Below are 103377 nucleotides of genomic sequence, written 5' to 3' on the forward strand. Positions count from 1 at the left end.
GAGCAGGCCAGCTCCTTAGTTCTTAGGTTTTACCAACAAACAGGAAATTAAATCCCCGAGCAAACAAAAATCTCTGTGAGCAGGCCTGGAAGAAAGGTGGCGGAGTGGTGGCACGAATGCTGTGCTGCAGCAGCCCCTTATCGAGTCAAGCGGGAAGGCACGCAGGGGGAAAAGAAACGCAGTCCCAAAAGCGGGCAGCCCTGCTTGCGGGGCGGCGGCCTGCCATCGGTGGGGAGGCGCGGCCCTGCCCACGCACCGCCCGGGGCCGAGGGTGTCCCTGCTCCCCCGGCCGGGCACTGCCCCGGCTCTCCCTCCCCTGACCCAGGCCGTGGGGCCAGCGGGCCTGCTCCGGGGAGCGGGCAGGAGCACGGGCAGGCCCGCGGCTGCCGTGCGTGCCCGTGGCAGGGCAGGGGGCACGAGCGGGCCCACCCGGCAGTGGTTTCTGAGACTACGCGTGCGTGGACGGGGACATGAGTGGACCCTGCAGCTAGGGCTGTGTGTGTGACCGGGTGTGAGGGAGCCGCCGTGCTCGGGGGGTGCGCGTGGACCAGCAGGCAGCCCCCGGCTGGGGTTTGCGTGTGGGGACGGGGTGGGAGTGACACCCCCCCCGTCTGGGCGGCGGTTGTATGTGCGGCGACCCTGCGCTGGGGGTACGTCCGTGAGGAAAGGGGGCGTCAGCCGACCCCCACGCTGGGGGTAGCCACGGGTGGAGGACAGCGGACGCGAGCAGACCCCACCCCGCACCGGCGAGGCCGGGGGGGCGCCCCGCAGCCGGGGCAGGAGCGGCGCCATGGCGGCCCCGCGCGCCCGCGGGGCCCAACGGCCGCTCCCCGGGGGCCGGCCGCTGCCGGCGGCGGGGCGCCCCGCGCCGGAGAGCCCCCCCCCCCCCGGGCACCGGGGCTTTCCCGGGCCACGTGTGCGGGGCGGCCCCGGGAGCCCGGGAGCGGCGCGGGCAGCGCCGCCCTCCGCGCGGCCCCGCTCGGCGAGGGGCTCGGCTCGGCTCCCGGCCCCGCGGCTGGCGGCGGACGGGCCGGCGGCGCCCGCTCTCCTCCCCTTTAAGGGGGTGGGGGCCGGGGCCGGGCCCGGCCGGACCCCCGCGCCGCCCCCGCTACCTGCGGGCGGGGGCGCGCGGGGGCGGGCGCTGGGGAAAGTTTGTCTCTGTGGTTGGCTGCGCCGCGCGGCGCGGCCGGTCGGGGCGGGCGGGCGGGCGTCTCCGTGTGTTCGCAGGGCAGCGGGAGGCGAGCGGCCGGCTGAGGAGCGCGCTGCCGCCGGTCCCCGGGCGAGGCGAGCGTGTGCGCCGGCGGTCCCCTTCGCGGAGGCAGAGGGAGAGGTACCCGCGCAGCCCTGCCAGCATGGGGCACCGCGGGGAGAGGGCGTCTTGCCTGCCTCTCCTCCTCCTGCTGCTCGGTGAGCCCGCGGGGTGCGCGACCGGGGGCACCGGGGAGGGCGCCGGGGAGGCCGGACCGGACCGGGCGGGGCCGGGCCGGGCCGGGCTGGGCTCGGCCACCTCGCCCGCAGGTAACGAGGGAGGGCCGGGCCCGTGGGCGCGGGCCCCTCGGCCGGGAGGAACCGCTCGCCTTGCCGTGCCCGCCTCAGGCGCGGCGGAGCCCAGCCAGGGCGCTGCCCTCCGAGGGGCGGTGGGGGGCCGGGCAGCGCCGCCTGCCCGCCGGGCTGTGCCGTCCCCCGGCTGGCCGGGCCGTCGCCGCCTTCGCCCTCTCCCGGCCCGCCCGGGCGCGTCAGCGGCCGGCGCAGCCCTAAGGGCTCCGCAGCCCCCCCGGCCCCCACTGCTCCCTCCAAGGGCCGGGGCGCGGATTGCTGCCGGGTGTCTCCCCGAAACTTTAAGGGGCATCCTCAGAGTAGAGATGGGGCGTGTGTGTGGGGGGGTGCTGCTTGGCGTGGTTCCCCGGTGAGAGGGGTTTCCACGGGCGGCTGGGGTAACGCGACGGTGTAGCCGTACTTGCCGGTACACGACCTGGTGCATGGGCTGTGGCCGCTCTAAGGTAAAGGGCAGTGCCGTTTCACCTCGCAGAGCGTGAAGTGGCTCGTTTTGGGGCCGAGGGGGTGATCCTTCTCCTGCCTGTTCCACGAGGGAGGCTGCAGGAGGGGTCCCCGCGCCCTGCGTGCCGGCAGCAGAAACCCGGGTTCTTCGGGCACGCCGGTGTTGCGGGGGAAGTGGTACTTCTGTGCCCTCCCCTCCTGGATCTTGGGGTTTGCTGTCTCAGTCGTGAAGTTCTCCTGCTAAGAGATAACGAATAATTGCATAGGTGATCTTTTTTTGCCGTGTTCACGTAATTGCATAGCTGTCGTTAGCTTAACATGTGGCGTTGTTCCTTACCAGTGTCAATGCCAGGCAGGCAGCATGCAAAAATAAAGACACTAGCAAGAACTACACAAAAAGGGTGGGTGGTGGGTTTTGGTTTTTTGCCTTTTTTTTTTTTTCTTCAACACTGGACTTGTAGCATTGTTGCTAACAGTGTAATGGAAGTAGCAGTGAGTTTAACTAGAGAACAAGAGTAAGATAGTTATGTGTAGTATTTAAGCAGTTCTGTGTCAGCTCTCTGCAGCCAGAAGTACTTCAGGTGCTGGTGAGCAAGCATGCCCCACAAATTACTACATGCAGTTCTTGATTCAGAACAGTTGACTAACTGCAGGCAGTAAGTGGGAGCCTTTTCCAGATTTGGGGTGGAAGGAGAGAGTAACTAAACTGTGCCCCAACCCCATGCTGCAACACTTTTTTAAACAAAACTCTATTTGCTGACTTAGTTTGTGCTTGTACTTTTGACATTGCTATGACTAATTCTTTTTTTGAAGTCTGCCAGAGCACATGCCTCATGGTTTGGCTTTTCAGTCTTTCGTAGCCAGGTCTGCAGAGCAGATAGTTACAGTTGAAAAGTCATCTTCCTAAACCTGGGCTTGTCCCAGTCTCTTTCCTGAGGCTGCTTACAGGCAGTGAGGCAATCCGGGCAGAGGGGTGTCTACAAGTCAAGATCCTACCACACAAAGATGTCCGCTGTGCTTTTTCTTACTTGCAGCTGAGGTTAGTCATCTCATTTATCTTTACAATATAGGTGTTCTGCCAGCTGGGGAAACTGAAGAATTGGAGAGAACACCTTTAGTGTTTTTGTTTAGAAACAGAAAGGGAATAAAATTTTTCAAGAGAATGGTTTAGTAGGACAAGCGGAAAATCAGGACTCTCAGATACTCAAGGTCACGTAGCAAAACATAAAAGCTATTAAAGATGACGTGCAACAGGAAAGTTGTTTCCTCCTTAATTCCAGATGAAATAATTAGAAGAACTAAAAATGTGCATTTACAGATAGCCAGCCACTGTTCGTGATGGCGTTTGTCTGGATGTTCTGAGTTGCCTGTTGGGGATTTTTTTTTTTTTTTTTTAATTGGAATGGTGCTGTTAAAATTGAAAGCACTTTTGTGTGCAGGAAAAAAAACCCAACCTCTGGACTTTTCAGTCTTACTTGTGGTGTTTGTGGCTATCTTCTGATACCATTACTTGGTAGCTTCTATGAGATACTCCAAATGTTAAGAGGTTGGGAGGGTGGTGTTCCTCTAACTCTGGATGGGGAAAGTATGCTTCTGTGAATATGTGTTTTCTAGCAATTCTTTAATAGAGAGACAGGTTGGGGCTTTTTGTTAACTGATGTGCTGCAAATGTTGAGTTCTTGTATGAGGGAGGTGGAGGGAAGGAGTTGAAGCATAGAAGAGTTCATCCCTTGTGTGTACTTAGACTTGATTGTTTTGTTCAGATCTTTACAAAATAATCCAGCAAAAGGATGTAAATGGCTTAAGTATTTGGCTGTGACAAATAAGAATGTTTTCTCATCCTTTCTCCTGGATCCAGTACAGTTATAATCTGTTTGGTAAGGAGATCGTGGATCCTGAGATTAAGACTTGATCTAGTCTCTCGCTTCTCTTCCCTCCTCTGCTGTGGTTAGATCCTGAGAAGATCCTGAGAAGGGCAGCATGAGGGCATTTTGCACTGCCATTGCCTGTTTTTTGTGCTATTTCATTCTGCAGTCAATCTGCCTAATCAACCTGTGAAATGCTCTGGAAACCACAACATCCCTCCTAGGATGAGACATCCAAAAACCAAAACGGGTATCTGGTGGTTACTAGGGTTCAGACTGTAAACAGTAAGCCTTGTAGCTCCTGGATTTTTTTTTTCCCCCGGTTCTTGTTTGAGATTCAAGGTAAGAATTTCAGTGTATCTAAAAAAAGGTGGGTTTTGTTTAAGTGCTATGGGGCTTGAGGAGAGCAGGCACTCAGTAGATCCTAGGGGAAAACCATTGATGATGGGTTTCCCAGAGATGGTGTTTTTCTTACTACCATTTAGACCTGTGTGACATTTGCTGTCCGCTATGATGAAAGTCAGTTCCAGCATGCCAGATCCCCAGGAGCCTTGTGTATACATGAATAGAGTTGTTTCCTACAACTCATATCTGAAATTCTTTATTGTGTAGTGGTTTTTTTTTCCTTTTCCTCAGAAGCTGCAACAATTAGTCATTTGAATCAAGGTTTAATTCAAGCTCTGCAATAGAAAGCTTTTGGTAATTAGTTTAAGTTATTGTGATTGCGAACTTCAAGGAAAAGCGTGCTTTAATCTTTCCCTGCATTTGCAGCTAAAGTGAAAGCATTAGAAAATGGGAGAGCCTCAAGGTTTAGGGCAGGGAGACTATGTAAGGATGATTGTCCACGGAGTGTTCAAGGTGTGCCAGAGAGGAATCTGCTTCCTGTTCCCTTGCTGGTGCCTGCTCACCTGCTGGTGAGCCCAGGACTGGTGCTGGTGGCCTTTGCCTGCCTGCTCTTGGAAGGTGGCAGGCTCAGATAGATCCTCACTGGTACTCAGAGAAGGAGCTGACAGCTAGGCCTGCCTATCTCTGTTGTAGCTTTAGAGGTGGTTAAAAAGGCTCCCAAAGGGGAAATACCGACAAACCTGTCCTGGTCTTAGCAACTGCAGACTGCTAAGGCAGTAGAAGCACGTAGTGAGTGTTAGAACTGGGTTGGTGAGGCACTGAAGGGCAGGTGGTGTTGCTGAGGAGGAAGTGCTTTCTGTGTCGTTTTGCCATGCTGATGTATTTTCTTAGCATGTAGACTGTGGGAAGGTGTGGGAATCAAAGGGCAAGCAGTGTAGCAAGTGTTTTTTCCTTTACATCCTGTGTTCTTTTGGGTTGGCAAATGATAGCTTAGTCACCTTTTCTGGCTTTCTTGTGTCTTTGTAGGTTCCTGTCCAGGGCCCCTTTTTAGGGAGTCTGGGTGTTTTTTCTGAAATTCTTCGACCTTGTTCTCCAGGTTTCTCGATTGCTACATTTCAACATAGCAACAGCTTGCTCTCTTTAGGTAGCCTCTGTTGTATTTGGCTCTAATCCCTGAACTGAGGTATAAACCTGCCTGAACAAGATTTGAAGTAAGCAGTAGGGGTCATTTAAAAATGCAGCCACATGCTTGATTAGAGGGGAATGTACTTAAGAAATAACATATACCCATCTCTCTAGCTTTATAAACAAACATTCAGGGACATTTGAGATTTCAGCTTTCACATCTAATAAATTCAGGGGTTGATTTGTTTTTGTGTGGTTGTTTTTTGTTCTTGGGTTGATTCCCCCCCCCCCCCCCCCCAGTCTCCATAGTCCTTCTCAAACACTCACCTGCAAAACAGTCCTGTATATTTTTTTAGTAGGGAATTGGTTATATATCTCAATAAGATACTTTTAGAAAGTGAACATTGAAATTGTCTGGTTTTAGATGCCTTTCACTGATATAATTTTTGTGTGGAGTTCTGTGTTTTAGAAGGACAGGAAATGGACACATTATCTGAAAATGTGAATTCTTTCTGATTATGTATAAAAATCAATCACTTGAAAGTTAAGTTGGAAAGAACTCAAAAACATTACTAACATGAGCTGAGTCAAAGTAGGGTTATGTCAGTGTCTATCAAGGTCTGTAGTAGTTTTGAAAGATATTAGGTGGAGTATAAAGTAAGAATCTCTACCATAATGCAAAGAAAAATATCTTTTCAATACTTTGCTTTTGACTTCTATTGGAGATGTTGCAGTTACTTCCCAGGCCCCTGCTAGATGTCCTGCTTAGAAGATCTGCAGTAGTAAGTGATAAAGCCTGTTTTCTAGAGACCTGTAAGGTGAAATTGTCTAGGGATACCAGTCTTTCAATTTCTGTCCCATAATTTGAATAATAACCAGTTTCCTGCATGACCCTAGTTCCTAACCTGAACAAGGTACCCCAAAACTGGGTTGAACAAGACAGGGAGAGACTGTAACGTAAAGCAGTTTTTGTCTGGGTTATTGGTATCTCCTGCCCTAAAGAAGGAATGAGCTTCTATGAGCAATGAGATGCTAAGTTCTCCAATTGTCCAGCTTTTTGTCAGTTGATTCTTTAGAAAACCTTAAATTGTAGTTTTCTTCCAAGGCTTGAATACTTGCTAAGAAGGGATTTAAAAATAATGAGATAAACCTAATGCATAAGGTGTATTAAAAGTTTTGCAAGGGGCAAAGGTATAAAATCAGTTTCAGACCAAACTGCTTTTGGGATAGGATGATCTGAAAAATAGCTGCTCAGATGCCAAAAGCCTTGAATAATGTCTTTCCAGATCATCATCGGATCTAAAGTAAGAAGCAAGACAGAAGTTATGGAGCTTAAACAAGTTTCTTAGGTTTTTGAGTTTCATATCAGAAGCTGGCTTATTCATTTACATGTAAGCTTTCATAACTGTAATGCATAACTGATTTCTTCTAACTGAAGTCTGAGACAGAAAAAAGAATGGTCTTTTTCTTTTCTTTTTTTTTTTTTTTTCTCCTGTGGAGTTGGAAGAGGTTTCAAAGCTGGGTTTCCAGTGGAAACCATTATCAACTTTAACTATGGCATTCTGAATAAGTTTAAAGCGAGGTAGATAGAAGGTAGAACCAGTGTTGCTTAAATGCCTTAGAGTCTTGTAAAGTTATAAAGCAATATGGTAATGCTGGTAGGTTTGAGTTGATATAATTGCCATGGGGACTGCTTGAAAGTTGTGGTAAAGCGTTGCAGTCGGTACTCCTTTTTCTGGATGATGCAAGTTGCAGGGAAAGTCTTATATGACAGGGTCTGAAGAAGCAGCCTGGAGAGCAATACCTTTTGTATGCAGCAATGGCAAAATACTGATGCAGAAACATGAAGAATTGCTGAAGCAAGCTAAAGTGTTTGACTTGTGATAATCTCTATGGCCAGATGGAATTTGCATGGATGCTCTAAAGGATCCGAACTGTTAGCTGAGCTATGGGAAGAACAGGTAAGCGAGTAAGACACTGAATTCTGGACAGAATTTCCTTTAAAAAAAAGATCTGAGGATGGTTTTTGGAATTAATTGACTTGTGAACTTCAGGAATGAGAAGTAATTAAAGACTGGAGCTCCCAGGCAAGCTGTCACAGCTGCTGATAGGCAGGGCTGCCAGCAATGCCTGTAGTATATCTGCCTGATACTTTTTGTTAGTAGGGCCATCTCTTAAATTGTTTATTGTTTTGCAAGACTTTAGGCATTCATGCTGAAATTTTCTGGGCTGGGTGTCTGCCACAGGTTGACTTTTTTCCTAGAAAATGCACCCCCCCCCTAAAGCACCCCCCCCCCCCCCCCCAAAGCTCCAATATTTCCAACCGTTGCAGTTGGGGAGGGAGCAGGGAGAAGCAGCTTTTTTTTCTTTTTAGTTCTTGTATGTTCTGGCCTATTCTCACTCCTCACTCTTGAACAAATAATAATCTCAGCTGCTAAGCTGAGAAGTTCTAGCACCTCTGTGCCTTAGAGCAAGAGCTGGAAATTTGGCTGGGGACTTAACTTTGCATCAAGAATGTGGCTTTTGCTGTTCTTATGAAAAATGTCCAAATTTGGCCACATTATAAGACTTGGAAAAGCATCCGTTTGTAAATGCTTGGTAGGGAATCATTCTCAGGTCCCTAGAGAAAGCACTCTGTCATTGCTTTTAAGGTGTTAAAGGTTTACAGCTGGAATTGGGGGTGGAGAAGTGGAAGCCTCCTTTTTATTCCAGTTTCAGACTTCCGTAAATGTATTGTGAAGTCCTTTTTTTTTTTTTTTTTTTTTTTTCCCTTTCCTTTTTGTTTTTTCTCTCTCTCCCCCCCTTCTGCCAAACTGGCCAATGACAGCACTGGAGCAAAGTGCTGGTCTATGTGGATCACTGATCAGATCTACTGTGAGAGTCTGCTGCTTGTAGCACACAAAGTATATATATCATCTTTCTTATAGGTGGCTTTTAAAAAAAAAAAATCAATGTAAACTTTATGTGTGGCTTTTAAATTTTATTCTCTGCCTTCAGTTCTTCTCTCAGGCATTCTCCTAGGTGTCCCCCATTGTCCTTTACTTCATGCTGGCTGTAAACCAGCTCCTGCTGCTATAGTTGTTCTCCAAAAAAAAAAACCAACCCCCCCCCAAAAACCCAACAACTTATGCCACTCTTTCTGTTTAACAGGCTTGATTAGTCTGGACTTGCCTTTCTGCTGACTTTCTTAAAGATGTGGTTTAGCTATGCTGCTTGGTGCTTGCTTCATGACTGCAATTTGCATGCTTTCATGCTTTTTGAGTCACTCTTTTCTTGCCATATCAGTAGCCGTTAAAAAGAGTTTGGTGGAACCATTGGTTAGCAAGAGTCCAGTTCTGACAAAAACTAGCTCTGCTTAGGTTTGCCAGTCTTAAAAAGAATAATTGCCAATGTAAAGGACTTTGTTTCCCTGCGTGTTCCACTGTTAGCTCCAAGTGCAGAGATTTAGCATCGTGTTTGAGTCAGTCTTTGATGCAATGTGGCTGTGGGGAATCTTTGAGCAGGCTGTAACAGCATTGTTCTCCTACACGCATTAAAATGGTTGTTGCAAGAGAGGCATCCACAGGGACCTCTGCCAGCTTCTTATTGATGTGTTCAGTTTCATCTATTGACACACTACCCTTCATTATTACATAGTGAATCCTGTGGCAGTGGAATTTGCTATTAAATCTGCCCTGCAAAAGAGAATTGGCAGGAGCTGCTTTAAGAGCAGCGTGACCCCTGCGTTTGCAAAGAATAGCTTCTAAATACAAAACAGATGCTGAACTAATAGAGGATGCTTCCTAAATTTTCAGGGTACCAAACATAATTATTTTGAGAAAAATTCAGGATTCACATAATTTGTGAATAATCATTTTAAGTTTCAATACCCTTTTTTTCCAGGTATGTATGTCTAATCAGTACATGTATTCATTTGTGCTTGAATACAGCGAGTAATACCAAGGTGAAAATAGGCAATTATTTGTTAATGGAAACTGTTAGAGTAAGCAGTGAGGTGTTAGTCTTTTTGTCTGTGCTCTAATCCTCTTCCGAGTGTTAGAGGGTGGGAGAGGTGATGCATCTACCTTTGCTTTTTGCCATTGCCACAAACTATTTTGTGCTTTCAGAGCACCACCCATAATATTTACCCAGATGTTACAGTGTCCACCATCTCCCAAAAGAAGCATTATGTTCTTTAGAAGCCCAGTGACATACTTGTGTATTGGGAGGTGGTGTCGGTGGGTGGAATTTATGTCTATGTAAAGAGCCTTTATGTTGTGTGTAGAGTGTGCTTGTTCATATTCAGTTCATACAGAGATTTAAATTAATGCAGAGTAATAAGTCTATTGCATCAACCTTGCTTCCCTTTGATCTCAGGGTTTGGTTCTAGACAAGGCATGCTGTACCTCTTGGCTTAGAGAGGTTAAGTGCTTGAAACGGGCTTCATCAGTGAGAAAATAAAGAGCATGGCAGCTTATCAGAGACAAAATCACTCTGTGATTGTCTGGAGGTGGGAGGTAGCAAGGTAAGCCTGGATTTTTCATGTCTATCACAAAGCAGGGTTGAATGGACACTAAAGCTATTGACTAAGCCCTGGTTGCTGGCAACTGTATTGATAGGCACCTGTCAATAATTGCAAAGCTGCTGACATACCTAGGTTTGTGGGTTGGTTTGTTTATTTTTAAAAAAAAATGTTGAGAAAATAGCATGTATAGCCAGGAGTCAATTGGCACAGAAGTGTGGCTGTTGCTAGAAATTAGAGGTGGGGGAAGGAAGGTGAGGAGAGAGTACTGGAGCAGGACATGCTTCCCAGAGAGAAAGGGAGGTAGGGGAATAGCTTGTTTAAAATGGAAGAATGAGTTAAAGGTGTGTCTGCATGAGATGGTGGTGTTGGGGCAGTTATCACCATAAAACAGCCTTGGTAAAAAACACAAGTTTCTCAAAGCTCTGGAAGCAAGTCTTGAAATACCTCAGTTTTCTAAGCAGTTGTCTGCTCGCCACTGGCAGGTAAATGGAATAGCTAATTGTAGACTCCTGCAGTTTTATACGAGGACTGAAGTGTGGTGCATGTGGCTGCAGGGTATGCTGTGGCATCTGAATTGATGCTGGTGTCTGCCTTTTGAGTCTGAAAGGGAGGGGTGAGGAGGAGGCTACAGTACTGTGAATAGAGTTACTGGGTGGGGGTGTCCTTCCAAAATAGACGAAGAACAAATGAGACTTCAGATGGTACCCTTGTTCCCACTCATGACCAGAGGGCACAGGGAGTGTGCCTGTTCCAGACTTTGCCACATAAACCTATAAGGATCAATGGAGATAGGCCAAAGCTACTTAGAAAGGAGCTGTTAAAGGTGATTTTAAGTATTTCTCACTGACCCTATGTCATGGTTTAACCCCAGCCAGCAACTAAGCACCACGCAGCCGCTCACTCACTCCCCCCCCACCCAGTGGGATGGGGGAGAAAATCGGGAAAAAGAAGCAAAACCCGCAGGTTGAGATAAGAACAGTTTAATAGAACACAGAAGAAGAAACGAATAATGATAATGATAACACTAATAAAATGACAACAGCAATAATGAAAGGATTGGAATGTACAAAAGATGAGCAGTGCAATTGCTCACCACCCGCCGACCGGCACCCAGCTAGTCCCCGAGCGGCGATTCCCCGCCCCCAGTTCCCAGTTCCTATACTGGATGGGACGTCCCATGGTATGGAATACCCCGTTGGCCAGTTTGGGTCAGCTGCCCTGGCTGTGTCCTGTGCCAACTTCTTGTGCCCCTCCAGCTTTCTCGCTGGCTGGGCATCAGAAGCTGAAAAATCCTTGACATTAGTCTAAACACTACTAGCAGCAACTGAAAACATCAGTGTTATCAACATTCTTCTCATACTGAACTCAAAACATAGCACCGTACCAGCTACTAGGAAGACAGTTAACTCTATCCCAGCTGAAACTAGGACACCCTACTCTTGGTGTAAGTGGTCAGCTTTTGGTTTGTATGTATACACAGAGATTTCTTTTTTTCCCCCTGTCTGAAGCTGTAGAAAGACACTTACTCTTCTTCATGCATCTGGGCAGAGGCTGGTAACCTACAGATGGATGCAGGGCAGATGCACTGGGCACTTATGTACCCAGATTGTGAGGTGGGTCCTTTCCTTGCTTTAACAATTCCTACCCAGAATAAGAAACTAGTGTCCTTACAGTAATTTCACAGAACATGTATATGCCATCAAAATAACTTGCTGGCTTCTCTTTCTTGTCTATTTTGTTCTTTTGTTGCGCTTCTGGTATTGGTGCATAGGGGTGAGAACTTGCTTTGCATATGTGGGTTTGGCCAAAGGCCAGCTTGAATACTGGTTTTCACATGAGTGACAGTCTGGGGTCAGCAGCAATCCTCCAGTGTTGCCTTCTTGCTGTAGGATCTTGCTTGCAGTCCAAAGTGGGACTTTGGTCAAGTGACTGTCATAAGTACACAGACGTTTCTTGGAATTAAAGTCCTGCAACTAAGGTTTCCACCTCAGAGGATGCTGCTAACATGAGACATCCTGTGCCTGCCACTTGGGCTGAAACAGTGTGTTCAGAGAAGCTGTTTGCTGGGGAGATGATCAGTCAAGGAACTACCGGGTGAGCCTTGAAGAAGAGCAGGCTGTGCATGGGTGTGGGAAAATGTTTGGAGGTTTTGGCAGGGAGGAGGCAAGGGCCAAGCTGCAGATTCTGTGAGTGGCATAGTGATGGAGAGCACTTCATGCTGATGATTTTTTTTTCATCTTGGCCTGGTGGTGTAAGGTCTTTTTTGACTTTGGGTGCACAGGTAGGGGGGTAAAAGGAAAAAAATGGTGCCTGGGATACCTGGGTGTGAGGAGAGGGGGCCATGGGCTCACAGAAGATCTAGCAGTGACACATGCTGGACCTCCTTCGGACCCTTTCCTTAGGACCTGCGTGCATTAAAAGTATTGAAGGCCTGTTGAGAAGACTGATTGTAGGTTAGGTATTCTTTCGCCCTACCTCCCTGCTTAGGTGTAAAACTCTCATGGTGACAGGGTTAATGTGATGGACAGCTTTGGGCTTGAAGCATTGTGCTGATTGTCAGAGGACAAAGATACCTGATATAAGGGCCCATGTTGTAAATTGGTGGTGGAGGACATCTAGTCTCAGTGAGTTTGGTAATGTGAAGCTAGAGCTTTCTGCTTTTGAGTGTGTGGGTATGAATCCAGCCTTGTGTCCACCTTTTGCTGGGCCTGTGTAAAATGAATTACTGGTTTTGCTTCAATTGAGTGAATGTAACATCTGCTTGCCTGAGCAAAATAGCAGCAGGTACTGGGTGGCATTCTAGTCAACAAAGTCACTCCCTGAACAAGGCTGGGTGACCTCGGTACCCAGTTTCTGGTACAAAACAGCCAGATGTGTGTGGGCTGTGGGTGACACATGCACATGGAGGCTGTCGAGGGGACAGCCTTGTTTACCCTGTTCTTGACCGTTTTGTTTGTGTGGGTGAGCAAAGAACTTTGGCCTTCAAGGTTATTTGAGTGCCTCTCAGTACTATTTAACATTACCACTTCCCTCTGCACCTCCCCATCAATTGTTGGTTTTACATGCATTATAAATTTGAGAGGCTCGTGAATTGATGATAGCTTTCAATACACACAGCCAAGGAGATTTTTAACTTGTGGTAATTAATGCCCTATCTTTAAGACCTCTGTGTAGTCCTGGACGTGTGCCACTAGATTATGACAGGAAATATCCTGATGATTGTTCCTGTCTGTGTAGCAAGACCCCTAAATTCCTCACAGGCAATTGCATGTACCCACTCTCTTGTAATTTGATATAAAATTTGCTCCCAAGTGTTATTTACCCTGTTTAAAACAGATCTCTAGTATTTCCTCAGAGGCAGTAGTATGTTTGGGTAAGTCATGCTGGGTTTGGACACTTACTCGCTAAAGTTGTGCAAAATGGAGCAAGTATGGCTACCTGTGTTCTTGTTCTACTGTGGCATTCTTTGGAGATGGCAGGCTCATACATTGAGTGTAGCTTGGATGGTTGGTGTGAGCTTGTGGGGATCTGTGGCTCTGCTTCAGTAGCCTCTGCCGCAGGAGCCTAGAGACTCTCCTAGCTGGCCTGCATGTACTGAGGTGTTTCTCCTTTTTCTTGAGAAAGACGGCATGCCTGCTTTGTATCGAAATAGATGAAGGGCAGTGAATATCTGCTGGGAAACTTGAATAGCACTCATTTAGACACAATTCTGCTTATCTGGTCGTGTATATTGTTGGCATTTTTAGGAGACTGGAATCTCTCTCTTGGTCTCTTTCAGAACATCTGTTTCTGTGCGTGAAGTCATCTTTTGCCTGCCTTTTTTCTTCCATTTGAATCCACTTCTACCTAAACAGTCTTCTGTACAGTGTCAGAAGTATGAATGCCAGCAAGGATTTTGTCAGGTCATCTTGGGTGTGTTGTTCTGCAGGAAAGTCACTATGGGTAGAAGCACTGGAGTGCATACTCCTGATAGGGCAGAACTGTGAGAGGCCATGGGACTTGAGCTGAGCTGAGTTTGAGCTTGTTGATGCAGGATGATAGCAAAGGTATAACTGTGTGTGTGAAACTTTCCAGAGGTTCCTCACTGCATCTGTCTCAGAAGAAGGACCTGTATGGCATCTCTTCTGACTGTATCAGCTGGCCTAATGAAAGATCTCTAAAGATTATTGCCTTAGACCACTGTGGCTACGTAAATACTACTGCTAATTTATACAGGTATTCTGTGACTTGAAGTTATAGTTCTGATGATGATTTCTGCCACATGCATGCTGAGTTATGCATTGCATGGAGGCTCCTGTCACAAGTCTCAAGTAATAATAAAACTGGAGTTTAAAACCAAGGAAGCTCTAAAATGAAGTAGTTGGCAGAACATTCTTTGAATTTGTGGTGATAGTCATATAGAAATTCCACTGTCCATTTCTGGATTCCCCCCACCACCCCCAGCATCATCTCTCAGATTGTTGTACAAATTTTTTTTATGTTGAGATGGAAACTAACTGGAATGAGTTAGTGTTTTCTTTCCCTGTCCTTTGACATTTCTGGCATTTAAGGGTAAATCGGGACAAACATTTAACTGAGTGACACCCAGGCTTAGCAGGAGCTTGTGAAGTTAGGCTGAGGAAGTCTGTCCTTTTTTCTTCCCTTTTACAGGCAGAAGTTAAGGAGCCTCATTTTAAACTTTTCCTGCAGGATGTTTCTTGTAACTCTAGTACTGTCTCATGGTCTTAATTAGGCTTTGATGTCTGCAATTCAACATTCAACTGTTGCGCATTTCCATAAAAATACATAAATGCTGAAACAGTCCACGATAGTGATGCCAAATTTGTTATTCGTTTCCAGTGTTGACATTCAAGGATGCAGCTTTTACCTCTGCTGTTGTTTCAGGCTCTCTGCAGATAACTTACAGCCTTGGCTTACAATACATCTGTTTGGGTGGGGTTTACTCAAAGTTTGGGCTAAACAGTGTATAAATATATATCCTTGCTCTAGAAAATGAGGTTCTGATTATAATGTCAGTTGAGTTCTGCTGCTTAACGGAATTGTTTCAACGATAACCAGTTGACTGACCATGCCTGTGACTCTTCCCTAGCAGTCAGCTATGTATGTACCCTTTCTTAAAGTGCTTATCAGCTAGGAATAAGAAGTGTTTTTGATGATTTACAGCACCATGCCCAAGAGCTTTCTTTTTCCAGAGATTTTTGTAATCTGAATAATGTGATGTGAGTACAGCTTTATTAAAATTGTAAACTCCCATAATGATTAGAAGGGAAGAATACATCCGCCAGGCAGATTAATGAAGATGGTTCTTTTCATCAGTAGAGAGAATTTTTTCAATAGGATCTCAGAGAATTCTGGGAGATCTCACTGATTGTACTGAGCAACTCTAGGTGATGGACATGTAGTGAATTTCTTGCACTGAACTGCTAACAGATGAACGTACAGTAGTGTGAACGGGGCAGGCAAAAATACAAATACCTTAAAACTGCCTAGGGAAGATGATTACTCAAGTGTTAAACTGATTTTTTTTATTTTTTATTTTTTTTTTTTTAAAAACAGTTCTCTTTGGCAGAGGATCTCCTTTTACCATAATGGCAAAGAGTGCTTCTTTTCAATCTAGGGGTAGACTGGACTTCTGTATTTCCTAGCAATCTTCCTAGCAATCGCTTGTCCAAGGCTTGCTTATCCCTTGTGAAAGGGACAAAGATCTTGAAATAATCTGTGTTTTGTCTGGGGAGAGGCAAAACCTGATCTAGTTGTGTGCTTTGTACCCTGGATTTTGACTCTTGGTAGGCTTAGGCTATAAAACTACAAACAGTGGAGGCATTTGTAGGCTGCTCTTACACTGTATAGTACAGCGGGTGCTCTTCTGTTTGAATTCTTTGAAATGTCTTAATTTGATGTTGTGGATTTTAACTGGTTTAAGCTTGTGGGAGATGCTCTTCAGATCATTAATCTCCAAAAACCCATTCTTATTTCTGAAAAATTAAGTGGGGAGGCAGGGGGTGAGGTGAGAGGAAAGTTAGTTGTAAATAGAAGGTACATACAGCATTTACAGAGCTCTAGCTAACTATACAACTTCAGTAGCAGCAGGATTGCCTTCTAGGTACTTTGTTACTTCCGTATAACAGTAATAATACTGATTGCTCTCTACTAATAAACAAACTTTGTTATAGGATAGTGCTGTTAACGTGATTTATGACTGGCATACCAACAAGAGAGCTAAATTCAGTTGATTTTGTAATGTACTAAAATAAAAAGTGAGCAGGGAGTGTAAATAGTTCTTTGAAGCTTTAAAGTACTAGTTTACAAATAATGAAGAAATTAAAAGAGAAATAAACAGAGTTGTATTTATGTATGAAGGGCTTGTCAGTCTTTTTGTTATGATTCTTAAATTGTGTATTGCTGACATTGGACATGGCTAGATGCAGAGCTGGGAGGAGATTCCTTTATTTTTAAACCATCCATTGAGAAGTCTGACTACATGTATACTGCGTCTCTTTCTGAGTGTTAATGAAGGCATAACTCCTTTTCTTTTCCCCACTGGGGCTTAGATATAACACTGACTTTTTCAAGCAATGCTGTCTTTTCAGATGTTATCATGAAGCATGAGAGCAAGGGAGATTTCCTGATATTGCATAGCATCCAGTGCCCTTCTTGCTTAACCTTTTTTTTTGTTAATGTTTGTGAGATCAGGCTTTCAGTTTAGTTTTTTGAAGCCTGAGTTCAAGGCCTAAGTGCCAAGTGAGCATCTCTTGGGTATAGGTTGGTGTAGCACAAATGTATTTCACATTTCTGTTTTCTTCCTGTTTTCTTACATGTGGGGCTGTGTTTCGTGTTTGCATTCTGAAAGATATGTCAGTTCATATCGTCACTGGTGCTAAGGCTGGGTGGACAGGTCTCCTTAACTTGACATGGCTTCCAGGATATGTTATGATAAAGGAATCAAGGCTTGCTCTGCATACTGGACAGGAATGTTTCATGCTCTGGCTTTCTGTGCCTAATCAGAAATACCTCTGGGGAATATTAGCTCTCCCTGTGCATTGAGTACATCTCCTTTGTTACCCGAGGGCTGTTTGCCCTCGAGTGAAGGGGGCAGTTCAGGACAACACCTGTTAGCTAGAAATCTCAAAGGTGCTTAAAAAGTACTACTAAGAATCTTCACTCAGTTTAAAAGTGTGGACTGCTAATTCTAGCGTCTGTGGCCAAGTCCATCTGCAGCTTTCCAGGTGAATTTTAACACCCTTGACTTTCTAAATTGGTGGTGTACTTTCCACTCCTGTTCTTATGCTGCTCTATATTGTATGCTGTTAGACAGTTGCTGTGTTTGCACCAGATACCATTTCTTTTCAGTTGATGTTAAAATTGTTTCTTTGCATTAATATGGTGGCTGGTAGAGACTTCTGAGACATAGTCTGCAGTGCACTATTGTTTTCGCAATGGGTATTTGGAACTTGCAATGTTGTCTTTAGTTCTTATGCTACATACGTGTACCCGTTCAGGATCCAGATGATGGCTGGCATGCTCTCTGTTGCGATGAAGTTTAGCTGTAGAGTCTTTTGCTCTGTTGAACAATGTACTATGGGACATAACTGTTCTTCCCAATGTAGCAAATGTGAGGATGCTTAGGGTGAATGCAATCTGCTGTCTGTTTCAATGTAAGCTGATTATAAGTGTTTGTTACTCAGTAATTTCAGCACATCTAAGTTTCACCCAAGTATTAACAGCTACTTATTTTGTACATAGGTTGTCTTATTAAATAGTGTAACCTAGAACAGCTCTGCAAGGAGACTTCAGTAGAAAAGAAACAATTAAGCATTTTCCCTCTGGGCATTTTTCAAAAACTGTATTCTCCTCCTCCTGCTATTTTAACATTATGTTGGTTCTCTACCCACCTTTCTCTCTTGTTTCATGCTCAAAAGGATTCCCTCTCCTCTGATTTTTAAGAGTTACTTGAAAATTCTGTGTTCTTTCATTCTTTTTTTTGTCTCTCTTCTCACTGCTGGGCACCGCCTAGTCACCAGCCTGGGGCCACTGAGGAGCAGCAGTAGTAAAATGGTACTTCCTCCAAGCTCCTACTTCCTAAAGCTGTAGAAAGAGAGGGAAGGCTGACACCAAAGATCCATTCATCCTCGTGTCTTGCCTCCAACAGTGGCGGAGGGCAGGTGCCTAGGGAAGAGTGAGCACACCCTGTTACTATCCTAGTGTATTGTCTCATGATCATCTATAGGTTGGAGACTTCCTAAGTTAGAGGTGGTATCCTCATGTTTAACCTTGGATATTTCCTCCAAGAGTTTGCTGTCTCATGGTTGTTGCATTTGGCTACCTCTGAAGTTTTGTTTTCTGAAATGTTCTGGGTGACGGTGCATATTAGCTGATCTCTGACTTCGTGTTAACTTTCCTTTTCCCTTTTATCACCTGTGGTGTTGACCTTCCTATACACAGCATGCTGATGACAGTAGCAAAGTAAATACTTCTGAGATACATTTCTTAAAAGTGGGAATAATAGGAAACATTTTAAGATGTGTATATAGGCATGCTTATCTGAAAATTAGTAGCTAATGGCTGAATACCAAACTTTACTAAGACTCCAAGCAGTAATATGTTGTGATACAGTCTTTCACTACGTGGCTGCGCCACCTGGGTTTTCTCAAATGTTCAATGGCATAAAGTTCTCCCCAAAAGCCTAAATGTGCCTGACATTCTGTAGTGCTAAGTGTTACTGTGTATACCAGGGAGGCTGTTCAATATTGGTTGTAGAGGTAAGAGTAGATACTACTGCAAATGCTGCGAGTTAATCAAAATGGGTAACAGTGAAAACTTGCTGGCCTATAATCTAAAGGGAGAAAAGACTTTCAATTTGTAATGGGGAACATGAGAAGACTGCTGGACTTCTTCAGCCAGGTACTGAATTGATGAACCTTGCTATTCTGCTACTGGAGATAACAAAATACCTGCATTGAATACACGGTGAGGTTTTCAGAGGTGATGGAAGGCTTGAGGCTGTGAACCTGAAGCTTTACAAAGACTTGATCCCCCAGAAGGTTAATACTCTGGATTTTTTGAAAATGGAACCTCTTCATTTCTTGAACTAGCTAACTTTGGTTACAGGAGTGGAGTGTTTCTTTTTTTTCTGCTTGCTCTAGAAGGTGCAAGTACAAAGGAGTTTGTTTCTCTCCAGGACTGGGGTAATTGGGAGTGGAGTTGTACCAGACATGTGCCTTGCATGAGGTAGTTCAGCTCTCTGCTGGTTTCTAAATCTCGTGTGTTGCCCACATGCACATACCTGCCCACCCGTTCCACAAAGTCTCTTCTTTTTCTCCAGTAAGATGAATCTTCTAGTAAATTAAACAGCAGCTGCATATGGTATCATTTCCTTTTACATGTGAGAACAGCTTTCTAGAGGTAGAATTCACGGGCATGGACAGCTAATTAATTACACAGCTAATTTGCCTTCAAACTCTCAGAGGCAATGAATGCCAGCAAATTTTTGACTCCTGCATGTTTTTTTGAAAATTTTGGCTGTTACCTGCTCAACAAATGTATAAGCAACACTGCAAAGTGTGGGTGGATTCCATATCCTAGCCATACGTTTGTTCATGGCTTAGCTCACATTTGCGATTTAGGGAAGAGTTCCCATTTCCACACTGAAGTTCAAGTTAAATGTAAACAGCCCTTTAAGTATCCTTTAGCAGCATGTAGGCTGCATCTTCATTACCATTTTAGTTGGGGTGAGGATTGAATTTCTGAGGTGAATCTCCTCACTGTCCCACTTGCTGCACATTGCTTTTTACTGAGAAACAATCTGAGTGTGCAATTAGGATTCCTTTGGATGTAACTGAATGTCATGGTTTAACCCCAGCCAGCAGCTGAGCACCACATAGCTGCTCACTCGCTTCCCCCCACCTAGTGGGATGGGGGAGAGAATTGGGGGAAAAAAAAAAAAAAAGTAAAACTTGGAGGTTGAGATAAGAACAGTTAAATAGGACAGAAAGGAAGAAAATAACAACAACAACAACAATAATGATATAATGAAAATAATAATAATAGGATTGGAATATACAAAACAAGTGATGCAGAATGCAATTGCTCACCACTTGCTGACTGATGCCTGGTTAGTTCCTGAGCAGCGATCCATCCCCCTGCCCTGCCAGCTCCCCCCAAGTTTATATACTGGGCATGACGTCACATGGTATGGAATACCCCTTTGGCCAGTTTGGGTCAGCTGTCTTGGCTGCGTCCCTCCCAACTTCTTGTGCCCCTCCAGCCTTCTTGCTGGCTGGGCATGAGAAGCTGAAAAATCCTTGACTTAGTATGAACACTACTTAGCAACAACTGAAAACATCAGTGTGTTATCAACATTCTTCTCATCCTAAATCTAGAACATAACACTATACCAGCTACTACGAAGAAAATTAACTCTATCCCAGCCAAAACCAGGACACTGAAGCAGAAGTGTCACTCCAGGAGTGTATCTGCTGTGCTTCAGGTGCTCTTGGGTCTTTGGACTAGGGCACTGAACCTGGTCCAATGCAAACCTCCAAACACACACAGTGTGATTCTTCGGGCCTCAGCACCAACTGCCCTCTACTGCCTTTTCTCCTTTTGGACTGTGCCAGGTGCTAAAGTAGACAGTAGTGCTACTGTCTACAGTAAATTTCTATGTGATGGGGGATAAGCATTTTTGCTTTTTAAATAGTGAAGTAAATAAGCAGGCTGTCTTGAGTTCCACCTACTGATCTAATACCTTATTCTCAATTTTCAGGAGTCTTAATGCAACCAACCAGATTGATTTCAATGTTGTTTGTGAAGCTTTTTCCTGTGTTTCCAGAACTGTCTGTGTTGGTATTTGTCTCTTTCAAATAATGAAGAGTGCTGTGGCATGCCTGTTTTTAAAGCCAGCTGTTTTGCAGACCCATCTGGGGGTAATTTTATTTAACGGTCTGTGTGGGGGTTACACAGACCCTCTTAAAGACCTTGACGGGAATCCCTGTGTGCCTCCTAGATGTTGTTTTATGTCCCTGACTTGTCTTTTTCTTATCTGGGCCTCTTTCCTCCTCTTGCCCCCTCCAAACTGCTAACCCTCTCCTTTGCAAGAGGAAAACAATACCCTAATGAAAAATGTCACTTTCTGAAAACGGGTACTTTCATGTGTCCACTTTTTTTTATGCTGGAGACTGGACTAGCTGCCTTTTCTGGGGCAAGAGAGTGTCTCATAATTAGTGCCATAGCAAATAATAAAAGCTCAACAGCAACAAGTACTGTAAATACCTTGCAGTCCTGTTCTCAATTAGAGAATTAGTTATGTAAATCTTGTATTAAAGGAGGAAGAGCCCTGATGTCTCTTAAATCATACTCTGTGTGTGCACGCATGCGTACAATTTCTTCTTGTCTAGGAGAAAAATATCTGTGCTTCTAACATGCAGGCTCCATAGAGATTAGCATACTAAATAGCATTGCTCTGCATGACCTCAAATTGGCTTTTGAGTGCTAATTGGATCTATGGGCTTTGAGAGAAGGGGTTGGAAAACATTGGTGTCTGGTTTTCCAGGTTGCAGACAGCAGTATGGATATGGTGGTGGTGGAGGTGTCCAAATGAAGTCCTTGGGGGAGGGGGGGTGCTCCTGAGCTATGGGGGCACCAGTTGATAGAGCACAAACTGACTGCTTTGCATTTGCTTATGTCGTCTTTGCCTAGCTGTTGTGTGTCTTTCTGTTTTCATCTTTATGTAAAGAAACAGTGTGATGCAGTGAAATGAGCACTAAGCCTGAAACCAGGAATGCCTGTGATCTGTTCCTAACTGCTGCTGTTCTACTACATGAGTTTGGTCTAGTCAGTTAATCTGTCCAAGTACATCTTCTGCAGCAAAAGAGCTGGCAATAGCTATGCTGCTGCACTTACCTGCATGTGCCGATGAGGCACAGGCAGTCATTCCCATGCCGTAACACCCGTTCTGTGTGCATCTGTTGTTGGCGTTTTTAATGTAGCTGCTTGCTTGGAGATTATTTATGGTGAAGATGGGACTGTTAGATAATTAAATTACAGACGAAAAGGATTACTCTATAAACACTAAGATCTATAAACACTGCTCCTATGGCTGCAAATCAGTTGTCAAGTGTGGAGCCAAGGTGGGCCACTGCCATATGCTGCCTTGTTCAGCAGTTCCAGCAGCCTTGCTGCCCAGCCACCTTCTTCCATAATCTCTCACAACAGCAGATGCAAACAGAGTGAAGCTGCCCTTCAGGATCCCAACCAGAGAGTCTGAGAGCCTAACATGTGTATTGGTTTATTCGGTGTCGTGGCTGCTGACTTCTGTAATTGGGCTTTGCTCTGTTGCTGTTGTTGCTGAAGCCTATGTGATGCCTTCGCTCACCCAGTGGAATGCTTGCTGGAAAGCTAGTCGCTGTGTACTGAGATTTGAAATGATGCCCCAAAACAGTTTTTGGGGAAGTGGAGATTAAGATTAATAATATCTGGATTATGAAAGCATGTGGCTTTTTTAATCTTGCCTTCCGATCCCCTTTAGACTTAACTTGGCTTTAGACAGGACTTTGTCTGGTATGGATGGGGTGTTGGGTTAAGTTGTGGTGGACGAGTGCCACCAAACTTAAGCAGGTAAAAAACCCGCAAAAACCACCGACAACAAAAAACCACACAACACCCCCCCCCAAGCCTCCCTGCAAATACACAGACATGCAGACAGAGGCAGAGATGCGGACACACACACATCCCCCCACTGAAAAAACACACCAAAAAACCCAACACCACACACACATGCCCCCACCCAACTGAAAAAACACACCAAAAAAACCAACACCACGCAAAACAACCCCCAAACTCATGTTGGTGGGGGTTTTTTTTGTTTTGCTTTTGTTTTTAATATAATTGTCAATGAAAAGTAAAAGACTTTATATTGGATTCAGCACTTCTTATATTTGAAAGTATTTTGAGTGTTTTTTTGATGTTACCTGACATTAAGGATAACTTGGAAAACAAGTGATTACTTCACACCAATAAAAATCAATACCTTCTGCTCTGGGAGGAAAAGGGGATGATAATAATGGAAATTATTTTGGGGAGAGGGGAAGAGGGAGCATTCCAGGATTTCCTTTTTTAAATGTATAATTTGGGAAATTACAGATTTGTGAAACACATGGATATTGCTATATGTGCATCTTTTTAAAAGTCTTTTGACAAAAATACTTTTTCCTAGTTTTCTAGCTTCCTCGCCTCTGCTAGGTGCTAAGTCCTAAAATCATGCTGGTTGAAAAATGTATTAGCTGTTACAGTTTAACATGATCTTGTCTGTGATTTGGATTTTTTGTCTTGTCTTGGATTTTCATGCTCAGTGTATGCAGATTTAGAAATGATCTATTCTAGTCTGATTGTCTTTTCCAGTTAAATCTAAAGAAAGTTCAGTTTAATCCTAGCGGTGTGCTGCATTCCACACAGAGCAAAGAAAATGGTCTCTGCCCAGAGGGAATTGTAGCATAGAGTGAATGGATCTGGACTGCTCTGCTCAGTTCCAACTGCTTTGGGAAAGATTTAAGGTAACAGATAAGTGCAAGTTAATGATGTTGCAGAACAGCACTGGTGTTAATTCTGTATATTCCAGTGTGAGGACTTTTTTTACATATTGGTAAATGTATGCATTCCTCTCGAGTTGGAATTAATATTACAGTTTTTAACTTGTGTCATTCCTCCCCACTAAAGAAAATGTGAAGATACTTTAGATACAGCATTTCTGCAAATATTTGCAGCCCTGCTTCCAACTGTGCTAGCTCTTCAGCTTTGAGTTGTGGGCTTTACTGCTTTGTCAACCGTTTTCCTTAAAATGTAACATATTGAACCTCTTCTCTGGCAACACAAATTGCTTCTGAGGCAGAACAACAGAAAATCACCTGTCTTGCGTGGCAATCTCAATACGACTTCCAGAATCTGTGGACTTTTTGGGTCAGATGTCACCAGGTAACCTAAATGGGCTGCTGTGGCAGAGTAGGGTGAAAATGGAGTTCTGCAAGACTATTTGGAGGAAAGTAAATGAAGGTTGTTGGCAGGGACAGGAATTTCAGGTGAAACCCAGGAAGAAGCAGCATGTTGACTATTACATTTTGTTGTTTTTTTCTCTCCTTCCCCTTTTGCTCCCAGCTGCATTTTGGAGACTTATCAAAAGTTGTTCTTTAGATAGAGCCTTTTATCTTCAACTGTCTGTTAGTGGTAGGGAAAGGAAATAGAGATCATATGTGATGGAGTTGTTTGACATCCAGAGGAATCTAAACCATGATCTTCAGTATTATTTCTGCCTGTTAGATGTTTGTTCTGTTTGGACCAGTGGTGCCACAGTTCTCTGCCTGCCAACGGCCACTCTGACAAACTAGCCTTCTGCTTTGCACAGCTGAGAAGTTTATACGGCTTCTCCTTTCCCCTCTACCTGCTCTATGGCTTGCTCTACCTTCTAGTAGCATACCTCTCCCTGTGACTGGGAAGCAGTGGTGCACAGTGGGATCTGTGTTGTCAGCAGCTGGCAATAGTGTTTTAATCTCTAATTAGTACTGCATATGCAACCTGGCTTCTGCCTTACAAGCTTCCACTGCAGTTTACTGGTCTCTTCTCCTTGTATTGTAGCAAGAATAATGCACAGAAGCACTTATGGCAAATTCCTGCGGCTCATTTCGGCAGAGAATTGAAATGGGTTGTGTGCTTGGGTGAAAGAGATGCCAGTCAGCTGGTCTTCAAAAGAGTGGAGCTGAACAGGGGAACAGTGCTTTATTTCTGATAGCCCAAGAGATCGCAAGAGAGGCAATTCTGCCTGTTGCAGTTGCCTTAGCAGAGGGACATGGCAGAGGAAGGAGGCTTTCCTTCCTGCAAGACAGTTCAGTGAAGTTTTTCCAAAATAGATCTTTTTGGGCAGTGATCAGACAATCTGCTGACTATCTGCAGTGATTTAGTGTATTTTATACGGTGAAGTATTGTTCTCTTACTGTCCCCGTCTTTTTAGATAACAAGGCCTTCTGACTGCTGTTTCCAGATCTGAACTTGCCAATTACTATGTATTTATCCAAAGTAACATCATCCAGACACTTGTGTTGGGCAGAACAGATCGGGTCTGACTCACTGGGTGTTCATTTGGCCCATTGTGCTGGTGTGTTTTATTTATTTAGAGTAAGAGTGGTGGGGTTTTTTTTGTTGGTGGGGTTTTTGGGGGGGTGTCCTGGTTTCATCTGGGATAGAGTTAACTGTCTTCCTAGTAGCTGGTATGGTGCTATGTTTTGAGTTCAGTATGTGAAGAATGTTGATAACACTGATGTTTTCAGTTGTTGCTAAGTAGTATTTAGACTAATGTCAAGGATTTTTCAGCTTCTGATGCCCAGCCAGCGAGAAAGCTGGAGGGGCACAAGAAGTTGGCACAGGACACAGCCAGGGCAGCTGACCCAAACTGGCCAACGGGGTATTCCATACCATGGGATGTCCCATCCAGTATAGGAACTGGGGAGTGGGGGCGGGGAATCGCCGCTCGGGGACTAGCTGGGTGTCGGTCGGCGGGTGGTGAGCAATTGCACTGCTCATCATTTGTACATTCCAATCCTTTTATTATTGCTGTTGTCATTTTATTAGTGTTATCATTATTAGTTTCTTCTTTTCTGTTCTATTAAACCGTTCTTATCTCAACCTGCGGGTTTTGCTTCTTTTTCCCGATTTTCTCCCCCATCCCACTGGGGGGGGGGGGGAGTGAGTGAGCGGCTGCGTGGTGCTTAGTTGCTGGCTGGGGTTAAACCACGACAGGGGGTTTTGTTGGCTTTTTAAAATGTTTTTTAAAAGGGGTGGGGGAGAAGCATGGAAAGTCTATTTAGTTTTTCTGCTGAGTTCAGGTGGTCGTCTCCCTAGGCTCTAACCATAAACAGCAGTGGGAGAGAAGTTTTTCAGAGAGCTTCTCTCCATTGATGACAGAGAGAGCTTAGGTAACTAGCCATGTAAGGCAGCAAACATCTAACAGCTATGCAGAAGGACTCCTGGAAATAGAAAGATTCACCATAGCATAATTTAACTGCTTGACTAATCAGGAGGCCTTCTGTGGTGGAGTGACTGCATTGGTGGATAAGGAAAGAGCAACTGGTGTCATCTACCTTGACTTCTGTAAGGCCTTTGACACAGTCCCACACAACATCCTTGTCACTGAATTAGAAAGATAGGGGTTTGATGGATGGACTATTTGATGGATAAGGAATTGGTTGGATGGCTCCATCCAGAGAGTTGCAGTCAACGGCTCAGTGTCCAAATGGACATCAGTAACAAGTGGTGTCCCTCAGGCGTCTGTATTAAGACTGGTACCGTTCAGTCTTTATTGATGACAGCCAGTGGGACTGAGTGCACCCTCAGCAAGTTTGTGGGCAACACCAAGCTGAGTGGTGCAGCTGATTCACTAGAGGGAAGGGATGCCATCCAGAGGGACCCTGACAGGCTTGAGGAGTGGGCCTATGCGAACCTCATGAGGTTCCACAAAGCCAAGTGCAAGGTCCTGCACCTGGGTCGGGGCAATCCTCACTATCAGTACAGGCTGGGGGATGAATGGATTGAGAGCAGCCCTGCAGAGAAGGACTGGGGATACTGGTGGATGAAAAATTGGACATGAGCTGGCAACGTGTGCTTGCAGCCCAGAAAGTGTGCTGGGCTGCATGAAAAACAGCCTGGCCAGCAGGTCGAGGGAGGTGATTCTTTCCTTCTGTTCTCGTGAGACCCCACCTGGAGTACTGCGTTCAGCTCTGGGGCCACCAGCACAAGAAAGACATGGACCTGCTTGAGTAGGTCCAGAGAAGGGCCATGAAAACACTAACAGGGCTGGAACACCTCTCCTGTGAGGAAAGGCTGAGAGAGCTGGGGTTCTCCAGCCTGGAGAAGAGAAGACTTCAGGGAGATCTTACTGTGGCCTTTCCAATACTTAGAGGGGGCTTATAAGACAGACAGACAGAGACTTTTTACCAGGGCCTGTAGTGACAAGGGGTAATGGTTTTAAACTGAGAGTAGATTTAGATTAGATGTTAGGAAGAAATTCTTTACTGTGAGGGTGGCGAGACATTGGAAGAGGCTGCCCAGAGAAGCTGTGGATGCCCCCTTCCTGGAAGTGTTCAAGGTCAGGTTGGCTGGAGCTTTGAGCAGCCTGATCTAGTGGAAGATGTCCCTGCCCATGGCAGGGGATTGGAACTAGATGATCTTTAAAGGTCCCTTCCAACCCAGACCATTCTGTGGTTCTATGATGACTAAGAACTGTGTCCTAGTGAAAGCCTTGTGGTTTGCTTAAGTGCATTTGAAATCCCTTTTCTTGGGGGTGGTGGGTGAGGGGGTGAATGGGGAAGACAGCAGGTCATTACTGTGCTGCAATATATGTTGTTTTAATCCTTTCATGTGAATCTTAATCCACATGATATAGATGGAGTCCAACTGGGAAGGTACTTGCTTTTTCACCCAGTGCTGGAGATGTGGCTTTTCTGAGATATCTCAGATGGCATGGAGATTAGAGCAATCCAGCAGCCTTGCAGTTTGATAGCATTTCTGAGGCTTCACTTAAGATGCAGTATGCGTTTCTTCATCCTGATAGAGATAATGGGTTTTAAGCAATTACACCCAGGCTAATTCCTTTTGATAAGAGCTCTACATTATCTAAAAAAAGAATCCTAGCCGCCTGGGAAAGAACAATGTAAATGTCTCTCTCACGGACTCTTTCGTTTGCTCTTCTCTGATATCTTCAGATGATACGCTGCAGGTCTTTCAAACCATAAAAATCTATCAGTCTTTTTTTAGGAAGGGAGTATTGCAGTCAGGGATGTGTAACAGTCCTGTTGGCTTGCAAGGTATGGAGGGAGCTCTGCGTGCTTCATGATTCCAGGCTCTTATAGTGATTACAGCTTCGACATAAGGAATCAAATTTGGTCTCTTTTAAGGGAGACCCTTGTTCCTTCCCTGTGCAGGCTGTCTGGTTGTAAGGTGCAGGTTGCTTCTGCTGATTAGGGTGATCTAAATTTTGTAATTTGGAAAGGGTAGCAAGAGCCTACCACTTTATTTAGCATAGATCACAACCCCTACTGTGTGTTTGTCTGTACTGGAAAGAAGAGTATGATGTTGTTGTGTTAAGTAGAAATGGGAAGAGATCTCACTACTTTAGGTTTTTTTTTTTCTTTTCTTTTTAAGACCAGTAAAGAAATTTCAATAGATAGCTGCATTTCTAGTACTTAAAAGAAATTCCTTTTATTCTGCTTAATCTCTCTGACTTTTCTTCTCATACATATACGGTGTAGGATAGAAAATTTAATTGATTGCATTTAAAAAGGGGGGAAATCCCAAAGCAACATGCTGTTTGTATAAATGTGCCACTTCTAGGAAAATCATGTTATATATTAAAAAAAAAAATATGGCATTAACAGTATTGAAAGGTTTTCAAACATTGTAGGCATGTTTGTTATAACTTGTTCTTTCTCTCCCAGATGACATTCTTGATGTGTAGCTGCCTGACGATAATTGGAGCTGGGAGTAGAAGCAAGGGGAAAAGGGGAAGATTGGAGATAAGGATTATATTCTCCCATGCTGATACGCTTTGTTTCTCCTTCCCCAGAGAAGAGTCCGTGAATGTGTGGCATGCTGTCTGTCCCTTTACCTGCCTGCTCACTAGGGAAAGTGGCTGAATGCCCCCCAGCGGGAGCCTGATCAGCTCTCTTTCAAAACAGAGGAAGAGGATTTGTGTGGACTTGTCTCTCTGGTGGGACAAAAAAATTGCAAAAATAATTTTTTTTTCTCAATTTTTTAAAATGGCTTCATGCATCACAAACACTAGTTAAGCAGGGCAGTACAGAAGTGGGAAACTTGGGATTTTGCTAGAAGTAGGAAGCAGAATGCACAGCTTTGATGGTGGGGAAACCATTTCTTATTCTTTAGTGTGGCACAAGAAGGGTTGTCCTTGCTCAACCCACTTATTTACACAGTGCTGCAGCAAAGTGGTGCCTAGATTGAGAATAAATGGAGGAGTTCAGGGAGAGAAAATCATTACCACCATTTGCAAAGTTGGCTGCAGTATTTTTTTCCTGTCATAAACTGTTGTGAATTTGAAAGGGCTGCTGTATTTCCTTCCCAGACGTGGTAATGTTTAGTTGGCAAATGAAACAACCTTTTGTTCGGAAAGCTCTTTTGAGATGAAAGGCATCAGCAAAGTTGTAGCTGTGTCTCCTGTGACTGTCTTGGTGGAAGAGCTGGACTGTGTGTTCTAAGTCTTTCTGATGCAGATGCTCGAGTGCTTAGTCTGAGCCAATTTACTCATTCTTCAGCCCTTACTTTTTTTGGCTTTAATTGGCTTCCTACTGCATGTCACATTGCATTTTCCTTTGGCTGGCGGACATAGAGAGTAGACCTCCTCTGGGCTGCTAAGAGAACATGTTTTCTTATTAGATAGAGCTGTCTAGCGCAAGCTGGAGGAAGCACCTTGTGTAAGCTGAAGCAGAAGTGTGTTCTTTGCAATGATAATACCTTCTCAGCCTTGTGGGTGACTCCACAGATTACTTCTCATCTTGTTCTTTAATAAATGATACATAGATGCAAAACCTGTGTGAAGATGAAGCTCCTAGAAGACTTTCCTCATCTGCTTTCCTTGTTCTCCTCTTCGAAAGGATTTCCTTTAATGACAGCAATGAGATGGTGCATCTAGGTGATGGGACAAATTAATTTAAGTACTTCATGGACCCTTGTTAGGGAACAAACACTAGCTCAAAACTGCCTAGGCTATGTCTGGGCTATCTTGCCTGTGTATTATTAATATGGCAGGCCCCACGCTATTATTCTACCTTGAGCCACACTTTGCCTGTGTCCCTTGGGAGAATCCTCTAATCAAGTGCTTGACAAGCAGCCATATGAAGGCTCTGTGGTTGCCCTACTTTTTGGGTGTTTCTGGCCCAGCCATGCAAAAGCACCAGTAGTCCTGTCACCTGTTTAATGAACCCAAAGAACAAGTCCTATTCCTTGTGTTTGTGTGCTGGCCTCCTTACAGGGGCTCCATTACCTTTTGTTTTGGAAAATAGTTCCTTGCAGTTTCATCTGGTGGTCTGGTAACTCTGTAAAAATAAAGTTTTGTATTTAGGCAATTAATCTTGTACTCAGGCAGGTTTGATGTCCAGCATTGCAGTTTATGATACAGAGCCAGTTATTGAGTTCCTACTAAATATACATCTTTGGTGGTCTTGGTGATACTGAAAAATACTGAATTGTCAAAGTTCTGTTGTTTTCTGTCACTGGTGTATACACTGTTCTGTCCTGATCCATCTGTTGCTACAGTTAAATGGGATTCAAGTGAATTCATTAAGAACATGTCACCTTATATTGACAGTGAAAAATATCAGGTGTCACGAAAAATAAATGTTTCCAGGAAATTTACAGAGTATGAAGCTCTCATGTCATGAAAGCTGAACTTTGATTGCTCTGGGAATGAAGGGGGTGTATGTGAGCAACACAGGGCACTGCAAGAATAGAATATTTGTAAAAGCTCCTCCTTTATCTGCCAGAGTAAAACTGAGCTTACTTCTTGCCAAGATCAGTGTCTGTAGCTCTGTGCCTTCTGCTACAACTACATGAAATGTTAATCCCTGATGCACAGCAAAGAACATAACACCTTGTTTAGTAGCTTAGGGCTACTCTTGCTGTTGACTGCTGCAGGACAAAAGGCAGAGCCCTGAATTCACAGCTTGCTAGATACTGAGCCTCCTGGGTCACCTAGAAATGCAGTTCACTGTTGGAGTGTCTGCCCTGTGCATGCTCCTCCTTACCTGTGGGCAGGGCACAGCAGATACTCTGCAGTAAGTTCTCATTCTCTTATCTTCTGATGCTGTCTCTGTGTTCTCCTGCCTTATGAGAATCCTAATTTATCTTAGCAGTAACAAATGTTATTGTTTGTAAATTATAAAATTATAACTGTTACAGGCTGTCCCTATTCTCTCCTGCAGCCTGTTCCACTGCCCTCCTTCCAAGTTTGTGTTAAACTGGAATTGCTTGTGGGACTGTGCTGTGAGGAGGGGGATAGTCATTGCTTTACCGCAATAGGGTAGGGACTCCAAAGAGACCTGTTGAGGATTCACTGTGCCCCTATCTTTCCCTTTGGCCTGCCTTCTCTTACAAAGGTGCTAATTGCCCCCTACCTTCATTTAGTGACAAAGGGTCTTTAGTGACCTTGGAAGAAGAGAAACTGAGCTGTCGGTGCTAATCTCAAACACAAATGTGCAGCCTTTGCCACATTAGTCATGCCTTTGTCACCTCTAGATTGGATTAGTACAGTGCACAGTATGTGGGTCTACAGCTGAAGACACATGCAGAACAGTGTTGTCTGCTTGTTTTAGTGTCACAGGAGAGTATTTTCTAGAGAGACGTCAGCTTTTGAGGAGTGCCCTCAGTCAGGATCCTGAGCTGACTTCTCAGAGTGGTCTGCTGGAAGCTGGTTTGGCTGTCAGGCAGTGCTTTAAAGCTTACCTGCTGCTGTTATCGCTTTCTGTAAGAGGATAAGTTGAAGGATTGAATGGGGCTGCAACTTAAGACCTAATGAGGAAATATATGGAGCCCTGTAGCCTTCTTTATTTCTTCTTGGTTATTTTTCTGTATCAATGATATTACTATATGGTGCTTGTGTTTAGAGAGGTGTCCTTAAAGACATCTGGTTGTGGAACAATACATTGGCAGTGGAGGTTTTTCTCTCTGATTCACATGTGAGTGGTGCACAGAAGTCCAGCTTCTTTATTAGGACTAGTCAATCACTTGATCAGGTACATAATAACCATCTTCTGGGAGGGATATAAGGGGTAAGAGATTAACCCCAGTCTGCATTACAGATAAGTTTAATGAAGTACTAATGTTGCATACAGAATGTCATGGCAATGAGGAAACTGGACTATTATGACTGAGCCTGTACATGTGAACAGCCTGCAAAGCAAAGAGCATGCTAGGAGTGATGAACTGGGGAGGTAAAGACAGCGTCAGTCCTTGGTTCAACTGTTGGCTGAACTGTAACTGGGGATAAAAATGTGCTTTTTCTCTTGTAGTTATGCTCGGTGTGTACAGCTGCTTGTGTAGTTTTTAAATGCCCACAGAAATCTTGATTCTTTAACACATCCCTCTCCACGCTGCTCTGGAGGGGACAAGCTGCACTTTATAAAAGGTTCCCCAGTGGGTGGTTTCTCTCCATGAGACTTAACTTCTTTCCCCACACCTGGATACCTATTGGCATGATGGTTCTGAGCCAGTGAGTGGGATCTTAATCTACAGCAAGAAGACATGCAGAGTGATAGGAGGGGAAGGCTCAGCAAGTATATGGGTGTTCATGTCACTAGCTGGTGCTTTCCCAATGTAGCTGGTGAATTAGAGCAGTTGTGGGTTGCTGGACTTTGTGTGTTCGGGGGTTGTTTGTTTAAATTTGGCTTTGTCTCTGGTATCTCAGATCAACCTTTTGGTTCAGCTGCTTTTGATGTTGTTATGGCTATCTGCTTGGTTTTAGCAAGATCTGTCATTAAGTGTTCTGGCTTCTCCTGTTCTACCTGGTTGCTAAAATATTTTGCTATGGATATGGAGCTGGTGGGATGCAGTAGGCAGTTCATGTTTGGAGACGGAGTTTAGGTAGTACCCCTCTCTTTCTGAAAAGATTTCTCTGGTTGGAACTATGAATCAAAGCAGTTTGCTCTTCTGGGAAGTAAGAACCTGCCAAAATCCACGTGCAGCTGCTGGGGTTATTCTTTTGTCTACAGAGCCAAATCAACCAGAAAAGTCTTCTACTGCATCTTTGCCAGGTCCTCTGGCTGGTTTAAGTGGTTGACACTTTCACCTGGAGCATAACATACTGCTTTGCCAGCCTTCTGCAGAGAACTGCTGTTGTCATTCTATCCTTCTAGCGAGACAGTCCTAGAAAACACTATCTGAACACTGTGTGTTCCTCTGCTCTGGAGCGAGCCTTCTCTGCTCATGCTCCCGTGTTCTGGGACTTCCACCAAAGAGGAAATGTGTGCTAGAAACAGGTATGGTTGCAGAATCTGTTCAAGCAAGCTGTGTCTGTTGAAATCAGTTCTTCCTTTTAAATCAATTAGGAAGGCAAGGAAGCTCACCTGTGTTAGAGAAGCCATGACCCTTTAGGGCAGAAGTGACTATGCTCATTTTTGGAGAATGTCAACTTACCATTCTTATGGCCCTCAAACTAGGGGAGAGTTAGTTTCCTACTTCGAACCCTCTACTGATGTCAGCAGCAGACTTATAAAAATGCCTGGTTAGATTATGCCCTCACTGTAGTAATGAAAACCACTTATTAATGTTGTTTAAGTGTCCTACATAGCACTTGGCTTGTAGCAGAGAAACTGCTACCCATTGGATCTATGGCTAGTTCTGTCTTTTTTTTTTTTTTTTCCCTCCTCCTTACAATTCTCTCTCCCTCAGTGTTTTGCTACCTAATGTGTTACTAAATAAGCAATGAAACAAAGATTGCCCACACTAAAAATGGTGTTTTTAGGGGCTCCTGCTCCAGTGAGATTAAATGTTAATGGGAAATATTGCTCTTACTAGTTCTAGCTTTCTGCAGATTAGGGTGCCCAACCTTACTCTCTTTCTTTTTTTTTTTTTTTTTTTCCCCTGTTTTTTTTTGTTGTTGTTGTTGAAGTCTATCCTGGTAATTCCTTTAACTGTGTGTTCTCTCTGTCTTTATTCTCCTGCCTAGCTTTCTGCAGAGGACGTGTTGTGAGGGTGCCCAAAGGTCCTCTTATTCGAGTCATGGGCACAGAGGTGGTGATTCCTTGCAACGTTAGTGACTACGATGGACCCAGTGAACAGAACTTTGACTGGGAGTTCTCCCGGGAGACTGACTTCGTGCGGATAGTGAGTACCTGGGATTCTACATTCACCTCTGAGGAGTACCAAAAACGTGTGGGCCACGGGGATATCAAACTGAGACGGAGTAGCAACGATGCTGTGGAACTTGTGATTAGAAACATCCAGCCAACTGACCAAGGGAGGTACAAATGCTCCACGCCCAGCACTGATGCCACCGTTCAGGGAAATTATGATGCAGAGGTCCAAGTGAAAGGTATTTCTGAAGAGTGAGGTCTGCTCTAAATTTTTTCTTGGTATTGATTATAGATGTACCCTTAAGAATGTTGAATTTCTGTTGCTTATAAGCATTGTGATTTTTCTTTTTCTTTTTCTTCTCCCTGTTCCTGTTTAATTCTCCTAAAGCAAAATTGAAAATTGGGAAGTATGATAGCAAAGACAAGTGAGGTGAAGAAGCGAAGAGAAGCTGTTTACTATAAACACCACTTTCCTTTTTTCTGTGTAGTAAATATGTAGTTAAAATGGGAAAAATAAGCAGTGGGTTTTCTGAAGATGTCTGCAAATATTTAATGTACCTAAGACTCTGGGTAGAGAGACTAATTTCAGGTAAAAAACACAGCCTGTCTTCTCTCTCTTATTTATAGTGTCATTTAGGGTTCTTTCTATATGAAGGAGGTAATCTTCCCTTTCCCCTTTAGCATGTTGATACTGCAGTCATGCCCTAGCTTTGCTCTCTCATTTAGGGTTCTTCAGTAATAACTTGGGAGACTATTTTTTCAAGTGTCTTACGTTTTAATCCCATGAAAATCAAGATGATTCTGGATGTGAATAGTCAGAATGATGATGTTTGGATGAGAAACTGAAGCGAGGGGAAGGATAAATGAATTTGAATGCTTGTCTTGGCTTGTTTAGAGTGGAGCACTTCCTTTAATGGATTTTCAGCTGAATTTCCTTGTTCCTGGGATATATTCATGTGTAGAAGAAGGCATGATTGGCCATGTGTTGCTCTGTGATAGTTACACTGCCTCATATCTGAACAGATCAGTGTGGGTGTTCTCTTCTTGCTTCTGTTTTATGATGCTTGTGTCTTTTGGTCTTTTTTTTAAATAGTGATTTCTGATGGTTTATCAGTGAGTGGTTCAAAAGCACGTTCCTCAGTGTCTCTCAGGCTGTCTGAGGGTGACTCCTTCAAGTTGCGCTGCTCAGCAATTACCACCTCACCAGAGCACACTCACCTGCATGTGACTTGGCAGATCAAAGGAGGATCGACTTGGCGGGACATCCTATCTTTGACTCATGAAGGCAAATTCCATCCGGGTCCTGGCTATGAAGAGCGCTATCGTAATGGAGATATCCGCTTGGACACAGGAGCGAATGACACATATCGGTTATCTGTATCCCAGGCCTCGTCGGTGGATGGGGGTGTCTACAGGTGTCTTGTGAGCGAGTGGGTGAGAGGGGCAGATAGTTCATGGCAGAAGATTCAGGAGAAGAGCGTGGAGATAGCAAGTGTGGCAATCCAACGGACTGGTGAGTGTAACTGATGGGCTGGGGTCACACCTCGTAGCTACCGCAGTGCTGTGTCCAGTCTGTGATACTTTGAGAGCAGAAATTGGGTAAGGTGAACTAAATGAGGATACATTCCAGGAGAACCTAGACTGCTGTTTGGATAGCTGGCCTGTTTGCATCTGAGTTGATAGAAAATGCTTGGTGTAATTTTTCTAACTTTTATTTTGGGGAGAAGGGGGATGGATAATGACGTGGAAAGATTGACTGGAACCTCTTAGATGCCTAGACCTAGATTTTTATCTCATTCTTAGTTCACTTCAGATTGTTTCTGGTTTTTATATTTCTTAAATAAACACTGTATTTAACCCCTGAGCAACCCAAACCTTCCCTCTGCTCTCTCATTAACATAGGGTTGTTCCATAGCACTAAACAGCTGCACTTCCCCTGTAAAAGTGGCTTGTGATTCAGTGACAGATGTAAAGCTTTTCTGTATTTGGTTTATTAAAATAGCATAGAAAGATCAAGAGAAAGGAGGAAGGCAGTGATAATTTAACAGGACAAAATATCCAGTGATTTTTATCACTGACACTGGATCACTGGTCTGATTGCTCCACCGTGTTGGCAGGGGTCTAGGACAGTAATGGTTCTGTTAAACACATCATTGCATGCTTGACTAAGGAGACAAAAATACATATAGTGCTGTGCTGAGGATATCCAGATGTCCCTGTCCATATAGATTTCAGGAGTAGATGCACTGAGCACTTAATTGCATTAGCATTACCACTGCTAGTTGGAGGAGGGAACGCAGGGGGTGATGCATCCTGTCACTCAATAGGTGGAAAAACAGGCAATGATGGTCCCTTGGAAATGTGAGATTATGACAATATTTTAGAAGTGTTCAGACAGTGAGAGTATCTTTTCATTTTTGTAATCCTTTAATCACTATAGGGAGAAACCAGAACTGCTAGGTTTTTTGGCTAGCTCATTTGGATATAGTTTTAGTATTCTGGTGGCACTTAGCATGTGAAATTTGACAGGATCAATCTGGCCCCTCTTTTTTAGGGTGTCTGTTACACAGTAAAGCTTGCCGGTGCTCTCTGCTGAGGCAGGGCTTGCTTAATTAAGAGCTGTAATTTTCTATTTTGTCGCACTTTCGGAGAGTTTGGTTTAAGTAGGTGGGGTTTAATCAGTGGCTTAAAACAGGGTGAAGATGGCCAGGACCAGTAGTAGTGCAGTTTTTTAATGTGGTTTGGGTGTGTGGTTTTGTTTGTGGTTTTTTTGTTTGTTTTTTGTTTAGGGTTTTTTTGCCTTCATTTTTAGCTCAGTCATTGGCAGCACTGGCACTTTGTCAGGGGTATGAAGGCTTTTTTTATAAGTTAGGCTAAATGGGATAGGTTATTCTCCAGCAAAATGTTGTGGAAATTTTTACCCACACATTCTGTAGTACGACTTTGAAGAGCACCTTGTGCTGACATTTGAAACCTCTGCACTTGCATGCTAAAGTGAACTTGAGTTGTAAATGGTATGCCTGGTTGCCGCACTTCCCTCATTTCTCACCTGCTGTGAACTGTGGGTTTGAATCTGTAGAAACAAAATTAAAAAACAAAAAACAAACAAAAAAAAACCAACCAAAAGGCACAAGAAAAGATGAATTAACATATCTAATGCAAAAAGTCATGCACAGGTTACTTGAGTAACTGTGTGGGTTTTTTTCTGTTGTTGCTCTTCTAGCTACTTGCCCATCACTTTCATCTCCTAATATCATGACGTCTTTGGGCCCAACTTTGTTCCTCTATGTCTTTTTTTAACAGTGCCTTGCACAACAGGGATATAACCCTAAGTGAGGCCTTCAGACATGTCTGTAACCAAAAAGGAGCATTGAGGCTATACATATGTGTAAACTCTCTTACGAGTCCCTCTGTATGCATATACTGCCAGATTCTGAATGCCTGTCACTATTTCATGAAGACAGAAGTGTTCCTTGGAGAAATGCTGCTCTTAACCTTGCAGATGAGTCTTATTTTGTATTCTGCTATTAGTCTGTGAAATTAACTAGCCTTTCGTACTGATTCCAATCTCCTAATAAGACAGTGAGGGAAGTTCCAATGAGATACTCATCAGACAGTGGACTTTGCTTTACCACTTGGCTGGGGCTTGCTACCCTCTCTCTGTTCAGTTTGACTGCTCTGTGCTATGAGGTGGTGAGTGGTGAGATGAATATTGCTTGGTTTTATTGGCAATAGTTGTGGCTGCTCAGTTTGGCTCTGGCCCTTATGTTGTCTCTCATTCCTGATGGTAATCCTAGAAAGCTTTTACACGTGGGTACCTATTATATAATAGAACATGGTTTTACATAGAAATCACTGATCTGCACCAGAGACATAGCTGCCTGTTTAAGGCAGGAATATGTATTCTTGCTCATGGTCTTGGTTGTAGATCTGCTGAGAAGAGCCACTGTTGTAGCAGACCTGTCTACTGGCCTCAGTTGAGGCTTCAAGAGCAGCTGCAAATACCCACTGTGAGAACGGTGCTGCACTGAGATACAAACCTAATCCTTAGGCAATGTAGAATGAGGGAGTGAGCAAGTGAAGACATGTGGTGGCCAGGTAACTTGGTGAATGACTTGCACTGAGGTTTACAAACAACACACAGAGCACCCCCGGTTCACCTCTCACCAGTAACTAAGGCAAGCTTTTCTACTCCTGGTCTTGACACTTTCAGCCCATGGCTTTCTTTTAACAAAGCTGTGGCCAGGCTGGTAACCTACAGAATGCAGAAGGTCCTGTTTGAATGCTGGCTATGACCATATGTGCTATGTATCTTAAAAATACTTACTGGTCAGTGGAAGAGTTTGTTAAATGTGTTTTAAGTGGCTATTGGCATTGCTTTAAAGTCCCCAGTGTGTGTTGGTCAGAACAGTAAGTGGAGGAGTCAGCAGTATAAGGAGTTATTGCTGCCTTCTTTTTGCTTCTGTTTCATGTTTCTTCAACACACCTGAGGTCAGTCAGGACTCCAACACATGGCTGTAGCTGCTTCTCATCTAAATCTGCTCTGTTAGAGGAGTTCAAAACCATTTCAGCAGAAACCAAGTTGAGTTCTAATGTAGTTCTCCCTGATTTCAGTGGACACTTTCTCTTCTGAGAGGTAGTCCCAAAACAGTGACCTTCCTGTGAGGATGGAAAATCCTGTACACATTTTCCTGCTGTGTGAAGGTGACATGTGGTCTGTGATTGGGACAAAGCCTTCATGGACCAGTTGCTGTTGAGTTATAAAACCCTTGTTCTCCCTCCCTTCCTCCCCCCTCTCTCATCATGCATCCCTTGCTTGACTGATAATGTGAACTACCCTTGTAATAGATCATGCAGTTCAATATCCAACAGGCATTTGAAGGTAGGGCTACTGAGCTACTTCAGAAGTTTCTGTAATAGAATGTGAAGTCCTGGATAACTTACAGTGGAGTCTTTTGGGGAAAAAAAAAAAAAAATTAATTTTTTTTTGTTGTTGTTGTTGTTGTTTGAATTTTTGTCTCTTCATTTCTAAGCTCTAGATGTGGTCATCTCGACAAGCAATGTGTCTGTGACCGAAAGAGACTCCCTGGATCTTACATGCAACATCACAACAGACAGGAATGGTATTTTCCAAGCTGAGGTGCTGTGGTATTTTTCTGCGTCACCTGATGATACCTTGTCAGATGCTCAGGTTTTGCTGAGCGTGGACCGTGATTCTGTTGTCAGTGATTCAACTCTCATCAGCCTGAGCCATGTAGATAGGAACTCATATCGCCTGTTGGTACGTGAGGTGGATGTGGAAGACTCTGGCTACTACTTCTGCCAAGCAGCTGTCTGGGTACCACTGCACAATGGGAGCTGGCATAAGGTGGTGGAGAGGACATCTGCACCAGTCAGTGTGGTGGTGACAGCGTTAGGTGAGTGATTCTGCTTTCAGACTTCATGGGTAATGTACCACTTATTCCTTGGTCCCATCAGAAAAGGGAGAGGACCTTGCAGAATCTCTTCTGTGCAAGTTTCTCTCTCGTTTGCATCTATCATCTGTATGTAGGGTATCTCTCTCGCATATAAAAATACTGATACTATAAAGTTTTGGATTTGTATATTATAGGGTCCCAGCCATACACTCCACTCTCTGATGTTATTGAACAGTCTGTAACTGGGAAATAGAACTTAAAAGCCTGCCTTTTTTTCTAGGTGCTGAAGCTGCCCCTGTTGTCATGTTGTCCCCTTTCACCTCCCTCGTACCATTAGCAGGGCTCTGATCCAGCAACAGGCATTCTTTCTGAGCTCTGAACACAGTGATATCAGATGCTTCCCCTGACTTTTGAATCATATACCATAAAAATTATTTATAATGGAAACTTCATAATGAACTTTCATAGCTTTCAAAGTTGTTGGGTTTTTGTTTTGTTGTTTTAATCACTAGAGAGAGACCACATCCTACTAATGGATTTAGAATGGAAGATTACTTTATACTGCTTTATTCTCCTCCCTCAACACAGAAGTCCATTTTATGAGACCATGTCACATAGCTGTTGAGAAGTGTGACTGAGAGACACTTGGCTTGTGGCTAACTTAATGCTAGCAGTGTTGATTAGCATAGTGGTCACTAAAAGATTTTCCTGCAGTATTTAACATCCTACTCAATGTGGTGCATTTTTCATCATTCAGTCCTAGGTATGAGTGGATTTTTAGCCTTTTGGACAAGCAAAGGATTATTTGTGCACTTGAAGTTACGGCTTCCATATGTTACTTCAGCATTTCTGCAGCAAGTTCTTTTAATTCACCAGTGGGGGGGGGGGCGGCAATCTACTTAAACAGAAACTTGATGATCTCTTTATTCTCTCCTTCCTTTATCCCCCAGTTGTTCTTGGTGGTTTTCCCTTCTTACAGCTCTAATATTGTCAATGTCCACATTTTTTTTGCAAGGGGCTAGTTAGAAGCAGCTGTGTTTAACAGTTGTTCATTTAAGACTTGTTGACTGAATGAGGAGCAGAAGCCATAGGTAAGAGATTCAACAGGCTTATCTGATCTACCTGGCCTACAAGAGCTGACAGTATCTTTCCCTACACCCCTTTCCCAAGACAAATCTGTTTTGGAGATCCACTGTCTCATATGCATGCTGCAGATTGTAAAGCTTTTGCTTTGCATTATCCCAGCTGAAGTCTTAAGCTTTGGAGATCTCTCTTTATGCAAATATCCTTAGAAGTGAAGTTAACTGGGAGAAATACTAAAAATGAAACTCCAGCAGAACTTCTAAAAAGCCTGTCGTTTTAGGGATAGGTCTAGATATGTCAGCCTACCCATCCTGTCTCCTAGTTTAATCTTGGGGAGCAAATAGCTTCAATTTAGAAGCAGTGAAACTTGGGATTGTGTTGCAGGATGCTGTAGGTAAGGTATCTGCACCTGCTAAAATTCACAAAGTAGTAGTTATGTTGGAAGCATGAATGAACCTAGATGTGAGCTGGGGGAGAACTGGCAGAGCTGTAGTACTTGGTGTTTGTTAGCAGCTGTTGAGGTTTAACCCCAGCCAGCAACTAAGCACCACGCAGCTGCTCACTCACTTCCCCCCACCCAGTGGGATGGGGGAGAGAACTGGGGGGGGGGGGGGGGAGTAAAACTTGTGGGTTGAGAACAGTTAAATAGGACAGAAAGGAAGAAAATAATAATAATAACAACAATAATAATAATAAAATAATAATAGGATTGGAATATACAAAACAAGTGATGCAGAATGCAATTGCTCACCACTTGCCGACCGATGCCCAGTTAGTTCCCAGGCCGCGATCCGTCCCCCTGCCCTGCCAGCTCCCCCCAAGTTTATATACTGGGCATGATGTCACATGGTCTGGAATACTCCTTTGGCCAGTTTGGGTCAGCTGCCCTGGCTGCGTCCCTCCCAACTTCTTGTGCCCCTCCAGCTTTCTCGCTGGCTGGGCATGAGAAGCTGAAAAATCCTTGACTTAGTATGAACACTACTTAGCAACAACCGAAAACATCAGTGTGTTATCAACATTCTTCTCATCCTAAATCCAGAACATGACACTATACCAGCTACTACGAAGAAAATTAACTCTATCCCAGCTGAAACTGGGACACCAGCTTTGACTGGATGCAAGTATCCAGGCCTAAACCCTCTCAATGTACCTATTCAGAGCCTCTTGTTACCAGAAACTGGTGGTACTGTGCAGTTACAAAGGCAGAGCTCCTCCAACATAAAAGTACTGAATGAGGGCCAGCATATAGAGAGCCTACTCTGAAGCCTGGTTTTCAGAAATAAATAGCTGTGTCACAAGGTTGAATCCCAGCAACAATGACTTTAAATTTTGCATTTTAGCATTGTACAGAGCAATTGAGCCATGGCCGTTTCCAAGTATACTTGTAATGTGTGCTAGAAGTGTGCAAGTGATGAATGTCTTAATTTCCTGTCCTCATTCAGCCATTCAAATTGCACATTCAACTTGTGAGTCTTCCCTCCTTTCCCCCACTTGTGTACATGTGTATGCACGCACACATGTTCATGTGTGTACAGGTGCACTGCATGCTCATGTACTCTCTTGTACTGCTCATACCTGTAGGACTATTTCTTACTCTTTCCATTCCAATTTGGCATTATTTGGGAACAGGAGAGAATAAAATCTGCTCTTCAGCAGATGCTTGGTTGTTAGGGCAAGGGAAAGTAGAATAAATTTTCAGCATTTGAGGTTTTCAACTGCATCCAGAATTCACCAACTCCTCCTCCTTAATGGAAGTTAAGAGCTGCTGGAGTATTAAGTCATTGAACTGTCAGTGAGGCTGTTCTTTGACAGCTGACAGAGTGGAGGAATGAGGTTTATCCAGCCAGCCTTTTATTCTTTCTAAATCCTCTGTTTGAATGTCTGTCAGGGTGAAGCGCCTATCTGGAGTGGTGCTGTCAAAGCCAAAACTCTCTTCTTAGAGGTCCTTCCCCTGCCCACAAATAAATCAAACCTGAAGTGATTTTCTAAGAACTCAAATTTCTTGCAGCTTTTTACTTCTTGTGTTCCTGTCTAGAGAAGAATTTCTGCTTTCATAGTCTTTGTTGCTGTGAAAATATTACTTGGTCTTGAATGCCTTCTTTTGGGGGGGGGCGGGGGAGAAGGGGAGGTGAGGGGGAATGATAAGAAAATTGCAGAGCGTGAGCAATATATCATGAGGCCCTGGAGAAGACTAGTCTTTTGTGAATGAGACAGGAAGAGTAGTGTAGCTGTAGGATCTATGGGGACTTATACCAAAAGTGGGTTTTGGCCACCATTAATAATGTATGCCTCGGTTGCAGCAGAGGAATTATGTGCATTTTCTTTTCATTTTGCCTTATCCTGAAAATGTGCAGAAATCTGCACTTGTGTTTGCTGGTAGTAGGTACTATGGACTTACATAAACAGTACTTTTATGCTTGTGCGTTACCTAACACTGCAGAAACTCACCATCAGTATCACTAGATACTCGAGTGTCTGGTGTGTATTAATGCCTTTGTTCTTGCTAGATGTAAGAATGCTGCATGCATAACACTTAATGGCGAGAGATCTTTTCTGCAAGCTGACATAGCAGCAGCCAGCTTGCTTGATAACAATTGTTTTTATCCTTTGCATCTGAAGTCCAAAAGTGCATGTGCACACACAGTTTGCGCAGCAGTTCTATTAAGATGCTTTATTATCTTGGCTCATTGATGAGCTAAGCCTAAGTTTTAGCCTTGGATTGCCTTCTCTGTCCCAATTATAGCTTCAGTTAATTGTTTCTAGGAGGGCAAAATGCCAAATAAAACATAAAGCAAGAAATAAATATAAAGCGCTGAATACACTTGCAACGTAAAAGCCATGTGATGAGTATTGGCCGAACAGTTGGAAAGCTAGTCTTTTTCTGAATTATAGTAGACAGCAAGACAGTAAAATATTCTAACACTAGTAAATAAATATGTATTTCCTTTGTGGTGTGAGGTTCTTGCTGTAATCTTTCTTTACTATCTCTGTAGTCTGAGAGAAAACAGTCATGCGGCTGCCTTATCACTGTTAGGCTTTGGACAGCCAGCTATTTCAGATTTAAATACAACAGCCCCATTCTTAACCCATGAATTTCAGGCACTCCTTTTCAAGCTTGAGGTATTCCAGCCTCATAGCTGTACAGCACATACTTCTTTATTCAGACTGTGAAGATCTTCTGATCTAGGCATCTTTGACTCTTAACATACTTAGTATTTATTATGCTGCCCGCTGAAATTTACTGTGCACTGCTATTGGTGCTGCCTGTGGCCCAATGGTGGTACCTGTGCCCCCTGGTTTTGGTGAGTGGGTGGGTGAGGTGTTTGGTTTTTGGGTTGTTTTTTAACATTCTTAATCTGTATTGTAGAGACATGATGGGATGGTTAAGTGTGGAAAAGAAGGCATTTCAGGAGGGGAAATGGCCTCTTAACCTGGAGAGAAATTGGGGAAATGGCATGTCTCTGGTCAGTCCAAAGCTAGAGAATAATGAATCTCCTGTTGCTGCAGGCTGCACTGGACACTTGAACAGGTGCAAAAGGTGACTGGCTGGGCTGAAACTGAACCCACAGGGTGGGTTCTTGGGGCCAAGCCCAAAGAAGGGAATGATTTTGCTCGACAAGATCTGTTGGTGCTGATTTTTGTGAAATGGTCTGACTAGACATACGAAACTGAAGATCTTGTTTGGAAATGCAGGCTTAGGGGTACTTGTGTCAGACTGGTGCGAGTCTTGAGAGCTGAAGTCCAAGTTCCTAGTCCCCAGGTCTTGTAAGAAAAATGCATATTCTGGTACTTGGCTTCTAGCTCAGGTGCTTTCACAGACTGGATGTTAGAAGTTAGCAGCATGTCTTGATAAGCTCTGGTACTTTCTCCCTTCTGCTTGTAGCTTCTAACCTCTTTCTTCTGGGTTTCCTCTTCTGCAGAGCCAGACTATGAGGTGTTCCTGAATGCCTCTAAAACACCTAAGTTTTCAGATGACCCCACAGAGCTCAATTGCAGGATCACAAATGCACAGGACACCGAAGCAAACATCCGCTTCACTGTTTCCTGGTACTACAGGCAGCGCCTGCGCAGCGACGATGTGGTGACGGAGGAACTCCTGGCCACGATGGATGCAGACTGGACTCTGCTGCTTGGGGACAGGAGCAGAGAGCGTACTCAGAATGGGGAAATAATCTTCTCTAAAAAGACTGCTGACATTTTCAGTTTACGAATCCAGTGGACTTCAGAAAGTGACAGAGGCGATTATTTCTGTGTCATCTCTGCATGGAGTAGGCACCGCAACAACAGCTGGGTAAAGAGCAAAGATGTGACTTCTGCATCTGTCAGCATTTTCTGGGCTACACAAGGTAGGAACCTTGCACCTGTTTGCTGAAAGACGTGGATAGCTGAGATAGTTTTCTCTTGAGTAGGCCCATCAGCCAGAAAGCCTGCTATTGGGGTTTGGAAATGGGGTTCTGTGTTATGAAGAGGAAAAAACACTACTACCTTGTGTAAAGGCCTCTTATTTGTCGAGGGAAGTAACTACTTAACACCACTCACCAGTTTATGCAACAGTTCAGAGTGAAAGTGCAAAGCAGAGATACGTCAATCAAACTGCGTTGAGACTTCCAGGAGGTGGGCTGTCATTGTGGCAGGGGTGGCATCCAGCAGTGATGTTGGGGTCATTGCCCCCTTTCATGACTCCGAATATTTTGGTCTCTCTAGGATGCATGTTGCTGCTAGCAACAGGGTTGTCTTGAGGTGAAAAGAGGAGTGTCACTCACTTTAAGTCTTCTCTGTCTGCCAGTTTGAGAGGCCTTTTTTTGTTCTCCTACAAGCCCATGTTTAGAAGGCACTTCTGAGGAAGTTCATGGGCATAGTAGTACCAGAGTATCCAAAAAGAAGTATGTGGCAGAGCAAATTCATTCAGTGATTTGCTTGGATCTGGGCCTTTTTTAGGCAGGAGTGTACTAGCTCTGGTCGGTATTTAAACTGACTCTGGGAGCATTTCTTCAAAGCTCAATAGAGTTACCTGAATCGCTTAACACTGGTATGTATCCTGGATGTCCTGTAGAGTGATACTGTTTTGGCTTAGGTGTGAGGTCATGCAAGAGGGTCTGTTGGATAGGGACAGAAGGAATAGAATAACCTAGGATGTCATGTCTTCGGCAAAAGTCTGTGCTTAGCTAAGCTGCATTTACCGTGATAGATTTGTTTAACAGTCTAGCTCAGGCAGCCACAGGCAGAGAACTGTATTTCAGAGACAAGTACTTTGAAATCAGTTTAAAGTTGTTGGGGGATAATCCCTAAACAGTGAATTGGAGAGCTTCTGCTGTGATTCTGCTTCAGTGGAGAGAAAAACAGTGGGCTGCTTGCTCAGTACTCCCTTCATCCCCAGCACAAGCGTGGTCCACGAAAAGGTCATTTTTTTCACTGAAGCGGACTTCTCCAGCAGGAATGAGATCTCTTGTTAATGCTGAATACTGATAACAATTAGTTCAGTTGTTATGCCACAACACGGAGTGCGTGTGTGTGTGTGTGTGCATGCATGCGTAATGGATCATTGCCTTCAGAGCTGCTAGAGAGACCAGCTGGAGTTGAAAAGTCTCAGCCTGTGTTGACATTTCTGAGGGAAAACAAACTGTGACAGGTGTGAACATTCCCTTGTTTCTGGATTTATTCCAAAAACTCTGCTAATTTTGCAATACAAATGTAAATATTATAGTCCCCATGCTGAAAAGTATATTTTGTTGGCAAAACTTGCAGTTGGGAGATTTATGATGTGAAAGTGAGCTCTCCTACAAACACCTCCTCCTCCTGAAAAAGCATGTTATATGTATATATGGCGTGCAATATATAGGTTTGATATCCCCTTCTTCCCTTCCACCCTCATGCACCCCCCGCACGCTCTTTCAGCAGTCTAGCCCCAGATGCCTTTCTCTGTGTGCCCTGTCCTCTGCTGTATCCTGTTCATGTGAGCTCTCCAGAGTCGGCTGTGAGCCCAGGGCTGTAGCCAGCAACTATGAAGGAGTTAATCTGCCGCTGCCTCTGCTCTCTGACTGTTGTTTTGACAAGTATCTCTGGTGATTTGAGTCCCTAACTGCTCCCAGCGCTTATAAAAGCGAGCAGCCAGGCTCCCACGTGTTCGCCTAAGGAGAGACCAGAAATTTGCCTCTCCTTGGATAGCTTGTGCCTACATGAGGCTTTTCTTCCAACTATTTCATTACTTGCGTCATCTGTGTTAACTTCAGAGCAGTGCTTGGGGAGGAGGACTTTGGAGAAATCCCACTTTGGAAAAGGTTGTCCTGAGTTTTTGAGAAAGGAGAAATGGCTTTTTGTTGTGTCTGTGGGTCAGTCAGCACAGAGGGGTGTTCAGGATAAGAAAGCCTTTGGTTGAAATGTAAACATCATGTGAAGATGTCAAAGTCCTTTTTGTGTGTGTGTTGTATAATAACTTGTATGTTTGCCCATTTTAACTTGAGGTTTTTATCTTCTTTTCCTATTTTGTTCTGTTGGGACCAATAATGCTCATGTCTTTCTGCATGCTCAGCTTTGCAAATACAGCCAATTGCTATCATAGATCACTGTTGTTTTTGACATGGTCTGCCCGATTTGTTTCTTCCCCTCTTTTTCTACCCTCTCTCCCGCCAAGGTGACAAAGAAAGCATCTTGTATCTCACCTAAAAAATGAAAAGCATAAATTATATTGTTATTTTTTTGCTTATTTAGAGTACAAATGTCAATCAGTAAAAAGGGGTAAAGGAAGGGAGAAAACCTTTTTTGACTGGCTCTGCAGATGATTTTCAACCCAGGAAAAAGTTTGATAGTTTGAAAGATAATTTTATTTATTAATTTGAGTGTGAGTACTGCCTATATTTGGAGCACAGTTGCTGTTTGCAGTGGAATGCAGCATTGGCATTGGCACTGGTTTCTTAAACCAGTGTTGTCAACTTTGGATCTGCATGGAAGTCTTTGAAAAAGAGAACATTATCTTTTAATTGAAATTCCAAATCCCAAGGGTACTAGTATTTGAGGTTCTGTTAATACTTCTGTCTTTAATTTGCAGAATAATTGTATTTAACATAATGTTACTTGTCCTAAATGCTTGCTGAGGCCCTCCCATTATGTTTAATTGGGAGCAAGGGCATCTTAATCTTTCAGGAAGTCCTGCGAATAGAGAACAGGTGATATTTCTGCCACCCACTTTTCTTTACCATTGCTGGTATATAATAGACACTGCATAGTATAGACGTGCAGTTCCACTTGAGCAAAGAAATTCCCATACCCATGGCACCAAGGTGTATGTTCCAGTTCTGTTGTAGGAATAAGAAAGTGCGTTAAGTTAGGTGTACAAGCTCCAGGCGGGGGTGGCTGGGCTCCTCGTGCCCGTTGCTGCGTGAGGGTGAAGCGTTTATGCTGTTTGCTCGGCAGGGGAGCCGGCCAGTGAGGACGGCCGTTGTGTGTGTGCAGCCGTGGGGACGGCCGTTGCGCTGTATACGCACGTATCAGGCTGTGGTGCAGGCCTTAGTGTGCCTGCTGTATTTTCAGAGCTCTTGGTATCAGACCTGCTGGGCCTACAATTGTACCTCAGGGTGTTGTATAGCCTCCTTCTCCTATGAAGGCAAAGCTGTCATTACCTTAATGTCTGTTGCATTCTCTGTACTTGCAATCTAGCTAGTGCGCTGGGGGATGAAGGAGCCTTTATGAATATTGAGATGGCGTTACTGGAGGCTGCTGACAAGGTGTTAGGCTCTGAGGTTACTGTTAGCTGGGGCCATTGTGCTGCTTTTCCAACCGGAGTCAGTGGAGTGCAGGGAAGGTGTTTGCTGTTTCCTGAAATCTTCTTGCCCATGTAGGTGTTGGGCTTCACTAGCAATTCGACTGGCTTAGATGAGGTGAAAACGCTTTTTGGTGTCTACCCACGAAGTACTCTTGAAGCTGAGCACGTACTTTGTGGTAGAGAGCAACAGGAGAATTATGGTGTGGCTTAACCACTTGGACTGGCCAGTGATGGAAGGCAGAAGCATGCACTGCCAGGCTCCAAAGTACAGTTTATTACTCAAATTTTATCTGAATCATTTGGCTAGGATTTCTTCTGCTGCTAGCCCTCTGTCTTGGAGTGGCGCCCAAAATGCTTATAAGCTTTGAGTATGGTTTACTTAGGATCTCTTCCCCTACCACTTTCCAACATAAACTCTGCAGATTGCAGCCTCCTGTATATGACTGACTAGGGTATGTTTTATCGTGCTTTTCATTCATGGAGCTTTACAAGAAGGAAATGAGACTCTGCATGGGATTGCAGGCATGTGTGCGGAGGGGCAAGCGTACGGAGTAGCGGTCAGGACATAGACCTTGCTTCATTGGCAATTCTCAGAAGATTAGGAATGAGAAAAGCTACAGAGCTGTAGCTCTTGGAAGAAAATATTCTTTGACCTCTCGGGCCCATCTTATGCTATAAGATCTGATGAGTAGTTTCTGTTAACACAGGAAACATGAAGACACTTTCCTTGCAGATTACTGTTATTTCTAACCTAAGTGCCAAATCTTTGGTCTCTCCACTTTCTCATAACGTGTGCTGTTACATGCAGAGACAACTACATGCTTTTCAAGGTGGGGGTGATGGAGTGCTAATTACATTTCATCTGCTGCTACTGAAGGAGAACAATTTTGGCACCGAACTATACTGTTAAGAATGGTGATCCAGACTTTTCTAGTTGATAGAATATGGGGCTTTTTTTTGTTTGTTTTGCTTTACTACATATGCAGGTCTCTAATATTATTGCAGATTCAGAAATGTTCCTTTGATCTTTTTTGACTTTCTTGCAACAAGAAACATTCAGCACCTCTATATGCTGGTTTTTGTGTCCCCCTCTCTATTCTGGTCTGCATTTCTTATGGTCTCACATAAGAGGAGGTGCCTCTGCCTTCTGTATTCATCCAACCTAAGGAGCTTTGGGTTTTTAAAAGGTAGAAAAATCATTTGAAAGGACTTTCATAAGAATGTATCTCCTGTTCTCTGTTCAGCATCCTAATTTGTAACCCCTTTGAATTCTACCACTGTTCTCCAGCTGCATCTCTCAGCCTCAGATGTTCTCTTCCACAAACTCTACAGATGGCATTTCTGCTGCTGTCCCGTGCTACCACCACTTCTTTGTCCTTTTTCTTTAGCAAAAATAATTGGTAAAAGCAGCATTTTCTACTGCCCTCAAATGGAAAGTCATTAAAAGATGTCTAGGAACAGAGTTTACTCTGTCCTTGCAGGGGACAAGACATTCCCCTGTGTACAGCTGCCTGACCTGTGGCTCAGGGAATAGTTGAAGTAAGGCATTTGGAGCCCAGATAGTAGGGAGAGTTGTCTATTCTCAGCTACATCTGTACTGCTCTGATCACGTGAAGGTATGTGTTAAGCACATGTATGATAGACCAAATGCAAGATTTCTTTTTCGGTGGACCCAGTCCTCTGACGTGAAGATCGACAACATAAAGAACACTTGCATCAGGAGGGATTTTTGCCCAGAGCCGCCTCATAAGGCCTAGAAAGCAGCAGTATGTGGCAGAAAAGTATGGCTAGCTGTTTGTGCTTCTGCTTTGGGGGCAAAATATAATTGTCTACTATATCCCTAAAATATGTGGCAAGCTCAATCTGTGCTGGGCTCCTAAATGCTGCAACCTTATGAAGAAGGTGATACCAGAATCTCATGGACACAGAATGAAGAAAAAATGGATTTGAAGTCTAGAATCAGATGAATGATGAGCTCTCTCACAAGGGAGCGGAGAATGACTCTGTGCATGCAACTTCAGTTGTGATTGTACCCTGAGTGCTTAAATGTGCAACTCTTGTATTCCCACTTGCTTAGTGGGTGGAAGCGTGAGGGGGGTTTGGTGTGGAGTATCAAGTAATTCTGTGCTCAGCTAGACCACTAGAAGCAGCTCAGCCTTTGCCACTCCTGCCGTTTCTTTATATAGCCTTGTACTGTGATCTGCTTTATACAGTACTGATTTAAAGTTGTCATACCAGGTTTCTCATCTTGTGGGCTGTGTTTACTCATTGTGAAAACTGCTGCTTGAAGGCAAAACACTGCAAAATGTAATCTTGACAAGTATCTTGTTACTCTTGTGGGGAGGGCATAAATATTACTGCATTTAGTTCAGTTTTGGGGAATGTGTTACAATCTCACCATTGCTTATTTCCCTTTCCTGAGAAGTTTCACCTTGCATAAAGGTGATCTGTGTAGTTTTTTGTTTAACATGTCTACACTCATTTTTTATAAAGGGGGTAAGGGAGACTGTGCTGTAGCGAAGTAAGTCCAGAAAGTTGGACTGGCTGTATTTTTGCAGTACTGCTACTTTGGGAAGTGGCTGTAAGCTATGTATTCTGCCCCAGCCCTCCCTTCTTAGGAAGAACCTGAGTGTGCAGGATGTCTCTTCATCACTGTGCCAAGAAACTAGCAACTCCCTTTCCTTTTATCTGATTCCGATTTCAGTCACTCCTCATTTTCTCAATTTCTCACTGTGAGCTTGTATTTTTTGTGTCTTGGGGCTGTGCTCCTAGATGTATAATTTTCCCAAACCCTGTAATTAAAGGATTCTTGAGATTGAGGAGCTGGCAAACTTGGAGAATGCTGAAGAAGGGGAAGGAAACTGAGCAGTAAGTGTTGCTGGCATTCTTGATACCAAATAGACTGTTGGGAAACATCAAGGGTTCTGGTAGGCTTGTACTCAGGTAGAATGCATGAGAAGCAAGGGAAAAACACATGTGGAGGCAGAGGTATACTGAAGTCTTTCAACACAGAGGTGTGTATGTGGGGGTGTTGGGGATGGCGACTTTTCCTGTTACCACCAACTTTTTTGTCATGCAATTTCAACTGATCTTGGGAGTTCAGCTGAATGTGTCTGGATTGCTGTTAAGGTGTATTTTCAAGGGAAATAAAAGAAGCTACACCAAGTGCTGCCGATTCGGTTAGTGGCAGCTTTTGTCAGTAGTCATGAATACTTCAGCAGTGTCCTTGTACCCTGTTGCTGAGGGTGCTTTTCCAGATCCAGTGTAAAACTGGGCCTCTGAGTCTTGTCTGACTAATATCTTTACTCCTCAATAAAAATATCCTGGCAGTCCTGTCATGCTATGACCTGTGTATTGCATTATCTGTTCAGTATTTCGTGTTCGTTTGAATTCTTGTATCTTGACCCAAACTGTTGTGTACTGGTGTGTGCGCACTGTTGAGTAGCGTTCTGGGATGTCCGTGTGCGTTTAGATAAATGTGCTGGGATTTGTTTCTCAAAAAAGAGTACTTTGCTTATTTGTAATGTTCTAGATTGAAAGGTGCTGCAGAAATATCTGCACCTATTTATTTACCCCTCTCTTGCTGCTTATTTCCTTCCCTCTTCAGATTACACGCTTACAGTGGAGGCCGTGAAATTGAAGCCATTCTTTGTAGCAGGTCACACCTTTGAGATGACATGCAAAGTGTCTTCGAAAAACATCAAGACGCCACGCTATTCTGTCCTCATTACAGCTGAGAAGCCACTAACGGATCAGTCGAATCCCAATGGAACCACTCGCATAATCTCCTTGAACCAGGATTCAGTAGTGCGGCTGGAAGACTGGACGGACCAGACTCGTGTAGACGGTGTGGTTCTGGAGAAGGTCCAGGAGAATGAATTCCGCTACAGGATGTATCAGACCCAGATTTCTGATGCTGGCTTGTATCGCTGTGTGGTGACTGCCTGGTCTCCAGGTGGTGGTGGCATGTGGCGTGAAGCAGTGAATGGCTTATCCAACCCTATCCAGATAGACTTCCAGACATCAGGTTGGTATAGAATCTGGCAGCTGTATGTCTAAGCCAGAAAGGAAGAGAGTTCTGTGATGTTCTCCCAGTGGTTTCCCTGCCTCTGGGAAATACCTACTCTTCGGAACATGGAAGGGGTCTCCAAATGGTATGATGTCTGAGCTATGCTTGTCTCCTTTTGTGGTACTTGTGTCCTTTGTGCTATTGATTGTTTACAGAAAGGTGTTCAATGTATTGGCTGTAATCATAACCCCTGGGTTTTTCTTTACTAATGCAGCTTTTATGGTTCTGCAGGCTCAGAGCTGATTCTCAGTATGGAATAACTGCTGCCACATTTGCCAGCTTTATCAGTAGATTGCTGTTAGGTAGTGGCTGCTCTGGAAGAATGCTAATATGGACTAGATTTCTGTTCCAAACCAGACTTGATTAGCATAGCATTAAATTGCCTGAGCACACCTTCCTGTTGATGTAATTGCAAAAAGTGGTCAGGTCAAGGCAATGGTAATATTTCAGCCATCTCAGCAAGTGTATCCTGCCACTGGAAGACCTTAGAGGCCCCTTGTGGCTGTTCTACAAAGCTCCACAAATTGGGATGAATTTCAGTACCCAGAGGTGCATCCTGTTCCTCACATCCTTGCTGAAACCCTCACCTTCAGTCTGCCTGTTGAGATTTTTCTAGAGAAGCGTGCCTGTCCTGCTCTTGTTGTTGGGGGGAAGGAGAGAGGGACAGCATTGGTTTGGATCATCAGAGATGCATGTTAACACTGACTTCCTATCATGCTTTGTGGGTGGGAAGTGCCACATTTTTATAATGGTGGTGCACTTAGGAGTGAAGGGCTCATCTCATGATTTGATTAAACCAAGCTGGTGATTTCCTGAGCAGTTTTGAAGAGCTCTCAGTGTAGCCCAAAGTGCATCCTATGTTGGAGCTCTCTAGCTAGCTGCCTTATCTCAAACCTTCTGCACTCCCCCATTCCTGTTCACAAGCACAGCTTGGAAGAAGGTCTCTCCTAACATCCCTTGTTCTTCATGTGAGTTATTCCGCTTATAATAGCGGGGCTGTAGTTTTTTTAGAAGATGTGGCTGTGACTAAGCAAGAGGAGCCTAACTTCTGGTTGCATCTGTAACTAAGGTAACTGTTCTCTATGAGGTGACTTCTAAAAACTGAACTTCCTTATACTAGGCACACTGGGAAAAGGACAAGGGCTGAGTGTAGGGGGACAGCCTTGCAATGAGGACATCACTTTGTAAGAAGCTTGGAAATGTAGCATCGTGATATAAACCCTAATGAAGATGCAGCCTGACCTAAGCTGGCCAGAGGGAGGACACTGACTCAGCTCAATGCTTCTTTCAGGTCTAGATAACTTCTGATTGACTTTTTGTTTAGTTTTATGGTTACTGTTCTGAAAATAATGTTAGTTGCTTATGTTCCAAATGCCTCATAGAGCAGCACTGTCACAAATGAATATTGCTGTAGACTTGTTGTCTTCTCAGGATGGTTTAATGGGCTATAGTTTTAGCCTTATTACTCTTGATATCTGGGTCAGACACAGCGGGAGAGCACATTTGCAAAGGGGTGATGCAAGAAACCAGCAAGAATGAGATTTATCCCAAACCCCTCCCCTCCAAGCTCTTACATGGAGGCTTTCTTGCACAGAAGTGGTGGTTGGTGACTCTCCCAACACTGCTCGTGTTATGTCACTTTGAACTCCCAGCCAAAAAGTTTGGCAGGATGCTATTAATATCTGTGGTTCAGAGGGAAACCTGTGAGCTATGCAAGGGAGGAAAGTGTGCATGTTGCAGACTTGACTTCTTTTTGCTGTTACTCTCTACTCCCAGCCTCTTCACCCAGATAGGATTTCTGGAGCATGGAGTAAAGAAAGGGAGGCAGCCTGTAGAACTGCCCTGGGAATGTGTGAATTCCAGTAGCAGGGCTGGAGCAAGGGGAGGGATGATCCTGAAGCCCCGTCAGCCTTTCATTCTTTACAAAAGAAGTAAGAGAGAAATGAGATCCCAGGCACAATTTACTGGAGAGCTATTTCCCAAAATAATCTTGGCATGTAGCAAAATCTGGCTTGAAATACCTTCCTTTCTTCAACTGATGGATGAACTTTGTGTCCTTTAGTTGTTACTCAGATATCCTTGCTCGACATTCATCTTGGCGTGAGGAGGACGTGATAATTCCACAGTTAGTCCATTCTAACTGTGCTCATTATTTGGAAAATTATTTGGAATCAGGTATACAAGACAGAAGAGGGTTTGTGGGTGTGTTACTTTGGTTTTGTTTGCTGAGTTGTACTGTCTTTGATGCAAACTGAGTCAGGAAGCTGGAGGTGAATGGCAAAGTTATGGAGGAGCTATAAAAACACAGCTCGGATATCACGCTCTGTCTTGCATCCTGTGGTACAGGCAGCTGTCAAACTTGTTCCCTAATGGGAATGGTGAAAGGCAGAAGTGCTGAGGTAGCTAGTGGCTTCTAGGGAGAATGACAGGCTCTCCAAAATTGGAGAGAAGATACTAACAGGAAAGGGTCAGAAAAAGCAGGGGCATACAGCTCTCCAGGCAACTGTAAAAGCTGGAGAGCACCACTTTGCTAAATCCTGAGTTAAAGGGAGGGTGGGGTGTGATCAGTAGCTTGTGGGTGTGTTTGTCCCTGGTAGGAAAACTGTTAACAAGTTAATTGCACTGAGTTCTGGGGTTCTCAAACTGTAACAGAAAGAAATTTTAACTGAGACTGCTGGACAGGATATAGTAAGGCAGTATAATTTTGAAAAATAGAGTATTCCAGTCTCCTCCCTACTTTGAAGGCTTGGACAGCGTTTTCAGCTTGCACCATGGGGGATGAAGTGGGGAGGTGATAATACAGAAGCAGCATTTTCAGCAGAAGGAAGCCCTTAAAGGGTTTTGCATGAAGCTTTTAGTGGTAGGAGGAATTTATTTCTCAGTTGTTTTTATTGATTCCCCTTTGACGGGGATGGGGAAACTTGCTAGGATTGGAAATCCTTCCCTCCAGTTTGACTCCCTCCCAGACCTCTCCGAGTTGAGTGATGTTTCAGGGCGGGGTTTTTAGTGTGCATATCCATTGTGCAATGTGATCTATCTGAATGACAGGAGGCCTGTAAGCGCTTTATATATGAGCTGGGGACTGTGCACATGAAACTTCAGTGTTTCCTGCCACAATAGGCTTGAAATGTGTCGGTGCTCTGAAATGTTTTTCCATGAACATCTGTGGAAAATGTCTTGCTCAGATTCTTTCCGTTCAAGGCAGAATTGCTGGCTGCCAGCAGAGACCTCCTCTCTTCTTTCTCCACTTGCAGAGGGACATATTTATTCCACTTGGTTAATGATCTGAAATGTTAATGTAAAGGCATTTGTTTGAAACCTCCTGAACTAAAAAATGAAATGTGGATTTTGTCCACTGAATTATATAAACTGGAAGTTGCGGGGTGGTGGTGGTGAGGAGGAGCCTAGTGGGTCATTAGTTTTCAAATATTCAGTCAATGGCAGATTGTTCTCTGCTGGATATATTTTAAGACCAGAGAGGATCTTGTGAATCGTCTGGTCTGGCTTTATGAATAACATGGATCACTAGACTAATTTCATAAACTGAATGCCTGCTCTATGTCCAGTAGCTGTAAGCAAACTAAGCTTATTTTGGGTGGCAGGGGGAAGCTGTCCCATATGAAGACTTCAGTATTCTTCAGTGCTTTTTTTTTTTGTTTGTTTTCCTAGTCTAGAACAGAGGTTCTGCCACTTCTTTTTCAAAGGTTGCCCAGCAAAGTGAGGGACAAGAGCAGCTGTCAGTGTTTGTCTTTAAATTTTCTCTTAATTTCATTGCATCATTTCTGCTGAAACTCAAATGCATCCTCTCTCCTCTTGAGCTAGTGGATGATGTATGTGTACATAGCCTTTCTTTCAGCCTGGAACACACCCGTCTTCTGTTCCTTGCTGTTCTTCTGAAACCAGTGTACGAAGAAAGCTTCTTGTAGGACTTGTGATCCTACCCATCCGCACTGAAATATCTCACTTGTCTTCTGGTCACCTGGAGGTGTTGCTCCGGTGGCAATGCCTTTGCACTGCAAGGGCTGAGCAGCGGATGAGAAAGGCTGTTTTTTTTTTTGTTTTTTTTTTTTTTTTTTTTTTTTTTTTTTTTTGTGCACCCCTTTGCCCTCAGCCTTAGTTGAGCTAACCAGCAAAGGTGGGAGTCAAATAGCTGGGAACTTCCTTGAGATCAGAGTGCTTATCTGATGCAGGTCTGTGTACAGATATCTGGTTCAAATAGCTCCAGCTGGCCTGCAGCTGGTTTTTTAATGCTGAGGCACCTGGTCTCTGTGAAATCCACCTGGTTTATCCTGGCATCATAAATTCTTCTTTGGCATTTGTCCTTTAATTTTCTATCCCTTTTACCCTGAACCTGGCAACCTATGTTAGTGTTTAGAGTCTCTTTGCCCACTATACACTCACAGGTATTTCCACAGAAGTGACTTATTTTCCTTCAGGGAAGTGGGGAGAAGGAAGCTTTTAATCTCATATTGAGAAGTATGTTATGAGAGAACACCATTTGGATCTTGGCTGTGCTCTCAGCTGGCTTCCCCCTGTGCCATTCAGCAGAGGGCAGAAAGCTCTGGAGAGGCAAAAATAAAAGAACTTTAAGGGAAGCGTCTCAATGAAATCTTCAACTCTGGATTACATCTGCATGTGAGCTCATTGCACAGCAATGTATTATCATTCACTTTGGAAGAAGCTGAGATAAACTGAGAGCTGCTGAAATATGAGCTGAGTATTAACGTTGAACTTGCAATTAAAATGAAATGATGCCCTGCAATGACCCTGAGAGATACTTAGTTTCAAGAAAGGAAAATAGAAAGATTCTTAAAGGAAAGAAACTTTAATCATGGAAATAAATGAAGAGTGATACAGCAGACGCTTTTTGGCAAGAAAGGCTGGTATTTTCCAGCCAATGTTAATGGGCAGGAACATGCTTTGTCATTGTGTGCCTTTGTGCCTGTGTGCATTAATTTGTAGATGGAAGTAGAAACCACAGGTTAAACCACTGGGGGCTTCTTCCAGTAACAGTTATTGTGAGGTTTGGGGTAAAACTTGTTAGGGAACATCTAACAACAGTTAGGTTGTATCTAAACTTACATACAGCCTTACTACAGTGAGGAACAGAGATTTTGGCTTAGTTTAAATCGAAGGTCTCAGCAGAAGATGGCAATTTAGGGGAAGGCTGATGCTTAGCTCTTAGAATTGGGAATGCTGGTTTGTTTTGTGAATCTGCGCTCTTTAGTTTCTGAATTAGCTGAGGGCATGGCACTTATCTTCAAACCTGAAGTTATTAATATCCAATTATTTCTCAGCTTTCAAACTCCTGAGCAGCTTTCCGACACTTTGCTTTGCTTTGTTCTTGATGAGCTTTACAGGTCATGCTTGATCTGTCAACCCTGCAATTGAAACTAAATTCTGGTTTGTTCATTCTCCCAAGTGACCAGTAGGTGCCAATAACAGTATTTCAAACTGTTAAATACAGGTGGCAAGGTGAGCAAAGCCACATCATCTGTTATCTGTAGAGTTTTATTTTTCTCAGTGTTAATGTAGCATGAACTCAGATCTCATCGAAGGAGAATTCATGTCACCTCCCCAACCCTTCCTGTGACACTGCAAGTGCTTGAGTGTGGCAGTGCTGAGACCCTGATAGCTGGTGTCATCAGTGTCTACTGGGAGTTGCCTGTTACTGCATGCCTGCATCTGTAAGCTTGGGGTTGGGGGGAGAGGTCGTGTCTTGGAGGGTAAAAACTTAAGAAAAACACTGGGGTTTTTTGTGCCAAGCCCTGCTTGGTGGAGTCTAGATCCAGGGCCTCTTGAATACTGTGGTGTGATTGGTAATGAGGGAAAAAAAAAACCCAACAGGATCTGCACCTTGCAGAAGATTTTTGTGGCACATTTGTGACCTCTTGGGAGGTCCTCAGGAGCCTTGAAAATGTGTCTGGAAGCATCCCGTGTTTGCTCTGGTGCTGTTTTTTGCCCAGGTGCTTTTCTTGAGCCTGCAGTAAAGCAGATGCCCAGTTAGATAAGGTGATGGTTTTGCTTGTAACCCGCTAACAAACACTGGTTTGCTGCTGCTTTTGTTTGAGATTGGCATGCAGCTCATTTCTGCTTCTCTCATCCTGTTGCCAGAAAGGTTCAGCTGAAGCCAGAGTAAATTGTTTAAGCTCGGGACATAAATCAGGCAAGTTATAATCAGGTTAAAAGCACTGGTCAGTTGGGGTTTTTTAGAATAAAACCAAACAAAACCAAGACCAGAACCTGTCTATAGAGAAGGGCAGCATGCAGATGACTTTTAATGAGGGATTAGAGCCATGTTGTCAGCTTCTGTGAATCTTTCCCAGGCAGCGTAGTGACTACAGCTCTGACTCAAGTGTACCTTATGGTGCAGGGTAGGGGATTAAATGGTCTTTGTGGTCCAGCTCAGGGCTAATGGGTCTCTATTGAAACAGCCTCCTACCTTTTCAGGTTTTGCAGTGGGGAAAAAAAATAAATCTATGAAGATGCTTTATTCTGTCCTTTCATGCCTGAGGGCAGCCTGAGGGCCCAGGGCATGGGGTATGTCGGCAGAAGGCCTAAGATACTTCCAAAGAAGATGCTTCTCCTAGGAAGTTGCAACCACACAGTTTTCAAGACTGAACTAAGAAGCTTTCACTGTAATGAAGCTTGCTTAGGTTTAAAAAAAAAAAAAAAAAAAAAAGTAATTGTTTTCCCTCTTCAGCTGAAGAAGGAGGAGCACAACCCCTGACACATGTCTCAACTCTGTTGAAATCCAGTTCTTCTAACACAGGACAGTGATTTCTTCCTGGAGGTACAGATGGTAATTTGCAAGAGATGTATCCTAGTAGGGAAATAACAAAAGGGAAATAACTGTTCATGGCTTACCAAGAAGAAGTATGATCATGAAATGACAGAGCAGCTGCTGCCTAGCAGGCTTCTTACTTCCCAGGAAGCTTTGACTCTTCATGTGGGAGGCAGGGTAGAGATACGCTTGGTGACCCAGAACTGAAGGGTATGTAGGGAGTGCTGCATTACCATGATACATGGCCTTTCCTGGCTGAGTGACCAAACAAGCTTAGCTTTTACCCCCGTGACATTCAATGGCCAGGAGTGCTCAGACTGCACTCTGCATTAGTGGTTTGTTGGCATGCCAGGGTTTGAAGCCGGTGTCTGTTGAATGCAGTAGATGGGGGACTTTCAACCTAGAAATAAGGCCTGAAAAGTCCTGTCTATGTGTACTCTCTGACTTTCCTTGTTTACCCTGCCAGGGCAGGGGTAAGGCAGCCCATCTGCAGCCTGACGAAGTTGAGATCATGCAGTTCATCTCCCTTGCTCAATCCATGCCAGCATCTAGCCAGGACAGAGCCTGTTGGCTGGAGTAGAGCATGTCCCATATTCCTGATGTGATGTCACCTCGCTGCTGGGACTTAGGATAGACCCCAAGCTATAGACAGTACCAGGATTATTATGGTGCTGTTTTGCCTTTGATCAGTGCAGCAGAGGGTATGTGCTGGGGATGTGGGCATGTTCGTGGCAGATTTTGGCAGTCTCTTTGTTTCTGTTGCTGTGACAGTTCACACACAGCTTGAGACTTTTCTGGTTGCAGTTGGCTGGAGTGCCCTGGTCCATGCTGTCTTTAATCCCCTAGGACCTTGAACTTCTGTCTGCCCAACTCCAAAGAAAATGATGGAAAATGTCTTGTTTTATCTGAAGACTAATAATCAGATAGGCTGCAAGGGGAATATGGTTGGGAGGTATGTGTGTGTGAATATCAGGAAACAAGCTGAATTCACATAGGAAGAGTTTGGATAGAGGCTGAGGAAGCAATCAGGTTAATCCCTCTCCATTTCCCCAGAAAAAGATCCCATCATGCTGAGCTTAAGTTAGGGCTGCAGCCTGCTCATGAAGTCACTACCTGAACAGCTGAACTTCAAAGCGTTCTGGGTCTCTTACTTCCTTAAATATGTTCTAGCACAAGCATGTAGGAGTCTTAGCTGGTAGTCCACACGTAACCTCTACTGCATCTCTACCACCCTTTTATCCTTGCTTGTTGGGGTAACTTGCAATCTTAATTTTTAATAGAGAGCACTTCTAGTGTCAAAATGGGTATGGACCTCTGGGATTATATGTCTACATACTGTCCTTGTGCACAAAGTACAACTGCTTCTGGGGCAGAAAAGAGGGCTGTAAGAAGTCTACAGTATAACAAAGAGCAGCACATTGTGCCCAGTGGAAATCGTGGGGGGAATTTTGGAAGCCACAGAAGTAATTATTGCACTGTAATTAGAATTAATTTCTTAGTGTGCTGTGTAATCACTGCTGACCAATACAAGCCAGGCCCTTGTAGTCTAGAATAGTTTCACCAAAAAAGACTGCTCTAGCTTCATGGCACATCCACGTTTCTTTCCAGAACCTCAGTTTGGAAGTGGTGTGATAAGTATGTGCAGTGTGGTTGAGTTATCAGCATAGCTTTCCACAGAAACCTGTTGGGAGTTGTCTTGGATGATTTCCTTAAATGTTCTCCATCAAAAGCATTGTTTGCCACTGATCTTCAGTGGATTTGAAATTTACAGTTCCTGTACTAAAACAGTAGCATGTAAGAGTGGAGGAAGGCAAATCTTCCAATAGCTTTTTTTTTTTTTTTGCTCCCAAACCACCTTTCTATGCTTGTTGCTGCTGCTGCTGTCCCAGAGGTAGCTGAGCCAGGTAATGATAGCAGCTAACAGAGTCCAGGGAGGGTAAAAAGAGTTACTACTTAATCTGAGTCCCAGGTTCCTTCTTGGGTTCCCTGGCCCCTTCCCCTAAAGACATCGCAGAGGCCACTATTAGCGTTAGCTTTCCTCCTACTCATCTCCTTTGCCTTGTTTAGTAGAGAAACCACTAAGGGTATTTTGACACATTCTTCAGTTTCTGCCCTGTGAAATAGATATGCCAACATTGCTAGTACTCTGGGAAGTTATGGTTTTGTTAATTTTGCACCAGAGGTGCAGTTGTCAAAATTTGGGGAAGTTTTGTTTTTTAACTTATATACCTCAGAAGTCAAACACCACGTGTTGTCATGGTGTCTGAGCATTCATAACAGCCTAATGGTTTTCATCAATATCATCACCACTTTGCAACTCAAGGAGTTACTGTACCCTTGGGCTTTGAGACATCTTCTACAGAAGCAGCTATCTGTGGCAGAGCCTGAAAGAAAACCTGCAGAGAAGTGTTATCAGATGCACTTTTTGTATTGTCTGTGTTTCAGTTCCATAGCAGAACCATCTGTATTGTTAAAATACTGGTTTGCTCTAACTTGAATTCCTGTTGACTGCCTCAGCCAAAAAGATCCATGCTGGATTAGCCTGAAGACCTGAACTCTTGTACTCTTAGAGGAGTCACGAGTGGAAGACTGGCTCCTCTTGTGCAGGACAGTAGAAGGCAGACTTGGGCAGCAGCCTCTGTGTTGGGTGATAGGTCTGGCAGTTTGGGTACTTTGTCTTAATGCAGGAATTAATGGCTAAAAATGGATAACTATTTTGTGAAAGCTTACATGATTGCTTATCCCTACTTCAGAGCTCTGTCTCCACAAACTAGCAGAGAGTGCTTCAAAAATGTGCAAGAAAGGTTTTGGACACTGAAGAAAAGCCTGTCATGAATAATTGTGGTTACTCTTTTCTAGGTCCTGTGTTTAATGTCTCGGTGCATTCTGATAACCCAACGATTTACCAGGGTGAACTGGCAGACTTGCTGTGTATCGTCACAATGGAAGGAATGGCACTTGAGCCAGGTATTTTGGTAAAATTATTTTACTTGTAATTCATTTGCCTTTACCAGGCAGAATAATACGAGCAGTTACAACCCTATGTCCTTTGAGTGAGGCTGGAGAATTGAGAACTGTCATTGAAAATCCTATAGAAATAGGTAAATACAGGAGAGCATGTTTGCTTTACACAGCCCAATTTAAAACAAGGATTTTTGTTTCACATTGAGTGGAGGGGAAAAAAGCGTTCTCACTGCTAAACACTCCTGTGCTGTCTGTACCAACTGATCCCACTATTGGGAATCTCAGCCTACAACCACTAGATGGGCCATGAAAACTATTCCTGTTTCCTTTAATTGGAGGGGACGTCCATTGGCAAAACCTGTTAGGAGAAAATGGTCATCTGTAAACAAATCTTAAAGTTACTTGGCCATTCAGCTCACACTTCAGAGTGAATTTAAGGCTGAATGTAAATCTAAAAATCACAATAATTTGACTACTGCAGCCTAAATGCCAAAAATGGATGTTTATTGCTGATGCTTTCAGAGGTGAGCCTCCTTTTTTGTGTGGAAGAAGAAAGAAACACAGTATCTCGTTGCTGTTAAAAGGATAGTGGATACTTTAAAGGCAAATTTTTATGAAGAGCTGAAAAGTTGAGAGAATTGCTCAAAACCTAGCTGCTTGCCAAGCATTGCCTGAGCTGTTTTCCCTCAAAATTCTGTGAGAATAACTCTGGTTATTATACCCAAAATTTGGATTTGGAGTGAGTTTAGTTTTTTTTTTTTTTAAAGTAATTCTCTCTATATATATATATATATGAATATAAAAATGTATTTTAAATAAATCTATAAATACATATGTAAATATAAATATATAAATGTATATACCTAAATATAAAGATGTCATGATTCATGTGAAACTTGGAAATCTATGCGTGAGGCACTACAAAAGAGGTGCTGTGCAGAAAATATTACTTATAATGTAGTAGCTGATGAGATGAAGTACCAAGCTTAGTAAAGGCCCATCACTTTGAAATTCCAAGATGCCTGTTCTACATCAAATCTGAGTATAGCGGGGAAGCAATTTGCAAGATTACAGTTGTGTGTTGCCTGTGAAAAAATGATAGAAGTCTGTAGATTGTATTACTGAAATGCTTGGTAGGGAGGAAAAGCTGAGTAAACTTTATTGCTGTCAAAAGATTCTTAGCCTGGGATATTGGACACAGTAAGCAGCGATATATACCTGTATGTATACCTCGGTCTGTCCTGCGGTTTCTGCTCAGCAGGAAGCCTCTTCTAAGTTGAGGTGTGTCCAAGCTCTTACAGGTATTGTTGTGAGGCAGTACCCAAAGCAGCTGGCTTCCTTTGCAAAGCCGTAATTGCTGGCAGGGAGCAGCTGCTGCTTCTGTTGGTGTTTGACAGCTAAAATAAGCTTGGGGTTGCCTTGTGAAAGAGGCCTCAGCATCCTTGACTCACTTAAAACTTGAAAAGAGGCCACTTAGTAACAGTGGGGCTCTTCTGTCAGTGCTCTGCTGTAGTTGGGTTTTTGTGATGTTTTTTTGTGTTTGGTAGCTTGAAACTGAGAGAAGTACTGACAAGAAAGATAAGGATAATCAAAGCGATCAAAGTAAAAAGGTATCCTCTTTGAGGAGCCGCTCATCGGCACGATGAAGTTTTAACTGGGCAACTTCATGGATGTCTGTTGATAGATGATGTCTGGAGTTGGAAATGATACTGTTTCCAGCAGTCATGAGCAGCCAGTGCAGAATTTTAAATGTCAGCACTGTAATCTGTTCCATAGCTGGGTAATGTCATCTTGAACGCGGCAGATCTCTGCCTCTGGGTTTTTTGTTTGATTGGGGTTTTTTTGTTTTGGGTTGGGTTGGGTTTTGTGGGGGGTTTTTTGAGTTTGTAATGGGGCAGATAAGGCACAGGCAACAGATACACCTAGAATGGAGTAAAATGTGGCGTTTGTGGCAGGTTTTAGGGAACGTTTCAGCCCATGCTTTGAGCCTCCAGTTGCTGAATGAGCAGGATTTGGGGCCTAACCAGCCATGCTGCGTGGAGAAACCCCATATGGGCCTTTCATATGGGCCTAAGAAGCTGGCCCCTCTCCTGTCTTTGCTGGTCCTCTGGTTGAGACTGGCAGAAGAGCTGCAGGGAAAGCTGAAATCTGTGCAGCAGCTGTAGGGTGTGCAGACTTCCTTTGTCAGTTTGCCACCTTGGCCTTGAGAGATGGAGGGAACTAGGGCAGTGGGATAACGGAAGGGCCTTACGTGAAGAAGGGCCTTAAGGGCTTATATGATAACAAACACATGTAGTTCCTCAGTAGTAACTTTACATCCCTGTTTCCCATCTCTTATCTGTCTCTATGCTGAGTCAGTATCATAATTTATTTCACAACTGGAATGGAGAACTCGCTTTTTAAATGAGTGCCCAACATTAGACAGACTGTGAAAATAACAGGGTATCTCATCCCAGTGGGGAAATGAGGTATGCTGTTAGGGAAAGCCTACACCAGGTAATCAGATAAACAGAGCAAGAGTTGCCAGCATCTCCTAAAAGAAAACGGATGACAGCAGGACAGGCATGGTCTTTCCATTTGGGAATGTGATGAGAAAGGAGAGCAGAGCAATTATATTTGACTCTCTTCTGAGGGGTGTGATGGCTTTCAAAGGCCATCTACTCTTCTGGTGTCAGACCTGCTGCAGGGCTGTGTTTTGGGCCCTCTTGTGAGCAAAGCATCAGGGAATTTCACAGGATGTCTTGTTAAATGTGCATCGAAAGCACTTTGAACACAGTTGGTATGCCTGCCAGCTCTGCTCTTGTGCACATAGGTACTCAACTTCGCAAGCATGCATGTGTATTAGTAGGTATGCTTCTTGTAATAAGTTGAGGTGTCAGGTACCACCTCTTCGCCCTCTTTGTATGCACAATCAGAAAAATAAAGTACTTCCAAGGAGTTGAGGAAAAGTTAAATGACCAATGATCTTTGTCGGTGCCCTTCTTTGTTACAGTTAGATCAATCCATTTGTTTCTAGAAGTATTACTTATGGGTTGGACCCATGTCTGGTAGAGGCAATTCACAGTACTCTGTGTGTGTTTGTGTGTACACACCCTATGGGAAGTTTTCAAAAGGGTGGAAAAGGTTTTGGCGTGACTGTTGCCTGCTTTAATTTCCTCTGCTGCTTTGAGACTCTGATGAAATGGAGTGTGTATTACTAAGCTCAGTACATAGCAGCAATTGCTCCATCTAAAGAAGTGCTCCTTTGGCTTGGCAGCTGTGGTTGGTGTTTTGAATTGATATGAGGGGAGTATGTGTGTGTGAGGGGGGAATAGTAGTTCTTCTGTGCCCTGAAGATATAAAAGCTGCTTCTGATATTTCTGTTGAATACACATTTTCACAAACGATCTCTCTAGACTTCCCAGATCACCCCTTCTTGGGCTATGTGCTTAGGGATTTAAAAGTATTACTTACTGTGCCTGAAAGGAGATGTTTTTTTTTATCTGCTCCAGACAGACCCAGTGGGCACTCTGGAGAATTTAACAAAACCAGCTTGTTTACCTCTCGTATGGCTTGAAGTGGTTTGCTCGGCTCTCTAGGAAGCCCTATTCAACCTCATTTAAATGTAGTAAACAAAAAGGGTCTCAAAATTGTGATTCAACACGGTAACAAGATGCTGAGAGAGCTCCATTCTAAGCAGTGGAAGTGTATGGTTCCTAAGAGCTGGTCTAGAAATAGGATTCCCTGTTTTGAGGAGTGATTGGCCAGGGAAGCAGCTAAAACCCAGACAGCTTAGTCCTGTGTGTCAAATTGAAATGTGCATAAAGATGTGCTTTACATGTTGATGATCCTCACTAACTGAGGAGGGGAGGAAGCATAGCACCACTATTACTCTGCTCACAGAGCTCTGAAGCTTCCAGCTCCCAGCGCTTTGTGTTCCTTTATGAAAGCAGCCGAGTTGCATGACTTGGGGGCACTGAGGTCCTTGATGGCCTTCTGTGCTTAGCACTGGGTTGTTACGGTTTCCTCTAATGGGGGGCACCTTGTCGAGATGTCCCACACTACTCACAGTGTTGTGGAGCACAGAAGGAACCAGTGAAAGAAACCTTGGTAGTGTTAAGCGTAAGTGTTGCTCTTGTGGTTGGGTTTGGTTTTTGTAGATTGAGAACAAAAATTGTGAGAATGACTTGTCAACATTGATGCAAGGTGAGTGTGGAATGGTACAAATGGTTTTGGGAAGCCTAGTGTGTGACCTCTTTTATGTCAGTAAACTTACATATTTATTAGCACTTGGGAGCTGCATGTTCATCACTGATCTTTAGAGAGCACCTGATTTATGTCCTGGTTTTGCTAAATTTTCCTGTGTTTTTACTGGATGAAAACCAGAGATATATAGAAATGAATCAGATGACTGCTGTATGAAGCTATTTCAAGGAGGATAGTGACAAAGAGTACTCAGAGCCAAATCCTCCCTCTGACTGTCTGTAGTGAGTCACTAATTGCACACTGTGTATACTGACTAATAAAACATGTTGGCATAATACTGTTGTCCCATATTGAAATTACAGAAGATAGATTCAGCTATTTCAAAATGACAGCAAATGCCTGCACTCAACTTTGTATGTGGAGGGAAGGGAACCTCAAATTAACTGGGGCTGAAAACAAGGAATTCTTCAAAGGTAGCAAGTTGCCTGGGAATCTGAAGGCTAGATATTTTGTTTTATATACCTAAATTTATTGTTTAAACCTTTTTCAGCAAGTGCAATGGTGCATTCAGCATAGTTGGACTTAGCCTGGAAGGTGTCCATATGCTCCTATGGTACCTGGAAACACAAGAGCTAATGGCAGTCTTGATGATCTTTGGAAGGAATTGGTTGTTCCCAATGTAACTGCCTGTGGACCAGTGCTATTACCGTATTTGGCATAAACAGGCAGCAGAGATGAAGAGTAGTTTATAGAAACAGAGCTCTCTCCAGTAGAGGCCCTGTTTCCCACAGACAGTTGGATGAGTACACAAAGCAGAGGTCAAAGTTTGGTCCTGTTAACTGAACATCTGTTATGCTAATTTTTATTAACTTTGCTTTCAAGGGAAGCAGTTCGAGTGCTATGCCAAGTAGCTAATAGTAGTATTTGTAGTATGATAGGAAAGAGTGATTGTTGTGAGGTCTGCTGGTCCATATGACCTGTGCTGACCCCCGTGTAGGACTGGGGGACCTACTCCTGCTGTAGGGCTGCAAAACAGGCCAGGTGCTCTCTTGAGCACTGTTGTGTGCTGTCATCTGGAGCACCTGGAGCACCTGGCCATGGCACACAGGGCAGGAAAGCAGCTGGTGTCCAAAACAGTTGGGTCAGCCAGTGCCTCTGGTAGTAACATCTACTTTCTCATCTTTTTGTTTCGTTTTTGAAAATGTTTGTAAAACCAGTGCACCTTACGAGGGACTTAAAAAAAACACCCATTGTTTGGGGTATAATTGTCTGCAGTAAGGGGGAATGTTCTACCTGGCTGATGCCATACTTCAAGCAGCAGAGCTGTGGATGTCCCTTTACTTCACTTTAATTTAAAATATTATTTTAAGGTTCCCTTCTTTCCCAAAGTGTTAGCTTGCCTGATAGAGGCTTAAAAATCATCTTCGCTTCTATGTGTAAAGAGTTTGAGTACAGCAGCAGGTTTAGGGCTTTAATTTTTCCATTAGCCTGGAGGTCAAATGTGAAAGTTTAGAGAAGAGCAAACTCAATTAGGTGAAAGATCAGTTTTAAATTTAAAGTTGCTAATACTGTATTTTTCAGAGATCTCAATACTAGCAAAAGGAGGTTTGATACATTACCAAAATCACTGGGACTGCCTTAGGTGTGAAAAGGTTAAGCCCTGTGCACACATTCTACCAGTACCCCAAACTCAGGACAGAAATAGTAACCTCTGTTTCCACTTTGGGCCCATCAGTTTGCTAATGTGCCAGGAAGGAAGACCTGTTGATGAAACAAGTGAGCAGGCTTTCCTGTCTATGCTTTAGGTCATGCCAGGTTTCAGACTCTGACAGGTGTTGCTGGGCTCAGGTTAGCAAAGAATAGCAGTGATTTTTAAAGTAGATACTCAGCTACATCAGCCTAATAGGGTTAAGACTGAGATCAGCTAATGGGATCAATAGGATCTTGTGTGAATATGGAAAGAGCTAAATGTGCTGATGAACTCTGACTACCTGTCAGCTGTGTAAAATGTGGAAGGCGTTGTAAAAGCGTTTTATAGACTGTCTCCATGGGTGCTAAAACTTGTACAAAGCATGATGCCTGATGATGTGCGACAGTAACCCACAACTCTGGAAAAAAAATGTATAAAAGCATTGTGGTCAGGCTTTGCTCCTGAATGCTTTGTACTTTTGTAGGTAATTTTTTATGCTCTGTGCAGAATCTCTGTATTCATTTAGGCAGACTAAATGCAAGGAAGGGGCCTCCAGGAAAGAACCTTCTGGCTTTGTGGCTGTGTAGGCCCTGCATGAAGATAGTGATGGCAAATCACTCTCTGCTAGCAAATACCTGGCACTTCCACTCCCTGTTCACTGTAGGTTCAGCATAATTATAGAACTTCTTATTACACTAGGCCTGCTTGGTAAAAACTTAGATCAGAGATTAAATATAAATTTTAGGATAGCAGGCAGGAAAGCAAGAAATCTCCTCTTTGTTGTCCCTCTAGTAAGTCACCCTTTCTATGCAGCTAGTCATCCTGCCAGTGCATTTAATTGCAGTTCACTCCTTGAATCCTCCTAGAAAGGACATGCTCAGGGCACCCTTTCCCCCCCCTTCCCCCCCTTTCCCCCCCCCCCCCGTCAGACCAGTATTGGCTATGCTGCTTGCAGATTAACCTTTCTGCTGAAAAATGGCTCTCTGAATACTTTTCAGAGCTCACCAACATGTCTAAATTCTTTGTCCAAAAATGCAGATGATATGTCCTTTGATGTCTCCTGGTTTGCTGTGCGCTCCTTTGCATTGGACAGAGAGCCTGTCTTGCTGGCCTCGCTGGACCGGAGGGGGATTGTGATGCAGAGCAGGAGAAACGGGAGCAGTGATCTCAGCCTGGAGAGAATCAGCCCGTTGGAATTCCGGCTCCGTGTGCATGGCTGTGAGGACCACGACTTTGGCAACCACTACTGCGTAGTGACCCCGTGGGTGCGATCTGCCACTGGTGTATGGCAGCGGGAACCTGACATCAAAGCCAAACCCATCTTTCTGTCTGTGAAAATGGATGGTAAGAGATTGCAACATGTGTTACACAATTTTTTAATTTTTTTAACACCTTGTTATGTTTTTCTGGGACAAATTTTCCCCATGACTATTTTTAAAAGTGCCTATGATAATCTCATTAGATTTTGTTATCCTTTTCTATTGTTTGCAACTTCTGAATACAGATTCTGTTGACTAGGTAGGCCTGAACAGATCATAGTTATAAGACTGGAGTATTTGCTTTCCTGATCATCTCTTGGTGATGCTGGGGCATCTTTCAATCAAGGCATAGTATTCTCTCCAAGTGTTAACCCTTCTGTTGCCTGCAGAAGGAAATTTTGATTTGCAGATAGGGCGTGCTGAAGTAGAGTTGCATTGTGGTTAATATCAAAGCTGAGAACAGAAAGTCAGAGCTCTGACTCCTTCCTCCCTTTTCTAACCACAAGACATTCTCCTCCCTGCACTTAATGACTTGTCTGCTTTCCAACCTGATTTGCAAGTGTTGCTAGACTCCGTGAGAAGCAAGTTGCATGCTAGATGCTGCATTCAGTACGTAGCTAAGGAGGAAAAATTAATGGAAGAGGGGTTTTGAACTAGTTGCTTACTTCTCAATATTTCCAGGAAAGGTCATATTGGGAAGTTCTATGAACTTGAAAGGAATCAGAAGTTTTTGTTCTCCCTACTGTGCAGATAACTGTACTTTCCAAACTCCTTACAGTTCTTGACCCTGCCTTTTAACTGAGCAGCAGATGCTTACAAATCAAATTTCTTGTTTAGGTACCAACTTTGGAGGTTGATTAGACAGGGTTGCTGAGTAGTATTGAATATACTGTACGAGTAGTTCTAATCAAGCAAAGCATAAAGGAGTCTGCTCCTTGCCATTTGGAAACTTGTTACAAAGAGTGCAGCCACAGTCTGCCTCTGTTGGGGAAACTTTGCAAGGCTTTTGTTTGGGGGAGCAGGTAACAGGATACCTCTTGGAACGACCTCTACTTTGCTATCTCACTCCAAGACTCCTCTGGTGCTTCCAGCCTCCCTGAGGCTTTGAAATAGTAGAGGAGGAGTTAGGGTGAGGAGGTAAGGGAGTCCAGTAAGACACCAATTTTCCAAACCTCAAAAGACAGAAATGAAGAAGAAAAATTAGTGTAATTTCCTTCTGAAAAAATTAATCTGCCCATGAGCGAATAATGTGGGTTTTTCTCCTTTTTTAAGCAAGAACAAATAAAGGGGATCTCTGAATTTTTCAGTGATATCTAATGACTTTGCCTTCCTTTTTCAGTTCTGAATGCTTTCAAGTATCCCCTGTTGATTGGCATCGGTCTGGCTACTGTCATAGGACTCTTATCCTGCCTCATTGGCTACTGTAGCTCCCGTTGGTGCTGCAAGAAGGAAGTGCAGGAGACAAGACGAGAGCGTCGCCGGCTAATGTCGATGGAGATGGACTGAGCGTGGGAGCCAGACACACTTGCATTTTGGGAGAGACTCACAGGGCTCTTGACTGTGCTGAGACACTCACTCACAGGGCCAGACAAGACAGTGCGTTTCCTCTCTGATTTCAGCCTGGACCTCAAGCTTCTCCTTGTTACACGTCATGTCCTGAGAGCATTCAGGCCATATTTAGTGACTCGGAGTTCTCCTTTTCCAGCAGCACTTTCTGCATAGGGATCATTTCCTTCCAATGTGCAAACTGTTGAGCCTTCTTTCAGCAGGGCCCTGTGACAAAATTTACTAAGGTTTTTGTTTGCTTGTGTCCCCGTCCCCGTCCCCCCCCCCTTGATTTTGAAAATATGTCCCTGTATGAAAGCACGATGGGCAGGGCAATGGGTAGGAAAGGGGCTGGTAGAAGCGTTAGACTTTCATTGTATTAACCAATCTACTTTTCCCCTCTACCCCCATCACATTATCCTGTTCCCTTTCTCTGTCCACCTTGGTATCTCACAGACTTCTTTGTGCTGGGTTGAAGGCTGGAGAAAGTTCTTCTGCTGGTGCCTCATGAAGCTGTCCCAGCAAAGAATTGGTTTATGGTTGTCAGCACGCCTTCTCTTCCCTGGCGTTTGCAGTTATCCCCAAAACATAACTTGCCTGGAGGTCTTTGAGACACTTTTTTTTAAGCTTCCTTTTTATTTTATTTTCAGTGTCCAAAGTTCTTAGCTGTGGTGAATAGGGGCTAACTTGGCAACCCTGAAGAGTCAATCCTCAGACAAGCATTTGTTGAATGTCTGCTTATGGCCACCTTCTCCCCTGCCCTTCCACTTTGTTTTCTCCTCACTACAGCTGCTCACGTTGTGCCTGAGACCCTGTTCTGCTTGTGGCAGGGGGCACATGGTGTCTAGGGACAAGGCCCAGCCTTCTGCTGGCCTTGGCAGAGAGGTGGGAGACCTTGCCCCACTGGTGATGGTGTGACTTATGGAGGAGGAAAAAAAAAAAAAAAAAAAAAAGGATCTTTGTCTGCAGTTGGCCAACTAATCACTTTTAGAGAAGGCTTGTAAACTATATATTACCAAATGCACAGACCAGACTGCAATGCTGCTTCTGCCAGTCACTCAGTGGTAACCACTGAACCTGTGAGCAGAGTCTGAGATCTGCAGAAGCCGATGTGCAGCTCAGGGTAGGAATAGGAGCAAGCCCAAGAGGGCAGCAAGAATCCTTCAAGTTCCAATGGTCCTGGTCTTGTGCATGGGCCTGCAGCAGGGCTGTCCCCATGGGTTTGAGACCTATTCCTAGGTGCTATAGTACAGAAGTCCTGCTCTGGTCTTCCACATACACTGACCTGGCTCCTGAGTGGGAGCAGCTCCTTTTCCAGGCAGTTCTGTCTCCCCAGCACAGCTGGTGTGTTAAGCAATAAAAGTCAGAATAAAGATACTGTGTATAAACAAACAAGGAAGTAGGACTGTACTGCAATCTGATGTCAGCCAGGGTTTGGCTCGCATCAAGAAGTGTGAGAAATGTAGAGTTGAGGCCAGGGCTCAATCCTTTCCAGATTTTTTTTTTTAAGGTAAAAGATGTTAAAGGAGAGCATCCATGGAAGGTAGTGGCTGTGGTGTGCTGTTGCCAGTCTAGACATTAGTTATGTACTAGACCATCTGCTTCACTAATGGCTCATACCACTGCACATTCCCGGGGAGCTGCAGGTCTAGTATCTGTGCTATGAAGGTTTCATTTCACATTAGTGTTTGTGGAACCTTGCACTCAACACTGTAGCGATTCCAAAATTGGGGTGGTTTTTTGTGGTAAGTTTTCTTTGTGTGGGGTTGTTTTTTTCCTGTCTTGCATTGTGACCTTTGTTCTGAGGCTGATGTGAGGGTTTTTTCTAGAAGGCTGTTCTGCTTCCCACATGCGGACACATACGCAGTCACATATGAATACATATGTATGCATAGAGGTGTCCAATGATTTTTGGAAGCTGAATGTGAGACATCTTCAAAATGGACTTGATTTGCAGAGTTGGGGCTTGCAACTTATTTGATGCATGGGACAAATGACACCCAAAACCTATAAACCTCTGGAAGACTTTGGTCTGAACATTCATAGCAACTTTTCTTTCTGGCCTGATGTTTTACTTTCTGGAAGAGCTCTGAAGAGGCCTATGTTGCAGGCAGATGTAGCTGCCTCTGCTGAGGAACAGGGCAGAAGCAGTCTCTAGCTTCTGCTGTGAAAACCCAGAAATCGGTAGTGGTGCTTTCCACAGGAAGGGAATTGAGGAAAGGATTCACTCAGATATTACTTTGACAGCAAGAATTTTTCTTCCTCTCCTGTCTGTCTGCTGTAGTGAAATCCTGCTTTTTCTTTGGGTGTTATGAAACACCCTTCTGATGTTTGGGATGCTGGCTGTCCTTCCCACACTGATCTAGCAGCTTCTTTCCTGCATTAACATCCACTTTCTTCATGGAAGGCCTGTGGCATTGGGGCATCTTGGGAGGGGTGGTTAAGTGGTGGTGAAGTTCGAAGCACAGCATCAGTCACTTTCTGTCCTTGCAGATTGACTCCTTGTTTATGTGCTCTTGGTGAAGTTTTAGGGAGAGTGGATCATGACTGTAATGCAATAATTAGGGAATGAATGAGCAGGGAACCGCCAGCTCTTCCCAAGCACACGACATAGCACACTTTCTCCCTGCTGGAAAAAACTCAGGGTTATTTTGGTCAGGGCTCCCTGCTCCTCTAGTGAAAGGTCCCCATGTCCTTAGCTAATGCTGATCTTCCTTCGTGGCCTGTAACAAACCATCTTTGTCATTCCAAGTGAAGCAAGTTCACTGCTAGCTCGTACTGCTGCCAGCCCCTTGGAAGGCAATGCTGCATCCCCTTCCACCCTGTATTTGCTGTAGTTGGAAGGCTAGAAGTTGAGGGGCTAGACTTACCCCCCAGGTTTCCTTCTACTTGTGCCAATTTTGTATTATCCCCTTTTTTAAAATAGAGTGGGAGTCTTATCTCTAATGAAAAAAAAACTAGGTCACTTTTCATGTTTTTTATTATTATTATTTCCTGTGTGACCAGGGTTTGTGTGAGTGGAGGTGTGTGTGCATCTGGTTGTGTATTAAACCTGCAGAGTATCAGAAGAGTAAGCTGCCTGAGATGCAGTGCAAGCATCCATATCCTCCCTGCTGCAACCTGTGGTATTGTCAAAGTATCCTAAGGGCTCACGTTGATCTTCCTCTGTTCTCATTGCTACATTTCCTGGTTAAGCTAGTAAGTTCCTCCAGGCACTTGGAATTTAGATCCAGGACAAGCTTGAACATCATATAGCAGAAGGGCAAGATACTTACTTTCTTTTGTTTTAATTTCAAAGTTATAAAATAAAGTGTTTGGCACAATTCTGGAATGCAGGTACTGAATAGTTCTAACAATGCTGTGTAAAATGTTTCTTTTTATGTTTAAAATAAAGAGCGAGCCTTTTTGATTATGTCTGTGCTGTGGGTCTGGATGTTTTAGCTATGGGCAGTTCTTTCCTTATACCTTGCATGTATGCAGACACTATTGTTGAGGCAAGGGTATCAAATGTAAACCTTACAGTCCTGTTCCCAGCACTGTTACCCTGTAAAATAAGCATGAGGTTTCTTTACAGTAAGTTTTAAATATTTGCCTACATTTGTGTGATGAATTGGGGAACGTAATTGTTTTCTGAGTCTATCCTGTTTCTACCCCACTGTAAGCCAACCTTTTTGTTGGGGCAGTTTCCTTTTGATTATCTAGGGCCAGGAGTCACAGTTTGGAGCATGTTTAATATCTGCTGTAAAACTTGGGCATTAGATATTGAGTCATCCTTGAACCCTTCCTGAGGCTTCTCATTTCCAAGGTTTCAGGAGGAAAATCAGTAGTGTTGGAAGTAGAATTCCTGCTTACCTTGCTAATGGCTGAATTTAGGATTTTTTCCCCCCAGCAACCATGTAAGGACACCATGATAGTATAGCAAGGAAGTGACTTGCTTTCTAATAAGTTGCTTGAGGCAGAAGTTGTTTTGGGAGGCCAAGACAGGCTTTGGCAAGGTGGGTTCAAACTGGTGCATCCTCTGTCAGAGATGGCTGCAGTGCAGGCCAGTTGACAGCAAAGTGTGTACCTTTGGCTTCTTTCCAGATGGTGGTGTCACAGCTGGCATGGAAAGATGTCCTCTGTAGTGTATGCTTACAGGTAGCTGGGAGGTGGCACCAAGCTGTAAGTTCTTAAGGGGTGGCAGGGACCATCAGCTGAGATAGGGAAATGTCATAAATGGTCTCTGATCCCTCAGCAGTGCCTTTAGCAGCTGTAGATGTTTTAACATGTCCACATCCACAAGTAATGAGTGGCATGCTTGTGGGACAGCAGTCGTTGGCCTCTAGCTCTGCAGGTTACAGCTTACTGGTAAGTTTGGATTAGCTTTATGAAATCCTCTTGCCTCCACCATGCCCTGGGATGACCTGGATCTTAATACTCTTCTTGCAAGCATGCTAGGACTTTATCATAAAAAAGAAAGCCAAAACTTGAAGTCTGGAGATGAAGGGGGATACTTGCAAGTAACTGCTGGAGTGTTGCCGTGAATGATGGGAGTCACCAAGTCTCCAGCATCACCTTGTATCTGCCATGGGTTCAGCTTAGCTACCTGCCTATAGAGGCATCTAGCTGCCTACTGTCATAGAGACAGTCTGAAAAGCACTTTTGTGCCAGAGCCTGAGAGTTTAGTTGCTTCCATAGCACCAGGGTCAGGCAACATGCTTGGCTGCACTTGTTCTACGACAGCCTAGTTGTGCTGTGATGGCTCTGGCTGACTGCCCTGCTCAGGTCAGGGCCAGTCCTAAAACCTCCACTGGGCTGAAGCCGACTGCTGTCGAGTAGGATGCGTGAGAAGACCTGCCTTCCTCTTCGTCATGTGAAGGTGAAGCCTGGTCATGCAAATCTTCCAAGGAAATGTATGGCTTTTGCCTTTTCAATGGGACTTTCTACACTTCTATGATTGCAGGGGGCTGAGGTCTGCACAGCACGTATCAGGCCAGATGGTGTTTCAAGAGAGAGCCTTTAGCAACTGATTGGAGCTGTGGAACATACTAACTGAAGAAAAAGCCGCTGCTCGCTCTTGTGTGAGGTAAATACACCTAGATACAGCACGTAGCCTTCTATCAGACAGCCCTTCGCAAGGGATCTCCTTGTGTTACTGAGGAAAATGGCATTAGGCTGTAGCCAGCAGATGATTGATATTGCGAGCTTCAGGGGAATGCCTGGGTTATTGAGGAGGCCAGGTTCTGCGGATTTCCAGGTCCCTCAGAAGAGCTGCCACAAAGACATGCTGTTCTCTTCTCCCTGGCAGCCGAGTTGCATTCCACAAAGTGCCAGAAGTGTAAGTGCATGTCTGCTTCCACCGCTGCCAAGGGGGTAGAAAGGCAGGACTTTCCAAAGCAGACTTTGTGAAAGCAAGTTAGCATTATATCATACTTTGTTCATGTGGGATTTTATAAACTCCAGCATGTACTGGACCTTAGACTAGACCACAGACTTACTCTGAGTACACCTCTGCTGGCTTCAGAGGTGAATAATGAAGCTGCAGATAGATGGACGTGAAGTTCTGTTTCTTGGCAACTTAACCTGGCTCATGCCCTCTGGTTCCTTTTTTGTATGATCCTGCCAATGATTTGGCATATTCGACAGAAGGCAAGGAGTCTCAAAGATACTAAGTTCCCAAAAGTTTCTCAAAGGGTGGGGCTAGAGAGAAGGGAGGATGCTTCCAGAGCTCCTCCAGCAGAGCTAACATACCAGTTACTGGGCATCCAAGAACCCACAGAGATATCCGAGAGGACAGGACTGGTGTTGCCTTTGTGACTGGTGTGGCCTTTTTGGCTGTTGTTGCCTCTGTGCTGACCAGCTCTACAAAGGCCCTGGGCATGGTGTGCAGCGGCTGGGATGCTAGGGCTATGGTAAACAGGGAAGATAGCCATGCTGCTTAGCATCTGCCTGGAAATATGAAAGCTGTGTGTGGCTACAGCCAAATGCAGGTTCTGAATGCAAGTACAGTAGTACTAACCTCCCCTTTGGTGTTCAGGTACATGCTCGCTCTTGCTGTCCCTAACCTTGTTTGCTCATTTCCTCCATGTTTTGTTCCTTCTGCCTCCCCTCTTTTGTTTCTCATTCTTCCCTTCGGGAGTCTCTTCTTGCCTTTGTGTCTCTGCATCTCTAAAGCACCATGCTCTTTTGTGCTCATCTCTGGGGAAGAGCAGGGGTATGTTGTTGTGGTGAATCCTTGAATCATCTGCTGAGAGCTCAGGCTGCAGAACTCCAGCCCAGTGCCCACTGCAGATCATCTGCAAGGCTGGCACCCCACACACATGCACACAAATGTTTTCTAGTCTCTTTCCTCATGACAACTCTGGACAATATGCAAGCATTTCTGATGGGGAAATGTCTCCAAAGAGACATTCGGATTCCCTTTGCCAAAGCAGAAGGGACAGATTTTCTTTCTAAGAAAGATGGGTTTGGTTGTCTTTCTCCTGAGCAGCTGCTTGCTATCATAACACAAATACTGCTCAGTGTCTGTGAGTTCCAGATAAGCGACCACTACATTGAACATTGTATCTAGTATGAAGCGAAGTAATTTCTCAAGATGACACCCGGGCTAGCCACCCTGGCCTTGAGAAACAGATACCTAAAGAATGTAATTTATCTGACCTACTTGAGACATGCATTTTAGAATAAGAATCTGAAGGTACCCGTTTCTCACCATTAGCTGTAAAGGGAAAGGCAGCTTACCTAAAACATGAGAATTAGGCAAGATAAACATATAAAAGTATTGCCCAGGCAGGTAGGCGCTGAGAGGAGTGAGGTAATGGCAGCTCCCTCTAGTGATGGGCTAGGGAAGGAGGGAGGAAGCCAGAGCAGATAGCTGCAGTCGTTATTCAACCAAGAGACAGATGGTGGGTCCTCAAGATCTCTGTAACAACCATTCTCAACTTATTTTTTTGTGAAAACAGTTCCAGGATGGATTTTAATCTCGATTTTGTTACTTGTATAACATATCTGCCTTTGCATAAGAATAGTCCTTGGATGACAGTTATCAGGATGGATCCAATCTACTCTAATTGTGGTTTTTATCCTTGTGCAGGCTCCTAGTCTTCAGCCGTGCAGTTTTTCTGCCATGTGACTACTGGAGTCAGCCAGGTCTCATACTGAGGTCCCTGATGTGTTAGCCACAGTGTCCAGTCCCTCTGAAGGTGTATCTTCTGGTAGCTGTACCAATAGTGACTGACCCGGCTTCTTGAAGTATTTAGAGCAAAATCATTGCCGTAAGGTAAGTCTTCCAGCAATGAAAAGGATGCTGTGTCTCTCTGTTTTATTGGGTGTTGGGCATTCTTCCACAGGGACAGGCTTTACCAGCTGTTTTCTGTCACTGCCCACTCTTCCCACCGTGCCCCACCCCATGAGCGTTGGCTGACAAGCATAGCCTCTTCCTCTAGCTCAGAAACGTCCGTCTCTGGTGTTTCAGGGAGAGCCCCTTCAGCTCTGAGTGCCCAGTCTGGCAGAAGCATACATTTTCTTTAGAAATAAGATGTTAAGGTCTTTTTGAAGCTGATGGCTTTTCCTGTAGCCTTTCAGGTGCATGCTGAGGTGTCCTTGCCTGGATCTTTTTCTTTCTTTCTTCCTTCTGTGTCTCCCACAGTCCCTTGCATTCATCCAGAAAGGTCTTTTGTAAGTCGCTATTCATTAAATTCCCTTTCCTTGACCTGATTTTATACAGTGTTAGCAAGATGGTTTCAGGACCCCTGGGAATGGCATTGCTGTGTTTAAATCCTCCCTTACCTTGTGTCAGTGTTGGCAGCAGCATGTCATCTGAGTGTTACCTCTTCCCAGCTTGACTGAGACCCACATTTCAGTGGTGAGAGATGTTCCCCAAGTATCTGGGAGTAGCAGGGGAGGTGCTGCAGCCTCTCTTAGGTGGAAGGTGTCAGGCAAAAGTAAGATAACTGTTGCTGCGTTGCAGTACTGGGCGCATACTTCGTCAAGCCCTTCAGTGGCAACACCGAAGGAGGAGTTGCTTTCGCACTGAGACTGACAATCCAAGCACAAAGAAGTGCAATCTAGTGGGTACATTTGCAACTCTTCCTGACATCTCCATTTAATCAAAGCTGTGTACCCTTCAGGCTTTCCCTGGAGTTCTTTGCAGCTCCTGCCTTTTGGTTGAAGGAAATTTGTTTGGCTTAGTGTAAATATAACTTAGCCTTTCTGTGACTATAGCCAAGACATCCTCTTTTACTGTGAATGGAGGATACCTGAAGCAACAGCATCACTATTGCCTACACCACGTTCTGCTGTTCTGCTCTTGGGTTGCTTGTGCAGCAATGAGGGCAACATGGAGTGGTGTTGTCCAGAGTGTCCCTCCCAAACCCGAGGAGGGTGAAAAGGTGGCATACAGGAACAGAACATCTACTGCATGGCCAGGTTTAGCTGTCTGGTAGCTAAACACATCCAGACTGCTAAACAGCATATTAATATTACATTTTGAGTCAAGGTCCCCCTGGCACTCCCTCAGGCCCCAAGTGAGTTTCTTTGGACACCTGCGTGTGTGTACTTGGAGGGAAGCTTCCTATTCACAGATGAAGGTTGTTTTAGGAGCTTCAAGAGGAACTGAAGCTGGCAGTTCTGGGATTTTAAAAAGGGCCGCTCTGGCTCTGCTATTGGACCTTGCAAAACTGCTGTTTTTCCAATGATCTCAGAGCAGTGGGAAAGAGGGATTTGTTTCGGGCAGATGAGCGAAGGCTTTGATGCTAGGTGAGCTGTAAGTATAGTTCTGCCATTGCTACCTTGCTTTATCGCTTCAGGAGCATAGCTGTGTATCATTCCCATGTTGTTCGTAGTGCTGGGCTGGCCACACTCCTCTGGTGCAGACAGCGCTTTAGTGTTCTGGCTGGTAAGGATGGGACTTTCTGTCTACCTAGGTGGCAGGGTTAGCCCTTGTGCTGCTCTGTGGGACCTGCAGCCTTTTCCTCTTCAGCCCCAGCCCTGCAGTTGCCTGTCTACGGCTCCTGGATGCTCTGCTCACTGCAGCGGGTTCAGGGCAGGGAGAAATCCATGTGCTTTCAGGTTCACACACTGCCATCAGAGGGAGGCACGTGCTTCCTGAGGAGCCTTGGAGACCCTCTGCCTACCTCTAGGACTGGGAAACATATATTTTGTGTATCTTTCACTCGGGCCTGTTAGGAGAGCACCTCCCTACTGCATCCTGCATCCACTGGTGCAGTGGGGTTTGGCAGCTGGAGTTGTCATTTTTCCCAGCTTAGATGTATTTAACAATTGGCTGCAGCAATGGCTGTTTAATTCCCTTGCTAACATTTCCAGGGCAGCTATTTAATTTTATTTTTTTTTAAACCCTCTTGCTTTTGGAAATCCTGTAATCGAATCCAAGCTCTGTCAATCTAATTAGTTTTGAAGCGCAGCATCTCCATAAGTTAGAGACCTAAATAAGCAGCTTAATATTAAAACCTAGTTTCTCTCTCAACACGTAATACTGTTCTGTATTCCCCAACTGAAGTTCCTTCTGAACAACGGCCTACTGTGATTGCTCTCCCTCTTTCTCTCTCTTAACCTCCCTCCTCTCTTCCCTGGCCTCTGCCCTTGCTGTGTCCGTCGGGAACTGAAACGACTAGGCGTAACCCTCTGCTGCTCTGCTTCAAACAGTCTTTCATGATGCCGCTTGCTTAAAAGATGCTGATGCTGCTTCAAAAGCCGGCACGGAGAGGTCCGGGGGCGGCGTGTAGCAGCTCCTGGTGCTGCGCAGGAGCTGACCTGGGCAAGGGGGCTGTGCTTGCAGCCTGCCCGGTGACGTGATCTGGCCCTGCATGTGCTGTGGCGGGGGATCGCCGGGATTTATGAAGGGCCGGCTGTGCCACCTCAGAGCCGAGCCCCGCAGCCAGAGGAGCGTGGCCTGACATGACGAGGGAAGGGGCAGGTGCTGAGCAATGCCTATTTGCCGAGGTGCTGTACTGCTGGCTCCTTCCCGGGGGGCTGTGAGGAGCTGGCAGGACGGAGATGAGTTAGCTCCCTTGGTGCAGCACCCCTCCTGATCCCCAGTGGCATGTTGTCCCCTGAGCTTTCTGCTGCCTGCAGCAAAGGTGAGATGGCCAGTAGATTTATGCCAGAAATGCAGTGTTGGCCCAAACTACGAAGGCTGGTGGAGCTATGGCTATAGAGGAGTGAGGCTTTTCAGCCCTTTTGTGTGGGTAGAAGATTTAAAAAAAAAGGGGGGGAGGGGAATGACTAAAGAGCACTTTTTATTAGGATAAGATATGAGGCATGTGGTTCAGACTCTGCTTATATCCCGCTGGCAGACCAGATTCAGAACAAGCGTGTTTGCCCACTGCTGTGGCAGTGAAGCAGGAATAAACCATTCCATTTTCCTTGAAGGACTTTGGTGTCTCTGCAGTGCCCTGGCCAATTTTGTTCTTGTTTGACTTTTTGCAGTAGAAATGATGGTGCAAACACAAGCAAACACCAGTTCACCACAAAAAAGCTGTGGGTGTTCTCCTCCTAGGCCAGCCCTGGCTGCTCACTACTGAGAGCAGCCAGAGTCCTAGAAAGCTGCAGTTGCACAGGACAGGTGTCTCTCTGCTTGCCTGCCTGTTCCGCTCTTAGCTTTCAATTGCTTTTATTTTTTTTAATGATTTATTTCAGTTCCTGTACCAACGATATTGTGGGTTTTGGTGCAAAACAATTGCAATAGCCTTTCTGTGCTGCTGTGGGTTTTGCTTGTGAAGACCTTGTCCTTGTCATACATTGGAGGCATATCCCACGAGGGCCCAGGACATGCAGGATTTGAGTGACAGAAGCAGTCCTTCCCACCACTGTGAGAAAAGGTTGCTATTTTTTTCACCTTTGCTAGGCTTCCCCCTGTTCTCGTGGCTGTCTCTTTTCCCTGAGACTGGCGGGTGGTTTGGTTCGGCAGCATGTCAGCGGGGAGATCTTTATCCACAGATATCTTGCTCGGCTCTGAAAGCCCAAGGTGAAAGCCCTCGTAGCTGCAAGGCAAGCTCCCAGCAGAGTGAGCCTGGGTCTGGCAGGAGCTGGAGGATTTGGGCATTTGTGCTCACGAGGTCTCTGCCCACGAGAGCATGCTCGGGGGATTGCGGCTGAGCCGTCCGGCCTTGGGGAAGCCAGGCAGCCGGCCGGCTCCTGCTCTGTAATTGGGGGAAGTAACCAGCTGCCTTTGATGTCTGAGCCAGGCTGAGAAAACCTGACGGCAGACTTCAAAGTCTGTTGTGCCAGCTCCCCTGATTATCTGTAGGCTTCTGGCGCATCCCCCAAGACTGCCAGATTATCCCAGCTAATGCTGTGCTCTTCCCTGCATCCCCCCCGCTCTGCCTGGTGCCAGCCCCTCGCTTTTGTGGGTGCAACCTCCATCCCTCCCTGTCCTTCTGCCCCTCCCCGGTCACTGTGGGTATGTGGCAATGGCATATCTGGTCCGTGGACCAGACGTGCCTCCTGAGATCTGTGAAGCAAAGGCAAAGGAGGCATTTTTGGAGAGCTTGCCTATAGCCTGCACCACTGGACTGTATTCCCCCTCCCCATTTGGTCACAAGAGCAGCCTGAAATGCAGGGAGCTCTCTGCAGCTGCCCTTTGCAAGGCACCGAGGTGTTTACAGCCAAGCAGGCACCGTGTGTCTTTCCTTTCCAAAAAGCCTTTGGGGAGCAGGGCTCCCATCCACGCTGCTCCAGGACAGGTCGCACCACCTGAAGGGTGAGGAGGAGCTGGGAGGAGAGGGCTGTGTTGTCTTTGCCCCCTTCAGCCTCTCTGCTGGGACCTTGCTGCCTCAAATTAGTCTCTAGCTCCTTTGCCACCCGTGCTTTGGTGCTCGGGGAACCCCAGGGTGCTTGTCTGTGTGAGCAGAGATGCAGAGGGCAGGTAACTGCTGAGGGCTGACTTGGATGGGGCTGAGGAGATGGTAGAGCCACAGGGCTGAGCAGAGGCCCCAGAGCTCGTGCTCCTGCTAGAGCAGTTTGCTTTCACCTGGGATGTTGCATAGCAATGCCCAAAGCTCATGGGGGAACCCTCCCTTTCAAGGGCTGGGTTTTTTTTTCTCCCAGAGCAAGCAACCTTGGTAGTGGCTGAAAACCATTCCTGTGCAAAGCCAGATTTGCCCAAGATGTGGTTTGAGGTCTGGTTTCCTTTGGAAGGTGGTGTTCGTTGCTACATTTCAGAAGGTGGGGTAGGCTGTGCCGCCTGCTGCGATGGGTGGAAGCCAGCACCGAAAGTGATGGCTGCAGGCAGAGGAAACCACAGCTGCCCTAACCCCAAACACCCAAATGGGGTGAGGGAGCTCATGGGGGCCATATGGCCAGACAGGGCATCTGGGCTGCAGCCGCTCCCCTATGCTTGCCCAATTGGTTTTGGGTCTCAGCAGTCTGTTCCCCCTAAAAACCAACACTGACCGTGGGGTCACCTCCTTCATCCTCAACAACTTCCTCTGTAGCATTTCTGCCCTGCTGTGGGAGTGATTCTGCCTTATCCCCATCCCTCCCCAGGCTCCTTGCAGTGTGCAACGGGAGTGTCTGGTCAGCACTCATCTGTCTGGGAGGTTTCCAAGTCACTGTGGGTGTTGCCAATTGCTGCTGTGCTCTTTTAGGTAGGGTCTAACTTCACCCTGGCTGCACTGGTCTTGGTAAAACTTTCCATGCTCCATTTTTGGTGCTGTTTTTCTGGAAAGCCCAAAGTGCCTGAGCAGCATCCAAAAAAGGTGGCTGCAAAGCCATCCAGGGAGGCAGGAGAATGGGTATGGAGGCATGCAATTAAAGATGGTCATCACCTGCATGAAGGCCAAAGCCAGTGCTGTGGGCAACCTGACCTCCAGCCTTGTGCTGTGGAGTGGGAGATGGAGGTACCCTGCTGGGGTGTGCTGAGAGGTGGCCCTGCTGCTCAGGTGCTGGCGGTAGCCAGGCTGTGCCAAGGGCTAGAGGTCAATAGCATTTAATCTCCATGGCCCTGGTGCAGCAGTTCAGCTCACCAAATCAGGTGCATGGGCACATGCACTGCCTGGCTCGGAGGAGGCTAGTCCTCTGCTCCTTTTAGGTATGGGCAGGGACCCCCTGTGCTATCCAAGAAGCGTATTTCCCCCTCACTTCTCATCTGGTTTCATCCCCAGGAAAATAGGGTAAGGGGATCTTTTCTCCCCATGGATTTGGCTTCCCTGATGTGGTTTCTAATGGCAATGCTGTCTTTGTAAATGCTTATCTGATCCTCTTCCTTTACCCTGCCTTGCGTGGTTAATAGCCCTGCCATATGTCTGGTTGCACTGATTTCCCACGGAGGAAGAGAGTAAGTTTTAGACTGCGCCGTCCCAGGAAGAGGGAGCTGTTGGTTTTGTCCACAGAGCATCATCACTACCAGTGATAAGGCTGGGCCAGGCGATCCTATTCTCCCCCCTGTTTCTCTATTGCAAGTGTAAACAGTGACTCATGCATCATTAGACTTGCAAGCTTGGAGTTAAACTGTCCCTTTGTGTGCGTTTATCTGCACACTGACTGTTGGAAGCTCACTGAGGTTGAACTCCAAGTTTCCTTTCCATTTACTCTGTCACTTCAGCAAAGATGCTTTTGCCTCCTCCAAAGTGGTAAGCCGGTTGGCTTACTGTCAGCAGAATTATCCCCAGGGCACTGCTGGCAGCGGGTTGCTCTTGGAAAGCAAACCTCTTCATCCCTTTCCTTCCGAGACGGGAGGGTTTCATCCTGCAGCAGGGAACAGAAGCCTGCCATGCAGTTATGGCTATGTCCATGGCTGTGTCCTACTGCCATAGGACGCGGGCCCTCATCAACAGGCATGCTGGGGCACCCCACCGCTTGCCAGCCTCTGCTGTATCTGCTCACCTCCTCTGAGGAGCCAGCGCGTAGGTTTCAGCCCTGTGTCGCACCCTCTTCCCCCAAAACAGGTGCTGCTCCTCTGCTCCATTTCATTGCAATGAGGGTGGGTGGCAGGGAACAGGTGAGATCCCACAGGGACCTCTCTGCCTGCTGCAACTGCCCATCCCGCCGACTGGATCTGGCTTTCTGGAGAGCTGCCTGGTGCTATGGGAGGTGCGTGCGCAGGCTGATGAGGAGCTGGCTCATCGATGCACGAGCCTTGCGGCGAGGAGCCTCTGCCTCTACCTCCTGGCCCCTCAGGCTGTCATATGAATCAGTTTATTAAGTGGGGAAAGGAGGGACCTTGTGTTTGTTTTGGTTCATTACATGAATCTTGTTCCCTCTAGGAGTCCCGTGGGATCAAGCAAAAGAATTTGTTTTACAGTTGGTTTTTGCTTGTGAATCCCTGAGCTAATTTAGTCATTCAGTCGATGCCCCAGCAGCGTGGCAGGAGCAGCGTGGCTCAAGGGTAAATGCTTTGGGCTGCCATCCTTTCTGGGAAAAAAAAAAAAACCCAAAACCAACAAAAAACCCCCACAACCAAAACAAAACCACCCCCAAAACTCCAAACAAATGCTTTCAGAGTGCTTCTCTGGTTTGAGACCCTCGCTAGTGTTTGGCTGCATGCCCGAGAGGCTGGGTTTCCCCTGCCTGGGATGTGCCCCTCTCAGCCTCCCACCGTGTCCCTGGCACCTGCCGGCAGGAGCAGCAGCATGCACCGGGCCACGCAATGCTGAAGGTGTGATGCCACACGGCAGCCGATATAACTGCAGCACTTGCCTCTGTGGCTGTGGCCAGCAGGCTCCTGGCCTCGGCTCCCGGCAATCTCGCTGCCCCTGCAAGCAGTGCTGGTAAGGGATCCCCCACATCTGGGTGCCTGCCCATGGGATGTGCTTACAGGAGAGCATTCCCAGCCGATTTCTGGCTGTGCAGTGATCCTTTGAGAGCCGATAAGCCGCCTGGGCTGGCTGTTAGGATGGAGGGTCTCCTGTCTGTGTAGCTGATGGGCTGGTGGGCATGCTGTGGGAGAGACATCTCGCTTGGGGTGCCCCACTGCACCCCGAGGCAGAGCTTGGTCAGCCGTCCTCGGGGAGCACTGTGCTACCCCAATCTGTACCTGAGGCATCGTGCTGCTCTCTGCAGCTGTGGAAAATAAATAGGTCAGGGGAGCTTCAGCCCTAGAAATCTGCCCCCATCCCTCCCTGGGGTCTGGTCCCTGACCCCTCTGTTAGCAGGGACCAAGCTACTCCACGCAACGAAGCGGGGGTCGTGAGGCAGAGGGTTAGCCTGTGAGCTGCTGTCGGACAGCAAAGCCACAGCTGGTAGCGTCGGGCACCTGGCACGCACACAGCGGCAGGAGGGGCCTTGGGCATCGCCTTGCCCGGGTGGCACGGGGCCGGGGTGCCGGCTGTCACCTCCCAGAGGCGTGTTACTTTTCTGTTGCACCCCGCTCCCCAACCTCTCCCTGCTGTTTCTAAGCGGAGGAAACCACTGCCGCCAGGCAGCTTCCTCCCAGCCGCTTTCAAAATAGCAGGCTGGCTGTTGCCATCACCTGCGAGAGCCCTCCACTGCCCTGCTGGGAGAGGACCCAAGCAGAGCAGTTTCCCATGGGGCTGGTGCGGTGCCCAGCGGCTGCCTGCCTTCTCCTCCTTCTGGGTGAGTGGCCTGCACCGTAGCAGGGACTTTCCTGGGGCAGGCAAGGGGGAGGTGAAGCACCCCCTCGGTGCGGATGGGACCTGTCCGGAGGGGTGGCTCAGCGGGGCGCCTTGCTGGGGCTGTGGGAGCCGGGATGCATGCTGGGGTGCCGTGGCCAGCGCCGCTCTGGCTCGGTGGCCATGGGAAGAGGTGCGGCGGCATGTTCTTCTTTTGGCACTGTGGTTTCATTCCAAAGCGATAGCCCGGACCCTGGCAGGGTTTTGGTGAGGGGATGTGCGTGCCCCTGTTGCATGGCTGCGGGGGTGTGGAGGGGGTTACCTCGCTTCCCCCCCTTTCCCTTGGGAGGGGGTTTCTGAATGTTTCTTAGGCTGTGCTGCCACCAGCTTTCTTCCCTGGTCTGGTCTCCACGGTTGGCTTTTGACTCAGTGCCCATGTCCTGTGGGCATTTTGCTCAAGTGTGTGTGCTGGGCACTAGAATGGAGCGAGTGTCACCACTGTGAGCTCTGCAGGAGGGCAGGGTGCACGGGTGGCCGTCGCCTCCCCAAACCCTCTGCAGGCAGAAATGGAGGGAGCCCTTGATGACTCCCGGTGCTCCCTGCCTTCGGAAGAGCTCTTGTTGGCCCCCTCTCCCACTCCCTCCCCAGTTTCTGTTCATGGAGCACCTCTGCAGCACCCCGCCTGCCGGTTCCTTCTGCTGTCCCGTGTCCCTTGGCTTCTGTGTTGTATCGTCTTCTCTGGCAGTGGTTGGCTCAGGCACCTGCTCACTTTTCCCCCAGCTTGTGCAGGACTTGAGTGCTTGGCCCTCTTAATTTTAACACACCACAAGCTTCCTCCAGTGACCTCAGCCTGGTTGCTGCTACCTCTGAACAGCTGCCTGAGAGATGCTCTCCAGCCATGAACAGGCTTGACAGCCCCCTGGCCATGATGCTGTGGTCTCTGTCGCGTGATCCCCAGTGTGCTAGGAGACAAGAAAGTTTGAAGGTTTATTGTTACAGGACTTGTTCTTACAGTTGCAAGGGGTGCAATGTCCCTTGGACTTCATGCTTCAAAGAACAAGACTGCACAGCAGTTCTTTCCAGTATTACATTGTGGTCGCGTATATGCCCAGACCCACTGCCGTTTTGGGTGTGCAGCCCTCGGGTAGCATATACCCCTGCAAACACTGCATGTGCCGACTGTTTGCCGGCAGGTTTGAGCACTGGCCAACGGGTGGTGACTGTTCAGAAGGGACCCCTCTATCGCGTGAGGGGGTCCCACATCACGCTGTGGTGCAAGGTGAGCGGCTACCAGGGCCCGGCGGAGCAGAACTTCCAGTGGTCCATCTACCTGCCCTCGGCCCCCGAGCGGGAGGTGCAGATCGTCAGCACCGTCGACCCCTCCTTCCCCTACGCCATCTACACCCAGCGTGTGCGCAGCCGGGGGATCTACGTGGAGCGGGTGCAGGGGGACGCTGTCCTGCTGCACATCACCGAGCTGCAGGACCGGGACGCCGGGGAGTACGAGTGCCACACGCCCAACACCGATGAGAGGTACTTTGGGAGTTACAGCGCCAAGATGAACCTCTCAGGTGGGTCCTGAAAGAGAGCCCTGCTCCCTGCCAGGCAGGGGTGCAGACAGGCTTCCACTGCCCCCACCTTTGCAGTGGGGAGAAGTGCTCGTCTCTGGGTCCCTGCCAGAGGGGCAGCTGGGGAAAGGGGTCATTAATGGGACTGGTGGGCACAAATTTTCCCCCTTCCTCTCCCCAGTGTGGGATTGCTATCCTACCCCTGGGTGGCCAAGGTAGGGTTGCCCACAAGTCCGCTTGCAGGTTGCTCTGGACGTTGCCTCCTAGCCAGGGCAAGGGAAGGGAGGGGAAGCCTCTGCTGTCCCATGGTCCAACTTTAACTTCAGCTCCTGACGCAGCCATAGCATTTCACAGCTAGGCACTTAGGAGGGCAGGAGTTTTCAGGCTCTCTGCGTTGGCTGTTGGTGTCCTCTTAGGTCAGGGTGTGGGACTTGACCCAAGCGGGGTACCCACAGACAGAGGGAGGTAGCAGCCCCTGCAGAGTGCTGGGAGAGGGAAGGCATTGGGGTGGAGAGGCAAAGGGAAAGGCCCTGCTGTGAGCTCACCAAGTCTACGTGGTGGTATGGTACTTCCACTTGGTATTCACCCTTTCCCTCCTTTATCCTGGTGTTGTACCAGCCTGCACTTGGGATTGTGAGGTGCTGGATGTTAATCTCTTTGGGGCTGCCTAATTAATACTGCCCGTAGTTTGACTGAAGAGGGTACTGCAGAGAGAATCACTGTGCTTTCTTCTCTGCTGAGGTTTTAACTACTTCACACCTTGGCGTAGGCTGATGGAAGCTTTGTCAATCAGCTACAAAAGATATTTCTCCTATGCTGTCAGATACTATAGGGCTGGCCGCGGTTTTGTAGTGGCCGGCAGGTTGCCCATTGATGATTTTTCCTGTGACCAGCTGCTCTCTGTGTTTCTCCCCTGTACTCAGTGATTGCAGACACCCTCTCGGCTTCCATGGCCCCCCAGGTCCTCACCCACACCGAAGGGGATGCGGTGGAGCTCACCTGTGAGGTGTCCAAGTCCACTGCCCAGCACACGCATCTCTCTGTTGGCTGGTACCATCTTCAGGAAGCAGGAGACCGCCGCGCCGAGGAGGTCCTCACCCTCTCCAAGGACTTCGTCTTGAGGCCAGGGCCCTCTTACGTGCAGAGGTTTCTGGCGGGGGATGTGCGGCTGAACAAGGTTGGGAACACCACCTACAAGCTCTCCCTTGGGGGAGTGGAGCTGTCCGACCGGGGGCAGCTGTACTGCGAGGCGGCCGAGTGGATTGAGGATCCTGATGAAACGTGGAAGGACATCTCCCGCAAGCAAACAGCGAGGACGTCGCTGGCGGTCATGAGCCAGGGTAAGGCCCTTGCAGACTCACATGTTGGCTCCAACTCTTTCGTGCATTCGAGGCTCTATAGCAGCAGCCTTCAGTGGCCTTTGCCTGCCTCCACCGCAGCCCAGGGACCCACTGGTGGGTCTGGCCGCCTTGGTTGGGCACTGAGGGGGGCGAGCAGGGCTCAGGGCCATGGCAGCCCTTGGTTTGGGAGCTGTTGGTACTTACTTCTTGCTTTGGAGGTTCGCACAGCCAAATCTCCGATGCGGGCAGCGATCGTGTAACCTCGTGGGACCATGCCAGGTGTTAGCAGAGAGAGCAGTGTGTGCCCGCAGCAGGCTGGCTCCTTGGCAGTGTTAAGCTCCAGTGTGCGGAAAACGCATTGTTAGATTGCCTCGAGGGTCTCGCAGGCTCAGAAACCGAAGCACATAAGTCAGCTGCCCATCGCGGTGCCTCGGCCACAGGCACTGAGGGACACAGGGATGCGCTGCGTGTGCTGCACAGCTCTGGTGTCTGCTGGAGGTGCCTTGTCTGTCCATGCTGTCACAAGTCTGCTGGCCTCCAGAGGAACTGTTGTTGCTGTTTTTTAAGCCATTCCTGTGTCTCCTCCTAGTAGTTTGTATATGGTAGTAATGGGACTGTGGGTCAGACTGTGATTTGAAGTCTAGCAAAATGTAGTATTAGGTATTTAGAAAGAGGAGACTTAGACCTGCTACCACATATGAGATGGATTAAAATAGGAAAGTTTGAAAAACAGGCTCTGGCCAGTGCTGCCCATCCACCCCTGCTCCACTTTGTCCCTGCCAGGCACCTCCTGTTCCCTCTGCCCAGCAGCTTCCCATGGCTTCTGGCATCTGCAGGCTCTGCATCGCCTCACCCAGGGCTGGTGGGAAAATCCCTCTCTCCCCACTGCCCTGGGATGGTTACAGCACTGTATGTTTGCTACCACTCCTCTGAGCACCCTGCCTGCCGTCCCTCCTGCTGCAAGCCTGTTCCTCGCTGTGGTCCCTCACCCTGCTCTTCCTCCTGCTGCGTATGGGTAGCTGTGCCCAGAGGAAGGGAAAATCTCTCTTTCCCACCAGTAAGTTTCACCTCAAAGGAGCCAAGGCAAGGCTGTGTCTAGTTGATGCTCTTTAACATAGGCAGTAGTATGCAAGAAAATGGGAGCAAGTCTCTCAGAAAAGATGCCCGGGGAGGTGGTGTACCATGTCCCCCATGCCTCGGGGCGGATGGAGGAGGCTGCAGAGCCAAGGTGGTGAGGGGAACTGGTGTCTTGTGGGAGGGTGGTGAGTCAGAGCAGGAAACCAAAGAAACGGATGGGTAAGGACCAAGCACCCTTTTTCTTCTGTTCAGAAATAGAGAAACTTTGTGAGAGTTTAATATTTGCAGTGTCATAGCTCTTAAGGGTAGAACGGAGGCGATGATGGTAAGAGGATAATATGCTGGTTGTATTGGAGCTGCTGGTGTTGCTGGGGGGAACGGTGGCAGGCATATGAGCCCTCCAGCACATCACATCTGCAGGGCTGGGGTCTCCCTCTAGCACCCTGTGAGAGAGCCCAGGCTGCGGGGCTGAGTGCCCCATCGCACCGGGAGCCAGCGACCACTCTGACCATGGCCAGCTGCTCCAGCGGTTTCTATAAACTCTCCAGCAAATATTTGGGAATGCCAAACATATCTGCAGCAGCTGGGATTCCTCTTTGCAAACTGTTTATAAACCAGTGTTTAAATTCACAGGGTACTCTTCTTTCAACAAATTATTCGAGCCCTTCCAGTGGCAGTCTGGGAGCTGCTCCGTTTTACCTCCAAAGTACAGCATGTAGTCTTGCCCCTCATTGTTAGACACGGAGGGCACCACAGTGACCCAAGGAGGTGGAGTGCTGTGAGCCAGACTACCTGCCCAGGGAGTCAGGGCTCAGCCCTACCTCCTGGTTTTTGGCTGTGCCACTGCTGTGAATGCCCTGCGAGGAAGGCAAATCGTATCATAGGACCTAGAGACAGGGTCCTTACCTCAGGTGTAGCTGACTGCCCAAGAGGGTCTGCCAAGGGGAAGATGACTTTGTGCTCCCCCTGCCGCTACCCTCTTTGCTCGGCACCTGCTGCTAGTTGGTATGGGGGGCAGGACAGGGACTAGGAGACCTCTACCTCCTCTTGCTTCCCTCCGACCTCCCCGTGATGTGACAAGTGTTGACATTTCTGCTTTCTGTAGGAACTAACCCAAAACCTCTCCACCGTGGAGAGCATCTCTTGCCCACATCCTGCAGCAGCCAGTGAGGGCTGCAGCATGCGGGACCAGCAGCATCAGATTCAGACAAGCAGCTTGAGTGCCAGCCCTCCACATACCTTCTCGCACCACAGACAGCAGATTTAAAAACACTACCGAGTGATAAAGCCCCTTTGTGCCCCTTTCTGGTTTACGGGATATATGTTACATGAAGCAGAACAGGAGGTGAGACAGAGCAGCCCCCTGCAAAAGCCTGTGCCCCTGGGTTAGGGCAGCCCTCGGTTTGGATGTCTGAGCTGGGGGAGTGGGGGGGGGGGGGGGGGGCTGTGGCCTGAGGCCGTCCTGGTGGGTGCTCTGCTCTGGGGGCGGGGGGGGTTAGTTGCTCCTGAAGCAGGGAGGTCAGCTCCTCAGGGCTCTGGTTCTTCCTCCACCTGCGACTGCTGGTTAGGGCCTGGAGCTGGCAACCATCTCCCCTTTCCATCCTGATGACTCTTCTAATGAAAGAAAAGGTTTTGATAGAGAATTCTCTCCCATTTCCCTCTGTATGGCCATTGGTGCTGCCAGGCAGGAGGGAAGCATGGCAGGGCCACCCAGCACCCTCTTTGTTTTTGGTTGCCCACAGGCAGAGACCTCTCCATGGACATCACTGCCGCTGAAAGCTCCCTTTCTGAAGGTGATACCTTGCAGCTCAATTGCACAGTGGGAGCCCAGAAAAGCAGCAGCAGGCACTTCCAAGTGCTTTGGCTCCTCAATGGCATGGAAGTGGCCAGGGTTGACCCCCATGGGATATTGATTTGGGAGGAAGAATATGAGGAGAGAGCCAAGCTGGGGCATCTCCGAGCATTCAAGCAAAGCAACACAGTTTATGTCCTTACCATCTATGAGGTGGGGCTGAAGGACAACGGTACGTACCACTGCTCTGTTTCGGAAGTGAATACTCCTGGAGACTTTCACAGCATCCAAACCAAACTGTCGTCAGGCATCCAAGTCAACGTGAAGCCGATAGGTTAGTAAATCCTAATAGCTGTTCTTCTGGGTAAAGCCTGCAGTGATCCTTGACTAGGGAGCTCTTCAAGTCTGGCCTCATCTTGGCAGGGGCAACATACCTGCTGTTTGCAGCAAGAGTGCAAATGTGCCATAGACTTTTAGTAGATAATAATAGGAAAAGCGCTTGCTCTGGCAAACATTAGCATGACAGATGCAGCAGCTGTCAACAAAGTGTAAACCTTTAGCTCAGTCTCTTTGCAATAAGTTTTGGGCAAATAGATAGAGTTCTGGGGAGGTTGGGTCCTCCCGTGTCGTTGGTACAGAAAATTGTGAGCAACACCTGTTGCTACTCCTGAGGATCACAGGATGACCCAGCAGAACAGGTACTTCTGGATGGGGTGGATCATTGCCATTTCCATCAGGGTGCTCTCTCTGTTTTGGTGGGATGACTTGCGAGAAACCAGTCTAAGAAAGATGAGTAGGAGACTCTTGGTTTCCTTGTCATAGCTAGACAATGACTATTCTGATATAGCAGGAGCTGCCTGTTGGGACTCTATTTCTTAAGTATTTCTTTATGTATCCATGTCCTAGAAAAGACATTAAAGAAGAAGAAAAAAACCCCAACAAAACCAAAGCCCTCTCCAAAGTTCTAAGAAAAGGCTGGTTGAAAATTTCAGGCAATTCCTTTCCTTTTCCAATGTCAGGATTTATCTAGTCTCTCCATTTAATGCCACAGTATCTCTGGCTTTCTCTGGGGAGCACAAAAACGTTCCCTCCTACCCAGTAACTGTTGTTTGCAGAGAGCCACATGCGCCTATCTGTGTCCACCAGCACGCCACAGGTCACGGCAGGAGACGCCTTGGTCCTCCTTTGTGAGGTGCAAGGAGCGACCAGCCCTGTGTCCGTGCAGTGGTGGCATCTGCCACCGCAGCACCCGGGTCCCCGGGTGCTGGTGGCCACCATGGAGCGGGACGGCACCCTGAGCCTGGGCGATGCCTACCGGGACAGCGGGACTCGAGGGAGCCTCCGGCTGGAGAAAGCGAGCTCCGGCGCTTTCACCCTGGTGATCCCCAACACGTTGGACGAGGGCGACAGCGGGCGGTACGGGTGCAAAGTGACGGAGTGGTCCCGAGGCCGGAGCTGGACGGAGGAGGGGGAGACAGCAGTGACAGTCAGCTCCATGGGTGAGTTGGGCCACCCCTATTTCTCGGCTTTCAAGCTGGTCATGCTGGAGGCAAGGCTGGAGAAGCGGGTGGACACGTGGTTAGGACAGAGGTCTGCTGTGCCCCAAGCTCCGCTACTGCTGCAGGGTGACCTGGGGCTGATTGCTTGGCCCTGGAGTGCTTCAGGTTCCTCATTTCTAGCAGGGTGCTTGGGTCCTCCATGAGGTGTTTTGGGAGAGACAAGTGGGACACAACAGCTAAAATGCCCAGAGACCTGAAAGGGAGTGGCTTGCTCAGCAGGTCTGTCTCCTTAACTTGAAATACAAAGTATCTGTCCTAGCAGCATAATTACTTACAGTAGTTAAGCTCAACAAAGGCACTTGATGAGTTGTATGGTGGCCTTTGTCAGACATACACCCCTGGTGCTGGCATCTGATCCCTTCTCCTGCCCTCCTGTCTGAGCGAAGAGCCGCTAACCTCCCTGGCGTGCAATGCCGTTTCTTCTTTTGATTGCTGGAACGGGTGCCTTTATGGAGTGGCAGCTTTTGGCTGTGATTTAGGGTGTTTTTCCTTTCTTATTGCTGGGCCCGGTGCCTGAGAGCACTGGTCGGGCCACAGGAGTCGTTAGGCTTTTGTGGAGGGTGGAAAGAGGCAGCAAACAGGGCAGCAGGATCAGCAGAGGATCCCTGGCTCCCTGCCACAGGGCAGGATGGGGAGCCTGGAAGAGAGGGTACTCCGGGTTGCCCAAGGGGCTGGGGGTGGGAGAGCGGGAGGCGAGGCAGGAGAGGGCCAGGGACTGTGTGGGGCTGGAAGAGCACAGTGCTACTTGGGGGAGAGCAGCACTGGCCAGAGGAGCGGCAGGACTGCTGGCTGCCGTGGGGCTGCGGTGGCTGCGGCAGCGGGGACGGCCCTACGTGGGAAGGGTGGCGGCAGGATGGCACGGGGCAGGATTTCTGTCCCGGTGCCAAGAGCTCTCTCCTCCTGAGCAGGTCTCGGTCTGCACGCCACGCTCACAAGCCGAATTGCCACTGTCAAATATGGGCAGAGTTTTGAACTCGTCTGCCAAGTGAGTGCCAGCTACACCCTCGAGGAGGTGCCAGCATCCGTGGGGTGGCTCTTCCAGCCCAGCCCACCCACCGGCCACTACCACGAGCTGGTCCGGGTCTTTCCCAGTGGCACTGTGGCCTGGGGAGCAGCGCAGCCACGCTTCCAGGGGAAAGCCCAGCTGACAAAGGCTGCCACGTCCTTCAGGCTGAGCATCCACAATGCCGCGGCTGCCGATGAGGGGACGTACCAGTGTGAGGTGGAGGTCTGGAGGAAGAACACCCGGCCGCTGGGGCAGCCGGCGGCCACCACCAGGTCCAATGCTGTGGGGATAAAACTGGTGCTGCCAGGTAAGCAGTGCCACGGGTGCTTCTTCAGCAGAGATGTCTCCTTCTGCAGCTTTAAATCTATCAAACATGACAACCAGGACCATAGATTATGCCAAGCATATGGGAATCAGCATTGCTACTAGGATTTTAAGCCTTGTTTCTGAGAAGAAGTAGTCCCCTCTAAGGAGCCCAGTTGAATGCTGGGGGTGTGAGGTACCTCCCATGGTGTGGGCTTCTGGGGGGCTGGAGGGTGGTAGAGAGAGGCAGGCCCCCAAAGCTGGTACTGGGATATGTCTGTGTCCCCCAAGCTTCCCCCAGTGTATTCGAGGTGCACTGAGAAAGGGCCAGGGCTCTCTGCCGTGCCGGGAGCCAGCACTGAGCTGCAAGGTGCTGGGGGCTCTGGGTGGAGGTGTCTCCTCCCAGGCACTGCTGGGCTGCGCAGCCGGGGGCCCTGGCCAAGGTTCCCTTTTATGGCCAGCTCTGCAGGCAGGGTCCGTGCTGCCGATATGCCTGACAGCATTGCGCGGGGAGCCTCATCCTCTTATGGAAGAGAGATGTTGTAAATACACCACAGCCGCCCAGCCAGCCCGCTGTGCGCCTGCTCCCTGCCACCCCTGGCAGCAGCACGGTGTCAGCTTGCCCTGCTCGTGGCTGGGGCAATGGAGGAATGGAAGCGGTTGTCCCAGGCAAAACCTTTGAGCCTGTGGAGGCAGGCGTGAGAATACAGGCTATTCTTTTTTCCCTCGTGTCTGTTCTGCCAGCAAAGGAGAGTTCTTGCTCTTTTTGAACGCATTAAGTGCTCCTTCCTCTAATCCTTGGATTTTTGGGATCATGACCCAGCGAACTGAAATCATGCGTTTTCCATGTTTTTCACTGCTGGGTTTGCTGTAGTAAGTTGGTACGTTTCCTTCCCTGTTTGGGCTTGTTTCCATGCTGCTCTCTCTCCTGCTCCGCTGCTGCTCTTTCCTCACCCCTGCAGAGCTGGGTGCTGGGGTACTCTGTATTACAACTGAGCTCCAGCCAGCTGGGGGCAAGGGGTCTGCAGGGTGGTACTAGGGGTGACAACGGACGGCGTCTGTGAGTAGTTGTACGTTAGTAGTGCAAATGGCATTAAGGCGAACAGGCATAACCGTAGAGCGCCTACACAGAGGAGATGGTAGCAGTGGAGCAGTGAGATACTACGACGTTTGGCTCCAAATGTATTGCAGCCGTTACTGGATACTGGGGTGCTGTAAAGATGGTGGGAATTGGGAGGGGATGATGTGCAATGGCAGGTGGCTGCTGGCTCTAGTGCCATCTCTCAGAAAGGCAGCATGAGCCAGTGAAGGATATTTGGGAAGGTAGAGAAGTAAGTTTGGGAAGGAAGCCGGCTCTAACAGCAATAGGATGAGGTGAAGCTGTAGAAAATGAAGTTGCACATCATGAAAATCGCCAACCTGTTTCTTCACATACAAAATCTTATGGCTGGAGACCACAGAGAGACTGGAGCTCTTGACTTTTGCTTCAGCACTTTGTTTACCACTCGGTGTCAGCCAGTGCTTAAGGAGTTTAAACGCTGCTGTGGATCTGGCCTGTAGCTTCAGACGGGAGGGACATACGTGAAAGGTCATAACAAGAAGGGAGGGAGGACAGGTCTTTTCCATTTCTGACTTCTTACGTAGTTCAGCATCTGACTCTTGGTGGGGTCCCATAATTAGTGCCCTCGGCAGGCAGATGCTGCCCAACCCTAGCAGGGATGCTCCCATCAGCCTCTCGGCGCAGCTGCCCGCGGTGCCTTCCCCCGGCTCCGGAGCGAACCACGGGGGGCTTTGCACTAGCAGCCGCTCTGGCTGGCCCGCGTGGGTCGCTGCAGCGGCCGTGCCCTTCCATGTGCTCTGCTGCTCCTGGGCTGGGCAGAAAGCGCAGCGTCAGCAGGCAGGGTTCACAGCGAGACGGGCAGCGAGAGGCTTGGCTTGGTTAATTAAATGGAAAATGAAAGGGAAAACAGCACCGTGTCTTTCTGTGCCAAAGGAAAAGGCAGGCAGCTGCTCTGCCCTTTTTGGTAATTGGTCTTTAGCGGTAGTGAGAAGAGACCTGGAGCTGAAACAAAGGGGCTTTGCAGTAAGTGCTCTGCTTCCTCTCGGGGTGATCTTCTCTGAGAGTGTAGCAGCAATTTTTCTTATCAAAATCAAGTGCTCACAGCAGTGGTTCCTGTGGCTCCTCTCTGAGCTCTAGTAGCTTTTGCTTCTCTGGAGTATTTTTAGGCCGGGCCGTACTCAAGCAAGAGGCCTCCTGCCCTGGGCTGTTTGCTGTCTCCTGTGCTGGCAGCCTCTCTGGGTTTGGGGAAAGGTCCTGGGGTTTACCTGCCTGCCCCTGACCACAGCAGCACTGCCAGGAGGAGCTCACCTGGAGAGAGATGCACGTTTTGGTCCAGCATGGCCCCACAGCTGACTTTCCTGAAGCTCCTTTTTGGTGGGAGAGGTGGCAGAACTGCTTGCGATGAGCGGCGGGGCTGCTCTGCCGGCATGCTCTCCTTGGCAGCTGCAGCTGGGGAAGGTACATCCTTGTGTCTGACACGGGAAGGCTGTCCCCGATGTCCACCACTTTCCTTGGTCCTGCCTACTCCTCTCCTGTGGCCTTTGAAGTGGGAGCAGTCTCCAGCTGAAATACTTGGGAGTATTTTTTCTTTCCCTTTGTCAGAGTTCACTTCTGGGTCCCTGAATAAAGCTCCTGAACTTCAGCAGGCTTGCTGAGTGATACTCCTCTGTACTGAACAGCTGAAGTTAAGAACCAAGTGTCTTATTTTTTCCAGTGTGATCAGTTCACCTGTCACGGAAACTCAGGATGGCTGAGGTTGGCAGGGACCTCTGGAGGTCATCTGGTCCAAGCCCCCTGCTCAAGCAGGGCCACCTAGAGCAGGTTGCCCAGGACCATCTCCAGACGGCATTTGAATATCTACAGTGTCCCTCCCTGAAGATTTGTGCTTCCTTAGAGCTGGCTCTGGACTGGGTGTGCTTTTAAGTACTGAAGTTGGACGACATTGGCTTCCATCTGTTTCCTAAGTGCGCTCAAGTCTGCTTGATCTCTGCATATGTGGATCTGATTAATTGCACAGCTTCCCAATTAGGGTAATTGCTTTCCTGTCTCTTCTGCTTCTTGCCCTTACCTGTTTCTTCAGAGCAGCAAAGGTGCACTGTGAAATGCCGGACAGGACTTTGTTGATCCCTTGGGAGTGGCCACCTCCCAGACTTCCCAGTGAATGTTGCTGCTGAAATCCTCACCACTGAGGTGAGGCAGTAAGCAGATACTGGGACTTGTGCAAGTCCCACTGTGGAGGAAACTGTCAACCTTTTGGTGACAATGTGTCCGTCTGCAGTGTAGAGGGAAGAGGAAGGAAGAACAACAGGGTGCAAAGAGAGAAGAGCAGCATAAGTGGACGTGAGCAGAGAGGTTTTGTTGGCAAATTTGAGATGGGGGCAGAGGCCCACATGCAGGGGTGTCAAGAGCCATCAGTTGGGATATTTTGCATTGACTGGCCTCAAGAGAGGTGGTGATGGCCTCTGAAGTGGATTGCTTGAGTTTTTCAAGAAGAAATGCTTGAAGGAAGGGGAAATGCGTGGGCTGTCTCCTGTGGTGTCCCTCTTCCCCACCAGCCCCTGTGGGAGAAGCTGCAGCTGCCTCCTGGTCCATAGGCCCTCTCCATAACTTGCTGCCATCGCATCCCTCGGGGAGGTGTTGCAGAGGAGGGAGCGCCCTGCTGAGCCTGCGGCCGAGGGCAGGGGGCTGGGATGCTCTGCAGGGGCATCTCGGTGTGTCCTCTGCAGCCCGTCCCCGAACCAGCACCCAGCGGCTGAGCTGAAGGGAGCTCGGCTGCGCCCAGCCTCCACGGCACAGGGCGTCCTGCTGCTCAGCTCGTACGCAAAGAAAATGCTGAGAGTGGAAGCTCAGCCTACAGTCACTTAAAAGCCTGATGGTGTCTCGTGCTGAGTAATTTCTGTCTACCCACAGGTAGATAGCCGTGTGTACTTCTTCACATGACTGCTGACTCCATCTGACAGAGGTGGTGTCTCAGCATGGAGGGGAGGGCCGAGATGAAATGCAGGTCGTTGGAGGCCCTTCAAAGAGACGGGTTTGCAGCCTTTCCACTGCTGGAGGAGAAGGAAAGGCACCAGCAGCACGTGAGGTGCAGGGGGAAGGGGGCCCCTCAAACCAGCAGCAGCACAGGCACATCGGGAGCAACTGTGTACCCTGCAGGGGGGCAGAGCTGCAGGCAGCACTGCAGCTCTCCTCTCCTGAACTGCTCGGTGCTAAATTGAGCAATTGCTAGGTATAATCACAGCGGATGTTCAAGACCGTGTTATGTGGTTTCCGATTAATAACCACAGCAAACACCGGAGATGGTGACTGTTAGTGAAACCCATGCAGGCTCTGTAGCCTCTCTGAGATAAGACACTTGTTCACAGTCTCCAAAGCCGCAGGCTGGTTCTATCGCTTATGTGTGAGCCTGCCGATAAAAGCAGTGGTAGACGGACACATTTGCTTCAGACAGAGGCTTTGCCTCCAAGCTCTAACACAGCGGCTGCCTCTGTCCCATGGTCCCTCAGGTGTCTCCTCTGCTGCTCCTCTGCCCAGTAGCACCCAGTGATTCCCCACCACAGTTCAAATAAGGGTGTGTGGATTTTCTCTTTCCCTCCTTCCCCCACCTCCCTGCTCCAGCATCCCTAATGGGTCTTTGTCCCTTGAGCACCGTCTTCCTCCCTCCTCTTTCTGCGGGTCTCTCAGACCAGCCTTATTCCTGTCCTTGCCAGCATCCCTGTATGGGCAGCTGCAGCCAGCATGATTATTTTGTTTCTCCATTTAGAAAGCAAGCTTCGTGTAGCTACGAAAGAAAGCTCTGTGGAGACTGTCAGCGGTGCCGACACAGCCATTGAGTGCAGGATCATGTTTGCCCAGAACAATTCTCAGTTTGCCATTACCTGGTACCTCCTACCTTCTCCTCTGGCAGATGCAACCCCCCTGCAAATCCTAAGGGCCAACTACAGCAGCATACTGGAATACGGGGCTGAGTTCAGCTCTCCTGCACAAAAGTCCCGGTTTCTGAGCCAGAGGGTGTCCAGCAATGTTTTCTGGCTGCGGATACTCTCTGCAAACCCTGGGGACCAGGGAAGGTACTACTGTGTAGTAGAGGAATGGCTCTGGCTGGTGGATGGCTGGTACAAACTTGGAGAGGGAGCATCGGGAAGCACCATGCTGGAGTTCAAGCTCCCAGGTAAGCAGGTGGTTTTCTCTCATATAGGTGCTGCTGGAGAAGGTTGGATCAACTTACGATGGGGCCCGTGCCAGACCTCTCCTAAGCTAGCAGGGCTTAGTAGAAGCAGTGGCTCCTGCATTGGATCTGAGACTTAAGGATGCAGGAGGTGTCAGTGCTTCTCAAAGGGAAACAGGGAATTAGGAGGATTTACCACATCCTCCCAAACCAACCAAGCTGGTATTTTTGCCACTGGCAGGTGATGTCTAATACTTCATAACAAAGCGAATCGTGGCATTTTCTTTTCACTCCATCACATGGTGCGCTTGGTTGGTTGTACAGTGCTGTGAATAGAGAGGAAGCCATTTCGTGGTGCTCCTGAGCATCCTGAAGCAAAATACTCTTTTCCTTACCCTGCAGCACATTGCTGCTGAGAACAAGGCTGAAGGCTCAGCTGCTCCCAGCTTTGGCACTGCACCGCTGGGGTGCACAGTGGGTCTCCCTGGCCCAGTTCTTCCCTCTCTCAGCCTCACTTGGCTTATGGGTTGTAGCCCTAAATAAAGTGGATCAGAGAATTCCAGCTTCCTAAATAGCTTTTGGTCCAAAGGATGCCTTATCACTTGCTTGGAGGGGGTGGGAAGTATTACAGCAGAGGGTTGTGAACAGGGGGCAGAGATGATGGGGAGGAAGGAACACCCCAGGGCGAATGAGTCACGGGAGCAAGGGTCCTGTGGGTGTCCTGCAGAGGCTCTTGCAAGAGCCTATCTCAATCCCCCCCCCTTTGCTCCAGAAGATTTCTGTCAGCCTGCGGGCACAGGCAGGAGCATTTCTATGGCAGTGCAACGCTGCAACCTGTCTTTCTGCTTGCATCCTAACCCCCAGGGCGTGAACTGCAGCTGGAGAAAACCAACCGCAGCATCTCAGTGAGGGAGGGTGAGGAGGTGACGCTGCACTGCCTGCTGCGAGGTGCCCACCTGCCCGCCACCCACCTCTCGGCCACCTGGTTTCGGGGAGAGGAAAGCAGACGCGTCAGGCCCCTGCTCACCCTCCACCATGACGGTGCCATCGAGTACCCCGTGGAGAGCCTGGCCAGGAGGCTGCACCTCCGCCGCCCCACCACCGGCGACTTCAGCCTGACGCTGCGCAGCGTGGAGGAGGGCGATGCGGGGGTCTATCACTGCCAGGTGCAGGAGTGGCAGCAGCAGAGCAAGGGGAAGGACTGGGCTCTGCAAGCCTTGGCGCGCTCAGGGTACACCCGGCTCACTACCATCCCGCCAGGTAATGCTGCCGGTTGCGAGGGGCAGCTCACCCCACACCGGTTCCCCCTTAGCCATACTGGGATGGGGGGGAGGATAATGGCAGCTCTCTGCTGGCAATGCTGGCTGCAATGGCAAGATTGCAGAGGGGCCAGGAGGACTTGCTAAGGGATTGCAGAAGGGGTCAGTGCTGGGGAGATCACCAGAGCTGTGTTGGGAGCCGTGGGAGGGAGGAGAGCCCTTCGAGGGACACATGCTATGGACCTGGTGGGGGGAGGCAATGAGATCCTGTTCCCAGTCCCCTTGATCTGCCAGTGGCTGAAACCGGGTGCTTGGCATTGTAAATGCCAGAGGTGGTGGTCAGATGAGATACCAAGAGCTCCGACTGTGAGGCATGTGGCCCAGAGGGTACCACCGAGTGCACTTGTGTCTGCAGTGCTTTGTGGCTTGTGGGGTCTCTGCGGGACCGTGGGCAGAAACCTCTGCTCTCAGTTGTGCCATTGGGGCCAGAATGCTAACTGTTTTGGGGAAAAAATTCTTGGTGTGATTTTTCTGGCAAGTCCGTCTCCAGCAAGGTCTCTAAAAACAGCCTCTGTCCTCTTGGGGTGAGTTGGGGTGCATGCTGGGTGCAAAGATAGAGCTGGATTCTTGTGGTTTAACCCCAGCCGGCAACTAAGCACCATGCAGCCGCTCACTCACCTCTCTCACAGTGGAACGGGGGAGAGAATCAGGAGGGTAAAACTGAGAAAACTTGTGGTCTGAGATAAACTCAGTTTAATAGGTAAAGCAAAAGCCGTGCACACAAGCAAAGCAAAAGAAGGAATTCATTCAGCACTTCTCATCGGCAGGCAGGTGTTCAGCCATCCCCAGGAAAGCAGGGCTCCACATGGAACAGTTACTTGGGAAGACAAACCGCCATAACTCCAAATGTCCCCCCTTCCTTCTTCTTCCCCCAGTTTTATATGCTGAGCATGATGTCCTATGGTCTGGGATATCCCTTTGGTCAGTTGGGGTCAGCTGTCCTGGCTGTGTCCCCTCCCAACTCCTTGTGCCCCCCCCAGCCTACTCGCTGGTGGGGTGGGGTGAGGATCAGAAAAGGCCTTGGCTCTGTGTAAGCACTGCTCAGCAGTAACGAAAACATCCCTGCATTATCAACACTGTTTTCAACACAAATCCAAAACATAGCCCCATACTAGCTGCTATGACGAGAATTAACTCTATCCCAGCCAAAACCAACACAATTCTGCATGCAGAATTTTAAATAAAAGCAAAGGTTTCAGTCAGGCACACACAGTGTGTTTAGGGAGGTAACAGGCAGGAGAAAAATACTCTCTTCTTGCCTCTTTGGGGAAATAGGAGGCTTGGATGACCCATGTGGAGTTAAAAAGATGAACTGTGAAATTGTTCATGTTGCACTTAGCCGAGAGGATCCTGCAGTTCTTCTCATGCCTTCAGCCCTGGAGTTGCCGTGCCCAAAGCCAGCCTGGGTGCCAATGTGCAGTTATAGCTTCTGCAGGAGTTACCAATGCTGACCGATGTGGAAGAGCTCAGGGCACCCTGTAGAGCCCTCCCTTGTGCCTGCTACTGTCGCAAGCAAGCATAGAGCCTGCTTGCATGACGTTGCACCTACAGCAGAGCTAATCTGGATTTAATTGCACAGGGAGGCACTGATAGTGCTTCATTCCCCTGCTGTTATGCTCCTGCTGTTGTCCATCATGGCTCCCTCTAGCACTCAGAATTCTCCTTCATCAGCTCCCCCTGTCTCTTGTTACCCATTACTGGTAGAGTAACCATTACTAGATTGCTCAGTAACTGCTAGAAAATTGTCCTTCAATTTTTGTATAAGTGTTTTTGCCAAGTGGTTTTCATGGCTTTCACAAAATCTAAGACATTATCTGGGTGGTTTTGGGTTTTTTTTTTTGTGCTTGTATGTTTCTGTAATGACGCAGGTATCTCAGAATGCCCCTCTGGCTCATGAATTTCAATGTTTTGGAGTTTTCCAAGGGGTAATGACACAGCCATGTGCAAGTGTACCCATAACCAGGAGTAACTTCAGCTCTAATCGCTGATGCTGCCTTTTAGGATACCTCCCTAGTACTATACAGGCATTCATGTAGTGGAGACTTCTCCCTGTCTTCCTATGGGAGAGTAAATGTTGCTTCCATCTATGCGGATGGGGGGCAGAGCTTCAGAGGTAGAGAGGTGAAAGCCAGTTTCACAGCCAGGAGTAGCCCCCAGGTTGGTTCATCCCTCACCCACCAGGCTGTGTGGGTCCCCACGGACAGCTTCAAATCAGCAGACCTGCATGCTCAGCATGGCTCTGCAGAG

At 46.7% G+C, this 103377-nt stretch overlaps 2 protein-coding genes across 7 annotated transcripts in view; both read left to right on the top strand.

Annotated features, from left to right (window-relative positions):
* The first annotated feature begins 1086 nt into the window (after positions 1–1086).
* Positions 1087–73844, top strand: PTGFRN (prostaglandin F2 receptor inhibitor). Of its 5 annotated transcripts, none has more exons than XM_030020499.2 (9): positions 1087–1407; positions 33551–33916; positions 34771–35190; positions 38711–39094; positions 44098–44523; positions 51544–51963; positions 61649–61756; positions 68667–68972; positions 70227–73844. In XM_030020499.2, the coding sequence occupies exons 1-9, from the start codon at positions 1353–1355 to the stop codon at positions 70391–70393; spliced, it is 2652 nt and encodes an 883-aa protein (XP_029876359.1). In that variant the 5' UTR covers positions 1087–1352; the 3' UTR covers positions 70394–73844. The 5 variants fall into 5 exon arrangements, with proteins under 5 accessions (XP_029876359.1, XP_040980895.1, XP_029876361.1 ...); XM_030020501.2 differs by lacking the exon at positions 1087–1407 and adding an exon at positions 7215–7294; XM_030020500.2 differs by lacking the exon at positions 1087–1407 and adding an exon at positions 31790–31817.
* An 11891-nt stretch (positions 73845–85735) lies between these two features.
* The window catches only part of LOC115343940 (immunoglobulin superfamily member 2), a 23036-nt gene continuing 5394 nt past the window's right edge, over positions 85736–103377 (top strand). The window contains exons 1-8 of one of the 2 annotated variants that reach the window (XM_041124992.1): positions 85736–85942; positions 87132–87509; positions 88430–88846; positions 91666–92049; positions 92831–93214; positions 94183–94587; positions 99407–99814; positions 100676–101071. In XM_041124992.1, coding sequence (XP_040980926.1) covers positions 85894–85942; positions 87132–87509; positions 88430–88846; positions 91666–92049; positions 92831–93214; positions 94183–94587; positions 99407–99814; positions 100676–101071 — 2821 coding nt within the window. In that variant the 5' untranslated portion in view covers positions 85736–85893. The remainder of the gene's footprint in view (positions 85943–87131; positions 87510–88429; positions 88847–91665; positions 92050–92830; positions 93215–94182; positions 94588–99406; positions 99815–100675; positions 101072–103377) is intronic. The other variant, XM_041124993.1, reaches the window with a different exon arrangement.

This window comes from Aquila chrysaetos, chromosome 7 (genome assembly GCF_900496995.4).
Source record: "Aquila chrysaetos chrysaetos chromosome 7, bAquChr1.4, whole genome shotgun sequence".
In the NCBI taxonomy this organism is placed as follows: Eukaryota; Metazoa; Chordata; class Aves; order Accipitriformes; family Accipitridae; genus Aquila; species Aquila chrysaetos.

Excerpts from the sequence above, each read along its gene's own strand:
- PTGFRN (XM_030020499.2), top strand. The coding sequence starts at position 1,353 with ATGGGGCACCGCGGGGAGAGGGCGTCTTGCCTGCCTCTCCTCCTCCTG. Across the intron at positions 1,408-33,550 it reads TCTCCTCCTCCTGCTGCTCG|CTTTCTGCAGAGGACGTGTT; the intron begins GTGAGCCCGCGG and ends TCTCCTGCCTAG. Across the intron at positions 39,095-44,097 it reads TGTGGTGGTGACAGCGTTAG|AGCCAGACTATGAGGTGTTC; the intron begins GTGAGTGATTCT and ends CCTCTTCTGCAG.